A 144,179-nucleotide genomic window follows, 5' to 3' on the forward strand; every position below is an offset into this window, starting at 1 on the left:
CATCAGCCCGCTCATTGGCGGAACTTCATCATCTGGGTTTTAGTGGAAAGATGGTATCCGCTAGTCACTTCCTCAGAAGATTTCTTGAGGATTGCTAGAGTCGGATCAGCAGGTCTAACCATCAACACAAAGATGAGAGTTTATAGGCTGAAGGGGCTAGTTGCAGTGCTCAAAAAGTGTGAAAAGTGAACAGATATAGTGATCTAAAAATACCTGTTTTGATGTCTAAGAAAACTTTATTATATGCGACCATCAAAACGGCATGTTTAAAAACAGAGTGAAAATAGTATATAAAGAATTACTATTCATCATGGATTGAAGTTGTTCAACATGTTTCAGCCCCACGGGCTTTCATCAGGACCTATGATGTACACTACTGCAACACTTACCACTTGACGTGGTGATGAATATAGATTATGTAGACCTACCAGTTGTGAAGTAGTCTCATATCTTAATTTTCAAACCTCTCCTATGAAACAGGAAACAGAAGAAAAAAGCACATAACAAAGCAGATATCAGACATGATAGAATCGCTTATGGTGTGTTTATACTAAATGTCTCCATCATATATTCCACTCACCCATTTATATAGGGGGGAAAACCTCACCTCGCCTGGCGCTCGCTCAGGACAAAGAGGCCACGCACTGGAACAGTCAAAACAAAAACAGAAAATGCTGTATGTGACATGAAATGATGCCAAGATGTATCATACAATGGCTCAAAAATTAGAACTCAAGGCAGAGAAGCAGGTCCTAGGACCCGATGACCCATGGACTTCATCAATACAACAGATCTCAGCATGCTTAAAATTGGTTACTAATCATGAAGAGAAATGGGTGTGAGTATATAATACATCACACATCACTCAAAAGATCATTAGTTGTAAGCTATTTTTTGAAAAACGAGGTGTGTATCAACTGCAAGATCTATGAAAGTCTAGACCTGCAATGTAGCACACCTCTGGAGTGTGGAATGAGACCCACCACTAAAAAACGTCAGCACCGTTAAACATAATGGCCCTCTAGTAACCCAGTTTATACAACCACACACAGCCCGCACTGACCTGTCCGTCGTTACCTCGGTCTGGCATCTGAGCCGAGGGTAAGGTGGCGAGGTTGTCTGTGGCTGCAGATTATAATATTCGAAAGCGGACCAGAGAGGGAGCCATTCCCTAAAGATGTTCTTAGTGCAGTGATTGGCTCTGTGCTGACTTTGTGACGTTAGAACTAGAATGCCGTCGTGTCACATTGAGACGGCTGTTGTGTATGGTTGGGCCCAAACAGTAACGGTCCTATGGGAGTCGGTGTGTATGTTAATGCCGCTCATCCTCAAAGGTGTGCTCCGATTGGTGGCATGAACCGGAGCAGTCTTGTTTAGCAGTGTCGGTTTTTTCCTTTTTTCTTTTGGCGGACCGAAATGGAAGCCACACAGTTTGATAATAGAGGATGCTGATTGGACGTGCTCGGGACCGGAAACGCAAGTACACCGGTAACGAGTGCGCCGAACAGAAAGCAAAGGGCGCTCTTTAGTGTAACGCCTAGCTCTTATACATAGTTGTACTTCTATTGTTAGCAAATGTGAGAAAGATAAATAAACCATCTGGATTTTTATATGTAATAAAATAAAATGAATGGTATGAAATCAGGGGCCAGTAGGATACAGAGAGTACCACGAGGATGCTGATTGGTCGTGCTCGGGACCGGAAACGCAAGTACACTGGTAACGAGTGCACCGAAAAGAAAGCAAAGGGCGCTCTTTAGTATATCGCCTAGCTCTTATACATAGTTGTACTTCTATTATTAGCAAATGTGAGAAAGATAAATAAACCTTCTGGATTTTTTATATGTAATATAATAAATGGCATGAAATCAGAGGCAGGTAGGATACAGAGAGTTCCACGACCCTCAATATCGTGTCCACCTGTAAAAGCAGTGGGTGGTCCCGTCCGTAACAAAAAACCAGGCTGGTTGTAAATAAAAGGTACACTGGTCACCGGGCATATAGAGAGCACGATATAGTATGTCCAAATGAGCTGTTATGAAGCAGACATCTACAACTGCTCTCAGCCCAATGAATATTATACAGTGCTTTTTTCGATCAATCATGGTATCTCAAAGACTATATATTGATTTTTCTTTGGACATTGTCACACTCACACGGCTTGTTCACGGTTTGTCAAAGAATGTGTTGTTAACAAAATGGTGTGAGGTTAGAGAGATGACGTTCATCACCACCGAAGTCACTTGGGACAGTTTGTTTTCAGGTGGACCTTTGGAGTGAAAGTGTTTCTTGAGAACTGCAGTTCTTTGTAAAATGAAATCTGTCCTTATAGCTGTAACCATGGAATTTCGTCGTTTAACCCCCTGATGTCACATTGAAGTTTGAAAATCAATTTTTGTTCTTTTTTTAGCAAAAATTGGGAAATATCGCTCACATGCGGGGGTATGAATGGCTGTTCCAAAACTAGCCATTCCAATTCATCTGCAGAATATTTCATGGTGAGAAAGTGAGACATTAACCGGGTTGCTTGTTTGTTGCGCCTGATGGTACTTTTATGTTCCTGTATTCTCAGTTTAATTTTCCTTGTTGTCATGCCTATATAGCGAAGGGTACAAGGGCAGGTAATCTGATAAATAACCCTTTCGCTATTGCAATTGGTATGTTGTTTCAACAGCCAAGGGCGTGCTGTACCAATGTTGACCGACAATGTTTTCTTAGTCTGAGGACACACCGAACAGTTACCACAGGGGTAATGTCCTTTGACAGGAGAGAGATTCCACAGTGTCGGTGCGGTGTCTTGGATGGTGTGTCTGGGTCTGGAATGAACCAATTCGTCTCTCAAATTGGCACTCCTTTTGAACGAAAAAAGTGGCAATGGAATATTGTCGTCTGTACTGTTCAGAATCCGCCATTTTTGTCTTATGATCTTCTGGATTGTTGATGATGCAGTACTAAATGTCGTGACACATGCTAATCTGTTGAGAGGGGTTTCTCAACAGGTGGGGCAAGTAGTGCCTCTCAATGGTTGTTCGAGGCCCTTTTATATGATTTTTTGATGAGCAGGCTAGGGTAGAGACGTTGCTTTAGCTTGTTGGATAGGTCTCTGGCTTGGATTTGAAAATCAGGTTTCTCGGAACAATTCCTTCGAACCCTGAGAAATTGCCCAAAGGTTAAATTCTCCTGTAGGGAACGAGGATGGTGACTGTCGAACCTGAGTAACGAGTTACGAGACATCGGTTTGCGATACAAGCTACTTGAGAGATGTCCTTCTTTTGGAATGATCAACAGATCCAAGAACGGAAGTTCCGTTTTACTGTGATCCACAGTGAATCTCAAAAATGGATTCTGATTGTTAAGCCAAGTCTGAAATGCCAGTAACAACTGGCTGTCTCCTCGCCAAACCACCAGGATATCATCGATGTACCTCTTCCACAACACCGTTTGATGGTAATACGGATTGTTGTGGTTGAGGACATGATGAGTCTCGAAATGGTGGACATATAAATTGGCCAAACTTGGCGCAAATTTACTGCCCATAGACGTCCCTGATATCTGTAGGTACAGAGAGTCCTCGAAGCTGAAAAAGTTTTCTGTCATGGCAATTCTTGCCAGTTCCATAATAAAATGGATGGGTGTAATACTCTGATGCGGGGTGGTTTCTAAGAGATCTTGCACAGTCTGTACAGTTTCCGCTTGCGGACAAGTGTACAATGACTCTACATCGAAACTGACAAGTATGTCAGTATCGATGTTGAACTCTACCTCAGGTAGTACGCGCAGGACATCTTTGGTGTCCTGGAGATACGTTGGCATTGTTTTGACAAGAGGACTTAAGAAGACATCTACAAAAGATGACAAGGGTTCGAGAAGAGATCCGATGCCCGAAATAATCGGACGTCCCGGTGGAGGCCTGGCTGTTTTGTGAATTTTAGGCAACGTATAAAAGTACGTAGTGACTGGATGAGATGTAACTAGAAATTTTGCTTCTTGTGATGTTATCCAGCCCTCCGCACTCGCTTCCTGTACTAAATGTTTGATTTCAGTGAGTAATCTATTAGTGGGATCTTCATTCAGGGGTGAATAAGAATGAATGTTGCCTAGCTGTCTCAGACACTCAGCCCGAGAAGAGGTGGTGTCTTGTATGACTATCGCACCACCCTTGTCGGCTGGTTTAATCGTGATGTTCATATCATTAGACAAAGTCTCAAGTGCTTGTCTCTCGCTTTTTGATACATTTTGAAAACTGCCGTGTCTAGAGAAATCGAGAGATTTCATCTCATGTAGCACAGCACTTTCAAACGTGCCTACCCTTGATGGCACCTGTTGAAGAAGAGGCATGAAAGTGGATTTCATTTTCAGGCCCGTGTTTGTGTCTGTATCCGATTGTGTGTGGTCTTTGCTGTTGTTTCTGAAAAAGAAATGCAGTCTCACTGTGCGAAAGAATCTTTCAATTTCGCTACGAAGTTGGAAAGCGTCTCCAGTATTTGTGGGGACGAACCCAAGGCCTTTATTGAGTACTTGATGTTCTATGGGAGACAGGATCCGAGCACTTAGATTGAGCACCAGATCCTCATTTGTCTCTGGTATAATGGTTACTGACCTCACTTGCTGCGGGTCGCTGGTGGTTCTTGATTGTCTGCCCACTGTACTTGATTCTGGCCTCTCCGTCTCCCTCGATTTCCGCCACGGCCCTGTCCTAAAAAAGCCTGGCTGTTATAATATTGAGCGATACAAAAGGGGATGATGGACGGAGCGTTCGAGCAAATCAAACACTCACCCCCAGTCAACTGATCTGGGTTTAATCCATCACCATTCTTTAGCCCACTCAGCCACCCCATTTCAGACATGGCTATATGCAAATCAGTCTGACCCTGTCCCTCATGGGAACAGTACAGCCCGAACTGCCAAGCCATGTCTTCCATGGACCGGAAACAAGCATCCTGGGACCGGTTTCGGATTCATAATCCTCATCAGCCAGGCTATCTTGAATCCAGTGGCCAAGTGAGCAAGGGACTCACGTCTGAGCATACGCTGACACACTTAGGGCGAACAAAGCCATACAAAAGGGGCAGGGTAGTGGAAATTGTGGATACCCCCATGGGGTAGGGGGCCACCATGGTCCTTGTTGATACTTATTGCCTCGTCCATTGCGTCTGCGATTTGAACGGTTATTGCGACCTCTCCCTCTCCACTGGGACGTGCCGCTACTGTCCGAATCGGAGGATTCGGGGTCAGAGGAGGTAGCGTAATTAGATCCATATGAGTTCCCCTGTTTGTTGGAGTCAGCAGGGATATAGTTATCGTTGGTGTAAGGATAAACTTTCTCATGGGAGAATTTCGCTAAATCCTTTTTACATTTTTAAATTTTTGCAAAGAATATAGGATCTTTGTGCTCTTTGTTAGCTTTGTTAGAATCCTCTTGTTGTTTCTCGAACCGTTTGGTCGTTAGTGTGGTTTTAATTTGGCCTTCTAAAATCTGAATTTCTACTAGTATGGCATCTGCCACCCTCTTGGCGGTCGTAATGATTAAGATAAGCCAGTCACGCGTACAGCGCCAAGCTATTAAAGACCAATCTTTAACAAATGCTTTGTCTGTTAAGAATAGTCTTGGCACGTTTGTGACTGTAGTAGGTACTAGATCCAACATGCTAGGATTGTCATTTAAGATGGATAATAGAATCTCAGCCCGCTGATGGGTATCTTGTCTTAATCTTTGATCTTTCATTTCTCTCTCCTATGTGACCTCTTTGATAACCCCTTGGCATGTGTGAGTCTGGATACTACAAATTGGTCCTGACCATAGTGAATAACTAAACAAGACCCTTGATATCTTCCGTGTGTTAATATATTGTTCAGTTGGGGGACAACATACAAGCTGGTCTTTAAATACTAATTCCCCTTGGGCCCCTTTCCTACATTTTTTGTTTCTGATATTTTGAGTGCAGCCACGGCTGCGGGTCCGTTTATAACATTACAAGGCAAGCTACAATAGCGGTGCCTGTTTCAGATTTGAAATTTGCTTATGTGACATGATGGCAGATTTTGCAGGCCTTGGTTTCGATGATGAGATTCTATCATCCATCTTAAATGACAATCCTAGCATGTTGGATCTAGGACCTACTGCAGTTTCTACACCCCTAGGTGATTGGGAAACTGTACTGAATCTTAAGAAAAGTCATTCACGCACGATCATACATGGACAAATCATGGCCGAATATCTACATGGGAAGTGTGCTCCCACAGGTCTGATTGTCACAAACGCGCCAAGACTATTCTTAACAGACAAAGCATTTGTTAAAGATTGGTCTTTAATAGCTTGGCGCTGTACGCGTGACTGGCTTATCTTAATCATTACGACCGCCAAGAGGGTGGCAGATGCCATACTAGTAGAAATTCAGATTTTAGAAGGCCAAATTAAAACCACACTAACGACCAAACGGTTCGAGAAACAACAAGAGGATTCTAACAAAGCTAACAAAGAGTACAAAGATCCTATATTCTTTGCAAAAATTGAAAAATTTAAAAAGGATTTAGCGAAATTCTCCCATGAGAAAGTTTATCCTTGGACCAACGATAACTATATCCCTGCTGACTCCAACAAACAGGGGAACTCATATGGATCTAATTACGCTACCTCCTCTGACCCCGAATCCTCCGATTCGGACAGTAGCGGCACGTCCCAGTAGAGAGGGAGAGGTCGCAATAACCGTTCAAATCGCAGACGCAATGGACGAGGCAATATGTATCAACAAGGACCATGGTGGCCCCCTACCCCAAGGGGGTATCCACAATTTCCACCACCTATGCCTCACTATTCGATGCAGCCTCAATATTATGACAGCCAGGCTTTTTTAGGACAGGGCCGTGGCGGGAATCGAGGGAGACGGAGAGGCCAGAATCAAGTACAGTGGGCAGACAATCAAGAACCACCAGCGACCCACAGCAAGCGAGGTCAGTAACCATTATACCAGAGACAAATGAGGATCTGGTGGTCAATCTAAGTGCTCGGATCCTGTCTCCCATAGAACATCAAGTACTCAATAAAGGCCTTGGGTTCGTCCCCACAAATACTGGAGACGCTTTCCAACTTCGTAGCGAAATTGAAAGATTCTTTCGCACAGTGAGACTGCATTTCTGTTTCAGAAAAAACAGCAAAGACCACACACAATCGGATACAGACACAAACACGGGCCTGAAAATTAAATCCACTTTCATGCCTCTTCTTCAACAGATGCCATCAAGGGTAGGCACGTTTGAAAGTGCTGTGCTACATGAGATGAAATCTCTCGATTTCTCTAGACACAGCAGTTTTCAAAATTTATCAAAAAACGAGAGACAAGCACTTGAGACTTTGTCTAATGATATGAACATCACGATTAAACCAGCCGATAAGGGTGGCGCGATAGTCATACAAGACAACACCTCTTATCGGGCTGAGTGTCTGAGACAGCTAGGCAACATTCATTCTTATTCACCCTTGAATGAAGATCCCACTAATAGATTACTCACTGAAATCAAACATTTAGTAGAGGAAGCGAGTGCGGAGGGCTGGATAACATCACAAGAAGCAAAATTTCTGGTTACATCTCATCCAGTCACTCCGTACTTTTATACGTTGCCTAAAATTCACATAACAGCCAGGCCTCCACCGGGACGTCCGATTATTTCGGGCTCGGATCTCTTCTCGAACCCTTGTCATCTTTTGTAGATGTCTTCTTAAGTCCTCTTGTCAAAACAATGCCAACGTATCTCCAGGACACCAAAGATGTCCTGCGCTTACTACCTGAGGTAGAGTTCAACATCGATACTGACATACTTGTCAGTTTCGATGTAGAGTCATTGTACACTTGTATACCGCAAGCGGAAACTCTACAGACTGTGCAAGATCTCTTAGAAACCACCCCGCATCAGAGTATTACACCCATCCATTTTATTATGGAACTGGCAAGAATTGCCATGACAGAAAACTTTTTCAGCTTCGAGGACTCTCTGTACCTACAGATATCAGGGACGTCTATGGGCAGTAAATTTGCGCCAAGTTTGGCCAATTTATATGTCCACCATTTCGAGACTCATCATGCCCTCAACCACAACAATCCGTATTACCATCAAACGGTGTTGTGGAAGAGGTACATCGATGATATCCAGGTGGTTTGGCGAGGAGACAGCCAGTTGTTACTGACATTTCAGACTTGGCTTAACAATCAGAATCCATTTTTGAGATTCACTGTGGATCACAGTAAAACGGAACTTCCGTTCTTGGATCTGTTGATCATTCCAAAAGAAGGACATCTCTCAAGTAGCTTGTATCGCAAACCGATGTCTCGTAAGTCGTTACTCAGGTTCGACAGTCACCATCCTCGTTCCCTACGGGAGAATTTACCCTTTGGGCAATTTCTCAGGGTTCGAAGGAATTGTTCCGAGAAACCTGATTTTCAAATCCAAGCCAGAGACCTATCCAACAAGCTAAAGCAACGTCTCTACCCTAGCCAGCTCATCAAAAAATCATGTAAAAGGGCCTTGAACAACCATCGAGAGGCACTACTTGCCCCACCTGTCAACAGATTAGCATGCGTCACTACATTTAGTACTGCATCATCAACAATCCAGAAGAGCATAAGACAAAAATGGCGGATTCTGAACAGTACAGGCGACAATATTCCATTGCCACTTTTTTCGTTCAAATGGAGTGCCAATTTGAGAGACGAATTGGTTCATACCAGACCCAGACACACCATCCAAGACACCGCACCGACACTGTGGAATCTCCCTCCTGTCAAAAGACATTACCCCTGTGGTAACTGTTCGGTGTGTCCTCAGACTAAGAAAACATTGTCGGTCAACATTGGTACAGCACGCCCTTGGCTGTTGAAACAACATACCAATTGCAATAGTGAAAGGGTTATTTATCAGATTACCTGCCCTTGTACCCTTCGCTTTATAGGCATGACAACAAGGAAAATGAAACTGAGAATACAGGAACATAAAAGTACCATCAGGCGCAACAAACAAGCAACCCGGTTAACGTCTCACTTTCTCACCATGAAACATTCTGCAGATGAATTGGAATGGCTAGTTTTGGAACAGCCATTAATAACCCCGCATGTGAGCGATATTTCCCAATTTTTGCTCAAAAAAGAACAAAAATGGATTTTCAAACTTCAATATGACATCAGGGGGTTAAACGACGAAATTCCGTGGTTACAGCTATAAGGACAGATTTCATTTTGCAAAGAACTGCAGTTCTCAAGAAACACTTTCACTCCAAAGGTCCACCTGAAAACAAACTGTCCCAAGTGACTTCGGTGGTGATGAACGTCATCTCTCTAATCTCACACACTTTTGTTAACAACACATTCTTTGACAAACCGTGAACAAGCCATGTGAGTGTGACAATGTCCAAAGAAAAATCAATATATAGTCTTTGAGATACCATGATTGATCGAAAAAAGCACTGTATAATATCCATTGGGCTGAGAGCAGTTGTAGATGTCTGCTTTATAACAGCTCATTTGGACATACTATATCGTGCTCTCTATATGCCCGGTGACCAGTGTACCTTTTATTTACAACCAGCCTGGTTTTTTGTTACGGACGGTACCAGCCACTGCTTTTACAGGTGGACGCGATATTGAGGGTTGTGGCACTCTCTGTATCCTACCTGCCTCTGATTTCATGCCATTTATTATATTACATATAAAAAATCCAGATGGTTTATTTATCTTTCTCACATTTGCTAATAATAGAAGTACAACTATGTATAAGAGCTAGGCGATATACTAAAGTGCGCCCTTTGCTTTCTTTTCGGTGCACTCGTTACCGGTTTACTTGCGTTTCCCGTCCCGAGCACGACCAATCAGCATCCTCGTGGTACTCTCTGTATCCTACCGGCCCCTGATTTCATGCCATTCATTTTATTTTATTACATATAAAAATCCAGATGGTTTATTTATCTTTCTCACATTTGCTAACAATAGAAGTACAACTATGTATAAGAGCTAGGCGTTACACTAAAGAGCGCCCTTTGCTTTCTTTTCGGCGCACTCGTTACCGGTGTACTTGCGTTTCCGGTCCCGAGCACGTCCAATCAGCATCCTCTATTATCAAACTGTGTGGCTTCCATTTCGGTCCGCCAAAAGAAAAAGGAAAAAACCGACACTGCTAAACAAGACTGCTCCGGTTCATGCCACCAATCGGAGCACACCTTTGAGGATGAGCGGCGTTAACATACACACCGACTCCCATAGGACCGTTACTGTTTGGGCCCAACCATACACAACAGCCGTCTCAATGTGACACGACGGCATTCTAGTTCTAACGTCACAAAGTCAGCACAGAGCCAATCACTGCACTAAGAACATCTTTAGGGGTTGGCTCCCTCTCTGGTCCGCTTTCGAGTATTATAATCTGCAGCCACACACAGCCTCGCCACCTTCCCCTCGGCTCAGATGCCAGACCGAGGTAACGACGGACAGGTGAGTGCGGGCTGTGTGTGGTTGTATAAACTGGGTTACTAGAGGGCCATTATGTATAACGGTGCTGACGTTTTTTAGTGGTGGGTCTCATTCCACACTCCAGAGGTGTGCTACATTGCAGGTCTAGACTTTCATAGATCTTGCAGTTGAAACACACCTCGTTTTTCAAAAAATAGCTTACAACTAATGATCTTTTGAGTGATGTGTGATGTATTATATACTCACACCCATTTCTCTTCATGATTAGTAACCAATTTTAAGCATGCTGAGATCTGTTGTATTGATGAAGTCCATGGGTCATCGGGGCCTAGGACCTGCTTCTCTGCCTTGAGTTCTAATTTTTGAGCCATTGTATCCTTGGCATCCTTTCATGTCACATACAGCGTTTTCTGTTTTTGTTTTGACTGTTCCAGTGTGTGGCCTCTTTGTCCTGAGCGAGCGCCAGGCGAGGTGAGGTTTTTCCCCCCTACATAAATGGGTGAGTGGAATATATGATGGAGACATTTAGTATAAACACACCATAAGCGATTCTATCATGTCTATCATGTCTGATATCTGCTTTGTTATGTGCTTTTTTCTTCTGTTTCCTGTTTCATAGGAGAGGTTTGAAAATTAAGATATGAGACTACTTCACAACTGGTAGGTCTACATAATCTATATTCATCACCACGTCAAGTGGTAAGTGTTGCAGTAGTGTACATCATAGGTCCTGATGAAAGCCCGTGGGGCTGAAACATGTTGACCAACTTCAATCCATGATGAATAGTAATTCTTTATATACTATTTTCACTCTGTTTTTAAACATGCCGTTTTGATGGTCGCATCTAATAAAGTTTTCTTAGACATCAAAACAGGTATTTTTAGATCACTATATCTGTTCACTTTTCACACTTTTTGAGCACTGCAACTAGCCCCTTCAGCCTATAAACTCTCATCTTTGTGTTGATTGTTAGACCTGCTGATCCGACTCTAGCAATCCTCAAAAAATCTTCTGAGGAAGTGTCTAGCGGATACCATCTTTCCACTAAAACCCAGATGATGAAGTTCCGCCAATGAGCGGGCTGATGGGTATCTTGTCTTAATCTTTGATCTTTCATTTCTCTCTCCTATGTGACCTCTTTGATAACCCCTTGGTATGTGTGAGTCTGGATACTACGAATTGGTACCGACCATAGTGAATAACTAAACAAGACCCTTGATATCTTCCGTGTGTTAATATATTGTTCAGTTGGGGGACAAGATACAAGCTGGTCTTTAAATACTAATTCCCCTTAGGCCCCTTTCCTACATTTTTTGTTTCTGATATATATAAGAGTACACCAAGACAGTGTGAGGGAAAAGAGACATCAGTTTTGCAAAGTTTTCTTTCATTTGGATACCCAGCGCTCCCGCAGTCAATGTGCCTAGGTCATTGCCACCACAGTGCACAATCATGAAGTGAGGCGCTTGGAAATCCACAATGGATTCAAACAAAGCCAGCAACTGATGAAACTTTAACCCTCTTTTGGCAAACCAAGTAATCAGCACATTTGGCAAACCCAAATCCTTGTCTATACTTCTCTTTTTTACAGCTTACTTAGCCCAATAGATATAGCTGTTGCCCACAATCCATTCTCTAAACATTTTAAAGTGAAGGAGCAATAGTAGTCAGGAGAAGGCTGGAGCTGAATGGGCTGAATGAGGTAGATTTCTAAAGGAAAAGCAGTTTAAATAGAGGTTTTTCTTTATATCCAATTACTTCATCCGACACCAACACGTCTACAATCCCTGTACTCGGATTGTTTTAAAAGATGAAAAAGTCAAACCCAATTCTGGTGCAAAAATTCAGTGCTTTATTCCATTGAAAAAATCAGCACCCAGCAAGTCCGCTTGACGCGTTTCACCTCTAGCCAGAGGCTTGATCACATGATGTGCTGCTGAAACTGTTGAGGGTACTTATAGAGCATGTAACAAGAGGTGGAGTTCAATAGTAACATCCTACCTTTAACCCTTTAAGAAACTGTAAACATGTTTGGCTGTTATATTATGTAGAAAACATAATAAAAGACATAGGGCCTCACTAGGATGGCGAATGGACTTTGCCCGCCCGTCATCCCATCGTAAATTGGGAGCGCCCGCCATGAGGGCGGGGGTCTCGGGGGTGCTATTAGGATGTGCCCGCCACAGTGGCAGGCACATCCTGTATTTTCAGCATTGTGGCGGGCAGTGCTCTCAGCACCACCCGCCACAATGCTGAAATTGCACTTTCACATTGTCATTTACAAAGCGGCAGGCACCGCGCGGTGCCTGCCGCTTTGTAAATGACAATGAAGGGGGTATTTATGTATATATCACCTTCACCAAGTGCCACCGGGTTGTCACCCCATTTGATGTGTACAGTGCTGTTAAACTGTATAACTTTACAACAGACCCGCCTTGCTCTTTAAGTGGTGAATAATACCCGCCTGTTTTCAAAAAACTGTAGTGACTCCTTATTTTCGTTCGTTTGTAATGCATATTGCATACACCTGTTGAATTTGTCTTCCTATTGATACCTGTTGGGAATTGTTTACAAATACAGCACATACCCATCCCAACTTGGTTTATGGGTTCCCTCCTGTTTATCCTATACACGCCACAGTGGCAGGCACATCCTGTATTTTCAGCATTGTGGCGGGCAGTGCTCTCAGCACCACCCGCCACAATGCTGAAATTGCACTTTCACATTGTCATTTACAAAGCGGCAGGCACCGCGCGGTGCCTGCCGCTTTGTAAATGACAATGAAGGGGGTACCACAGGTAACTCCATGTGCACCCCCACCTGTACTTCACTCTGGGGACCCGCAAGGGGCCCCCAGAGTGAAGACGGCGTGCCTTTCCGTGGCGGCAACGCTGCCACGGAAAGGCACTGAAAACCAGACATCATAATATGGCTGGCGGTGTCTATTAGACACCGCCACCATATTATTCCTTTTCCACCCCGGCCGCAAGGCGGATGGTCTTTCCGTCCGCCGTGGTAACTCCCGCCATCCTAATATGGTGGGGGGGAAATCTGGTTATGATATTGGGCTGATTGCCTCTGCCAGGCTGGCGGTGGCTACCGCCTGCCTGGCGGAGGCAATCCGCCCGATATCATAATGGACCCCATAGTGTCTAAAATTAACTACAATATAACATTTTTAAAAACGCCTCAAGGAGCTGTACAAATCACGCAATATGAACTGTAAACATACTACATTAAAAAACATTTGGTCCTTGTGTAGAAGTCAAAATATATATATGTAAATGTTCGTTTGTTCAAAATCGCAAATCTTTGAAAGTTCTTCACCGATTGCTTTGAAATTTTGACACAACGTTGGATTCTAATAAGCACGTCTTTTTTTATACACAATGTTGGATTCCAATACGCGCGTGTCGAATACGCGCGTGTTTTTAACCTAAAGCCCGAACAGACACATAAAAATGTCAATGTTCATTTGTTCGAAATCTTAAATCTCTGAAAGTTCTTCACCGATGCTTTAAAATTTTGACACAATGTTGGATTCGATTAAGCGCAGTGTTTATATATATACAACTTGGATCCGAATACGCGCGTGTTTATATATATATATAATGAAAATTGAAAGTGAATACAATTAGGTAGTGTGTTGCATGCCTTAGAAAAAGTATGATTATTGGCTGCTGTTTAAAAAAAAAATACAACTATGGATATGCTTTTGAGTCCGTGAAGAAAACCATATCTGCAGTATCTTATTTGGAAGTAGCATGTTCCTTCTAGAATGTGCTGTGAACCTGTGACCTACTGGTTTTACTGGGTTGCTAGGTACACTGAGCTACAGTTTTATGTTACATATAGGTACCCCAATATAGGTTCAGGTACCTAACCTTTCACCTATATTCTCCCTTAACAATACACTGCATAAAGGTTCTTGGAACTGACCTGTTACCTAGTTACGGTGCTGCTTACAAGACGTGGGGTTTTCCCTGAAAACTAGCCTCTTCCATTTTGCATGAGGATTGTTGGAAACTCAGCAGGACTACCATATCCTGCATAATAACCAGGTATAAGGTTCATTCCTTCCGGCATCCTAAGTTCAACATGACAAATCTTTTACAAATCTTAACAGTGTCAAAACTATCCAGAAAGAGCAAAAAGAACAATATAATCTACGAGCTCAATTCTCTAGTATGTATATAACATTTTAATTATATAAAACATATTCATTAGAAATGAATATGTATATGTGAGTTTGATTAAAAAGAGTATCACAGTGATGTGAAAAAAATGTATCAGATGATCTGTATCTGGCAGAGCCTATGTGTTTAAGATGTTAGTACTGTTGAGAATTACCATTAGCAATGCCTTTAAAACGTACAATGTTTTAAATGTCTAAGAAGTATGTGCAGAATAGATCTATATTATTTTCATTCGGGGAGTTGTGGTAGTTTTAGTCACATTATTAAACAGAAGTACTGTAGTCATGAATAAAACAAGAAAATGTGCGGTGCCTGTATATAAATTATAAAGTAGTAATACTTGTAAGGTATGTGTTAGGAAGTGTTTGTCAATGTGGTTTTTAACTTATATGTTCGGTTGCATATGTTTTGATGGAGAGATATGTTTTCTGGTTGCAGATAGTTATATGTACAAAGAGACTATTGAGTTGACTTAAAGATGCAGAGAACTTTATATTTTTGGAAAGATGTCCAAAAGATTTTTATCTTTTATGAAATCGTATATATGTTTACATGGTGATCTATGTTCTTCAAGGCTGTTAAAAATGCCATGTATATAGTGAGGGTGGTGTATTTCTTTCAACATGCTCTGTTTAAAATTGGGGAGGGGTAATAGTGAAATATTTCTTTCGAGAGTTTGTGTGCTAGCTTCACTAGGCATTTAACTCTTCTTTGAGAAATTCTGAATATATGTTTTAAAGACACAAGAAATATTTGCAAAATGATGTAGGTATGCTATTAGGAAAAGGTTTTGCACTTCCAAAAGGTGAGAACTGTTGTTTTCAGTTTCAGAAACTTATTGATGCATGTGGACGCTGAGTAACAGAGCAATTTATACACTTTGAGAGCCACATATGCAGTTATATATCAAGTGTGATATCTAGACTTATTCAATTACCCAGGTACTACACTTGCACTTTTCTAATCACACAAGCACTAATTATGTAATCACAGGAAGGCTTAGAGATAACTCTCCGCAATTCAACGGTGATAAAACGGAAGTACTATGCTGTGCTGCAAGTAAAGTTCCTCGTCCCTTACCAGCAGATTTCTAGCCAGTCTCTGCAAATAATCCCCCGCTGCCTGTCAAGACAGCTCGTAGTCTAGGAGTATCACTAGACAGTAATCTACAACTGGACTCTCAAGTGAATAAAACAGTAAGCACTTGTCTATCTCTGCTACGAGCTCTTCGAAAAATTGTCCCTTTTGTACCAGCCTTAGCCAGACCTTAAGTGGTAAGTAGTATTATTATGAGCAGGTTAGATTACTGTAATGCCCTACTCCTAGGAGCCCCAGCTTCCCTGCTAAAAAAGCTGCAAAGGATACGCAGCTAAGCTTACATTAAACAGACAATGCAGAGCCTTATCCTCGCTTGCTCTAAAAGATCATCATTGGTTACCTATTGCGAAGAGATTTCAGTTTAAGGCACTCTGTATTGTCTATAGGGCAGTACATAAATTGGGGCCTAAGCTCTTACAGAGGAAATTCCTCTGGTATTCTCCAGCTAGAAGCCCCCGTTCCTCTTCAGCCAATCTGATACGCATTCCACATTTTAACAAAGCTCGACAGAGTGCCAGATCATTTAGTCTTGTAGCTTCTAGACTCTGGACTACACTGTCAATTGAGATCAGACCAATGAACACTTTGAGACGGTTTAGGAAGGAATTGAAAACCAGACTTTTTCCCAGAGATTATTATTCAGCCCCTTGATCTGACTTTTCAAATTTCAGTTACGCAGAGTGTCCCTTTTTTGGTAATCTCAGCTCCAGGACACCTGTTGGGTGGCAGCCGTGCTATAGAAATGTTACTTACATTACATTACATTACATTTCATTACTTGAAGTATGCGGGCAACACACATGCATTCATCCTATCACCCAGATAGTAGCAACATAGTTATGTGAATACACAGGCAATAACTATGCATATTTAGAACCACTGATGCAGTTCCTTTATACTCTGGGAATCACGCAGCCACTACCTATATTCTGAGGGAATTATGTAGGTACTCTCTATGCGATACAAAAGGGGATGATAGACGGAGCGTTTGAACAAATCAACCACTCACCCCCAGTCAACTGATCTGGGTTTAATCCATCACCATTCTTTAGTTCACTCAGCCACCCCAGTTCAGACATGGCTATATGCAAATCAGTCTGACCCTGTGCCTTATGGGAACAGTCCAGCCCGAACTGCCAAGCCATGTCTTCCCTGGACCGGAAACAAGCATCCTGGGACCGGTTTCGGATTCATAATCCTCATCAGCCAGGCTATCTTGAATCCAGTGGCCAAGTGAACAAGGGACTCACGTCTGAGCATACCCTGCCACACTTAGGGCGAAAAAAGCGATACAAAAGGGGATGATAGACGGAGCGTTTGAACAAATCAAACACTCACCCCCAGTCAACTGATCTGGGTTTAATCCATCACCATTCTTTAGTTCACTCAGCCACCCCAATTCAGACATGGCTATATGCAAATCAGTCTGACCCTGTGCCTTATGGGAACAGTCCAGCCCGAACTGCCAAGCCATGTCTTCCCTGGACCGGAAACAAGCATCCTGGGACCGGTTTCGGATTCATAATCCTCATCAGCCAGGCTATCTTGAATCCAGTGGCCAAGTGAACAAGGGACTCACGTCTGAGCATACCCTGCCACACTTAGGGCGAACAAAGCGATACAAAAGGGGATGATAGACGGAGCGTTTGAACAAATCAAACACTCACCCCCAGTCAACTGATCTGGGTTTAATCCATCACCATTCTTTAGTTCACTCAGCCACCCCAGTTCAGACATGGCTATATGCAAATCAGTCTGACCCTGTGCCTTATGGGAACAGTCCAGCCCGAACTGCCAAGCCATGTCTTCCCTGGACCGGAAACAAGCATCCTGGGACCGGTTTCGGATTCATAATCCTCATCAGCCAGGCTATCTTGAATCCAGTGGCCAAGTGAACAAGTGACTCACGTCTGAGCATACCCTGCCACACTTAGGGCGAACAAAGCGATACAAAAGGGGATGATAGACGGAGCGTTTGAACAAATCAAACACTCACCCCCAGTCAACTGATCTGGGTTTAATTCATCACCATTCTTTAGTTCACTCAGCCACCCCAGTTCAGACATGGCTATATGCAAATCAGTCTGACCCTGTGCCTTATGGGAACAGTCCAGCCCGAACTGCCAAGCCATGTCTTCCCTGGACCGGAAACAAGCATCCTGGGACCGGTTTCGGATTCATAATCCTCATCAGCCAGGCTATCTTGAATCCAGTGGCCAAGTGAACAAGGGACTCAAGTCTGAGCATACCCTGCCACACTTAGGGCGAACAAAGCGATACAAAAGGGGATGATAGACGGAGCGTTTGAACAAATCAAACACTCACCCCCAGTCAACTGATCTGGGTTTAATCCATCACCATTCTTTAGTTCACTCAGCCACCCCAGTTCAGACATGACTATATGCAAATCAGTCTGACCCTGTGCCTTATGGGAACAGTCCAGCCCGAAGTGCCAAGCCATGTCTTCCCTGTTTGATTTGTTCAAACGCTCCGTCCATCATCCCCTTTTGTATCGCTTTGTTCGCCCTAAGTGTGGCAGGGTATGCTCAGACGTGAGTCCCTTGTTCACTTGGCCACTGGATTCAAGATAGCCTGGCTGATGAGGATTATGAATCCGAAACCGGTCCCAGGATGCTTGTTTCCGGTCCAGGGAAGACATGGCTTGGCAGTTCGGGCTGGACTGTTCCCACAAGGCACAGGGTCAGACTGATTTGCATATAGCCATGTCTGAACTGGGGTGGCTGAGTGAACTAAAGAATGGTGATGGATTAAACCCAGATCAGTTGACTGGGGGTGAGTGTTTGATTTGTTCAAACGCTCCGTCCATCATCCCCTTTTGTATCGCTTTGTTCGCCCTAAGTGTGGCAGGGTATGCTCAGACGTGAGTCCCTTGTTCACTTGGCCACTGGATTCAAGATAGCCTGGCTGATGAGGATTATGAATCCGAAACCGGTCCCAGGATGCTTGTTTCCGGTCCAGGGAAGACATGGCTTGGCAGTTCGGGCTGGACTGTTCCCACAAGGCACAGGGTCAGACTGATTTGCATATAGCCATGTCTGAACTGGGGTGGCTGAGTGAACTAAAGAATGGTGATGGATTAAACCCAGATCAGTTGACTGGGGGTGAGTGTTTAATTTGTTCAAACGCTCCGTCCATCATCCCCTTTTGTATCGCTTTGTTCGCCCTAAGTGTGGCAGGGTATGCTCAGACGTGAGTCCCTTGTTCACTTGGCCACTGGATTCAAGATAGCCTGGCTGATGAGGATTATGAATCCGAAACCGGTCCCAGGTTGCTTGTTTCCGGTCCAGGGAAGACATGGCTTGGCAGTTCGGGCTGGACTGTTCCCACAAGGCACAGGGTCAGACTGATTTGCATATAGCCATGTCTGAACTGGGATGGCTGAGTGAACTAAAGAATGGTGATGGATTAAACCCAGATCAGTTGACTGGGGGTGAGTGTTTGATTTGTTCCAAACGCTCCGTCCATCATCCCCTTTTGTATCGCTTTGTTCGCCCTAAGTGTGGCAGGGTATGCTCAGACGTGAGTCCCTTGTTCACTTGGCCACTGGATTCAAGATAGCCTGGCTGATGAGGATTATGAATCCGAAACCGGTCCCAGGATGCTTGTTTCCGGTCCAGGGAAGACATGGCTTGGCAGTTCGGGCTGGACTGTTCCCACAAGGCACAGGGTCAGACTGATTTGCATATAGCCATGTCTGAACTGGGGTGGCTGAGTGAACTAAAGAATGGTGATGGATTAAACCCAGATCAGTTGACTGGGGGTGAGTGTTTGATTTGTTCAAACGCTCCATCCATCATCCCCTTTTGTATCGCTTTGTTCGCCCTAAGTGTGGCAGGGTATGCTCAGACGTGAGTCCCTTGTTCACTTGGCCACTGGATTCAAGATAGCCTGGCTGATGAGGATTATGAATCCGAAACCGGTCCCAGGATGCTTGTTTCCGGTCCAGGGAAGACATGGCTTGGCAGTTCGGGCTGGACTGTTCCCACAAGGCACAGGGTCAGACTGATTTGCATATAGCCATGTCTGAACTGGGGTGGCTGAGTGAACTAAAGAATGGTGATGGATTAAACCCAGATCAGTTGACTGGGGGTGAGTGTTTGATTTCTTCAAACGCTCCGTCCATCATCCCCTTTTGTATCGCTTTGTTCGACCTAAGTGTGGCAGGGTATGCTCAGACGTGAGTCCCTTGTTCACTTGGCCACTGGATTCAAGATAGCCTGGCTGATGAGGATTATGAATCCGAAACCGGTCCCAGGATGCTTGTTTCCGGTCCAGGGAAGACATGGCTTGGCAGTTCGGGCTGGACTGTTCCCACAAGGCACAGGGTCAGACTGATTTGCATATAGCCATGTCTGAACTGGGGTGGCTGAGTGAACTAAAGAATGGTGATGGATTAAACCCAGATCAGTTGACTGGGGGTGAGTGTTTGATTTGTTCAAACGCTCCGTCCATCATCCCCTTTTGTATCGCTTTGTTCGCCCTAAGTGTGGCAGGGTATGCTCAGACGTGAGTCCCTTGTTCACTTGGCCACTGGATTCAAGATAGCCTGGCTGATGAGGATTATGAATCCGAAACCGGTCCCAGGATGCTTGTTTCCAGTCCAGGGAAGACATGGCTTGGCAGTTCGGGCTGGACTGTTCCCACAAGGCACAGGGTCAGACTGATTTGCATATAGCCATGTCTGAACTGGGGTGGCTGAGTGAACTAAAGAATGGTGATGGATTAAACCCAGATCAGTTGACTGGGGGTGAGTGTTTGATTTGTTCAAACGCTCCGTCCATCATCCCCTTTTGTATTGCTTTGTTCGCCCTAAGTGTGGCAGGGTATGCTCAGACGTGAGTCCCTTGTTCACTTGGCCACTGGATTCAAGATAGCCTGGCTGATGAGGATTATGAATCCGAAACCGGCCCCAGGATGCTTGTTTCCGGTCCAGGTAAGACATGGCTTGGCAGTTCGGGCTGGACTGTTCCCACAAGGCACAGGGTCAGACTGATTTGCATATAGCCATGTCTGAACTGGGGTGGCTGAGTGAACTAAAGAATTGTGATGGATTAAACCCAGATCAGTTGACTGGGGGTGAGTGTTGATTTGTTCAAACGCTCCGTCCATCATCCCCTTTTGAATCGCTTTGTTCGCCCTAAGTGTGGCAGGGTATGCTCAGACGTGAGTCCCTTGTTCACTTGGCCACTGGATTCAAGATAGCCTGGCTGATGAGGATTATGAATCCGAAACCGGTCCCAGGATGCTTGTTTCCGGTCCAGGGAAGACATGGCTTGGCAGTTCGGGCTGGACTGTTCCCACAAGGCACAGGGTCAGACTGATTTGCATATAGCCATGTCTGAACTGGGGTGGCTGAGTGAACTAAAGAATGGTGATGGATTAAACCCAGATCAGTTGACTGGGGGTGAGTGTTTGATTTGTTCAAACGCTCCGTCCATCATCCCCTTTTGTATCGCTTTGTTCGCCCTAAGTGTGGCAGGGTATGCTCAGACGTGAGTCCCTTGTTCACTTGGCCACTGGATTCAAGATAGCCTGGCTGATGAGGATTATGAATCCGAAACCGGTCCCAGGATGCTTGTTTCCGGTCCAGGGAAGACATGGCTTGGCAGTTCGGGCTGGACTGTTCCCACAAGGCACAGGGTCAGACTGATTTGCATATAGCCATGTCTGAACTGGGGTGGCTGAGTGAACTAAAGAATGGTGATGGATTAAACCCAGATCAGTTGACTGGGGGTGAGTGTTTGATTTGTTCAAACGCTCCGTCCATCATCCCCTTTTGTATCGCTTTGTTCGCCCTAAGTGTGGCAGGGTATGCTCAGACGTGAGTCCCTTGTTCACTTGGCCACTGGATTCAAGATAGCCTGGCTGATGAGGATTATGAATCCGAAACCGGTCCCAGGTTGCTTGTTTCCGGTCCAGGGAAGACATGGCTTGGCAGTTCGGGCTGGACTGTTCCCACAAGGCACAGGGTCAGACTGATTTGCATATAGCCATGTCTGAACTGGGATGGCTGAGTGAACTAAAGAATGGTGATGGATTAAACCCAGATCAGTTGACTGGGGGTGAGTGTTTGATTTGTTCCAAACGCTCCGTCCATCATCCCCTTTTGTATCGCTTTGTTCGCCCTAAGTGTGGCAGGGTATGCTCAGACGTGAGTCCCTTGTTCACTTGGCCACTGGATTCAAGATAGCCTGGCTGATGAGGATTATGAATCCGAAACCGGTCCCAGGATGCTTGTTTCCGGTCCAGGGAAGACATGGCTTGGCAGTTCGGGCTGGACTGTTCCCACAAGGCACAGGGTCAGACTGATTTGCATATAGCCATGTCTGAACTGGGGTGGCTGAGTGAACTAAAGAATGGTGATGGATTAAACCCAGATCAGTTGACTGGGGGTGAGTGTTTGATTTGTTCAAACGCTCCATCCATCATCCCCTTTTGTATCGCTTTGTTCGCCCTAAGTGTGGCAGGGTATGCTCAGACGTGAGTCCCTTGTTCACTTGGCCACTGGATTCAAGATAGCCTGGCTGATGAGGATTATGAATCCGAAACCGGTCCCAGGATGCTTGTTTCCGGTCCAGGGAAGACATGGCTTGGCAGTTCGGGCTGGACTGTTCCCACAAGGCACAGGGTCAGACTGATTTGCATATAGCCATGTCTGAACTGGGGTGGCTGAGTGAACTAAAGAATGGTGATGGATTAAACCCAGATCAGTTGACTGGGGGTGAGTGTTTGATTTCTTCAAACGCTCCGTCCATCATCCCCTTTTGTATCGCTTTGTTCGACCTAAGTGTGGCAGGGTATGCTCAGACGTGAGTCCCTTGTTCACTTGGCCACTGGATTCAAGATAGCCTGGCTGATGAGGATTATGAATCCGAAACCGGTCCCAGGATGCTTGTTTCCGGTCCAGGGAAGACATGGCTTGGCAGTTCGGGCTGGACTGTTCCCACAAGGCACAGGGTCAGACTGATTTGCATATAGCCATGTCTGAACTGGGGTGGCTGAGTGAACTAAAGAATGGTGATGGATTAAACCCAGATCAGTTGACTGGGGGTGAGTGTTTGATTTGTTCAAACGCTCCGTCCATCATCCCCTTTTGTATCGCTTTGTTCGCCCTAAGTGTGGCAGGGTATGCTCAGACGTGAGTCCCTTGTTCACTTGGCCACTGGATTCAAGATAGCCTGGCTGATGAGGATTATGAATCCGAAACCGGTCCCAGGATGCTTGTTTCCAGTCCAGGGAAGACATGGCTTGGCAGTTCGGGCTGGACTGTTCCCACAAGGCACAGGGTCAGACTGATTTGCATATAGCCATGTCTGAACTGGGGTGGCTGAGTGAACTAAAGAATGGTGATGGATTAAACCCAGATCAGTTGACTGGGGGTGAGTGTTTGATTTGTTCAAACGCTCCGTCCATCATCCCCTTTTGTATTGCTTTGTTCGCCCTAAGTGTGGCAGGGTATGCTCAGACGTGAGTCCCTTGTTCACTTGGCCACTGGATTCAAGATAGCCTGGCTGATGAGGATTATGAATCCGAAACCGGCCCCAGGATGCTTGTTTCCGGTCCAGGTAAGACATGGCTTGGCAGTTCGGGCTGGACTGTTCCCACAAGGCACAGGGTCAGACTGATTTGCATATAGCCATGTCTGAACTGGGGTGGCTGAGTGAACTAAAGAATTGTGATGGATTAAACCCAGATCAGTTGACTGGGGGTGAGTGTTGATTTGTTCAAACGCTCCGTCCATCATCCCCTTTTGAATCGCTTTGTTCGCCCTAAGTGTGGCAGGGTATGCTCAGACGTGAGTCCCTTGTTCACTTGGCCACTGGATTCAAGATAGCCTGGCTGATGAGGATTATGAATCCGAAACCGGTCCCAGGATGCTTGTTTCCGGTCCAGGGAAGACATGGCTTGGCAGTTCGGGCTGGACTGTTCCCACAAGGCACAGGGTCAGACTGATTTGCATATAGCCATGTCTGAACTGGGGTGGCTGAGTGAACTAAAGAATGGTGATGGATTAAACCCAGATCAGTTGACTGGGGGTGAGTGTTTGATTTGTTCAAACGCTCCGTCCATCATCCCCTTTTGTATCGCTTTGTTCGACCTAAGTGTGGCAGGGTATGCTCAGACGTGAGTCCCTTGTTCACTTGGCCACTGGATTCAAGATAGCCTGGCTGATGAGGATTATGAATCCGAAACCGGTCCCAGGATGCTTGTTTCCGGTCCAGGGAAGACATGGCTTGGCAGTTCGGGCTGGACTGTTCCCACAAGGCACAGGGTCAGACTGATTTGCATATAGCCATGTCTGAACTGGGGTGGCTGAGTGAACTAAAGAATGGTGATGGATTAAACCCAGATCAGTTGACTGGGGGTGAGTGTTTGATTTGTTCAAACGCTCCGTCCATCATCCCCTTTTGTATCGCTTTGTTCCCCCTAAGTGTGGCAGGGTATGCTCAGACGTGAGTCCCTTGTTCACTTGGCCACTGGATTCAAGATAGCCTGGCTGATGAGGATTATGAATCCGAAACCGGTCCCAGGATGCTTGTTTCCGGTCCAGGGAAGACATGGCTTGGCAGTTCGGGCTGGACTGTTCCCACAAGGCACAGGGTCAGACTGATTTGCATATAGCCATGTCTGAACTGGGGTGGCTGAGTGAACTAAAGAATGGTGATGGATTAAACCCAGATCAGTTGACTGGGGGTGAGTGTTTGATTTGTTCAAACGCTCCGTCCATCATCCCCTTTTGTATTGCTTTGTTCGCCCTAAGTGTGGCAGGGTATGCTCAGACGTGAGTCCCTTGTTCACTTGGCCACTGGATTCAAGATAGCCTGGCTGATGAGGATTATGAATCCGAAACCGGCCCCAGGATGCTTGTTTCCGGTCCAGGTAAGACATGGCTTGGCAGTTCGGGCTGGACTGTTCCCACAAGGCACAGGGTAAGACTGATTTGCATATAGCCATGTCTGAACTGGGGTGGCTGAGTGAACTAAAGAATGGTGATGGATTAAACCCAGATCAGTTGACTGGGGGTGAGTGTTTGATTTGTTCAAACGCTCCGTCCATCATCCCCTTTTGAATCGCTTTGTTCGCCCTAAGTGTGGCAGGGTATGCTCAGACGTGAGTCCCTTGTTCACTTGGCCACTGGATTCAAGATAGCCTGGCTGATGAGGATTATGAATCCGAAACCGGTCCCAGGATGCTTGTTTCCGGTCCAGGGAAGACATGGCTTGGCAGTTCGGGCTGGACTGTTCCCACAAGGCACAGGGTCAGACTGATTTGCATATAGCCATGTCTGAACTGGGGTGGCTGAGTGAACTAAAGAATGGTGATGGATTAAACCCAGATCAGTTGACTGGGGGTGAGTGTTTGATTTGTTCAAACGCTCCGTCCATCATCCCCTTTTGTATCGCTTTGTTCGCCCTAAGTGTGGCAGGGTATGCTCAGACGTGAGTCCCTTGTACACTTGGCCACTGAATTCAAGACAGCCTGGCTGATGAGGATTATGAATCCGAAACCGGTCCCAGGATGCTTGTTTCCGGTCCAGGGAAGACATGGCTTGGCAGTTCGGGCTGGACTGTTCCCACAAGGCACAGGGTCAGACTGATTTGCATATAGCCATGTCTGAACTGGGGTGGCTGAGTGAACTAAAGAATGGTGATGGATTAAACCCAGATCAGTTGACTGGGGGTGAGTGTTTGATTTGTTCAAACGCTCCGTCCATCATCCCCTTTTGTATCGCTTTGTTCGCCCTAAGTGTGGCAGGGTATGCTCAGACGTGAGTCCCTTGTTCACTTGGCCACTGGATTCAAGATAGCCTGGCTGATGAGGATTATGAATCCGAAACCGGTCCCAGGATGCTTGTTTCCGGTCCAGGGAAGACATGGCTTGGCAGTTCGGGCTGGACTGTTCCCACAAGGCACAGGGTCAGACTGATTTGCATATAGCCATATCTGAACTGGGGTGGCTGAGTGAACTAAAGAATGGTGATGGATTAAACCCAGATCAGTTGACTGGGGGTGAGTGTTTGATTTGTTCAAACGCTCCATCCATCATCCCCTTTTGTATCGCTTTGTTCGCCCTAAGTGTGGCAGGGTATGCTCAGACGTGAGTCCCTTGTTCACTTGGCCACTGGATTCAAGATAGCCTGGCTGATGAGGATTATGAATCCGAAACCGGTCCCAGGATGCTTGTTTCCGGTCCAGGGAAGACATGGCTTGGCAGTTCGGGCTGGACTGTTCCCACAAGGCACAGGGTCAGACTGATTTGCATATAGCCATGTCTGAACTGGGGTGGCTGAGTGAACTAAAGAATGGTGATGGATTAAACCCAGATCAGTTGACTGGGGGTGAGTGTTTGATTTGTTCAAACGCTCCGTCCATCATCCCCTTTTGTATCGCTTTGTTCCCCCTAAGTGTGGCAGGGTATGCTCAGACGTGAGTCCCTTGTTCACTTTGCCACTGGATTCAAGATAGCCTGGCTGATGAGGATTATGAATCCGAAACCGGTCCCAGGATGCTTGTTTCCGGTCCAGGGAAGACATGGCTTGGCAGTTCGGGCTGGACTGTTCCCACAAGGCACAGGGTCAGACTGATTTGCATATAGCCATGTCTGAACTGGGGTGGCTGAGTGAACTAAAGAATGGTGATGGATTAAACCCAGATCAGTTGACTGGGGGTGAGTGTTTGATTTGTTCAAACGCTCCGTCCATCATCCCCTTTTGTATCGCTTTGTTCGCCCTAAGTGTGGCAGGGTATGCTCAGACGTGAGTCCCTTGTTCACTTGGCCACTGGATTCAAGATAGCCTGGCTGATGAGGATTATGAATCCGAAACCGGTCCCAGGATGCTTGTTTCCGGTCCAGGGAAGACATGGCTTGGCAGTTCGGGCTGGACTGTTCCCACAAGGCACAGGGTCAGACTGATTTGCATATAGCCATGTCTGAACTGGGGTGGCTGAGTGAACTAAAGAATGGTGATGGATTAAACCCAGATCAGTTGACTGGGGGTGAGTGTTTGATTTGTTCAAACGCTCCGTCCATCATCCCCTTTTGTATCGCTTTGTTCGCCCTAAGTGTGGCAGGGTATGCTCAGACGTGAGTCCCTTGTTCATTTGGCCACTGGATTCAAGATAGCCTGGCTGATGAGGATTATGAATCCGAAACCGGTCCCAGGATGCTTGTTTCCGGTCCAGGGAAGACATGGCTTGGCAGTTCGGGCTGGACTGTTCCCACAAGGCACAGGGTCAGACTGATTTGCATATAGCCATGTCTGAACTGGGGTGGCTGAGTGAACTAAAGAATGGTGATGGATTAAACCCAGTTCAGTTGACTGGGGGTGAGTGTTTGATTTGTTCAAACGCTTCGTCCATCATCCCCTTTTGTATCGCTTTGTTCGCCCTAATTGTGGCAGGGTATGCTCAGACGTGAGTCCCTTGTTCACTTGGCCACTGGATTCAAGATAGCCTGGCTGATGAGGATTATGAATCCGAAACCGGTCCCAGGATGCTTGTTTCCGGTCCAGGGAAGACATGGCTTGGCAGTTCGGGCTGGACTGTTCCCACAAGGCACAGGGTCAGACTGATTTGCATATAGCCATGTCTGAACTGGGGTGGCTGAGTGAACTAAAGAATGGTGATGGATTAAACCCAGATCAGTTGACTGGGGGTGGGTGTTTGATTTGTTCAAACGCTCCGTCCATCATCCCCTTTTGTATCGCCTTGGTACTATCTATGCACTCATCCAATCATCCAGGGATTACAGTCGTACTCAACCAGAAACACATGTATTTACAAGTTTTAGTGAGAAATATGTACTCTTTTGGAACCATATGGTGAATTATATATGTAATCTCTCACACACTGTTTGCATGTACCCAGAAGAATTAGTGAGCTTTATGCTGTGATACATATTACTGTACAGATTTGTATGTGGAGTGTTTCCAACATTTATATATGACACATCTAAGTAGACAAGTATTGATACACGAAATGTATCTGTGACACAGTTGTAGAGAGGTACAGAAATATTTTTATGTTGTGTTTTTGGATTTACAGTACTGAGACACTGTATTTACTTTTACACTTTGGTTGATGTTTATTTTAAAATTGAGTACATAAGGGATAAAGTGGTCTTTTAGCGTGTATTAGTGAGAACTGAGATATGGTTCAGCTGTGTTGTAGGAGAGGGTGCAATATTAAAAGACAAGTGATAAATTAAGTTTTGTGTTTTGGTTTGGGATTGGGAATGGTACATTGAAGTAGGTGCTTGTAATTATGTAAGTAGGTTGTACATTTAAAACTGCATCATAACAAAGAAATTTTTGTGTATTGTGCAAGCCAGTAGTAAAGTAGCTGGTACATTGTCTAGAAAAAAACATTCAAATATAGTTTGTTTTTTCACAGAACAATATCTGCAAAATTACAGACAGATTGCATACAAAAGATTGGCTGGAAAAGGAACACAATCAAGTACAGTATCTATGCAGAACTGAGACTCAAAAGGGGAAAATGAAGAAAAAGTGGTAAACGAAAAAAAAACAATTGATAAGAGGACAAACTCATTTCTTAATAAATATATGTAGACATTTCCAAAGATTATGAAATAATGAAAGTAACATTCAAAGTATGAGAAAGAATAACAATGGACAAAATCTATGTAGCAAGAACAGGAAACGATGTTACAGCAATGTATACACCTTAAACAAGAGACAGAAGTAGTTTAAGGAAATCAAAGCTAGGATTTTTCGTAGTAGAGTAGTTATGAATCTACTGAAAATATTAGGAAGGAGAAATGCAGCGAAACAGAAACAACGAGTTGAGAGAGTAGTTGATAAGGCCTTTGCTTTGAAGGTGAAGGTTTTTATTTTGATTACAAATAGAATGAAGACTCTTGACAAAATGGTGTTGTACTTTAGGAGACAAAAGCAGTAAAAAGAATAGTGAATAGAAGTAACTTTTGTACATTTTTTATTGGAGAATGCATACATACGTCTATTACAGAATCTTTGTTTAATAAAGAAAGCTATCTCCAGGATAATAGATTAGTTAATGCTATTGATTACAAAGGACGATGTTATGAAATTAAAAATGCCAATACTGGACGTCACTTTAATTTACTGAGGCAGACCTGTATGAAAAAGAAGCATATTGGTCCGTGTGTTAACTCACAACAATAGTTTATTAATCACTTTTTTCACTAGTGGAACATAATTTTTTTCAATGTAGAACAAGAGCTTTTTTGCGTATGTACAAATATATTACATTTGAAAAACAATACAATGCATAAAGATACAAAATACAATTTACAAATTTTACAACACATCCAACTCACACACTGGCCAAATCAATCATCCTTTCCTTTCATACAAAATATACACATTGGGCCTAATGTCAATAATGGATTAACTGTCCATATGAATGAAAAAAGCTTCTCAATTTGAATGTAGTTTCAACGAGTAGTTTTAAGAAGGAAACTCTGCTTTCTCAATATTTTAAACTATATTTTTACAATTGACAGAAGGCACCTCAACAGGTCGACGCGTTTCGAACCCCCAAATGCTTGCCTCAGGACCATCAATCTCTTATTGATGAAAAAAATGCACTTTTAGTCCAAGTGGTAAGATGTAATAGGAGACTCTATTTACAGGTGCAACGGCATGATCGCGTGTTGATAAGTCAACGGGCTTCACCCGGCGAGAATCCTCGGGCGTGAGATGGCTATCTCTGAATTCATTGATATATTAAGAATATTTCATTTTCAGGGACAATCACTAGCTTGTTTATCAAAAAGAGTGTGCCATAGCACTTTTCATAATTTCAGGATGTTAGTTGTACACCACTCAACAATGCGAACTTTAGTTAGGAGGCTGTATTATGTAAAAACTCCTGCTTTATGTTTACGAGAAATGAATAGATCACTTTTGTATGGAACTCTGGTAAAAAAGGTTTGTGATGATGTGCGGTTTCGCATCTTTGGTCCTCAGCAGGATTCTAGGGAAAATGAAGAGTTGTTTAGAGTTGTAGAACAGGACACAGATATTACAGTTGATAGTTTTAAAGGAGAGATTACAACATTTTAAACAGTGTGGTCTAAAAAAACAGAGCATGTTTGCATATGTTGTTGATGCCCTCACTAAAAGATTTAAACACAGACTGTTGACTTGTATTTAAAAAGTGGAAAAGTAAACAATGATAACTGGCAAAAGTTAGCTGTGTATTTACTTGTAGAGGAATGCTTCAACCTGTCCACATGGCACATTATATGAATCTAGTGTTATAATAAATCAGAAGATAACAAAACGAAAAACACGTAGCTATTAGATACCCATTTTGTACGATAATAAAATGCCTGTTAATGTAGAAAAACTATGAAGGGCCAAAAGTCAGAAAAAAAATTACATTAATGATTCTTTGCAGCATTGTTCCAGCTCCAGCGCTTACTAAATCTCCAAAATCCATCCAATATGATGCCATCTGGGAAAACAGTGGAGCCAAATCTGGAAGTTGAGATTGGAATTCTCAAGGGACTATCATCGCCACAGTGTTGTTGTGGCTGGTATTAAAGTTCAGGGTCCTTCATACTTGTGTTGCCTTCTTGCTGCTTTACCACTGTTGTTTTGGTATGTTTTTAGATGGTAAAGTATTGACATATTCTCACAAAAATATTTTTTATCTGTACCACTTGACAATGTCTTGTGACATATTGTGCACTGCACAAATCTGCTACCTATGAACTCTTGAGGAATGTTCAAGATAGATAAATGGGTGTGGTCTTTTTATTTTTTTAGTTGAAGATTTTTTTATCCAATGATATTCCTTTATGTCTCAGGGACATGGTTTTCTGTTTTGTTTTTCATTTTTGTTTTTGTGGTTTTGTACGTGGCCATTCTTGAAAACTCTGCAGCCATATCTGTTGCAGTAACTGCACCTCTCAAAGGCCTTTTTGGGTGGGAATTGTTGATAGTGCCACTGATGTAGATGGCCCTCTACCTTCCCTCTTCTTGATTGCCAATTAGAGATGTTTTCTTTGTTAGGCATTAAGATGATAGGCTATGGATGTAATCCCACAAGAATATATTTTTTTCGTCCCTCTAGAGTGGATCTTTTCACAGAGTGTGCAATATACTAGTTTTGGAGCAGTTTTTGATTCCTTTTGAGTCTGGGTAGGAATTGATAGTTTTAACACAGAATTTGGTCACCACTGTTAGATCAGAAGAGGCACAGTTAGACTGGGTGGTGCTGTGTTTCCTTGCCCCCTGTTAGTTCTCTTTTGGGTGAACGGCAGGCTAACCCTTAGTAGACTTCCTCTTCCCACAGCACTACCCCGTCTGGATGCTGCTGCTGCTGTCCCCTTCTGCTGTTGCTGGTTCCTCTGACCTGGCGGTCAGGAGTTTGAGTCCCGCCTCCATCCGCAGGCTCCTGCCTGTGACTCTTTCCTGGTGGCCCATTGGTAGAGTGTCACTGCTCTGCAGCTTGACTGCCCTCCTGTCGCTCTTTTCTGCTGTTTCTGTTCATCTTTATGCTCTTCTCCATTTCTTTCCTACCTTTGTCTTCCTTTTATCTTAGCTTTGTTTTTCCTGTGCTTTTTTGCAGGTCCTTTTTTCCTATCCTCTCCTTTTGTGCCGCTGCGATCCCCTGCGTCCCTGCCCACTCCAGTGTCCTTTCTCACGTTTCCCACCTCCCAGGTGTCCAGCCCTCCTGCAACACTACCTAATGGCAGATGCTGTGCAGCCATGCGCAGAGTGTGTGCCACTTGTGCGCTGAATGCAAGCCAAAGGCAAGCCTGCCTGCATCCGTCTGCCTCTGTGCTGTGCCCAGCACCAGGGACCCTGCCTCTCGGACACTCTACCACTACAACACCATCATCCTCCTTGCCCTCAACCCTGGACACCACACTGCCTGCCATCTAGCATCACTGAAAAATACCCTTGCACCCTGTGCCTGTAGAAACTGCAAAACACCTCCTGCCACATCAGCACACCAGCGCCTCTTGCCGCTTAGCTCACCAACAGTGTACCTGACAGACTCAACTGCATCATCCTCAAAGTACGGTACCTCCACAAATACGCCACAAAACTCTGGGACCTCTTCAATGCAACCTCTTAAGACATCGCCTTCTTTACGTAAATCTGGACCAAACTCTGCTCCGGACAAGAGCCATCTCCGACAGCTACAAATTCACCCGCAAGGACCACCTTGACTGTCCAGAAGGAGGCATTGCCATAGTCTACAAAAGCACACTTCGACTGACCACGCATTCTAATGACCCAACTGCGACCATGGAACACCTCCACTTCAAGATCAGGACCAACCCGCACATCACCCTCTGTGGCACCCTCATCTACAGGCCCCCCATGCCATGAACCCCCATTCACCAATGCCATTGTAGATCTCGTTTCACCCCAGGCTCTACCATCCACCGACTATATCCTACTAGGAGACCTTGAGTTCCACTTGGACCACCCTAGTGACCAGAACACCACCCCCCTCCTGGGGAACCTCGCCAACATCAGACTCAAGCAACTAGTCACCGCACCAACCCACATAGCCGGACACATGCTCAAGCCCATCTTCTCCACCTGCGGGAACATCACCAACACCCACAACACAGAACACTGATTGTATACATTGCACCTTCACCATGACCACCGTATACTAACCCCATCATCGCCCCCCTCCCAGCTGGATCAAGAACACCAAAGGACTTTCTGTCAACTCCCTCAGCACCACCACTCTCCAATGCTTACAGATGCCAAAACCACAGCGTGCTACCTTCACCGTCATTACCTTGGGACTCCTCAAGAAAAGACCATGCAAACAAAACTCCAAGAAGGACAACTGGTTCACTTCTGCCCTCCACTAATCCAGACGCACCTGCAGATGTCTTGTGTAGAGATGGAGCCACAACATTAATCAACTCCTCAACACAATCACCCTTGCACCATGGCGTAAGGGTGCCTGCATTGGTGCCAAAGGCCAAAGACAGGGGGGCCTAATCCTGAGCCCTTTCTGGCAATTTAACACTGCAGGTGCATTTTAATGTGCTGGCAGTGTGAATCTTGCACCACGTTGCGCTGCAATTACAAAGTGATGCATCTAGACATGTGCATGACATTGTCAAGTCATGTGCCACATTATATCTGCATCTGGTAAGATGTATGTATGGTGGGCATTCCCACGCAACAGTGCCTTGTGGGATCGGCGCAGTGTAGTCACTCAGATTTCGCTGCAACAATTCTAGGACACCACTGCGTCAAAACCATATGCCTCGTGGCAGGCATAAGGGTGATGCAGAGCCATAGGGATAGGCTGTTGCTGGAGTTGTGTCATGCTTACAACACAACTATAGCAATGCGTGACTTTAGCATTGCTAGATACATCAGTATTCCAGAGTGCCCCACATTGAATATGGCGCATCCATGATGTCGCAGGGAGGTCGCAGTGAGAAGTGTTGCAATGCTGTTTTGCCACAGAGATGCAACACTTTTCATGCATGAGGCCCAGGAATGCACCCTATCTTATTGATAGTGCACATTCCTGCCCTTTTGTTTTGTCACAGGGCAGCGCACCAACATTTCTTGCAGCGCTGTCCAGCACCAAAACCTCTGAAATGAGACTTTAAGACCAGATATTTTCTTGTCATAAAAAACGGACTCTAACTGGACGTAGCAGCAGTTTTGGGGGTTTAGTGTCGTATGGGAATTTCATTGTAAATATCACAAAGTGGGGTTAGCAGAAGTTTTTGCACAGGAATGTCCACCTTGCATCTCATTTTCATCAAGTCCCACCAATCTAAGGGGCAATATTAAAACTTCACGTTTATGCCAGAACAGTGCTTTTACGTTTGAGTTTTTTTTATTGATATCTAACGCCACAGGATAAAAATCTGCTACTTAAATGTAGCATCCCTACTCGTTCAATATATACATTTTTTAAATTAACTTTAACATTTTAATAAAACAATATGGTGCCTCCAAGAATGTTGGTGCACCTACAACCTAGGCAAACATCACCCCATGCACATCAGACAATACATAAATGGCTTTTGTGCACAAAAGGTACTATTCATTTTCAGTTACTGTTATCTGATCAAATCGGCCGCGGTAATCCCCATTCTCAAAAAACCCGGTGCCGATCCCACCGCCCCTTTCAATTTCAGACCCATCTCACTGTTGCCACTCCTAAGTAAAATCTTGGAGAGCCACATCACATCTTCACTCTCCAATCATATTGAGGCTCATCACCTTCTGGCAACCCATCAGGTTGGCTTTCGGCCGGCCCACTCTATGGAATCCGTCGTCCTTTCTGTAGTTGACGAGTTCAGGCGCAGTGCCGATACCAACTCCCCCCAGGCCCTAGTCCTTCTCGATCTCTCTGCCGCCTTCGACACGGTCGACCACTCCATCCTCCTCGACCGTGTCGGAGGCGCCGGCCTGCGGGGGTCGGCCCTAGCCTGGCTCGCCTCTTTTTTAACAGGTCGCACACAGGCTGTCCTCCTGGAGAGCTTTCTTGCTCCCACCAACTCTGTCACCTGCGGGGTACCCCAGGGCTCTTTACTATACCCTCTCCTATTTAACCTCTACATACACCCCATTATTGCTGCTCTACAGGACATGGAGGTCACAGCATTTAATTACGCTGATGACCTCCAGCTCATTTTCAATCTCTCTTCCTCCTCTGACTCTATTTCCAAGGTCCACTCCACCCTCACGTTCGTCTTCAACTGGATGAACCTCAACCAACTCAAACTGAACCCAGATAAGACCGAGTTGGTTCTCTTTGGTGGTCCCTCCAACCCCATGTCCTCCGCTTTTTGGACCCCCATTTTTGGTTCCCCTCTGGCCCCCTCAGCCTCTGTGAAAACCCTGGGTATTAAAGTCAGTCAAGATCTTTCCATGCACCTCCAGATCAGCTCCGTAGTCTCCTCGTGCTTCCTGTCCCTTAGAACCATCCGTAAAGTCTTGCGTTACTTCTCGGCTGAAGCCCTCAAACTCATTATCTTAGCACTCATCTCGTCCCGCCTGGATTATGGCAATGCCCTTTATGTCGGCATTCCTGCATATGAAGGTCGCCGTCTGCAGCTCATCCAGAATCAAGCGGCCCGCCTCATTTACAGGCTACCCAAATCGAGTCACATCACCCCTCTGCTAAAGACTCTGCATTGGCTCCCTATCAGGGAACGCTCGCTCTTCAAGATGGGCTGCTTGACCTTCATGTCCTTGGCTGGCACCGCCCCCGCATTCATCGGATCTAAAATAAACACATATGTCCCCAGCAGGAACCTTCACTCTTCCACCCAGTTTTTACTCAAAGTCCCCCGCTTTCATAAGAAGAAATCTGGTGGCTCCAGATGCTCTACCCTTGCTCCTCTTTTCTGGAATTCACTCCCTTTCGTGATCAGATCCACCCCCTCCTATTCAGACTTCCGCACCAATCTTAAATCCCACCTCTTCTCTCTAGCCTACCCCTCCTAATCTCTCCTCTCTTTCTCTCTCAGTCTCAGTTTCTGTCCACAGCGCCAAGAAACCGTTCGGTGATAGAGCGCTCAATAAATTCCTTTCAACTTCAACTTCTGAAGACATAGTTTACACACAAGTTAAATATCTCACCATAGGAGCTGCATGACTGAGATGTTGCCAATTTATTAGGGGAATGTTTGCAATTCAACTCAATAACCCACCAGGCCATACGTTGTAGAGACGCTTTATCATTTGTGATTTGTCAGTGCAAGTGGATACACAAATGTTTACCTGAGGTTTGCCATCCTAACATAACTGAACTAAGAGCACCAGAGACATACACAACCCAGAGACATACACAACCATCAAATCTGGTTCAGAAATGCGCAAAACTCCTACTCGATTTTCCCAAAACAAAACTTACATTTTTTGCCAGCTTAATTTTGAAAAAATTTCACACTGCAATATCACAGCGCAGTAGATGCTCCACTGTGTTCTACAACAGCCTTGCTTTTCTATATTCATTTACTTTTCAAAAAATATTATACTCATTTAATATTTACTGCGACATACATTTATTTGTATATGAATTTGTTATAATATATGTGGGCAACGGAGAAGCTACATAAAAAAAATCCCTTACTGCATGCTCCGAATCATTCACTGTAACATTGCGTATTTAATTTAGTACACACATGAGGCACACAGATGAAAAGCATCCAAAAGCCCTCACACTTATGGAGCACAAAACACTGTAATGTACACTGAACACATACACAAATGGGTACCATACCTGCAACCACGTGACACACGATATCAGCTCCCATCACACGTTCTCCTGGTTAGAAGCCAATATAAATAGTAGATTTCCAGCTCGTTTTCTGAGGCTTTGAACTGCCTACGTGCATTAAGGATTGTGAAAATGCCCCAGACATTGGCACCAGCCTCAGCAAGCTTTTTTTGTGGGAGGATGGGGCTTGGGGATGGGTGGGGTTCAAAAGCGCCTTGTACATAGGTCTCTGCATGAGGTTCCGCCCCTTCAACGCCCCACCCCTCCTCACACTGTAGGATTGTTCTTCATGTCAGCAGGTATGGAGTACAATATGGCATTGATTTAATTTCCCATTCCAGTCCCCCAAAACACACAAATTCCACTTTTGCTGTCTGTAGTGTACATCTTAGGGATCTCTAACCTATGCAGCTTCTCCTGTCAGCTAGCGTTTGATCACACATAAGGCATTTAGGGGCATATTACCAAGGCAGGCGAAATTAAATTATCGCCGCTTTTGCGTCTGTTTTCGGTTGCAAAGCGGCGATTATTCTATTAGCAAGTTGTCGCTAATATCAGTTAGTGACAGCTTTTAGGTGATAGCGAGCGGTTTGGGGCCCGCTTTGCATGTCAGCGATTATCATCGCTAATGACATGCAAAGTGGGCATACCCAACCTGTTAGCGACTGAAAGCAGTCGCTAACATCGCTATCGCCTATTATCAATGCAGGCGTAGCGACAAAAAAGTTCACGCAAAGCGCGAATACCAGTTCTTAGCCTTTATATCCAATAGGAGGTGGATATTCAGGCTAAGTCCCTATTAGCGATAATGCCTGAATATCGCTGGATTTCCAGCGATATTCACGCATTTTGCCGCTACCGCACGATATTTTATCACTTTGGAAATAAACGTTGCTAATAGCACGATATCTCTGCGATAAAATCCTGCAATGCACGCCGTTAGAAAAACGCTAAGCTTATTTAGCGATAAATATTGCCAGCTGTTGATAATATGCCCCTTAATATCTCCCAAATTCAAATCACACATTCTAAATTATAAATTTCTCTCGGCTGCCTCACACAGACATCCACAACATCTAATGTGATTCCCCTCCCTCCCGCTCAATAATGTTCTCTCCCTTCACTTTTCAGGCTACATCTCATCCCATTATTTCCTTCGCTTTAGTTAACTCCTCAATTTCTCCTCAGTCCTCTCATCTCACTTTGTCTCCGGCTCTACCTCTTTTCTTCTGCGTGGCCTGCTTTCTCTCCTGACCACTGCTCTCTTCCTCTTCCGGTCAGCTCTTTTATCAGAGTCCTCTTTCCTGCCCACAACCAAACCTGCCCATTCTTCCTACCCATAACTTCTCTGTTCTTCTACTTTTGCATAGCAGCAACCGGTGCAGGTAAGCACAGTGGGGAGGTGGGGTTTGGCCGGGATATGTGGACAGATGATGGGATAAAACTAAATATAAAATAAATCCTATTCCTACGTCTGTCAACATCTCCCTGCCACACTGCGCTTACTTGCACCGGCTGCTGCTGCTTTCACATATTCTCTCATGCTCTTGGAGGAACCTAACCAGGGAAATGTCTCCTATCCATGAGGATACAGCCTCATCTGATTGGGATGCAGTAGTAGCTACACACCTCACACTCTTGGCCCCATTGTGCCACTGCATCTGTTCTACTCTTGATAGTTAGCACCCTAGTTCTGACTTTGCACTTTCATTCTTATTCAGGGTATTTTCCACTTCCCTTTCTACTGTCCTCTTTTCCTGCACAGTCCCATCGGAATAATGGCACATTTTAAAATCTCTTCATCTTCTGACTGCTGCTAAATCCAAAACAAACCTCATTGGACCTAAAACAACTTTTAAGAAACCTGGGGTCATGTTGTGAGTTTAGATTCTTCCATTCTGAATTATGTTCCCTTTGCCCAGGTTGACCACTCAGTCCTTTCCACTTTATATTAAATGAAGCCTCGCAGAGGGGTTGGGTCATGCGCGTATCTGTGTGTAAGGTGAAATGAAGGGACTGGTGAGGAGACAGGAATTTACACTGAAATGCCATCATAACTAATGAATGAAGATTGTCCAAAGGGTCTTGTGAATCAGTATTGGTGATAAAATTAGCTTTACTTATCTGTGGGCAGCATTCAACATGGTTCCCACCACCCTAGCTAAAAAGAATCTAGGTGATGTAGGCAGTGATACCTTATTGCACCAATAAAAGAAGTCCTGTGTGGACAGGTGCAAGTCTAGAATTATATTTTCCACAGTAACTTATAGATACACCTTATTTTCAGTCCTGTGAGTTTATTTAATGCATCTGTGTTTTGTAGTCCCGAGCTAGTGGATTTGAACCAACTTCAGTAACACAACTGAAAACACACAAGCAAGAACAAATGGCATTGTCAATGCTCCTTATTAGGTTCCCTCCTGCCTCAAAACTAATTTTCTAGAGCTGCCTGGAACATGGTCCACATCCTGGCTTATTGCTGCTGGTTCAAATGAGTTATATTTTCAATAAATGTTCTCCTTATTTGTTAAGCGCAAGTAATCCCTCTTCAGAAACTTGTCATAGTTGTACGAGTTACTTACGTTATGCCGCCAGCCGGTTCACTCATTTTCCACAGTGTGCTGGAGGGAAAACAGATTTTCCCTGAGATTTGGTTTCGCAATCTTTTAAGTGAAAAGCACGTCAAAGCCTTTATGCATGGGGAGGAGTAGGGAGGCAGCCACTGACATTGTAAAGGATACCTTTTCTTTGCTCTGCTCAGACAGATTTTGGAAGACCTTTGTACTTTGTATGTGTCTGCTGGAGCCAAACTGGTGATGCTGTAGGCGCAGGTTGTCAATTAATGCAGACTCTCAGATGCTAGCGCTGCCAAGGAGCTGTAATATTTTCATCAATGATTATGCAGGACACCACAATGCAGAAATGCATCTGGACTAGACCATTTTGAACAAAGGCTCATGTGCATCATTTCAACACTCAAACCCAGTAGACCATGGGTGCTCACAAACGTTTTCGAAGGGGCCAAATAGTTTGGTCTGTGATGCTAGCAGGCTGGCGGTCGGGTGAGAGGGTTGGGGGGATTAGTGGTAAGGTGGGTGTAGATTAAGTGAAGTATATACATCCTGAGGCTGAATTGAACATTGTGAAAACAGGAAACCTTGGATTAATCCACTGCATCAAATTGTGTGCTCCTACGCAATTGTTTAATGTAACCCTCCCTTCTTTTTCTTCATTATCACTGCACAAAACCTCTCTCCAGTGTTTGATTTATTAAACTATAATGTTGTTCATGTATAATAGGAACCAAGGCAGCCCAAAGAGTGCACATAACAACTGACTTGCCTCTTTAGTTCACTATTGGCATTGTTGTCAGGGTAGGGGAAAGAAGAAATGTTTCTAAATTTATGTTTGAAAACTATCACTTTTAAATGCATGCGTCTTAATGCACTGATATAATCAATTGTACTAAGGTGAAAAGGTTCTGCATGTTAATTAAATACACTTTTTGAGTTTTTGAAGATATTGTCATATTTTAACACTTTTGCAGGATGTCTTTAAAAATGTGTTTCTAATTATAACAAATAAACTTAAATGTAATTAATATAAACACAAAAAAGTCTACATATACATATATGTACTTAAATACATTTTATTAACTATTATCTTTATTTAATTATTAAACTTTATTAATTATATAAAAATAAAATAAAAACATATAAATAATTAAAAATAAATACAAATATTTAATATATTCTATATTTAATTAACACGTTAAACTATTAAAAAAAATAACACATACATTTAATAACAAAATAAAAACATTAATAGTTAAAACATTAGATAGCGGGAGGGTAAAAATTACTATTCCCACACCAGTGAGTGCAACAGTAGGGAAAACGCTGGATAGCGCAGGGGTAAACATTTCTATTCCCACTCCAGAGAGTGCAACAGTAGGGAAAGCGCTGATAACGTAGGGGTAGAAATTACAATTCCCACTCCAGTGAGTGCAACAGTAAGAAAAGCTCTGGATAGCGTAGGGGTAAAATTTACTATTCCCACTCCAGTGAGTGCAATAGTAGGGATAGCGCTGGATAGCGTAGGGGTAAAAATTACTATTCCCACTCCAGTGAGGGCAACAGTAGGGAAAGCGCAGGATCTCAAAACAATAAAAAATAAAAATATCAACATTTTCAATAAATGTAATTTCTAATTTTAACATAATTAATATATACATATAAATATATTAATATTAACAAATAAATATTTAGCACTATAGAATCCACAACAAATACCTAAAATTAATTACACAATTACATTTAACATTTACTAAATAATTAAAGAAAATTATTTTTTTATTATTTATTAATTTAACAAACAATTATTTTCCAGCTTTCACACCATTTACGCATATACACACCACAACACACACCTACAATTAATTACACAATTCCAATTTGTAACTACTGATTAATTATTTAAAAATATTTTTTTATCATTTATTAATTAAACAATTACTTACTTACCAGCTTTCACACCATTTACACATATATACACCACAACACACACCTACAATTAATTACACAATTACAATTAATAATTACTATTTAATTATTTAAAATTAATTTTTCATTACTTATTAATTAAACAATTAATTACTTACCAGCTTTCACATCATTTACACATATGTATACACCACAACACACACCTAAAATTAATTACACAAATACAATTAATAATTACTAAATAATTAATAGAAATTAATTTTAAACTATATAATAATTAATCAATAAAAAATAAATTACTTACCACCCCTCACACCATTCAGATATATAAACACCACAGCACACACCTAAAATAAATTAAACAATTAACATACTTAATTATTAATTAACTAATTGAAATTAATTAAAAAATTATTATTAAACTATAATTAATTAATAAATTAACACATTAATGAATAAACTAATTTTACATAATTAAATTAATTCCCACCCTATTCCCCTATAAACCCACAACCCGCTACGGAACTAATAACTCAAAATTAAACTTAAAATACATTAATACGTAGAAAAATTCTAAAACATATAATAAAATGACAAACAATTCTTATTAAAAACGCTATAATACATAACATTATTAAAAAATCGATATTTTGTTTAACTATATTTTTGTAAACGATATTTATTACAACGATATTTATGTAATCAATAATACTTAACTGTCAGTCGATATTCTTGTCATCTATATTTTTATGGTCGATATTTCTTCCAAACGATATTTCTGCGGCAATATTTTTGTCCCACGATATTTCCCCGTCGATATTCCTGCTCTGCACCCTAGGCAATATCCACTGATAAGGATATGACAGAGAAAGGTTTTGAAATGCACAAAACCACTTGCTTTCTTTGCCTCCAAGAGGAAAAAGCATACATGAATTCCCTTCATGCATAGGTCCATGCGAGTCACTCAGCTCTGCAGCTACTGAGGCTGATATTGCCAGTCTAAACCAGTTGGGCTACATCTGCTTTTCTACATTGACCATCCTTGTGTGTCTGGTTCTGGGCCTCACAACCAGTGGTGCTGGAACAATTTCCACACTGAGGGTTATTCCGTCAATGTTCCATCACTGAACTCCTATGGATTCTGAAAAAATCCAACCATCACACAAAGAACAAGTGTCGCAAATGAGCCACACCCAATCAGCAGCAGAGTGGTATATACGTAGTATGTAGCTGCTGTTGCCTTTTGGAGCACACCTCAAAGATATATTACTAAAGCATGGTGGTGCAGTATCCTTTACAGAGAGCACATTTTCCACTAAAGTGACCATTTCATTTGCACATACACGGAGTTTCATTGATAAAACTATTTAGTGCACAAACAATAATAATGTGTGGAAACTGGGTTTCAGTTTATGTTTGCCATTTGCACATCATGAAGTAAGGTGTTTTGATTTGTTTTGATTCGATTAAAACATTTGTTTCTAACACACTTCACAATTTGAAAAAAGCACTTGTGCTCTCATCTTTCTTTATTTTAAAATATTTCATGTTTATTTATTTTAAAATCTTTGTACAAATAATTTACAAGTATTTAAATGGTGTGTTACTAGAAAACAACGGCCGTCCCTTTGACATCAGCAAGATTGATACATAGTTCACTTTACAAAATCTTCAAACTTTGGAGTAACAGAAAGAAAAGCAAACATTAGTCTCCATGTTAAAAGAATACGCAGCACTTTGTCAGAAGACTAGACTGACATTTGACCTCTCTCTCTCTCTCTGAATGCCCATCAAAGGAAAACAAGGCAAAAATTGTTAACACCTCTTTAGTGCTCGTTTAAAATCTGGGATTGGGCATGGGTATTTTGGGGATTCAGTAGCAAACCACAGCCTCCTACTTCAGGGGCTTATGCTCACAAACTTGCCAGCTAACTTCTGTATATTTTGAAAACAGGTGATGATGAGGAGCATGCAAGTGGTGCAGGGTGAGGTGTGTATGTTGGGTAGAGCAGGGGTGATGCTGCAAGAGAAGTAGCAGTAAATGTATGATAAGGGTCCTACCGTGCAATGAATTGTGGAGCGGAGGCAGCAGTCTGTGGCATGCCAACAGCACGCCCACTGAGCGAATGGGAGTGGCCACCATTAAGTAGGTCTTTAACGTCAGAGGAGTAGGGGGAGCGGAGTGCGAAAAGTGCTGGAGGGGTGAAGCGGGTGGAGTCCTTCAGTGAGAGGAGAAGCGTAAGAGAAAGGACGAGAAAAGCAGAAAAAGCAGTCAGCAGAAACAAGTTTGGACAAAAAAACAGGCAACATATACGGTCACAAAAAGACGAGAAAAAGAAAAAAAAAGCAGGCACCAAAGACAGGACAGAGCAAACAAAGCCAAAGCACAAAAGATAAACCACAGGGCACAGATGAGAAAGAGCACAAAAACAGGCCCAAAAGACAAAATAGACACAAAATCTAAGCCCAAAGACAAAGTACAGCCCAAAGCGAGAGTGTGAAGGAATGAATGAGACCCGATGGAGAGGGAAAGAGGTACGGGCGCAAAAGCCAAAGCACAAAAAGACAAACAGTCACAAAAGCCAAGCACAAAGACAAAGCACAGGTCAAAGTGAGAGTGGGAAGTAGTGAGTGAGAGCAGATGGAAGGCAGAGAGAAGGAGTGTAGTTAAGCGGGCCTCGAGGCAAATAGCCAGGTCTGAAAAGGCCTTACTCTGGTCAGAGGACTAATCTTAGTGTTCCTAGGCACCTGCTCAGTGGCCGCCATTAAGTAGGTTCTAGGAGGGGGAGGAGCACAGGAGTCGGGGCTAGAATCAACAGCGGAAGAAGGCGTGAGAACAACGCAGGAGAATTGGTAAGGAGAGGGGTAGGAGGGAGTTGGGAAAAGGGTGGGAGAGGGGAGGTGTGGGGAGTCTTGGTGTGAGAGGAGAAGCGAGGGAGAAAGGAAGAGAGAAACAGAAAAGGCAGTCAGAATAAATGAGTCAGGGCAACCAAATGCAGTCACAAAATGACGGGAAAGAGCAAAAAAGTGGGCATTAACCCCTTCAACGCTGATGACGAGCTCAGCTCGTCATCAGCGATGCCTGTCGTACGCTGATGACGAGCTGAGCTCGTCATGTAACGCGGGGTTTTAAAAATCGCAGCGCGCAGCGGGAAAGCCGCTAGCGCGCATGCGGTTAAAGACTGGACAGAGCAACAAAATCCAAAGCAGAAAAGACAAATGACAGGTCAAGGATGAGAAAGAGCACACCATCTAAAACAAAAGCAAAAAACGGGCACAAATATATGCCTGTCATGATATACCTTGCCACCTATACATGCTTTGATATTGGTACACTTCACATGATCAACTGGCTATCAATCTCAGTGAGATGCTCAACGTGGCTCACCAACATGTCAAAGGTGGTGATACACCTGTGCGTAGTAGAAATACAGATTTGACCTACAAACGTCACATCTATTGAGGTTTGAGATCAATATCGTCAATCATGAAGCTGTGGAACAAGTTGTAGTATGTTACTTGACTCAGATCGTGGCAGGGATATCCATTAGGCCACCAGGGGGAAACTTACATGTGTTGTGGGTAAGACAGGCTAAGCAGATTGTAACATTTATTTAATGTGACAACACCCCTGAATATTGCAGTGAATGAATTTGTATCATGAATCCATCAATGATGTACGTTATTCTTGTAAAATGTGATGTCAAAGACATTAATCGTACTTTTCACACATTTTCCACAGCTTGAAAACCCTTGATCACACAAGGAGATGTGGATGCATTCATGGACCCGCACGCCACTGGTGAGTGTATCACCCCTACCTTCAGATTGTATGTATTGACATGTTCAAGTCATGCTGCAGGCCCTGTATGTCATTGTACACAGTCTGGATGTGCATCACAAGAGGCTCACCTCTGGTGGGATGATGCTGCATCAAGTCAAGAGTTATGCACATCAGCCTCATGTGATGCTGGAAGACAGCATTGCCCTTCCTGACTTGATGTTGCAACTCTTCATATGATTCACAACACCCTAGCTATTTACATGCAAAGAGCCCATGATTTTGATGATGTCATTGCTATGTCATAGAGCCGATCACACAGCATCAGAAACATCTATGCGCCCTGACATGATTGTGGAAGGGTGCCAGATATGCTGCTGACAATTTCAATTGTAGACTATTGTACATGATGGTAAGTTCGGTCCACTGAGCATGTCACATCTATTTTTGATTATCATTTTCAAAGTGATGTGGCATTCTGACATGAGATAGTTACAAAAACAAACTTATTGTAAACAAAATAGAATTTACTACCATCACCATATGATGTTTGCCCCCCTGGTATCAACTGTGTCACCACAAATCAATCATTGGAGGTAAACTGTGTCTGTGGGTACTCATGACAGGTTGATTTTGATGTCATTTAGGAACAATTGATAGACAAATATATGATGTATTGTGCATGATCGGATCCAAAACTCAGAATTATCATGGCTCCTTGACATGGTGTAATGTGTACAGGTCAGCTTGTGGACATGTTGCATGTCCACTGCTACATCAAGTTAAATATGTTTCCTGAGCATGGAATAATTTGTCACATGAATATAGTACATTTTGATCTACTGAATTATGAGCCCATTAATACAAACTTTGTGCATCACTCCAGCCATTGTAGGTACATCCCAAAGTGTACACACTTCAGAAGGTACATTTGAGTAATGATGTTTATGTTTATGAACAGACCTGGAATACGTTGACATCCAACACTGTTCTGCATGTTGGTAATTGTCAAGTCTAATAGCAGTTCCAGTTGGCAATTACAGTTAGTTGTCCAAAGAGCAGGTCACATAACCACAATGACATGAGTACATCTCACAAAGGGCTGACTGACACGATGAAACCTCAACAAGTTTGCCAGGAAGACTCTTCCAATGTAACACAGATTGTTGGTACATAAATCTGTCCATTACAATACTTTTGTATTCGATGAGGAATCTTGTGATTGATTTCCATGCTGATGTAAGTAAGCAGGCCTCTGTAGCCAACGCAAAGTTTGGTGTCACCACATTGTCTTGGACAAACTATCTCAGACTCAGTGCCAAAGCAGGGATAATAAAATCAACATAGGACAACATCAACTGAGGGTTTCACACTGTTACACTGCTAAGCCCATTCATCATCACATAGAACCATTCCCACAGGGACACCTTGAACATTGCGGTCTCTTTACATTTTAGACTGTGTCCAAAATATTATAGAAATATGTCCTTGACTGTGACATGCTCAACAATTCTCCAATTCATATGTTACAAGTTGGTCATCAGAGTGCGTCACACATGAAAAACACAATAGTTCAACTCTGGATCAAGTGCATGATGGTGATTATGCATCACACTGACTAACATGTGCTTAAGACAGACAGCATAACACTGTTGGATGAGGGTGCATTCCTTAGCACTAGCATGAATGTGTTCACATTGCCACTGTTTGAAAAGCAGTGCAACCCAATTTGTGGTTGAGATGTAGCAGCTTTGCTGTTCCATTGAATATGCCATGTTGTAACGCATGCTTTTAGAACTCATGCCATTAAAACGTGGTCATTACAACGACCCCATTGTTACATCGCCAAGCATTACAACTCAAGTCATTACAATGACATGCTGTAGGGGGGCGCTGGATGTTGTGATAGTACAATTTACTATTCGAACTCCAGACTGTGCAACAGTAGTGAAGGTGTTGGATCAGCAAGTCATTGTAACGGCTTGATGAAACAACGCAGTCGTTGTAATGGCATGCGTTGTTTCGCATGCAGGGTAAATTATGTTTCCCGTCCCATTGGGTCACTGCACAGAAATGTGCAGAGCAGGTTAATATTGCTACACAATGATTAATGCAACATATACCCTCTTGCATGCATGTCAAATTATTTGCCTTTACATGTGTACATGAACTCATATGGTTGTGTAGCTGCACTGACACCTCCAAAGGGCCCCTAATACAATGAATTTCAATTTCCTCAAATGTACTACATAAGTAACACCGTTGTGATTAGTCATCTGACATGATTGCAGACTGTGCAGCCTACTGTCTTTGTGTAGTTGGAATGGCAAGGTCTGCTATGGGACTGTTAAAGTTCATACTTACTGAACTTCCCCTGTTGGACTCAATCATTGTTCATTTGTACAGCCAAATTGCAAAGAACAATTCTACAACTGTTGTCACTGCACTCTGTGCCTGCTTTGTTCAAGCCCAGGAATAACCATATTGTCATGAACATCTTATTCTGATTCCGACTATTATGTGTTTATGATTTGTCAGGTCATGTGTGTTGTTTTTTATCATGATGTTGATAGAACACATGGCATATTAGTTTTTGGTGTGGCAATTATGCATAATGCCATCATGTTTTTGGAGTCGGGAAACATGACATGTATTTGTTATTTCAGACAACATGTCACCGGAGGAGTAGCAGCTGCTCCTCCAGTGTAAGGAACGTTACCTTCACATTAGGCCTGTGGCAAAGGGATACAATGCAATGGCAAAGAGGTACCATGAAGAGAGAGCTTCCGGCAGGTGGAAGTTCATATCAAACAGCACAAAGAAAAGTTGACAATGACACGCTACCCAGCCTGCCTCCACCACACACCATAGGCAGTTCCAGCCAAACCCAGGCCCATCAGGCTCACATCATGGTACACAGAAGAAAAGGTTGGCTGTACCAGGACCATCAGGAGGTGCTCCACATGCTGCACCCACATCTTCAACACAAAGCCTAGCCTTCTTACAGAGTGCTCAACTGGGACATCCTCAAGAACTGCAGGACAGGTCTGTTCTAACAAAGAGGGAGAGGGGGCTGCTGTTCAATTTTAACGTTCGGGTGGCCTGACTGGACAGGACAATAATGATGTTAAGGGCCACCTCTTGGACATTAAGGGGGCCCTGGGGCTCCCCTATTGATATGCAATGGATTTTTGTTTCCCACCCTGTAAAGTCCCACATTTCCCCTCACCTATTTACCATCCTTTTCATAGAATAATTTTTAAATGTAGTTTTAGTGTAGGGCTAGTATAGTGTTAGGTGTGCCAGTTCTTACTTTTTGGATATTCTCTTCTTAATGTTTTTGATTAAGTTTCCTTTTCCTTAGGGTGGGCATTTGATGTGTTTTTGGACTTGTTAAAATAAAATACGAAAAATATATATATTTGTTTAGTATGTGTGTTTAGTTAATTGATGTATAGGTTGAGCTGTCTTTGTGCCGTCCCTGGATGTGCCATAAGGGGGAGGTGGGTTATTGTATAATATATGTTGTTATGTGTATAGTCTTAGGGAAGCTAGTTAGTTTCGTATAGTTTAATATTAGTACAAGTTAGGTTAGTGTAGTTTAGGATTATTCAGTATTATTAGTTTAGTTTGTTAGGATTGTATTTTGTAAGAATACATTGCTAATGGCTGATGGTTTATGCTGCCATTGATTTTTGCTGTGTGGACATAATCTGTTGAATGGGTAGTGGATTACAGCAGATGTATCCCCCGCACAATCAATTTGAATGTCTACAAATGTAATTATACCATCTTCAAGGGACAGGCTACCATCAATCAACTGATTGATGTTTAGGGTAACAAAGTTCAATTATGAAAAAGATTTGGAGTGGTCTGAGAAATAATTATCCATATGTGACTATTTAGCAAGTAAAGAATTACACAGGATGCACTGTGGGCATTCTGCTCACACAGCATTGGTTGAATGCTGTAGGTATGGTGGTAGGATTCTTTGGGTCAACACCAGTCCCACAACTGCTTCACTTTCCATGTGGGCATGTAGAGGATGTATGCTTTGAATTATCTACAAGTCATCCTAACACTTCTGTACATGTTTCAACACAGCCTTGTACACGGTGGACAGCACTGTGAACAAATTAGCATACAAGTGTTGGGCAAGGGATGTTGTGCTGTGCATTATAGAAAACCTCTGCACGGATTTAAACCAGTAACAATTTTTGACATATGCTTTCCTACACCATTCCTCTTCTTTCTGCTAGATAGATTTTTTGGCATATGTGACATGTTGAAGGAACTGTCTTTACATGTGTCATGCCATGACACACATCTATTCAAACATTGTCTACCGCATTGACTATGAGTACTTGTTCTAAGTATTTTTTTGCAAATACTTTTTTGAGACACTTGATGTGGCATGTCGCATTGGCCTCCTAGCTCAACACCATGCTCAGCCTAATTGGCAACACCGGGATGCATCTCATTGACAACAATATGATGCCGCCCCATGTAGTGAGTTGAGTGGAAGATTGTACATGTGCATGAAGGGGGACTTTACTGCATATAGACATTCTCCCACACAACACAGGCACCCCTGCACAATCGTGCATGTGTGCCTGCATCGGTGGTGGCCTGCTAACTTTTCCCCCAGAGCTGGGTGATTCACGGGTCTGCATCATATTGTTGTCAATGTGATGCAGCCCTGTGTTGCCAATTTGGCTTAGCGGGGAGTTCATCCAAGGATATTGGAACACTAGAGGACGATTTGATGTAAAAAACAGTCAACTAAAATCACAAATCACTTTCTTGAAAAAATTCACGCAGCAGATGAGTTAAGTTGGACCTTGCTGGGAGGAGCTACGTCAGCAAACCAGATGGCTGCTTAGACTCCCGGCTCCGCCGACCTCCGTACCTCGCCATAATATCCTGGACATTATCCTGACTTTACGCCTAGCCTTTGTGTGCATGAACTGTTCCGCACTCCGATGGTGAAATCCGGAAACTTTTATCGGCTGGTTTGACGAAGTTCCATCGAGTTGAAGATTGTGGCCTACTCCAGTGGTGAAGCCGGGGCCTCGAGTGCTTTCACAGCCGGGCTGCAGTGCAACAACATCGGCCGGGAGACCCAGGCTGGGTCCGGTCAATCGGTGTGGAGGCTTTGTTTAAGCCCGAATTTGGCGGCGATCGTTTCTATTGCTCAGCATCGATGGAGGAGTGACTCTGCTTGCTTTTGGCTGCGGGTGGGGGTCCCCGTCCCACGGACGCGGTATCGGGCCCGCCGGGGTTTGATCGGTCGGGGTCTCTGGCCTGCGGCCTTAACCGGGTTAATCGTGGCTGCGAATAAAGTCTGGTCACCCTCCGCATCTGAACGTTCGTGATCCTGTTGACCGTGGCAGCGAAAAAGGACTGGCCACCCTCCGCATCTGAACGTTTGTGATCCTGCTTGTTCCCCCTGAGGATACCAGATTCACCCCGGGAGGTGATTGTGATTGGTGTCGGGCGTGAAAATATGGATCGTACGGTGCTTGGGCCATCGCTGAGGTCCATATTGGCAGAAATTAGGGTGTTTCATTCACATGTGGATGTCTTATTGTGCAAATTGGACACGCGCCTATCTGAGAGGATCCTGGTGGAACCGGACCCAGCCTTACTGATGAAACAGCATTCTGCAGCCATTCAAACTGCGGCCATTTTGACTCTGTGCGAGAACCCCGTGAGGAAGCGAGTATTGGAACCATCGGATGGTGCCCTGGAGGACAGTGTTCCCGAGGTCGTCAGTGTATTGCCGAACCCTCCACCACTATCGACTTTGGAGGTATCGAAAGGCGTTTCCCTCCCGGAGACTTTTGTTCTTGACTTTCCATCCAATTTGTGGTCGTCTTCTCCTTTCTTGGTGACTTTACGACTCCTGGGCAAGATACATTGTGACTGTCCATCTAGGTGGGAGAGTTATTCTGCGTCTGAGGCTCTTGTGGACTCTTTGTCTCCGTGTCGCCATATATTGATTCTTGATGACTCCCTTCTTCCTTCTTACTCCTTTGTGTGCTTTTGGGTCTCGCTGGGGGGGGTTCGTGTACTGGTTCGTAAGGGCCAGGGTTAAGATCAATTAGGTCGGGACGGGTTGGAGTGGCTTCTACGGGTGCTCGAATTGCAACTGTTTGATCTAAAAGGCTGGGCGGTGTATTACGATGCCCCCTAATTTCTTCTATAAGTGCTGTCATACGTTGATCTTTTAGTGATAGGGGGTGTTTGTTTCTGGCGGGGGGTCTAATGGGGCTGGGAGCCCAAATTGATAAGCCCTCCTCCATTCTTTTTCCTACTTTTAGGGTTTTAGTTATTAGGGGCGACAGGCACGCGGCTAGTGGGGTTCAGCTGTAGCCATTTGCAGGGGTGCAGGGTGGGGGGTAGGAAGGTATTTTTAAATTTGGCCTTTTTTTTTTCTATGGCCTTTTTCTTTCCTTCCCTTTCTTTTCCTTAAAGGATCAGTATAGTCTGCGAATCATTCGGATTTTTTACGCGTACTTGTATTTAGTGCTTATGCTTTTATGATATCCTGATTCCCGGGTGGGCAGGCCCTGAGGACTGGCGCTCAACATTGAATGTATATTGTATTGTCGTTCGCACCGATCCATATGCTTTGGCGCCAATGTTCCATTATATATCCTGTCTTTTGTCCTGTCCCCCGTATTCTTCTGTTTGATTGTAGGGCACCTGATCCTTCCTTAAATAATATAAAATGGAACCTTTGTCTCATCCTGGGACTCAGTTGTGCATTCTAATACAAGTTCTATCCAAAATCGCTGCCGGACCTCAGGGCTGTCGGCTTATGAGCTATGTTGTACTACGATATAGGGGGACTCAATTTGTTTAGCGGCCGGCCCCTGCGGTTGTAGGCCGATGCTTGTATTTTATTGAATGGTACAATAAAGGTTTAAAAAAAAAGTTGGACCTTGCTGGAACATCGACATATCCCTTCCCACGTATCGGATATAACTAAGTACTTATTCATTCAAGAACAAAGATGGGTGCATAGGCTACACAACAATAGTGTAGGGCTGAATGATGACATTCCTAGGATTGTACTGTAATCACAGCAACACTGACATAACCCCTATATACACAACATGTGGCATTTACTGTGTTTTTTCCGATACTGTGTAAGTTTGTGAACACGATGGGCCCAGGAATCACTTGTCATGACTGTGCCGTACCTTAGACCACACTTCTTAATAATGACACAGTTACTCTACAAGACAGGGACCAGCATGTGGTCTATTCTCACTACTATCACTAAGCATGGCGTCTTTTATTTTGAGTCTCGATACTGAGTTTTGAGGACCACTATTAGAAAGCATGGAGATCACACTAGCCTGTCACAGAACTTTGTATACCACACATGCTGATCGAGACCCCCAGAATTTGAGTAGGGCCATTACACTCCCTACGCACGATCTCTGCTACTAAATTGCACACTTAGCCTAGCACCAACTGATATCTATCTTTTTGATTTGTGTGCCCATTGACCTCATCTTCATTTTATAAGATTGGTTATTTTCCAGGCATGAGACATAAGCCTCCTAATTCCTGTCACGACTGCCCAATTGTCTACGGTTCGACTTTTCTATGTGTATGTCTTGTAACTCTTTGCATTCTAAAGAATCCAGGTATCTGTGTAATCAGACCAACCATAACATTGTGTAGACATTCAGCAATGTCTGCCACGTACTAACAGTTGTTGTAGCCTACAGTTTTCATTAGGTGCCCGACCAGAACTACAGTTCTCTGCGTGCTCGGTTTCAATGTGTATGTTTTGTAAAACTTTGCATACTGTAGAATGGAGGCATCTGTGTAATCAGACCTACCATAACATTGTGTTGACATTCGGTAATGTCTGCCATGTATCTAGGGTTTTTGTAGCCGACAGTTTTCACTAGACTCCCGACCGGGACTACAGTTCCCTGCATGCTCGGCCGCAATGTAGTGACGTGGTAACTCAGGGCAACACGGTATGGGGTACCAGCATGGTGAATATAAGCCTTCCGCAAATGGCAGCCCACCACCTCCGGTTGCAGCTTTGAAACTACGTGGGGTACCGACAGAGAGGTGGGTCTGGAATGCTGCCACAATTTTAAGTTTTTAAGTGTTGACGATGCATTGCTTGCCCGTTTATTGCCCTGAGTGGCGAAATCACACTCTTTATCTTGTGTATGCCCCGTGTGTGCCCGGCCTCATTTTTGCTTGTCTTGCTCGTGCTATGCCTTTTTGGTCCCTAGAAGCATCTACAATAATGTGTGAGTCAGTGAATATATATCACTAAGCATGGTGTCTTACAGACCTGGCTCAGGCTCAGTTATTATCAAGTTGTAAGGCTGCCTATGTCGTGAGTGTAAAGATTAAGTTGCCTAGCAGGAGTCCGGTCTATTTGATGAGTGTCCCTTCCTACTTGTTAGAGTCTATACCGGCACCCTGTTTAGCTGAGGGTAATATTTTCTTTCGAGGTTACCTGGATGGTCAAGGCCTCGTGCCTTTGTCTATTTTTGCCACATGATCATATTCTGGTTAACGCTGTGATATCTTCCATTTGAAACTTTGGCAACTGTCCTACAATTAGCCACTTTTACTGTGTATTCCCTCAATCGTTTTTAGCAACCACAGTTTATGATCTATGCCTGGAAAGACATTTGCCCAGAAGTTGTCATCTCTGGAGTGGTTTTTGCTACTTGACTTCTTGCACCCCAATTTCTATAGATAGATATACTGTTGACTGTAGCATTCCAGAGAGAGGTTGTTACTTATGTCCAGGCATGGCCCCGTGTAGGGTGTTACACCAGGCGGTGACGTCAGGCAGGGAGGGACAGGGTGGGGGGATATAGACAATTTCAGGTATGTACCGAAAAAAATTTATTAAACAAATTATGCTGCGCGCGCTGCATCATATTTGGCGATGCAGCGCACGGAATGAAATTCGTTTTATTTATTTTTTCCAGTACTTACCTGAAATCATCCATATCCCGCATTTTACAACTCCCCACCTTGCCCCTCCCCCGCCTGATGTCTCCGCCGGTGTAACGCCCTACACGGGCCGTGCCTGTTAATGTCATACTGGCAATGTTAACTAAAAAGTACACGAGTGATGGCGTTCAGTGTTAAATTCTTCGGTGCCGTCCACGTGTTAACACAGCCAGCCTTACTCCTTTAGCCTCTGCAGATATCACTATCTGGTATGTTTGGTTGAGCTGTTCTTTATTAGGATCTACATGGTTTAGCCTCAGAGATCTTTGGTTATCATACTGAATGGCATGTTGTGTACTCAATGTGATCCATTGTTTCTTTCAAATTCTTTTTAACAAGAAGTGGTGTCAAATTAATTTTCGCATTGTGTGATACATCAAACATCCTTCTTTTCAGAGCGGTGCCCCTTCCCTGAGCTGTTGCCAGGTTGAGGTGAGGCTCCTTATCCATACAATATGGGTAAGTGACTTTTCCTTTCTGTTCATTGTCTAATATGACAGACCAGTGTAAATTTAAGTATCCCACTTTTTTCTATACATGCCTGTGCTGAACTACGTAGAGACACATGCATTTGTGCATTTCTGTAGGTAGGACCAGTACATCAGCTATACTCCAAGCAGGATTACTGGATTTGTATATCACTCTTATTTTTTAGCACTTTCCACTTAGCTTTTTGCACTACTTTGAGGTCCTGACGAAAGCCGTGACACAGCTAAGGGTCTTTATGGCTGAAACATGTAGACCTGTTTTCGTCACTCACATGCAGTAGCACAGTAGCAGAAATATGCTGCAGGTGCACTGTTTTTAACCCTGGCACCAGGAATTTGTTTATAAAGTTTATAAAGTTTTCCCCTTCGCTCTTGGTAGCTAGTTTTAACACCACTATCCCAACTTCGTATATTTTTGTTGCGCTGCGCTATTCACCCAACCAGTTCTCTCATCTGTTGGATTTAGTACATCCAAAACAGAGTAGGAACAAAACAACTCTCTCAGAGAGGGAGTTGTAGCCCTTGGCGGGGCTAGGCTTTCCCACCAAGAGGAGAAACTCAAATGATGAAGCATTGGTGGGTGATGGTATTTCGTCCTAAAGGAAGGTTTCCCCCATAAGCACAGAGAAACAATCTCTTGTGTCTCTTCTTAGTTTGCTAATCTAGACCAGAGGATTCATTGTTTGTGTATGATTATTGTTTGGGGAACCAATACTTGCAGGTCTCTAAAATGTCCTCTGGACCCCCTTCTCTTTGTGTGTTTACCGTTCATCCAAGGAGGCCAATGTGACACTCTGCCATCTCTCCAGTCAATATTCCTCTTTGCTTGTTCATGTTGCCCTTATTTTGTAGACTAATGTATGTTAATTTTGCTCTATATTTAAATATGTTTATGTGCTGAATTCAAAGTCAGTGACACCACCTTTATGTGTCTTTATATGTATTCAACAGCTAAAGTGACATGTGTCTATACCCCCAGGTACCTATGTATCTGGGAAAAGATCTGCAGACAATGTGGGTGTGCACTGAGGAATATTGAGTTGGACATGAGAAACCTTTGTCCCCACCACCCCTTCCACCAGTCCCTGGCTGTTCCTTACCCTGTTGCTGGTGTAGCTGGTCATGTTCAGCACTATCCTGTCCAAGGAATCCAACCAGACTCCTCCCAGGTGACCGAGGACACCTGTTCCTCCAAGGCAGCCACCTCCTCTTGTGGCGCTGGACTTCCACCTGCAGTCAGCAGTGCTGCCTGTCGATTGTTGGAAAGTTTCTGCTTGGTCTTGCACTTTGCATCATGCCAGAGCTTCTTGCAGTCAGTCACTGTCCTCTTGACCTATGCCACAATATTCACCTTGGCCACAATGGACTGCCATAATGCATTGTTGATTTTCACAATGACACCGTGGAGCTGACAAAGAGCTGGGGTTATTTTTCTGTCATGTCATGTTAGCAATCAGGATCTCATTTCCTGCTGGCTGAACCTGGTTTTCCTCTTCCTCTTCCCATGGGTCTCTAGCTGGTCCTCCTGGCTGTTTGAGGAGTTAGGTTTTTTTTCTCTCCTGCATTACTTGTTCCAGCTTGATCCATGTTTCTTCAGGGCTTGTTTCTTTGTTTTTTATGGTACTTTTGTGGGCTTTTTGTAGTTTATTTTTCACGCGAAACGTGAAAAAAGTGACAGCACACTGATTAACTTGCATTTTCTGCCCGCTGACTGGCCGGCCGTTACTTTTTTCACATTAGCTGCAATATTTTTATAACAGTAACGCTGGTCTAAACTACGACAATTTCCACCGCGGTGAGAAACTATCACCATGTAGTGACGTATTGGAAATAGGTCAGTAACATGGCGATTGTTTTCAGAGGTACGTGGCTGTGAGAAAATTGTTGGTTAGTGTTAGTTAGCGGCAATTCTTGTACATATACCCCTATGTTTGATAGTATGTGACCTGCTTAGATCAGATGTAGCTTAAGAAGAGTTGGTTGATTTGATAATATGGGTGAGGGTGAGCACTACTGGAGAAGTTAAGGTTAAATTCAAGAGCAGAGCTGGGTGAGTCTTGGAAGCAGAGGGAATGCTGGAGCGTTGCGTTGGGCCAGTGGATATTGTAACAAGTGTTTCTTGGATAGTGTTGATTTTAGATTAACAATATTTTGCACAATCATTTGCCAAGAGTGCTAATTGTGAAGTAGGTGGGCATGGTGGTGAGAGTAAACTGTTGAGGTTACATGGAAGTCTTTGAGGGTATGGGTGTACTTTGCTGATGAGGCTTCAAAAGTAGCATCATTTTGCATTGTCTAAGGCTAAACATTGTCAGGGCTATTTACAAAGGTATACTTACATGGGAATATTTCCACATGTGTAAATTTACTTTTACACTTTGTAGTGACCTACTTTTGGCTATTCACAATTTACATGTGTAAATGTACTGCAAAGTGTAGACTTCCATGTCTTTTCCCCCTGAAACCAGGGGTAGACCCTAATTTACAAATGTTACGTTGCTACATGTAACGTTTCACAAGTAGGCAGAGATGTCTGCTATGGAGGTATAAAGTATAGGAAAAAGTAAAAAAGTTTACTAAACTTGATAAAAATACTAAACTATGTTTACATTAAATTAATGTATATAATTTTATTTTAAATGTAGAACCAAAATGAAAAAAGCGATTACATAATTTTTTAATTAAATATTTATTATTTTAAATGTATGATTTTAAATGTTATTTTTTCTAATCTTAGGTTCTTATTCAAAAGAGGATGAGAGATACCAACAAATATGAACGATGGGTGGTTGTGTGTGATTTCTTGATTTGTTGCAGTTGTTACTATGCATAAGGGACCATTTGGCACAATCACTGTGAAGAGCTATGGGCATTTCAGAGCTTTTAGGGTTGAACCAAGTCACTGTGTGGAGTTTTGTACTACAAAGTGAACTGTAATGAAGTACATTTTGCTGCAAACAGATCAGTCATTCTACAATCAAATAAATATAGAGTATTCACATTTAGGATGGATATAAGCATAGGTTTGTTCGACAGTGGAAGATGAAGTGGTTAGTAAAATCTTTAATGGTGCTTCAGAGCAAAGGTAAGACACATATATGTGCTACAAAAGGAAGATTTACAGTGTCTTAAGTTGAAAGATTGGTCCATATAAAAAATAATGTGTCTAGGATTCCAATGTACTTCCCCCATAACTGATGGTCAGAGTCTGGCATTTTGTAGTGTTAGAAATCTAAGGCCATCTATTAATGAACTATTTTTGGATTGCCATTGTTGTCTCAGATTATCTTACAATCTAGCATTTCATATGTGAAATTCTCTACTTGCACCTGTTTGAGAGGAATCTTTCTTTGCTCAATTCAAATTTGGATGCAAAACTGAAAATGTTTTGTCTCAATTGGGACCCCAACTCTTGAAAACCGTTTACGGAGGAGCTAATTGAATAAATTCCAGGGGACAGGTAGATAACCTATATACAATTTAGTGATTGCATAGACACACAGTCACACACAAAATTAAACATAGCTAAAATCAAATTACTGACAAAAATGGGATTTGAAATTGACCCTTGAAGTGTTGATACATCACAAGACGTGGTTATACAAGGTGGTTGTTTTTCAGTGATGTGAAACCATAAACCCTGGAATACCAAGGAATGGAATATAATGGAGTGATTAAGTAACTGGCAGTCTACCACCGTGTCAGGTCAGCAAGGCTTTATTCCTCAACAAACCATATAAGATCCCTGCCTGGCTGGTGGAGATCTCTCTTCCTTCACTGCAACTCCTGGCGTGGTAGTTGTGCGGAAGGCAATATTGGAAGTGTGAACCATGCCAGGTGAGACACATGTTTCTTAAGCCATGCTCATCATCCTTTTTTTGCATGACATGAAGGAGATTTCTACCTGTGCTCAGCACCATTGACTGACATCCTAACCTGGGACCTCCATACCTTGATTGGCTATTCTAGGCAGTCAACTTCAGTGGCAGTTCCCCCCATTAAATTGGGTGGGGCAACAATCACTGTTATCTGGTGGCCCAGTGGCATCTGAGGCACCGCTAGAGGAAACATAGCAATCCCCGTCTCTAAATGACGTGGAAACAGAAAAAATGGCAGGCTGGGCATTTGCTATTCTCCCCAGTCGACTTGTGTATGTCAGTGATCCAGGAGGTAAATTGACACATAGAAAAGAAAAGAAAAATTGTTAATTGAAACATCCAAAATATTTGTGTTGCTTCCTGAATTCTGTTATCACCAAATGTCCAGGTAAGTCTTTTCTGAAATTGTTGCTTTTGAATTGCTATGACATTTTCAATGTCAGTGAATTTGATCTTAACAATAGCTTTGCACAGTGAATATAAGGTTAGCAATTCTGTCTCTCGCACATCCTTACATATGACCTACCAATAAAATATGCTTCACCTCTTCACGATTAGAGTGATGAAATGTAATCAATGTGTGGACTTAATTAGGTCGTTTAAGCCCATATTTAAAATCATCAAAAAGTTTATTCAAAATTGTTTGCTTGTAATATAGCATATGTGAACTCTACTCACCCTTTTTTCTACTTTTATCTTCCAGTATTTTTAGTGAAACATTGGAAGCTTTGTAGGGGCTTGCTTTGCTTGCTATATTGTACGAGATTTCAAGGCTTGGGTGTGTGAACAATTATACAATAACAAAAAGTGGAAGACTTTACATATCATAACTATTTACTATTGCTTTGCATCAGTATAAAGAGAAACAGAGCGGGGTATAGTCTGGGGAGGATATTTACTATTTAGTGCAAAAGCTGTTTTGCTCTGGAAACACCAACTCCGACATTAATAATATATTCTTAGGTGACTTCAATCTTCGTTGGAATGACAACAACGACAAACAAGTCAACGCCCTTAAAGAATTTTTAAATGATCTGAATCTGTCCCAAGCAAGTCTTCAACCTACTCACTCAAAAGGAGCCACACTGGATTGGATTATCTCGAAGAATAAGAACATCGCAATCCTCTCCATTGAACAGTGCGACTGGTCAGATCATCACGCTATAACCTTCCGAATACCTTCACGGGAGAAAATAAAGACGACTCAATCTACCAAAATGAAAAGATGGATTAGAGACACTAGGGATTCAAATCTGGATGTGCTATCGGAAAGTTTCAAGAGAGACTTAAACCCACCTGCAAACTTGAAAGATGTGAACGATCTAACAAACCACTACTACACCACAGTAACGGAAATAGTCAATGCCACCATACCACTCAAATTAAAAGAGTGACGGAAAAGAATAAAATCCATGGTTCAACGGAATACTGAATGAAGAAAGACGCAATCCGAGAAGAGCAGAAAGAAAATGGAGACAACACCCTTCCTCCCCTACACTGAAATCTCTTAGAAAAATCAGAAAGGAATATAACAAGAAGATCATCAACACAAAAAAGGAATTCATCAGAACAGAATTGGATAACGCCAAAAACAGACCACGTAAATTATTTGAAATCATAAAACAACAATCCAACAAGGTGGCAAAATCTGTCCAAGAGGTCACTAAAACACAACTAAGTTGTGATGAATTTTCTACCTTCTTCATTAACAAAGCCAATAAGCTGGAAGAACTTAAGACCGCCGCAGATAACATTGAAGACAACACACCACCAACACTATCTAACCGGAACCATGCAAACAAATCGACTAAAAACAAAGCACACTGGGACACCTTCAAATTATTAGATCATAAGGAGCTTGCTAACACACTTGCGACCACGAAACCCAACAACCATTATAACGACCCAATACCATCGAAATGCTTGAAAGAAATCAGCCATTCAATGATCCCAATATGGACAGAGATCATAAACGCCTCACTATCACAGGGGTGCCTGCCTGAAAGCTTGAAGACTGGGCAGGTAGTCCCGATCATCAAAAAACCCACAGCGGACCCAACAGATCCAAATAACTATCGCCCAGTGACCAACATCCCTTTTCTTGCTAAACTCATAGAGAAATGTGTACAGAATCAGTTGAGTAAACACATCGACAACTTCGCACTGCTAGATGACTGCCAATCTGGATTCAGAGCAAATCATAGCACTGAAACGGCAATCCTACACATTGTCGATGATGCTCTTCAAGCTCTAGATCGCAACCAATCCTGTCTACTCATCCTCCTAGACTTGTCAGCTGCATTTGACACAGTTAACCATTAAAAATTACTGATGAGACTTCACGACAGGATGGGAATCTCTGGCACAGTACTGAAATGGTTCGAATCATTTTTAATGAACAGAACTCAGAGGTTCTTAGTAAATCAAGCACTATCTCCATCTTGCCCTAACACAATCAGAGTACCGCAAGGATCCACCTTATCTCCTTCACTGTTTAACTTATACATCGAACCTCTCACAGAAATTCTGCGGAATTCGAAAATATCCTACCACATGTACGCAGATGACACGCAACTTTACATCAAGATTGCTAGCCTGGAAGATATAACCACAATGAATGACGCCCTCAAAATATCGCTAAAATGGTTAACTAACAATCATCTCAAGCTCAACGCTGACAAAACAGAATTCTTACTCATCACACCACGAAAAAAACATTCCTTAGTGAAAGAATGGTGCAAATTGATTACAGCATTAAATTGCATCCCAACTCTAGTAGATTCTGTGAAATCTCTCGGAATCACATTGGATAATAACCTTGATATGAAAACACATATTAAATCAATGGCAAAAAACGCCCGCTTCCATTTGAACATCTAAGGAAGATGAAATCCTTTTTAACGGAGACAGACTTGAAACTAGCTGTGCAAACTCTGGTTGTTTCTAGGATAGAACATGGATGTACTACACTTGCTGGCCTTCCAAAAATCTCAACAGCACCACTAAAAGCTTGCCTCAATTCAGCGGAAAGGCTTATTACAGGATCTTGGAAATTTGATCATATCTCCCCTCACCTGAAGGCCTTAAACTGGTTACCGTACGAAGCTAGAGTACAGATGAAAATGGCATGTATCACCCATAAAGCGATTCATCACAACACACCTAAATATCTAGCCCACAAAATAGAAATCTCAGGAAGAAACAGACTTGTCAGGAGTGCCAATTATCTACTCCTGAAACCACCTATCTTTAAGAAGAAAAAAACATATGAGAGAACATTCTCAGGCGTAGCTCCCAGGATATGGAACGCCCTTCCTGCAAACATCAGAAAAATAACAAACACGATAACATTCAAGAAGGAAATCAAGAACCATCTTATGAGCAAGTTCCTCCCATAACAAGACAAACTCTACCGAAGACGTGCCGCTGATTGTATTACTGTATACCCTATATGGGAGCAGGATTTGACTGACCGATCCTCAAAGAAATACTACCTCAGTTCATTGTAACTTAAATCTCAATTAAGTCCATCCCGTTATTATTTTCCACTTACAGATTTGGACGATCTTATTGCGTTATATATATTGTGTTTGTAACCCAGACCTTAGGATGTTAAGCGCTCTGATACCCACGGGTCATGTTCGCGCTATAGAAAACTGTAAAATAAATAAATAAATAAAGATGCCCTTTTCTTAGCATAAAAACACATTTTCTTTGCTTTACATCAAAGAGTCATTACTAGGGTGGATCAGCGCAAATACCAATATTTGTTTGGCTCAAAGCTCAATACAATTAGATAGCGGAACCAAACTTTAAGTCAGAAACAAGTATTTCCTTGAAGCCAGCGTTAACAAGGAGAAATGTGTTTATGTCTCAAAAAACAACACAATACATGTGTGCTTCAGTTCCTATACTTAAGTAAATGTAGAAGGATACGCTGCACTGGATGTGTGATTTGCATTACAGCATACATGCAAGCTTTGGAGTTTTGGAGTAATTAACACGCCCCATGTTTACGTCGGCTTCCAGTAGACATTTAACTTTGATGGAAAGCTGATCTTGCTATCTTAGTAGATCATGCTTTGCACCAAAACCTAATGGTATTTGCCCAAACCCCCTAACCTCCATAACATCTATTAACACAAAGCAATGCAAAGTGGCATTAAGGAAGACAAAGCTGAGAAAATAGGAGGTCGAATACTTTGCAATACCACAAAGTGGCACAAAACAGCACATTGGTTTTTACTTTCCAGTGCAATACGTATTTTGCACTGAAAAACTGTTTTTGCTCTGCGCAAAAAATGTATACCATACTATGCACCAGTTTGGGCCAATGGAGCATTAATGCAGCATCACTTGGGTAAATAAGTGCAAAAACCAATAGGTTATTATGACTTGAAGCCTGATCAATAAAGGGGGATAGAACAGGCTTTGGGATAAAAAATATCACCTCATTGAAGCAGGTAATAACCATGAAAAATATTTTCATGTCTTAAAAATGTGAACAATTCACATGTGCCAAAATACACACAATCCATCTAATGCTTTGGGAGTTTGTCTAGGCATAAAAATTTGTAATGGAAGGGTACATTTCCTAAACAAATCCTAAGATAAAAATTCCCACTAACCTCTTGCACCATGATACGAGGCAGTGCGTTGTACAAGGCACCACCACAACAGGCCAATCTTACTAAAAATGGATCTGCGCTGTCTTTTACCTCTCGTGCAAATCAGTGGAGCCAATTTGGTCACTTCACTGTGTTGCGTGAACAATTAGTAAACCTGCCTTAACACTCTTACAACTCAAAACAGCTTTAACGCTGCATAGTAAGAGGAAGATTATCAACATTTCATGCAGCCCAGCAAGCCACCTTGCTGCTCTGCATGAAAGGGATAGGGTAAAAGGCAGGAATGGGCTGCATTTAACATTATACGGCACATTCCTGTCCTTTCATGGTGCTGGAACACTATACGCTGTCTAGCACCAACACGGGCACTCTTGCACTATGGTGCAGGGGTACCTGCATTGCAGACAGTATTGTTTTTATCCAGGAAGGGGCACCTTCCTGCACAAACACAATTCTCTGAGACATTTTCCTCTTTCCGTGTGAACTGCAGAATGAAACACACATAGCAAGAGGAAAAAAAGATAAGAAATAAAGCTGTTTCTCCTGGTTATGCCTCACGAGGGCGGGACTGGCCTAAGTGGGCACCGGACGTTTCCCTGGTGGGCTGCCAGGGTGGGTGGGGACATTTCTTGCTACAGCGGGCCGGTTTTGCAGCATGGCTGCAATATTGGCCCTCAGCAACAAAAGCAGCAAAAAGCTTTCCACAACCCCTCTACCCTGAGGGGCTGGCGGAGCTCTCTGCCAGGGCCGGTTTCGGTTCCCAGTCCGGCCCCCTGCCTCAGCTGGGAAGGTGTAGCATTTTGATGCTTTCCCAGGTATACTAGTAATGGCAAATCTGGGAAAGTGCCAAAATCCATGTGTTGATGCGTTGAAACACCCATGCACCACTCATGGAATGTCTCCCTGGTATGTATGTCGTTACAACGCATGCTTTTTCCACGCATGCCTTTACAACGCAGGTTTTACAACGCAAGTCGTTACAACGACTTGCGTTGGGGGCGCTAGATAGTGAATAGTTTAATTTACTATTCCAACTCCAGTCCCCGTGGATAGTAGGGAAGGTTTTGGATAGTGAATTAAACTATTCCCTATCCTACAGCGCCCCCAGGGTATTTCGTTGTAACGAATTGCGTTAAAAGTTGCGTGGTAAAGGTACTGCGTGGTAAAAGTTGCGTTGTAAACGCTGTTTACCGTCTCCCTGTGGCAGAGTAACGCAACTCCGCAATTCGCGCTGCATTGTGATACTATAGATTTATGAAGCCACAGAAGGTCACCTTGCATGTCTTGATAAATCTGACATAGTAGTTACGTTGCCCTTGCACCCCCTTGCTTGGTGCAAAAGCACCCCACCTCATTGATAAATATGCCCCCCATGTCATGCAAGAAAAGCGTCTCTTTACACAGGCGCAACTACTTAGAAGAACTGGGCCTTAGTGTGCATGCATTGTTGTTCATTTTACATATTTGTATATTTCTCTCCTTTTTGATAAAATGAATCATAAGCCTAAACCAGAAACAATCGCAAAATGTTAACCATAAATCTGCAGAAGATTTGCTGATAGTCATCACCAACCTTGAACTGCGTAATAAATAGTTTTTTAATCAAGTCGTTTAAAACATATTGTCGAAATTTTATTCTGCTATTTGTTGAAAACCTTTTGAACAAATTAATTCAAGTAATAATGTACTTAGGTGTAATATTTATATGCAATCATAAAAAAGGAATGTTCATACATTATAATTTAAAGAATGACTTTGTACTCGGTTTGTGTCATTAGTCGGGCAAAATTAATTAGCAGTTCTTGATATTTTACTGTGTGTCATGCTGATATTTTTAAGCATTAATCCAACTTCTATTGGTATATTTTTTTTGTAGACGAATCCTTGGATCGTAAACTTTACTGAATACAATGCAATGAAAACAGTTTAATGGCAAGTGCGGTTTACACATGTTAATTAAGCTCCACAGAAGCAAACCACGTGGTAACCCCATTGTGGTGGAGAATATATGTTTGATTAAAAATTATGGTAGCCTCAGCTATATATTTCACAGAAATATATAAATATTCATATATATCATATGCAAAAGTGGCTTTGAAGTTTTTGTTTTCAACCTATTTATGTGTAATATCCCCCACTCTCTCTCCCTCTGTCACTTCTTCTTTCTTTATCTCACTCACTTGTTAAGTTGACAGCTTCTGTGGCTTGTGGCAGATTCAGCAATAGCTTCCAGCTCCCATGCTGAGAGGATCAAAGTGCTAGAGCACAAGCCAATCTAACTATAAAGAGAATGATCACACTTTCACTACCTTCAGTCTGACGGGCTTTAAACAATGCTGTTTGCTTTTCCAAGCACGCTTAGAAAGTCATTATCTATTGCCAGATATCCGTATTCATATCTATTACAATGCTGTTAAAACGCTTCCATTTTCTTTAAGACATCTTCAGAGGAAAAGCGCTAAGTGAAAGAATGGCAAACACAACAGTAGCCTTCTTCCCATAAGCTCTAGGCGTGTGCACTATTTTCTGTGGGAGCTCCCTTTAGCAGATACACATTTTTATGTTTTCATTGCACCACAAGCTCAACAAAACCTTGAGTAACTTTTCAGTACTCGCTACAGGCGTAAAGTTAAAAAAAACATTGAAGACGAGCATCCGCCCTCCCATTTGGTATTTAACCACACATTTCCTGCCTTGTAACCCAGCGACTATCAACACACACCCCAAATAATCAATAAATGATCTTCATGTTACACCCTCATCCAATCGCCAAATATCCTTTTGCATTGAATTAACCCCCCCTTGCACACAACACACCTAGATGTCACACTGTAACCTGGCCCCACAGGCTCTAGGCCTAGAATATACCATTCCAATATACCATCACAGGGCAGTTGCTAGTCTTGCTCGCACTTAGTGTTGGACACACACCCTAACCACTTATCTTCTGAAAAGAACTTGTGAATCTCTATATTCCTACATTTCCTCAAATCATTCAGAGCAAACAGGTAAGTGACTCAAGCGGCCACTTACTCACATACATGTAGCGAGGCTATGAGCATGTGTATGGGTTTTCACTGCATCAAATGTTCTTTATAAAACATTTCCTATTCTGTATTTTCCAAGCAGCTCATCTGCTGGCCCCTATCCTTTGCAAAGCAAATAAGTAATCCAGGTGCCATATTACAAACTGTGGGCCTCATTTATGAGAAATGACGCATCGCTGCGTGAAAGCAGCGATGCGTCACTTCTCAGTGCGCACTCCTTGAGACATGATTGATGCGTCATATTTACAGTAAGACGCATCATGTCGCGAGGAGTTACAGATACGTCAGTATTTCTGACGTATCTGTAAGCGCAAAAGTCACGCATTGCTGGGGTGTGTCACAAAAGTGACGCAACTCCAGCAATGCGTCCTTTCACATGGGGAAAGCCCAATGTGTAAAGGCTTGCCTCAGTCTTAGGCCTGCTGTGAGGCAGGTGCAAGATTTTGACGCAACAGCGTCCTAAAAGTGACGCAGTGAAATCTCATAGATTTCACTGCGTCACCATTACGAGGCTTTTTACGGGGGAACGCCCCCTCTGCATACATGGGTGAATCAATTTGATGGTAAGCCGTGGCGCAGAAAGAGACAGAGCAACCCCAGATATACCAAAATTAGACTGAATGAGACTCGGTGTAGTTAACCTTCATGCACTCCAAAGCTTAGTAAGACAACATTAAATTAGAAGGCCTTAAGCCAGGTTCTCAGTTGGCTGGATCCACAGCCAGGCATTGCATGTTATTTACTCACTCTGCACCTACGTGACAACTAGGCCAGTTAGACCTACTTATTTGGACATGTTACCCAAGAAATATAGAGTTGGTCAAAGTCAACTTGAGTGGGTATGCCAAAATTTAACAGTGTGTAGAGTGATGTGAGATCTTATCTGGATCTTGAATGCAAAAGGAATGAAAGGGCTAACAGAAGCAAAATAGATTAAAAGAGACAAGATAGCATTGCCTGCCCAGTAACTCCTCTTGATCAAAAAATGACCTAGATGTTGAACCAATAGTCTTCATATTGTGTATCTCTAGCTTAGCATCCCAAGAAAAAAAACATGTTTAAATCTCCTAAGTAACATAACCTGGTAAAATGTTAATAATTAACATTGTCATGAAGAGTTAAAAATTAAGGATCGTCATATTAAAAAACTGCACTTTGTAGTAAATTTTGAAGTACTGCAGTAATACTACAAAACCTATCTTCATTATTTTCTATGGGACGTTGTTGCACTACCAGTAGTTGGTCATGTGTAGTGCTTGACTTACTACAAAAGGGTAAGAAATGCAAAACTGCACTTTGTGATTACCAAACAGTGTAAACTTACATAAGTGTTTGTTGCCTTTGTGAATCAGGCTCATAGTGTTTTTTCGGGGACTAAAACCAAAGTTGGCTGAGAAATAATGACATTTAGTGGTGCAATCTCCATCTTCACTCTCCAAACATGGAATGTAAAGTGAGCCAAATAGTGTATACAATACACCACAGGTAGAAGCACAAGGGGTTCAAGCTTTCCTCACGCACCTTTTTGGTGCACATCAAATGGTAATCACCCACATGCTTATAGAAATGTGTAATTTCTCAACAGTGCTCAGCTTCTAATTTTGAAGATTATTATTTGCTCCTATTCCATAGGGTAGTGTGAGAAATCGGTTTGCTGGTTGAGGAGGGTCTGAGACCTTTTCAAGTAACAGTAACAATCCCTGTAAAGGTGCACTTTAAGAAGTCAGAAAATTAAACTATGTCTAACCCTCTGGTAGCTTTGCACAACAACAGTCAGGCTTAACTGAGAGGCAATGTGTAAAGTATTTCTGCAAGACACAAACAGTCAGAAAATGAATCACAACACAAAAGAAAATCCAACACCAATTTAGAAACATGTCGAATATTTTAATACATTATTTGAAGCCAAAATACCAAATATCCAATTAGTAGGACCTTGGATATGCAATTTTAAAGGTTTTGGTAAAAATAGTGCTTAAAAGAACAGATTCACATTAGCCTATTGTCCCCTCAGATGGACTGGGATCAGGGCAGTGAGGCAAAATATTCCAGGCAGCTCTTTGGAGGGAAACTCCAGAAGCTTCTGCCACTTCAAAGTGAGCATGAGGTATACAAAGGGGACCCTCAGACCAATGGTAGATTCAGAAGAAGGACTGCTCTGCTGCAATAAAGACTGCTCTGCTGCTGGGCTGCCTGAGAAGGACTGGACATGCACCTTGAACCCAGGACCACCCGACTGACTCCGAGGGCTAATTGGCTGGCCTCCTGATCAAAGCCTTATGGACTAAAAAGTATCCAATCATCTTGAAACCTGCCCTTGAGTCTCCAATCGTCTTGAAACCTGCCCCTGGACTCTGCAAGTTTGAGTTCTAAGCCTCCTGGTGGTGACTCTCTAGTCCTGGACCCTTGGAAATGGAGATAACTGTAATCTGCCAGCCCAGCTGTGTTGGCTATCAAAATGGACGCAGCGTGATGCAACCCAAAGCATCCCTTGAAGCTGCTCATCAAATCCAATGCAGCACGAAGCAAGCCAATGCAGCCCTCACATCACCGCCACCAAAGCTCCTCATTGGAACCAAAGCAGGGTGAGATAACTTCACAGCTGTCAGGGCTCCTCATCAGATCCAATACAGCACAGGGAATCTCATCACAATCAATCAATCAATCAAGCAGTATCAATCAGGGGTTTGTTCAGCATAACTACTCACCCATGAGGGTCTACAGGTGGTGGGGGGGTGTTGCAGATTCCCGTCCATCACAGAGGAGGTCTGTCGAAGAGCCAGGTTTTGAGGTTTCTTGTGAAGATGGGGAGTGATGTTGTCTGTCTGAGGTGGAGCAAAGGGTGTTCCAGGCTCTGGCCACGAGGAAGGAGAAGGAGCGGCCTCCCGATCTGGTCTTTCTTGTGTGGGGGTCCTTTGGGGTGCGTGGAATTTGAGTCGGCTGTTCAGGTATGCTGGTCCGGTGTCATGGAGGACTTGTGTGTGTGGGTGAAAATCTTGAAGGGGATTCTAGCTTTTATGGGGAGCCAGTGGAGTGTGCGCAGGTGCTAGGAGATGTAACTGTGTATTGGCAGGTTGAGGATCAGTTGTGGTGGCGTTCTGGATGTTTTGTAGCTTGCGGGTGAGGTTTTTGTTTATCTCAAGTCTACTGGTGACAAGGGGGGTGAGTGACGGTCTTTCTGTGATCGAGAGGAATCCATTTGAAAGTCTTATATAGGAGGCAGAGTGTGTGGAAACAGGAGGATGCAATGGAGTTGATCTGGCGGTCCATTTTGAGTTCGGAGTCCAAGATGATTCAAGGTTGTGTACATGGTCCATGGGGTTGGGTGGGCTTCTGAGGGCAGGGGGCCACCAGGTGTTGTTCCAGGCATCGGGTTTGGGGCCATGATGATTACTTCTGTTTTGTTGGTGTTGATTTGTAGGTAGCTGCTTTTCATCCAGTTGGCGATGGCTTCCATACCTTCTTGAAAGTTGTGTCTGGCGGTGTTGGGTTAGTTGGATAGGGAGAGGATGAGTTGGGTGTCATCTGCGTATGACACAATGTTGAATCTGTAGGATCTGACGACGGGGGAGAGCGGAGCCATGTAGACATTGAAAAGCCTGGGGCTGAGGGATGACCCTGGGGGACTCCACAGATGATAGGTGTAGGGTCCAAGAGGAAAAGGGGGAGTCTGACCCGCTGCGTTCTGCCAAAGAGGAAGGAGTGGATCCAGCTGAGGGCCTTGTCCCAGATCCCTGCATCGTGGAGTCTGCGTATTAGGGTGCGGTGAGAGACTGTGTCGAACACTGCTGAGAAGTAGAGGAGGATGAGGGCTACTGTTTTTCCTTTGTCCAGTAGGGAGCGGATATAGTCAGTTGCGGCGAGGAGGACAGTTTCTGTGCTGTAGTTTTTTCTGAAGCCAGATTGGGAGGAGTCGAGGATGTTGTGCTTTTCAATGAAGGTGGTGAGTTGGCTGTTGATGGCTTTCTCAATGACTTTTGCTGGAAACAGGAGAAGGGAGATGGGTCTGTAGTTCTTGAGGTCGGACCTCGCATCACAGTCTTTGTGGCTCCTCATCAGACAATGCAGCGCAAAATAACTCGATGCAGGACCCAGCATCAAGGACATAAGGTACAATTCTCCTCAAGCCTAACTTGACCCTGTATCCGGCCCATACTTCATCTTAGACAACCTGAACATGAGACTTTGTCTCTGTCCATCACGACTAGACAACCAAAGGCTGGCAGAGAACCCTAGACCCACGTCCAAGAGTATAGGAGTAGGATGGCTTCATTTGGCAGGGTAGACTCACAGATGACAGAGTCCAGATGCAGGAACAAAGTTGCGGAAGCCTTCTGTCCCTGAGGCTCAAGTCAGGAGGCCAGCCAAATATACCATGGAGTAACTCTGGGGTTCTGGGTTCAAGAAATGCATGTCCAGTCCTTCTCACCCAGGCAAGAGAGCAGCGGGCAGCAGGTCCGCAGAAAAAGGCTGCACGGCAGCAGTCCAGCAAGGCAGTAGTGCTGTAGGGCAGCAGTACAGCAGAGGGATGTTTCTTCCACCGCACAGTAGTCCTTCTTCCTTGCAGAGTATCCACAGGTTCAGAAGTGTACTGAAGAGTTGGTGTCTGAGGCCCAGGATTTATACTCAGTTGTGCCTTTGAAAGGGGACAAGCTTCTAGAGGTTTAGTACCTTGTGAAAGCAAATACCTTTTATTTATAGTGTCTGGTGTTTGTGTTTAGGGCGCTTCAATGTCTATTCATATTTTTTTTAATTGATTTGAAATTAGTGAGGTTTCAACACATGTGGTGCGGTCCATTGATTCTCTCTGATGTGTTTCCATTAGATTATAGTTTTTGAAATGCTTTCTCATCCTGTTCACAATATTTGGGTATGCTTCTCTTACCAGTTTTCCTGTCATCATATCTGCTTAGTTATCAAGTTTGTTGAGGCTTGGACATTTTTTCTTATCCACAAATACTGTTCAAATGAGAGAATATTTCACTGGGTTTTTGGGTGTTGACTTCTGTAATACAATACTGCATTGTGATCTGTGGGTTTTACGAACAACTCTGTGATCAGGCTATTTTCTAGGCCTGGGAGCAGCTCGCAGAGTTCTGCTACGTGGAACTCCACAGAGCGACCCAAAAAACTCTGCTAGATTGCGTGGAATTCCACTGACGGGCTGATCTGCTCAACGCACCGGTTCTCACTACGTTTTTGACGTTCAGTGATGCAATTCATGTTCTCGTGCTAGAAACTGCAGTTCTCCTGGGTGAGGTCATTTTGTTTTCTGTCTGTGCATGGTGCTGTTTAATCCACCCTCCATCTTTTTAATTATTCCCCTATCTGACTCATCCACCCCTCATTTTCCTTTTTTGTATCTTTGTTTCTTTGTGTTTGTGTATTTTACGTTCTTGTCATTTTGTGTGTGACTTTTAGTACTTCTTTGTCTTTCCTTTTACATCTTTAGTTTTTCCTTTCTTCTGTCTCCTATTGCTTCTTTTTTTGACCAGTCAGACCATGGCAGAGCAGACGACAAGGGTGAGAGAGGGAGCGGCAGGGCTGGTGCGGCTACATGCCACACACCTTGTGATCATCGGTGCCACCAAGGGGTGCAGCTCTGAACCATTTTCTCAGAGGTGACTGCACGTGTGGCACAACATCCCCTCCATGGTGGCAGCACATGGTGAGCCTGGCAGTGGATACTGCCTGTGGGAGCATCTGCTGCTGTGGGGGAGGTTGTGCTGGTGTGCACCAACAGCAGTTGGCACACTGCTGGGCAGATATCCTAAACAGGGAGCAGAACATGCTCAAACTTCTGGGCATTGAGGTTATGGGGCTTGATGAGTAATTATTTAATTGTTGTGTTCTTTCTATGCTAATCTTTCTTTTGAAAATAGCATGATGCTCACACTCAGAGGTAACTTAAGTTGAGGTTACAAATATTATGTGATCCTGCCAGGTGCTTGCCGTTACCTAATCATACTCATTGACCCTACTTGGGCTGATTATTTAAGTCATGCAGACTCCTCTATACTGTAACTAAGATAGTGGTAGTAGTACTATCAGTAAGTTAGTGTTCTCTGTACCTTTCTTTATGTATCTCAAGCAGTCCCAAGCAATCTCCCAGTGATGTGCAGTATGCATCTATGCATTGAAAAAAGGGAGACTGAGTTAGCCCATCAAAGGGGTTTGAGACGGAGAATGAGAGGAAAAGGAAAGATTATTTGTTACAATGCATTAGTAATTCAAGGTTTAGGAAATTGGGAATAGGGCTTAGGAAATTAGGAATAGGTCAACTCCATACAAGCACTATAGATGATTAGATAAAAAAAAGTATGATGTTATTGCATTTGCCTGTCAAAATATTTTAGTGAAGATTATTATCCCCTTCCGTGCTCCCGTCGGCCAACGGCTGACGGGAGAACTCCCTCCCAATGCTGCGAACGGCTAACGGCCGACACAGCCCCGCCCACTCATTAGAACGCCCGCACCGCGGTAGAATTGCCGCCACATTTTAGGCATTAACTGTGCTACTAAGAGGGCTAGAAGCATGAAGGCGGGTTTAGAAGCCAGGTTGCCACCACAAGTGCAGTGGCAGGTGGAAGTCCCACCGCCACCGCTACCACCAATGCCATGGCAGACCCGATGGATTTGCTGGCCCCAGTAAGTTCTCTTGTTAATATTATTATTTGCTTACATTTTTACTTTTTATTTTTGTTTTACTGTGCCTGTCTCCTAATTTTTGCTAACACCTCTTCATTCTATCTAATCCCTGCATTATCTTAGTTAGTTTCTGTATTTCAAGTTTCTGTAATTGACTTCCTGCTGTCTGTACTAGTCTATCAATAGTTTCCTTTCTTCTGCTGTGTCAGTAAGCCTTCCCTTTCCCCTTCTATATCTTTTGGACTGGTGTTATAAGACTAAGAGAACAAATTTTAGGGCTATTTCTCTACTGTGAAGATTACATGCCCAAATAAGCAATTCATGCATGTTTGTTGAGAGGCTTTCTTTTTCTTGCTCATGCTCAAACAGTGAAACTAGAGAGTGCCCATGGTCATGGGCGGACCTCCGAATGTAGTGTATGTATTATCATTAATTTGTTTATTAGTATAACAGCAATTTCAATGACAGGGCAGCAATAGTATGAGGACAAGTCCATTGCTTTTGACAACCAAGGCAATATTTCCTCCATTGACAAATTATTTCAACCCTTCATTGTGCTTCGGTGACTCAGAGTCATCATAGGTCTGCCCCTCCATTACAGAACATTACAGAACATTTTTGCTTGTCTTGACTACCTAGCTTTGCAACCATTGCCAGCCAACAAAATGCCCAATGTGATATTTTTGATACAAGATGCTGCAATCGAAATGTAGTGATGTATTGTGGTTATATTTTGTTAAACAAAAATAATGAGGGGAGGCCCAGCTGGCATTTAAAATGTGTAACGTTTTTTCTAGCCACACAGACCTCTAGTGCAAGGGCCAGCGACAGTGGAGCAGACATGGGGGCAGTTGAAGGAGAAGTATTAGCTGCAGCAGGAATGGGCAGTGATAAGTCACGTTGCTTGCTGATTGACAATTACTTGTATACTCACTGGAAAAGCATTGTGAGCCCCCACTTCAGCAGCTACAGCAGGGGTTGAGTTCTTATGACCTCTTCTATCTACAACTCAACAGACAAAAGCTCATAATGAACACTTAAAATGATGGGTTGATGAAAAAAGATGGAAGGAGAAAGGATGGGTGAAATGTTGTATGAGTGAAAGGATGAATGGGTGGGGGAAAAGATGTGTTAGAGAGTGATAGGATGCATGGATAGGTGAAGGATAGATGAAAGGGTATGTGGGTGAAAGAATGCCTGCATGGGTGGGTGGGTGAAAGGGTGGAAGGGTTGCAGGGTAAAAGGAATGCTCGGGTGGGTTAAAGCAGAATGGGTGAAAGGATGTGTAAATGGATGGATTGTAGAAAGGATGGTTGTGAGTCATAGACAGTGAAATTCATGGATGGGTGTATATATATGGATGTATGGGTGGATCTGAATGGTGAAAGACTGGAAGAGAGAATTTAAAGCTTAAATGGTAGCTGTCAAAGGGTGAAGAATATTAGAACAATAAAAGGATGAATAAGTATTTGTTTGGATGAAGAAACAAACAAGCTCTTCTGGAGAAGGGCATTGACACCTACGTTGCTTGCTTGAAATGTTTTCATCAAAGCTTTGGTTGAAAGTGTGGAGGCTATTTCTGTCTACTCTCTTGACTAACTGTATTTGTTAAGTGAGGCAGATATGTATCCCATACATCATCGATCATCACCTCCATGCCCATAGCAACCATGATCTACCTGCTGCATGGCTCAATTTGGTACTGCAATGTTAGCTGTGCAATGTCCATCTGCTTCAGTTAATGAGACCTTTACAAAGATTTCAATGCATGGCAGCTCAGTCCATCACCACCCCCTTTTGTCCTGCTCAGTCCATCACCACCCCCTTTTGTACTGCTCAGTCCATCACCACCCCCTTTTGTATCGCTCAGTCCATCACCACCCCCTTTTGTACCGCTCAGTCCATCACCACCCCCTTTTGTACCGCTCAGTCCATCACCACCCCCTTTTGTACAGCTTTGGCCGCCATAAGTGTGGCAGGGTATGCTCAGACGTGAGTCCCTTGCTCACTTTGCCACTGGATTCAAGCAAGCCGGGCTGAAGACGGCTGTAATGCCAGAAACCGGTCCTCGGAAGCTTGTTTCCGGTCCAGGGAAGGCATGGCTTGGCAGTTCGGGCTGGACTGTTCCCATGAGGCACAGGGTCAGACTGATTTGCATATAGCCATGTCTGAACTGGGGTGGCAGAGTGGGCTAAAGAACGGTGATGGATCAAACCCAGATCTTTTGACTGGGTGTGAGTGTTTGATTGGTTCAGATGCTCAGTCCATCACCACCCCCTTTTGAACAGCATGGCTCAATTTGGCACTGCAATGTTAGCTGTGCAATGTCCGTCTGCTTCAGTTAATGAGGCCTTTACAAAGTTTTCAATGCATGGCAAATCAAAAAACGAGGGGTGTTTCCAGTGCCTACTCAGTCACTTTCTAGTCTTTCACTTATTTATTCTTTCCTACGTTCTGTCCCAGCCAACCAAATTGTTTTTTAAATCCATTCTTGGCATGTGACACATTTTCCTGCTCAAATGATTTATATATTTCATGGCTTCAATAAAGGATTTACGCTTGCTCAAATGTTTCCCTTTCCACATTCATCAACTACAGTGATTGACACTAGCCAAAACATTAGGCACATGATGATCATTGACACCCCACTGTTCTGTAGTAAAATCTCTAATTACCCTGCCTAATCCCTCTAATTTACTATGCAGTAGAGTAAGCTAAGTTTCCTTTCCTTACCACCAAGCGAATGTAATTATTGGAAAAAACTATAAATTGTGGTAGAGGGCGAAGCCAGGGAGTAAATTGGGAATAGGTGCCTTAAGTTTTGCCGGATGTGATAGTCCATGATCAATGTGCCAAATACAATCTATATATTCCATTCCAAAATCCTTTCCCTGTACTGCAGTGCATCTTTTTTCCCATTGTCTACTTATGGCAGACAGGATATCCACATTTTATACATGATATCATAGTATCATTATTATTTATCTACCTCATTGGAATCAGGGTAAAATTGAAAGGCATTTTGGAGAAGAGCAGGACCCTTTGGTAATTGAAGGAGATAAATGTACATTACAGCTGCCCCAGATGCAGACTGAAGAGGATAGCAAAGTACTTGACTATTGTCATGCAAGTTAGCATATCTGGAATTAAAGTAAGATAATAGTCCATTACAACTGCCCCAGCTATAGACTGCAGAGATTAGCAAAGTACTGACTAACAAAGTGCAAGCTAGCATATCTCCATTAATTTAGCACAAAAAGAATACTTGTACTCCATAGTACATTATGCCGGACCCATTAATGAGAGGCAATTTATTTAGATTTTTCAACACAAAATGACTGCTTAGTTTCTTCTTAGGAAATCCTTTAAAAGAAAAAAAAGATAACTGTTGTTTAACCCCTTCCACGCTCATGACGAGCTCAGCTCGTCATGAAGTACACCTCTTGTACTCTCATGACGAGCTGAGCTCGTCATGAACAATGGGTTTTTTAATTTTCCAGCGCACAGCGGGAAAATGCACCGCATGGAGGCGGTTAAACCGGTGTGCTGCTTATCAAACGTTAATTCCTGTTGCCTTTTATGTGAGGCATGTGTGAGCAGTACAACTTTCTGTGACTCTGATCACATCACATTTTAATGGCCCTAGAAGACCATCAATGTACTGCTGCTATGCCACGATGAAATTTTAAGCAAGTGCTTTCACAGAGCATTATTTACAATTTGTCTTTTTTCTTTCTTGATGCATCTACCCCTGCTGGTTGCTCATATATGCGGCTGTAGATAGCAGCCCAGCTGTGGCAGAAGAGGCTGGAGGCTGATATATTCCATATAGGTACCCCAATATAGGCCCGGGTAGCATTGTAACCCTTCACCTATATTCTTCCCTACATTTCATACATAACGGTTTAAAGGGACTGACCTTTTACCAAGATAAGACACTGCATTCAGAACACTGGTTTTCCCTAGTTCAAAATATCATACATTATGCATGAGGATTCTTGGGATCACAGCAGGACTACCATCTCCTGAATAATATCTATGTATAAAGTTCATGCGCGACGTCATCCTAAATCTGACACAGTGAAGCAGCGAGTTAGGACCCCTGGGGAGACCTACGGGTATAAATACATCACATCTTGCTAAGACAGACAGAGGTGACCGAGACATCGCGGTGAACACAATGACCAAAGACGCTGAGGGTCCTGCATGCAGACACTCCAGCTCGCAGTAGTCTAAAAAGATCCCTGGTGGGGTGTCTAACTCAAGACCAGGATTGGGTCCCACAGTCTCTCACTTGAGGTAATGGGGTTGACTTTATCCTAGAGGAATTCTTGGCCGAACACCTACACCCATGCTAGGTACACTTAGGTACATCTAGTTAGGGAGGCATCGTAGAAGTACGCATCTTTTTATTGTCATGTATTTAATAAACGTATATGTATTCATGATTATTGCAAGATCGTTGAGCTTTACCATCCATTTGCTTTTATAGTACTGCTAATCATTTATATCTTTTACTGTCTAACGGACGTTGCCGCTCATCTATTTTACACCAGAAAGAACTGTTCAGTAAATAGTTATTGAAATTGCCCAGCCTGTTTATTCTGTGTATCTCTTTAAGACAAAGTAGGCACAAGTGAGTGAGCGAAAGGTAGTATATTTTTTCCACGATCCTAAGGGATCAGGTCTGTCATGTTCGATGGTTTCCAAAAACTATTCTCTTCTTGGTAAGAGGAGATTATAGTGGCACTGTGAGCTAGCTGATACAGAAGGCCAACATACCCGGTGGGGGTGTTCAGAATCAGTCTGATACCAATCCTACAGTGTATTCTGTCTGAATGCGCAGATTCTGTAGGGTTTTATAGGAACTACACGACAAGGCCCTACAGGTCAGATTTCAGGAGCTGATGGTCCTGTAGGAGGAGGAGGGGGGTAGGAGGCAGCTGACACTGCCCAGTGCCCCAGTCAACTGCCAGTGCCTAAACAAGGAAAGTCAAAGTAGTACTATCTCCAGTAGAAGGTAGTTAATTTACTTACAACGTAGCTTACTTTTACATTGCACCGCTGCCTTTTCGTACAGCCTGTTTTTCATCTGGTTTTCAAAGTGTATATTTATGGTATACCAGTTAGTTATAGTTAGTAAAACCCATGTTCTACTACTGTCTGTAACTATATTACTGATTGAACATTAGGGGGTATGGTATGCTGCCATTGCGTATATTGCTACAACATTCTGGATAAACAAGGAAAGTCAAAGTAATACTATCTGCAGTAGAAAGTTGTTACTTACTAATTAAACTAGTTCACTTCACACCATAGTTCTCTTACCTGGCTAGTGCGTTAACAGGAAAGGAATCACAACAAGCAAGGTCCCTCTCCATCCTAGGTGAGCTCCGACTGTAGGTTTCATCAAAAGGATTATCCATCGAAGGCAAATAAATTCAAAGAAAAACACAATTAGTGGGTTATATATTATCATAGCTTTACAAAGAGTGAGACAAAAGTACTAACAACATGACACAATGAAGAAAAGAATACTTGATATTATACCACAAACTAGCAATAGTAACTTCATCTGAGCACTGGGGAGCTAGCATTTAACTTAAAACTAAAGTTACAAAATCCTTAAGTCAGGAGGAGAGGTGGACTCAGAGACAGGAGTGCATTCAACACGGTTAGGCGTTTATGCAACTCAAGGCCTGAATGATGATGTTGACAAATGATGTTCTCTATATATAATCAAATGCCTTTATGCGTGAGAGTTGGCTCTTGCTTGGGTAATAGAAGATCCCGCAGTGAGTTGGTATCGATTTTACCAAATCCGCCCCACCAAGTGTGCAGTCCATTTATGGACTAAATTAAGTCACATCTCAATAAATCATGTAGCCCAGGAGAAGGGGATTAGGGATTTGAAGAATTAATGGGAAAAGGCATTAGGGGAAAGGTCTGACAAAGACAAACACAACACAACAACATAATATTTATCAGAGCAATGAGCTGCAGATCATCAACAAGCTGTAGCAGAAGGGAATTAAGAAAGTAGTAAGACAGTTCAGTAAATGCTTTGCAAACAGTCCTTCAGTTTTAGAGACCCAAGTTATTCATATATCTAAATGCTTTGTCATCTATGTTTGAAAAACACACATTATGGAGTAGGGAACATTTTGAAAGTGTAGTCTTAGTGTGCTGAGGGGCTGTACAGAGTGATAAGTGCCTGGATAGTGCAGGCCCAAGCAATGTGCATCCAACCGGTTTCTTGAGATTGAACAGTGACAGAAGCATCTGGGTTATGGAGGGAATGCAAATGGAGGGCAAAAAGGAAGCATGTAGGTTTGGTCACTCAAAGGCTTAAAAATGGGTTGTTGCACTACCAAAGCTGGGGTGCCAGGATGGAACATTTGATGGGCAAGGAGATGGGGTGCTACTGAGAGGTCAAAAAAGGTGCCGGAGGCACAGAAATATGGGGATTGCTGTCCTACAGAGAGGGGGTTAAAGTCCATAATTATGTTTACTGTACAACGCAGACTAAATTTTGTGCAGTCTGGCTCCCTCTGTAATTAGTGAACCCACACAGTTCTATAAATTATAATTGGTAAAAGAAAGGTGATACTGTTTAACCAAATTGGGCAGTACATCTGCATTCTTCTTTGAATGTCTGTCTTGGATGCCTGGCTGATCTGGTCCTGTACGGTAAGCAGGAGTGTTATTGAGCTTTTCACCTTTCATGTAGGATGAGAAAAGACCTGCAAATTGCAAAACAGAAACGATATTGTAGAGTCAAGGAGAAGGAGCAATGGTAACCTTAATGAGGAGGGTACCAACTACCATGACTCAGAGGCAGAGAAAGAGCACAGACTATTGCAATCATTCATTTTATTACTCATGGCCGATCGATTAACTGAGAAGTACGAGCAATTTACAACCAATCACAGACAAGTAGCTGCACGTACTTGGCTGATCAATCTTAAAACTGTCCTCATAATAATTTACTCAGTGCGTGCATCATGTGATGATGATGATGTGGCATCATAATACAAGTCTGTCTTACAAACAACAGGTCTCCGACTGCAACCAAATAAGAGTTGATTCACATTTGAGACAGCACACTCCGTATCGTTTCCCAAATCAACACACCTCTTTCCAGTCAACAGAGCTGAGTAGGCCTCAGAGTCATCACTATGTTGGTTTCCATTTGAAGTCGATAGACTCAATCAATACTTTCTTTCTTATGGCTGTTGAGGTAGTACCACCCTGAGTCCTTTCATTCTCCTTCTCCTGACTCCGAGTAACTAATCAGTCCAACTCTATCCTGACTTGAGAGCAGTAGACTGGTAGTGCACCTCTGTTGAAGAATAAGAAGAGAAGCAGAATCTGAGCATAATTTTGTGTACATTTCTGTTTGTTAACTAAAGTGACTTCTCAGGTCCCCGAAGAACCTGAAAAAAAGAGTGGTACCAGCAAGCAAATCTCGCTAAGTGTGAAAGGGCCAATCACCTTCAGGAAAAATGATCACCCATCAGGCCCCAAGCATTGCAAATCAGCAAAATCAAGTTTACAAATTAATAAAAACCCTCCCTTACTGTCTGCCACCACATGAATTATCAATCATCACTGACGATCACTCAATATTATGTCACTCATTGGTGCAATAGTTAGTTACCTGTTCCAATCCAGGCACAGTGATAGGTAGGTCAGTTAGGTACACATTTGAAACTCTTCTTTGATGCAGAGAACACATTGGAATTTGGTAAATCAAATGATGTATACTGTGGCAGTCCTTCTAGGATGAAAAAAGTATCGACATGGGAGGGCAGCAGGCATTCAATAACCTTGTAGGGAATTGGGAGGCTTCCTCACTACACACTCCAATCCGGCCATACGTATGCCTAAAAATGGAGGACTGAATAATTTAAACACAAACATAATTTTCTACTAGATATATCCTTTTTTGGGGGGCAAAGCAGTTGCATGAAAAATAATTAAAAAATTCTCTGGTGGCCTATTCAGTCAAAGAAGTAGTTTGTCTTTAAACACAGTGGTTCACCTAGAAGTTGGGGAGCTAACGTACATGAGTCTGACTCTGTCCAATCGTCCTCCTCCTGTGATATTTCAGGAAGGGTGTAATTGTGTGGCATAAATTGTTGGTTCATTTTGATCATGTTCAATCTATTCCCATTTTGAGATGAGAGACTGGACCTTCTCACTCTGATGACTGTGCTAGCTGCACTGAACACATGCTTAGCAGACACACTGGCTACCGGACAGGCCAGATGCTTAATTGCCAGCCTGATGAGCTGTGGCTATTGGCACAACTTCACACACTAATGCACCAATGGGTTTTGATCCACATAGACATCTATTAGGTCATCCAGATGCACATGGACAATCCTCTCTATGGGCATTGGTACTGCCACTTGCAAAACCTATTTTGCTTTTGCCTTTGCACTGGACTTCTGCCTTACCTTTTGATACCAATAAATACAGAGGTTGTGGTTGATTCTTGTATTCCTGTTGTGGTTACCGTCAGTCTTTTTGATTCTGATGTTGCCTTCTGTGAGACAACAGGACTGTCCTCTCTGGAAGTTAAAGGTAGCAGCCCAGAACTACTTCCAGTGAAAGGGATTCTATGTTCCAGCCGTTCGTCTTTCAGAACTCTGACTCACTGAACAATCCTTGTCTTGTATTCTGAAACAACCCCTTCTCAAAAAAGAATCAAAGTAGCCAGTAATTTCTTGTAACATGGATCCGGTATTGTGGCACAGATGTACTCTTTGGATGACCCGATGTCTCTTTGCAGCCTTCTATTCTCAGTCAAACAAAGTATTAAGCTCTGAACAAAGGTATTTGCATCTTCATTTTCATTGTTCACAGCTGCAAACCTGGCAGACACACTTTTTAAATAATCCCTTAGCAAAAAAAAAACTGGATACCTTGGCGCATCGTATTATCCTCCTTGCTAACTTCCCGGGTGTAAACTCAAAAGGAAGCAGCATCTCTGTCAGGCATTTGACTACATCCCATTTCTCCATCCCAATGGTCATGCTTCTAGTTGCATCCCCTTCTCTTTGCATGGCATACTCTTTGATCAGTTTGTACTGGTCAAACAGAAGTTGCAACATCTAATAGATTAAGTTCCAACGTGTTAGCACCTGCTGTATGAGGACTTTAACTTGTACTCTATTAGCATGATGAATGATCTTCACTTGCTACCGAGTTTTAAAAGAATAGTTGAAATGAGTGCAGATTCTTCTGCAGATGGTCAGTAAGTTGCAGACTAGGTCTTTTTTTTTCAGAAAGTCTTGCACAGTCAGTGTGATACAATGCGCCAAACTCTGGACCCTTTAATACTCTCAATCTGCCTTTGCCTTAACTATATTACTGCTAGTGTCCGTGGCAACAAATTCCATTCCAAGACCTCTTCAGTGCAGCCATTCAAACACCTTGCTTTTAAAGTATTACAGTATGTTTGCAGCAGTATGGTATTTCTCCATGGCAAGCGTGGCTACTGTTGCATGCCACAGAATGCCCTTAGAAGTATCTTCAGTACTAAGACCAGTAGATATCTGTTGCCTAACCCCCACAAAAGTGATACAGTGGTGCAGTGATGCACATGTAATCAGTGGCTTGACAAATGGTCCACATGTCTATCATCAGGTGGATATTCTGAACGGCACTCTGCTGCAAAGCTTATCCAACCATCTCCAGCATATCATTCTGGAGTACTGGAACATGCACTCTGGCAAAGTAGGTCCTGCTGGGAACCTTCCATTTCAATGGTCGCAGGACTATTACGACATAGTCCTCTCACCCCGGGCACAGGACGATTGCTGGATCTCCAGCTGTGTTTAATACAAACGTGGCTTCGTAGTAATTGTTTATATGTGAATTTATTCCATCATCATAATTCACATTAGTCAGAAAGGTTTACATGTCAAATGCTTCTTTCAACGTCATGTGTTTGATTCCCAAATTAATCATATCCAATGCATTTCGGTGCATCTAGCACCTTCATCAGGGAAATCTGTAAATTAATTAAACAACATAAAACTTGCTTTAACCTCCATTGTACTTTGTAGTTCATGATATTTAACATTGCCACCCTCTTTACATTTAGTTGCGTTAATTTTCACAATTGCATTTCATGGTTCAATCATGCATAACTGCGCTGCCACGTGAAACATTTTGCAAACTGAATACATTCAAGCGCTACCGCGTAAAACATTCTGCCAGCTTAACTCAATCTATACTTAGCGTTCAGTGACACAATGTATCGCTACTGTTGAACTCGTACTGCGGTACTAATATGCTGTTTAACTACGCGCTTTCATGGTTTCTGAGCCGCTCGCTCGCTTGCATGCATTAACGCCGGTTATATTGAATATATAAAACGCAACTGACTCTGGCTCATGCTGGTACTCCAAACGCTCACCTGGTTCGTTGAGTTAACCGCTTGTGTTAGCTCCTTGCTGCATTTTCTAATGGCGCCGGGCTCAACTGTGTTGGTTTTTCTACCCGTTATCTCGCGCATGCGCATTGCTATGTGCCGTTTTTTTCTCATCTTTATTAACGCTTCCTAAACGTTACCCTGACAATATACGTGAGTTTGACTGCGTGTGAATTTTAGCTGCGCGCCCTTACTATATGGTGCCTGACAAGGTTTAAACAATATATAAGCAATATATAAGGAACTTCAATAAACTGCACTATGTTGCACATGTCATGAATTTTACAGTTCAACCAAAAAAGTTCACATATGATTATAAATAGCACAGAAATTCTGTTCGATCATTAAGCCCATTGGGCTTCAGGCTGTTCAAGTAGTAAATCCAATGATTCTCTCTTTTGAGTAAGTTTTTTTTGTTACTTGTTCCCTCTGTTTTGGGCACGATTTCCAATATGCAGGCTCGCAGTTGGCTTATGTGATGGTTTTTTTCTTTGAAATGGACTGCCACCGTTGATTTTATGGATTCAGTTCTTATATTGCTTTTGTGTTCTGTAAGGCGCGTTTTCAATTTGCGCTCAGTGTGGCCTACATACACTGCGCCGCAGGGGCATTTCAACATATATATGATGTTCATTGTATCGCAAGTGCCATTAACTCTTAGCGGTATTTGGAAACCTTTCATTGGATGGGATATTACATTCCCCTTCATGATGTTGTGGCAGTTGCTGCAATTCATGCATTGAATGGTTCCGCGATAAGTGTTCTTTGGAGGCCGCTCAATTGGATGTTTCAACATTTCGCCTAAGTTTTTGGCTCTCGTAAATGCAAACAGTGGTTCTTCAGAAAAAATGCCTTTAAAATCCACTTCCAGTTTCAAAATTTGCCAATGCTTTCGAATGATGTTCTTAAATTGAGTGCTTACATTTGAGTACTTACTCACGCATGTTATTCTTTTGGTTACCTCCTTTGTTTTATTCATTAGAAGTTCCTCTCTGGATGGTTGTTGTGCTCTAGTTAGTGCTGGTTGTATCGTTCCTTCAGGGTATCCCCTGTCTTGAAACCTGTTTGCCATTATTGTCAATTGGTCTTGACATTGTTTTGTTTGTGAGACCACTCTTCGTACCCTGAGAAACAGTGAAAATGGCAGATGTGTCTTCAGGGGTAGGGGGTGATGGCTTTCGAATTTCAGTAGATTGTTTCTGTCGGTTGGCTTCCGATAGAGGTTAGTATGAAACTGATTTTCACTCCTGGTGATTTCTACATCCAGAAATTGAATCTTCGTGGTGCTCATTTGCCACGTGAAGCTTATCCTTTCATTCCTGCTGTTCAATCTGTCTAGTTCACGGTGTAAAGTTGCCTCGTCTCCTTTCCAAATTAGAAAGATATCATCGATGAATCTTACATACATCGATAATTGGCTGGCCCATTCTTGTCGTTGATGGATATGCAAGTTTTCGAAATCAGTCACAAACAAATTAGCATACGCCGGTGCGGCGCAGTTGCCCATGGATGTACCACTCCGTTGAATGAACCATCGTCGTTGGTATTCAAAGTAACTGTTCATCAAAGAAAACTCCATTAGTTCCATTAGAAATATTTGCAAATGTTGCTCATACGAACTGTTCAATAATGCTTTTTCTATGGCTTCCAGGCCTTCTTTGTGGGGTATGGACGTATAGAGTGCCCTAACGTCAATAGTTACCATTGTTACTTGCTCTGATGTTGTCAAGCTATGCAATTTTCTCAAAAAGTCGGTGGTGTCCTTTATGTATGAGGCTGATTGTAGCACAAGTGGTTGCAAATATTTATCGATGAACTTCCCCACTGGCTCGTGGAGGCTGCCTTTCGTGGAAACTATCGGGCGGCAGGGTGGATTATTTAAGTCTTTATGGACCTTGGGTACCATATATATGACTGGGCTCTTTGGATTTTCTTGGGTTAGATATTGTTTGGTTTTGTCTGTTATGGTTCCCATGTCTCGTGCTCTTGATAGTATATCAAACAGGATTTTTCGAATTTCTTCCGTAGGATTGTAGTCAATTTCTATGTATAAGGTATCATCCTCTATGTGCTCCTTAATCACTGTCTCATAATACGATTTGTTCAAAATGACCATTGCCCCTCCCTTGTCGGCCTTTTGGCATACAATTTTGTCATTTTTCGCCAGTGCTTGTATGGTACCATATTCTTTGTTAGTCATATTCTTCTGTTTAGGAATCTTCTTGGTGTTGACTTTTTCTATTTCTTGTTTGCATAAAGTTTCAAATAGGTCGATTGTCTTATGACTTACTGGTGGCATGTAAGTACTAGTGGATTTTAATCCTCTTAACTCATCTGGTTTCTCTGATGCGGGTTCCGTGAGAACATTGTCAAAAAAATGTCTGAGTCTTATTTTTCGCGTCAATTTAAATAAGCTCACCTCTAGTTCCAATTTATTCAAATAAATGGGCAACTGCGCCGCACCGGCGTATGCTAATTTGTTTATGACTGATTTCGAAAACTTGCATATCCATCAACGACAAGAATGGGCCAGCCAATTATCGATGTATGTAAGATTCATCGATGATATCTTTCTAATTTGGAAAGGAGACGAGGCAACTTTACACCGTGAACTAGACAGATTGAACAGCAGGAATGAAAGGATAAGCTTCACGTGGCAAATGAGCACCACGAAGATTCAATTTCTGGATGTAGAAATCACCAGGAGTGAAAATCAGTTTCATACTAACCTCTATCGGAAGCCAACCGACAGAAACAATCTACTGAAATTCGAAAGCCATCACCCCCTACCCCTGAAGACACATCTGCCATTTTCACTGTTTCTCAGGGTACGAAGAGTGGTCTCACAAACAAAACAATGTCAAGACCAATTGACAATAATGGCAAACAGGTTTCAAGACAGGGGATACCCTGAAGGAACGATACAACCAGCACTAACTAGAGCACAACAACCATCCAGAGAGGAACTTCTAATGAATAAAACAAAGGAGGTAACCAAAAGAATAACATGCGTGAGTAAGTACTCAAATGTAAGCACTCAATTTAAGAACATCATTCGAAAGCATTGGCAAATTTTGAAACTGGAAGTGGATTTTAAAGGCATTTTTTCTGAAGAACCACTGTTTGCATTTACGAGAGCCAAAAACTTAGGCGAAATGTTGAAACATCCAATTGAGCGGCCTCCAAAGAACACTTATCGCGGAACCATTCAATGCATGAATTGCAGCAACTGCCACAACATCATGAAGGGGAATGTAATATCCCATCCAATGAAAGGTTTCCAAATACCGCTAAGAGTTAATGGCACTTGCGATACAATGAACATCATATATATGTTGAAATGCCCCTGCGGCGCAGTGTATGTAGGCCACACTGAGCGCAAATTGAAAACGCGCCTTACAGAACACAAAAGCAATATAAGAACTGAATCCATAAAATCAACGGTGGCAGTCCATTTCAAAGAAAAAAACCATCACATAAGCCAACTGCGAGCCTGCATATTGGAAATCGTGCTCAAAACAGAGGGAACAAGTAACAAAAAAAACTTACTCAATAGAGAGAATCATTGGATTTACTACTTGAACAGCCTGAAGCCCAATGGGCTTAATGATCGAACAGAATTTCTGTGCTATTTATAATCATATGTGAACTTTTTTGGTTGAACTGTAAAATTCATGACATGTGCAACATAGTGCAGTTTATTGAAGTTCCTTATATATTGCTTATATATTGTTTAAACCTTGTCAGGCACCATATAGTAAGGGCGCGCAGCTAAAATTCACACGCAGTCAAACTCACGTATATTGTCAGGGTAACGTTTAGGAAGCGTTAATAAAGATGAGAAAAAAACGGCACATAGCAATGCGCATGCGCGAGATAACGGGTAGAAAAACCAACACAGTTGAGCCCGGCGCCATTAGAAAATGCAGCAAGGAGCTAACACAAGCGGTTAACTCAACGAACCAGGTGAGCGTTTGGAGTACCAGCATGAGCCAGAGTCAGTTGCGTTTTATATATTCAATATAACCGGCGTTAATGCATGCAAGCGAGCGAGCGGCTCAGAAACCATGAAAGCGCGTAGTTAAACGGCATATTAGTACCGCAGTACGAGTTCAACAGTAGCGATACATTGTGTCACTGAACGCTAAGTATAGATTGAGTTAAGCTGGCAGAATGTTTTACGCAGTAGCGCTTGAATGTATTCAGTTTGCAAAATGTTTCACGTGGCAGCGCAGTTATGCATGATTGAACCATGAAATGCAATTGTGAAAATTAACGCAACTAAATGTAAAGAGGGTGGCAATGTTAAATATCATGAACTACAAAGTACAATGGAGGTTAAAGCAAGTTTTATGTTGTTTAATTAATTTACAGATTTCCCTGATGAAGGTGCTAGATGCACCGAAATGCATTGGATATGATTAATTTGGGAATCAAACACATGACGTTGAAAGAAGCATTTGACATGTAAACCTTTCTGACTAATGTGAATTATGATGATGGAATAAATTCACATATAAACAATTACTACGAAGCCACGTTTGTATTAAACACAGCTGGAGATCCAGCAATCGTCCTGTGCCCGGGGTGAGAGGACTATGTCGTAATAGTCCTGCGACCATTGGATTACTCAAGTACACTCAGGGAGGAGAGTGATACCCACGGAGCACGGTTAACTCAGAGAAAATTTGTGGTCTGTGCACATCCCACATCTTGAAGTAACCTTCCATTTCAGGCAGATAGCTGCCCAAACTCTAAAAGACCCACTCCTTCCTCAAAAGGAAAAAGGGAGGAGTTCCAGCGCTTACATTTTAGAAAGCTTCCTGTTGTACAAATGTGCAGTTGAGTGGTTGGGATTGTAGGGCCCCTCATGTCCCCAAGACATGCCTCTAATAGTATCCTGGATTGGTTTTCTGTACTGGTGCCACTCATGCAGGTGACCTGACTGAGAGAAAATGCACCAACATGTGGTAGACTCAGTGTGCGTCTCATTGCATAAAGATAGCACCCTGTTCATCCTCATCACCTTCACCTCCCACTGTCATTGGAGGCTCCAGAGCTGATTTTCCTCTCAAATCACCTTGACCACCACTATGTGCAGAAAGTTGATTACGGTGAGCCTCCCAGCAGAGTGTCTGATGTTTTTTCAAATGAGTCACTTGGTCTTCAGTACCATAGTGTGTAACAAGCTTACCTTGATTAATACCAGCATTACAAATTAAGCATATTGCAATGTTATCCTGCTGCTTGCTAATCGCAAAGAAGACTCATACTGAGGAGGTTTCTTTTTCAGTGGGCAACTGGTGCCACTGACAACACTTAAAGAACTGGAGATAGGCGGGTGTGTAGACGATTTGCTTTCTGCATTGCGGTCCTTACAAATATGGGAGCTGACAGTGGTGCCACATCCTCGGAGCAAGTTGAATAGGAGGGGTACTGTCGGTCTCGTCTGTGCCAGCTTCCACAATGGCTAGCTTGTCATTCTTATCCCATTCCATAATTGTAAGATTTTCAAGAACTTTCCTTTTCCTGAGCCTCTAATGATATGTCTTGGACTCAGCCGGTGTCCAGTCCGTGTCCTGCTTATCAGAGGGCGGGCTTGATGAAGATGATGAAGTACCCTTACTTTTTCTTGCTGGAGATCTAAAAGGCAAGGGTTGCAAAAGAATAGATGCTTACTCGGCAGAAAGCCCAACCTCCTGTTCTGCTCCTACTTTAGATAGATATATTGCTGGCTGCGGCTGTTAGACACTTTCCTTCAACGATTGGGTACTACTTTGCGAAAGAGACAAATCCAATTCAATATCATTGCACTTCGGAATAGACATGGTTGCAGTGGCTGCCTTGCTGATAAACATGGTCTTGGGTTGACGTTGAGGTGGTTCTGCTGATGTGGGAGTGCTGCTCCCAGGTTGCTCCGTGGAGGCAAGTGTGGCAAGCACACGACCCCTGAAACAGGTTTGGGCCAACATGTCAGTGCTGTAAATCTGTTTCTTCTTCTTCTCTTCCCCACTGGCCAGTTTCTTGGCAGTACCTTCCTTTGGAGCCATCTTGAAGATGTCAGTTGGCCATGGCACTTAGCGCACAAATGGAAGAGATTGGAGGACTCACATGACTGTCTGGAAGTACTGTGGGGGATGCGCACCTAAAAGCAAACAAGCAAGAAAAACATTTGGTGAAATGTGGCATTCTTGCTGTTTGAATTCGTACAGACAATATAATGTGGTGGGTTTACTTAAGTTGTCCTTATTATCCTAAATAATTAACAGCAATAGTTTATCCATTCCAAAGTCAAACCACAGCACAAGAAATAATATTTAATTTCTAATCAGGATAACAACATACAGATGTAACTGTTTGTTTTGTGTTAATTTAAGGGAGACACCTGTGGCATTAAGGGAGGTGCACAGGAAAAAGGAATAATGTTATTCTATGTTATAAAGGTATTTATATCGCGCACTGATACTCAAGAGTGTCCTGGCGCGTGGAGGAACAGTAACATGGGAGGCAGCAAGGGCTAGATAGATTGTTTAAACAGATGAGTTTTAGCCTCTTTTTGAAAGTGGACAGTTCCTTAGTATGCCGAAGGTCGTCTGGGAGCGCATTCCATAAAGTGGCGGCCTTGACCGTAAAGGACTGCCCCCCAAGGCGAGCTCACCGAAATCTGGGGATCACCAGCCGTCTTTGCAAAGCTGACCGAAGGGGACGGCTGGGAGTGTAGAAGGAGAGCCTGGAACTGATATAGGCAGGACCCAAACCATGGAGTGCCTTATGTGTCATGGTTAGTGCTTTAAAATGCACATGCTGGGCAACAGGCAACCAGTGCAGGTTGCTCAGCTGCTTGCGAACGCTAAGGCATCTCGGGGTGTTAAATAGAAGCCTGACTGCCGCATTCTGGATGACCTGTAGTTTTCCCAGGCGGTACCGTGGAATGCCAAGGTAAAGGGCGTTGGCGTAATCCAGGCGTGCCAATATAAGCGCCCTGGCCACCGACTCCCTAGCAGAACGGGGAAGCAGGGTAAAGAATCTCCTCAGGGCTTTAAGTGTGCCAAAGCACACCCCTGACAGACGCATGATTTGTTCATGGAAGCCTAAATCGCTCCCAAACCAGATTCCCAGGTTCTTAGCCACACCGCAGTCTCCTGAGGAACACGGAAACCCAGGAGGCCAGAGAGACTCTCTAAAAGCAGGTGGGAAATGGCCATAGAGGAGCACCTCCGATTTCTCTTCATTACATTGCAGGCTAGCCTGGGCTAGCCACAAAAATACCGATGAAAGGCACCGATGGGCCACCTCCGTCTGAAGATCATCTCCCTTCCATGTAAAGAGAAGCTGGGTGTCATCGGCGTAAGCCATAATTTTGGCGCCCAGCTTATCCGCCAAATAAATCAGGAGGGTAAGGTAGACATTGAACAAAAGGGGGCTCAATGTAGACACTTGTGGAACACCGGTGGCTACTATACTATCCAATGAAGAGAAGGGGGAATCCACACCTGTTGGGAACGGTTGTCCAAAAAGGATTTGACCCATTCCCAGGCCGTGCCAGTGATGCCAATGTCAGACAAGCAGGAGAGGAGCTGGAGGTGGGGTACAGTATCAAAGGCGGCAGAGAGGTCGAGTAAAATCAGAGCCGCCCTGCCGCCTGCATCCAGGCACTCCCTAATAGCCTCCGCGATTTCCACTAGCGCAGTCTCTGTGCTAAATGCTGTCCTAAACCCGGATTGCGCAGGGTGAAGAGCTCCCAAGGATTCCACAAATCTCTCCAGTTGTTTAAAGGCCACCTTCTCACAAACCTTAGCTAAGGCTGGGAGAAGGGAGATAGGGCGATAGTTGGAGAGAAGTGTGGCATCAGCAGAAGGTTTCTTAAGGAGAGGGAGACGTTTTGCGTGTTTCCATTGCATAGGCACCCTTCCAGATTGTAGTGAGTTATTAACCAATTTCGCGACCTCTGAGGCGACTATCTCTGCCACCCCACTCAAGACCCTAGCAGGGCAGGGGTCTGCGGGCGAACCAGATTGTAATGATTTAAGGATGGCTAAGACGTCTTTCTCCTCTGCTGAGGTAAAATGCGAAAAAAGTTGGTTGGGTATAGTGGTGCATGGGGCGAGAGGTATAGAAAGAGGGTATTGCCCTAGTGGGATGGTCCGTAGGCTGTCTCGTATTTTTTTAATCTCGGCGGTGAAAAAGTTAGATAGATCGTCACACCATTGGAATGAACTAGGAGAGGAGGGGAGTTCCGCAGCAGGTGATAGAAAGCTGCGGACAATGGTGAAAATTTCTTTTGCTGTTGTTGTTGGTTTTAGAAATTCTATCTGCAAAGAAATTGCCATCGGCTTCTTTGATAGCAGCGTAGTACTCCCTCTAAGCAGCGCGAAGTGCCACCTTCGCACGGGGGCAGTACTCCAGGCGCCATCCCCGCTCTAAATTTTTACATCCTAGTTTCAGTGATTTGAGGGAGTCGGTGAAACAAAGCTGAGAGGGAGAACTCCGGGGGAGGCCCTTATTGGGTGCCTGAGGGAGAGAGTTGACGGCCTCTCTAATCCAGTTCGAAAACTTTTCCACTGCTCCATCAAGGTCAGCGACCTTATCTGGAGGTGTAATGGCCAGAGCTCTAGAGAGAGCTGGGATGTTAATCTTCTTAGGATACTGTCCAGAGACCTTGCCAGCCAGCAGAATAGAACTGCCGATGTTCCATGAGAAACAGATCAGAGAGTGATCTGACCAAGTGACAGGCCTGGGGGCTGATACCTTAAGCTCGAAATTGGAGCAGACTGGGTCTAATAAATGCCCGCATTTGTGAGTGGCAGCCAGGACCCGCTGGGTCATATGAGTCAGGTTACATAGATCTGACAGATCCCTCGTCCCTGGGGCCTGCTGGTTCTCCAAATGGATATTCAAGTCACCCAACAGTAGAAACTTGGAGAACCTAAGTGCCCGAGAGGCAATAACCTCATCGAGGGATTTAAGAAAGGTACCTGGCGGGCCCGGTGGTCGATAGGCCAGCACCCCGCCCAAAGTGAATTGCGGAGATATGTTCAGTGAAAATTCCAATGCTTTACCCTCCAAGATCTCCCCTGTGCATTCCTTGGTGAGCGTCCATATTTCTCTGAACACTATTGCAACACCACCGCCTCTGCCTGACCGACGGTCCGCCCTAGCTATCTTATACCCCCTAGGGATGGCTAATTCAACCACTGGGGAGCAGGAATCATTCAGCCAGGTCTCGGTGACAAATGGAAGATCCAATTGTTCGTCAACAAACAGTTCATGAATGTCCGCAGCATGTTTCACCATTGACCGTGCATTAATGAGTGCCGTACGGATATTGGATTTCTGGGCTGTGAGGGGGGGTGGGGGGGGGGGGGGTCAGGCTGGTTCATGAGGAAGTGGAAGTGACAAGAAGGGCAGGTCTTCATCTTATCATAAAGGACCTTCCACTCTCTAGCAGAACAGGAAGCATTATCTAGTCTTAGTAATGTCTCCCGATCGTAGGAGATCCTAACTGTCACATCCTTGGCGGTGTCACGGCCAGCGTTCCCGGCCCTGTGCGCTGCCGAGACACGGACGGGTTCAGACGGGCTTACCTTAGGCACATCTTCGGCGCGCAATAGGCGCGCCCGCTGCACTCATCCACTGCGCGCACAAGGACACATGCGCGTTTTATGGCGTGCACCCCTGAGCAGCTGTACCGCTAACTTCGGTCTAACCGCCCTTCAGGCTACACCCAAAATAGCACCCGCCCTTCACACATTCGGCACGAACAGCTGCGGTGGACTGGGGCAGGGGAGGCCACACAGGAAGGTAAGAATGCACAGATAATAGTAAGTTTTAAAACGAAGCTTCAATGAGCAAAATAACAGTGATTATAAAATGTTCAGCGCCTGTATCTAAATCATGCAGGAGCACCGAATGTCATCAGCTAAAAATACAATTGTTGTCAAATGCTGCCCCTCGCTGTCGCAGTGCCCCCAGTGAGGTACAGGAGCTGCCACCACCTGATTAGCCCACAGCGAGCCTTGTGAATTCTGCCGCTTTATGGCGTGCACCCCCGAGCAGCTGGACCGCTAACTTCGGTCTAACCGCCCTTCAGGCTACACCCAAAATGGCGCCAGCCCTCCACACAATCGGCACGTACAGCTGCGGTGGACCGGGGCAGGGGAGGCCACACAGGAAGGTAAGAATGCACAGATAATATTAGGTTTTAAAACGGAGCTTCAATGGGCAAAATAACAGTGATTATAAAATGTTCAGCGCCTGTATCTAAATCATGCAGGAGCACCGAATGTCATCCGCTAAAAATACAATTGTTGTCAAATGCTGTCCCTCGCTGTCGCAGTACCCCCAGTGAGGTCCAGGAGCTGCCACCACCTGATTAGCCCACAGCGAGCCTTGTGAATTCTGCCGCTTTATGGCGTGCACCCCCAAGCAGCTAGAACGCTAACTTCGGTCTAATTGCCCTTCAGGCTACACCCAAAATGGCACCTGACCTCCACACAATCGGCACGAACAGCCGCGGTGGACCGGGGCAGGGGAGGCCACACAGGAAGGTAAGAATGCACAGATAATAGTAAGTTTTAAAAAACGAAGCTTCAATGAGCAAAATAACAGTGATTATAAAATGTTCAGCGCCTGTATCTAAATCATGCAGGAGCACCGAATGTCATCTGCTAAAAATACAATTGTTGTCAATGCTTGCCCCTCGCTGTCGCAGTGCCCCCAGTGAGATACAGGAGCTGCCACCACCTGATTAGCCAATAGCGAGCCTTGTGAATTCTGCCGCTTTATGGCATGCACCCCCGAGCAGCTGGACCGCTAACTTCGGTCTAACCGCCCTTCAGGCTACACCCAAAACGGGCGCTTGCCCTCCACACAATCGGCACGAACAGCCGCGGTGGACCGGGGCAGGGGAGGCCACACAGGAAGTTAAGAATGCACAGATAATAGTAAGTTTTAAAACGAAGCTTCAATGAGCAAAATAACAGTGATTATAAAATGTTCAGCGCCTGTATCTAAATCATGCAGGAGCACCGAATGTCATCCGCTAAAAATACAATTGTTGTCAAATGCTGCCCCTCGCTGTCGCAGTGCCCCCAGTGAGGTACAGGAGCTACCACCACCTGATTAGCCAACAGCTAGCCTTGCGAATTCTGCCGCTTTATGGCGTGCATCCCCGAGCAGCTGGACCGCTAACTTCGGTCTAACCGCCCTTCAGGCTACACCCAAAATGGCGCTCGCCCTCCACACAATCGGCACGAACAGCCGCGGTGGACCGGGGTAGGGGAGGCCACACAGGAAGGTAAGAAATAATTCACAGATAATAGTACGTTTTAAAACAAAGCTTCAATGAGCAAAATAACAGTGATTATAAAATGTTCAGCGCCTGTATCTAAATCATGCAGGAGTACCGAATGTCATCCGCTAAAAATACAATTGTTGTCAAATGCTGCCCCTCGCTGTCGCAGTGCCCCCAGTGAGGTACAGGAGCTGCCACCACCTGATTAGCCCACCATAATGCTTAAAAAATAAATGCTGGTGTGCGCCTAATGCAGGCAAGGAGTTCCAGGAGGAAATAGAATAATCCTTAACAAATGAAAGCTGGTGTGTGTGCACTTACGGCAGGCAGGGGGTCCAGGGGACTATGGAATAATAATATTTCAACAATGAATGCTGTTGTGTGTCCACATGGTCAACCAACTACAACAAGCACAGATGCAAGGCCACAACAAAGAAGACATCCAGGCCTCTGACAAAAGCACACCGACTGCCTACACAAGATGGCTGCCAACAACATTGTCAACCACTACCAACAAGCAAGAAGGCATGGCCACAACAAAGAACAGAAAGATGCAGACATATGGCAAAAGCACACTGGCTGGCTACACAAAATGGTCACCGACCACATGGTCAAAACAACAGCAAGAAGGGAGACATGGTCACAACAAAGTACACATGCAGGCCTATGGCAAAAGCACACTGGCTGGCTACACAAAATGGGCGCTGGCCACACGGTCAAACAACAACAAGCAAGGAGCAGGGGAGCGACCCCTATCCCTGCCTGCTGACCAAGTCGCTCCCCACGCCACACAGCCACCTGTGTGTCCATGCCCTCTCCCTCCACGCCACCACTGCTGCCATAAGTTCGAGTCCCTCTGAGCCCGGTTGTTCCTGTGCTCTCGCCTGCACTTGCCTTTTCTCTAATTGTGTTCATTTGTCTCAATGCTGTAATTGTTGTTTTGTTGCCATTGTAACCGTACCCTTTGTGCCGTAACCCTCGCCAGCTGATTGACAGCTCTGCTTCCGCCTCCCAGCTGCTCCTCCCTCCCAGCCTCAAATGGCGGCCCCTACGCGGCAGTGAGAGCGACCCCTGTCCCTAGCTACTGGCCAGGTCGCTCCCCATGCTGCACATCCCCACCTGTGTGTACATGCCCTCTCCCTCCACGCCACCGCTGCAGCCATAAGTTCGAGTCCCTCTGAGCCCGGTTGCTGCTGGGCTCTCGCCTGCGCTTGTTTTTTCTCTAAATGTGTTAATTTGTCTCATTGCTGTAATTGTTATTTTGTTGGCATTGTAACTGTACCCTTTGCGCCGTAACCCGAACCCCTCTACCCCCTTTTTTCTTCTGTACCCTGCCACTTCCGCCGCTGCTCCCCTGCTGCCCCGCCCCCTCGCCAGCTGATTCGCCACCCCGCTCCCGCCTCCCAGCTGCTCCTCCCTCCCTCCCCGCCTCAAATGGGGGCCGCTGCACAGCCGCGCACAGCGGGCGCGTCGCTGGCAAGCCTGAGGCACACCAGAGGCAAGCACGTCTGCGCACGTCCGTGCCTGGAACGCGCCCAGCGCCAGAACCCCTGGTCCCCGTAACAGCCCAGACGCCAGACCCCGCTATGACTCCAGCACTCTCCTCGCACTCAACCCTGGACGAGACCACAACTGCTTCCAGGTAACTGTGGGTAGAAAATTCGTTCCGTTTCCGGAATTTGCAGATTTTCCGCGATTTCGTGATCCGCGAATCTCGTGAAATCGCAGAAAATCCACGAATTCGCGAGCGGGAACAATTTTCATGGAAGCACTTACAGGGTTACAGCAGCAGGTGCACAAGTTGAAGCTAATTTGTTTGTAACCATTTACAAAAGGTTTACAAAGAAATTTACTTCAACTTGGGCACCTGCTGCTGTAACCCTGTAAGTGCTTCCTGGCGCCTCGTTGCCTACTTGCAACTATTCTCTGACCCTGCTCTGACCCTCGAAGCAGGGTCAGAGAATAGTTACAAGTAGGCAACGAGGCACCTGTCCCAAGAATTAAACCTCAACAGGAAGCACTACAGATATAAAAATAAAGCAGGTGCCCTAACGTAGTAATCAGCCCTAAAAAATTGTGAGCAAGGTCAGCGCTCATTGTTGGCGCATGCCAGCTCGAGACCAACAGGTCAACAACAACAGGCCTAGTTCAAACAATGTAGGGAGACGCTGGCATTGAAGGGGTGGTTTGTAGGAGGATGGGCTCATTGTGCAAAGCAGGATGCCTTCGCTCACAGTGAAAGGATCCAATGGCTGAAGGGGCGGACCCTCTGCTCCATGGTGTATGCTCTCAAGAGTAAAGAACAATGTGAATGGCCTAAAAACAGACACATGGATGAAGAGGGCTGGCTGAATGCTCAATAACATACATGCCAGAATGTCTGTTGGACATGCATATCTAATGTAAGCTGAGGACTTTTTATGCTTTGTCTTTTTAACCGTAAATAACACGATGGTGATTGAACCTGTGACTCCTATAGGACTGAGGTGGGTCTCCACATAAACAGCCTGCACCCGCTCTGCCCCAGGGCTCAGATACAGAGTATGCTGTTAATGGGCAAAAATGCTAACTTGTAAAAGGTTTCACCGGGTGAGGGGCGAAAGGCCCTGTAGTGGCGGCAAGCTATTTAAGTGGCATTGGCTCCTCACGAGGTGTCTGTGTGAAGCTGGTATCGTGTGCCATGTGGTGGGACTTAGTGAGTTAGAAGGCCTGTCATGGACTTGAGGGAAGCTCTGAGAGCTGGCTTAGTCACTCCCAGCACATTGTGCATGAAAGCCAGCCTGGTGTTACATATGTGGGACACATGAAACAGCTGCGTCTCTGCAGAATGGGAGGCGCTCAAGCTGCCCTTCCGGCACAACTGATGGGAGTGCATCAGTGGCAGCAGCAGTGGTCTCTGGCCAATGACACTAATTGTTGAGCCACTTCAGGAGCAAGAGGCAGGCGCAGCTATGTGTGTGTGGGGGGGGGGTGTGGATGCATGCGGGTGGGTGGGTGAGTAGGTTTATGTGCAGGCATGCATACATGCTTGGGTGTGTGTGTGTGTGGGGTTGTGTGTGTGTGTGTGTGTGTGTGTGTGGATGCGTGCGGGTGGGTGGGTGAGTGGGTTTATGTGCAGGCATGCATACATGCATTGGTGTTTGTGTTGGTGGGTTGTGTGTGAGAGAGAGACAAATTTGCTGCTACGCGTTTGATCTCACTGCTCTGTATTTACTTGCTGCTGATTTACTATGATGGCTAACCACTTCTTATCCTGTACAGCTCTTGCTAGTATGAAGATTCCACCTTGCGTTCCTGGTGTTAGTAGACTGTTTAATGATGTTTATTAACCAGATCCCACTTCCTGCTCTCCTGTAAAGCGCTCTCATGCCTTTAGGCTAAGTCTGTGCTACGTAAAAACTGCAGACACATACATTAATAAATTGTGGACAGCTGTGCCTGATGTGAGCGATTTTGTGACTCTCCATACTCAGAGCTGTCGTGTTGCCACCTCATCCAGGTTCTGGTCCTGGTACAGCTGCAATGATTTACATGTAATAGCATCAGCCTGAGTCCTTCTCTCGCCATGATGTATAACATAGTGATGCACCAAAGCCTCACTATGGGCCAGATGTAGGTAATTCCTATTTACCGACTCTTAAATACCGACTCATACTGAGGTATTCAAGAGTCAGTAAATAGGAAGGAGGCAGATGTAGGTAAAAAATTACTGAATCTGTAAGAGTCGGTATTTACCAAATCTGTAAATACCGATTCGGTATTTCACATTCATTCCTATGGGCCTTGAAGCCCATAGGAATCAATGTGAAATACCGATTCGGTATTTACAGATTCGGTAAATACCGAATCCTGCAAGGGTGCAGGGGGTGTCACTTCGGCACCCTCTAGCACCCCATGTACAGGCATGTGTGCCATGTGGCACACAGACATGCCCTAAGGGCATGTCTGTGTGTCACATGGCACAGGTGTGCATGCACAGATGTGCATGCACACCTGAATTCGGTATTTTACCACCCAATAGGATTGGGTGGTAAAATACCGACTCTTAAGGGCCTGTGGCACTCTTAGGAGTGTCATCTACATATGGATTTACAGAATCGGTATATTTACCGATTCGGTAAAATACTGAAGTGGTAAATTTACCGAATCAGTAAATATACCGATTTTGTAAATTCAGACCCACCTACATCTCAAAAGCCAAATACCGGTCGGTAACGGCCGAAACCGGCCGTTACCGACCGGTATTTGGCGACCTACATCTGGCCCTATGTGATTCACCACTTCGAGATGGACGAGGAGGTCATCAGATGTCTACAAAATACCCAAAAGGAAACCTCCTGACTGGTGTAGTGCTCATACTTTTCACGTGACAGTGCTGGCACACGTGAGCAGGTCATGGAATCAAAGAACAGGGTCTGCGGAGCGTTCACTGACACACGAGATGAAGGCTGTACCCCAGACCACTAACAGGGTCAGCAGAGTGGTCACTGACACACGAGGTGACGGCTTTACCCCAGACCACTAACAGGGTCAGCGGAGCGTTCACTGACACACAAGGTGACGGCTGTACCCCAGGCCACTAACAGGGTCAGCGGAGCATTTACCCCAGACTACTAACAGGGTCAGCGGAGCGTTCACTGGCACATGAGGTGACGGCTGTACCTAGACTACTAAAAGCACCTACTTTATTTTTATATCTGTAAGTGCTTCCTGTTGAGGTTGAATTTTTGTGACAGGAGCATTGTGCCAGAATGAATCCCGCTCTGTGTGTTTGTCCACGAAGATGCCACCGTTTTGTACAATACCTCTACTCAACTGGAGTACTTTCTACTGGCTAAACAGTAAGTGCTCCCTTGTTGGGTTAATGTATAGTGCTTTTACTACACTGCAGCGGCGTAAAGGGCCAGAAGATGTGTCTCCAGTGACCATGTGTGCCTGTAACAAACTGCGTGTATGTTACAGGCACACATGGTCACTGGAGACACATCTTCTGGCCCTTTACGCAGCTGCAGTGTAGTAAAAACACTATACATTTACCCAACGAGGGAGCACCTACTGGATTAGCCAGTAGAAAGTACTCCAGTGCAAATCGCAAACAAATCAGCGATTTCGTGGGAAAATCCACAAATTCGCAAATTTCGCCCATACTTACTTCCAGGCGGCCCCGAAACGCACCCACGGACCTTTCTCCTGCCGCACTTGTAGCTTCACCTGCGACAGAGCCACTAAACCTCCAAAGACCGGAACCAACAACCTCCACTGCATACTCCTCAACACCCGCTCCTCACACAAACACGCAGTCGAGCTCTGGGACCTACTCGACACCTCCGTCCCAGACGTCGCCTTCCTGACCCAGACCTGGTGGTACGACTCATCCGCACCCGACATCGCCATAGCCATCCCGACTGCTACAAGATCACCCGCAGGGACCGCGCCAACGGAATCGGAGGAGGAATAGCCATCGTCCACAAGTCCACCCTTAAGGTCTCTATACACGCAGACGACACCCTCAACACTGCCGAACACCTGCACTTCCAGATTCACCCCGACCCCAACACCACCCTCAGAGGAACAGACCCCCGGACCCCGAGCACAGTTCAGCGACTCCATCGCCGACCTCGCCAGCACCCACGCACTCGCATCCATGGACTACATCCTCCTCGGGGACCTGAACATCCACCTCGAGAACAACAACAATGCCAACTCTGCCACACTGATCGACAACCTGGCCAATCTTGGCCTCAGACAACTCGTCACCACACCCACCCACGCCACCGGCCACACGCTCTACCCCGTCTTCTCCACGGGGACCCACGTCGCTTTCGACCACACCACCGAACTCCACTGGATTGACCATCGCTGCATACATTTTACCTTCAAGAAACCCACCACGCACCACCGCACCCAACAGCTGCCCCACCGCTGCTGGGGCAAAGTCACAGAAGACCAGCTGACCACCACCCTCGCCCAGAACCCACCCACCGACACCACCGACCCAGATGCCGCCGCCCGCAACCTCAGACAGTGAATCAGCGACTGCGCCAACACCCTCGCCCCGCTCAAGAAACCCTCCAACAGCCGCACCAGCAAGAAAGCCACCTAGTTCACAGAAGAGCTCCAGACCTCCAAACGTGCATGCTGGAAGCTGGAGAAGAAATGGCTCCACGAGCGTTTACGGACAGCCACACAGCCCACAAGGACGCAATCCGCAGGCACTACCACCTCATCAGACTAGCCAAGAGAGCTTCTTTCAAAGCCCGCCTGGATAACAAAACACACAACAGCAAAGAGCTCTGAAGCATCATGAAGGAACTCTCCAACCCCAGCGCCAACACCAACGATATCCCGCCCTCACAAGAACTTTGCAACGCACTGGCCACCGTCTTCCACCGCAAGACTGCTGGCATCCATGACACCTTCATCACCTCGACCGCCCTACCACGCCAGACTCCACTCCCCCTGCGAACACCACACGCACCAACCGCCTGACCTCCTGGGCCAACGACAACGAGACACACAAGGTCATGAACTCCATCCATTCAGGATCACTATCAGATCCCTGCCCATACCACATATTCAACAAAGCATACGCAGCCATCTCACCACAACTACGGAAAGTCATCAACATCTCCCTCGAGACAGCGACATTCCTGGAAAGCTGGAAGCACGCTGACATCAGCGCTCTCCTCAAGAAGCCCAAGGCGGACCCCAAGGACCTCAAAAACGTCCGTCCGGCCCATCTGCCTGCTCCCGTTCCCGGTGAAGGTCATCAAGAAAATCGTCAACATGCAACTGGCCCGCCACCTCGAGGACAACAACATCCTAGACCCGTCCCAGTCCGGATTCAGATGGAACCACAGCACCGAGACAGCCCTCATCGCCGCCACAGACGACATCAGGTGCCAACTAGACAATGGCGAAACATTAGCCCTCATCCTCCTGGACCTGTCAGCCGCCTTCGACACGGTCTGCCACGGTCAAAACACGCCTCCAAGAATCCAGAATCCAGGAGAAGGCCCTGAACTGGACCACGTTCTTCCTCACCAGCAGAACCCAGAGCATCCGACTCCCCCCTTCTGTTCCGCAGCCACCGACATCACCTGCGGCGTACCCCAGGGCTCCTCCCTCAGCCCGACGCTGTTCAACGTCTACATGGCCCCCCTTGCACAAGTGACCCACCAGCACGACCTCAACATCATCTCCTATGCCGACGACACCCAGCTCATCCTCTCCCTCACCAAGGACCCGCAAACCACCAAAAGTAAACTCCACAAGGGAATAAAGGCCATCGCTGATTGGATGAGGAGCAGCCGTCTGAAGCTGAACTCGGACAAGACGGAGGTCCTCATCCTCGAACCCACCCCCTCTGCCTGGGACGACTCCTGGTGGCCGACCACGCTGGGAATAGCACCAAGACCCACCGACCACACACGCAATCTAGGATTCATCCTCGACTCCTCCCTATCCATGTCAAAGCAGGTCAAAGCAGTCTCCTCCTCCTGCTATAACACCCTCCACATGCTCCCGCAGGATCTACAAGTGGATCCCTACTGAAACAAGAAGAACGGTGACACAGGCCCTCGTCAGCAGCAGGCTGGACAACGGCAACGCTCTCTATACAAGAATCTCGGCCAAACACCTGAGACGACTACAACGCATCCAAAGTGCCTCCGCCCGACTGATCCTGTACGTCCCCGCCGCAGCCACATCACCGTACACCTGAGAGAGCTACACTGGCTCCCTGTCGACAAGAGGATCACCTTCAAGCTCCTCACCCACGCAGACAAAGCACTCCACAACACCGGACCAGCCTACCTCAATAGCAGACTCCGCTTCTACACCCCCACCCGCAAGGTCCGGTCTGCCAGCCTCGCCCTTGCCACTGTCCCCCGCATCCAACGAATGACCACCGGCAGAAGAGCCTTCTCCTTTCTCGCCGCCAAGACTTGGAACACCCTACCTACCCACCTACGGCAGACCCAAGACCTGCTCCCCTTCAGAAGACTCCTCAAGACCTGGCTCTTCGAGCAGTAGCGGCACCCCCTTCCCTCAGCGCCTTGAGACCCTCACCTGTAAGTAGTGCACTGATTGATTGATTGATTGAAAACATGGAGAACATGGAGCACAAAGACAAATCATTGCGAATAGCAAACGCACACACACACACACACACACTCACACACACACTGGCCAGACAAAGAAGGCATTGGTAACGCTGAAGAAAACCCTACCATTAATTCAGCAATAGAAAAGTACAAATGATAGAGTTTACACTGCATTTGGCAGAGAGAGAGCTTAAGCAGGTACCAGGAATATATTATACATACTTTCAAAATACAGTGTGACTTACAAAGCAGCAGCTCTATTTGTTAGATTAAAGATGGTATATGATTGCGAGTATCATGTTACTTTACACATGTGACATGTTTATAGTCATTCTCCAGGCATCAAGGATTGCAAGATTAATTGTAAGAAGTTGTCTATATTGGTAGCAGTCTAGGGTAGGTAGAGTGTGCATATATGGTAAAGCCCAATGGGGAGAGAAGATGTGATGAGGTGGGTTGGTGTGCTGAGATGTGCTTAAGGTTGTTTATTGGTGGTGTGCTGTTTCTTCCAAACATTCCTTGTATGTTTCTCCTAAACACTAAACATTCAATGGCAGGTGCATGTGGATTAGAAGAAGATACCCCTTTGTCCACTCTGTCTCAAGACCAGCCTGCCATCTTATATTTTTAGCAGCTAGATTTCTTAACAATTATTAAAGTTTGTGTTGTGTGTTTCATTTAAATATTTGTTCATAATGCCTGCTGCATGGCAAGCTTTACTATTTTTACTAAAGTTTAGTAACTGTTAATGAGACATACCATAATATAGCCAATCCAAGACTGTCTTGAGCACTGTTGCATCACCCGATTCTCATTGGTAAACAAGGTAAACCAAAAGTTTAAGTTTAGACCTGAAGACTAAGTTTAGACCTAAAGTCTAACTTTACTAGAGGTAAAGTTCGACATTTGGTCTACGGTTACACCAAAAACCGTACTTTACTAGAAGTAAGAACTAAGGTCTAACTTAGACCAAAAGTCTAACTTTGAGTGGCAAAGTTAGGCTTTTGTTCTAAACTTAGACCAAAAGTCAAAATTTACTACTAGTAAAGTTAGACTTTTGGTCTGAACTTAGACATCAGGTCTAAACTTAGACCTTTGGTCTAAGTGTATCTTTGTGTATCAGGCAGTCCTTAATTTGAGCCAGTGGTGTCCGATGCTCAGCACCCACACTTAATTGTCAACACCGGCACTTATGACGGCTGCCACATGGTAGCACTGTTTATGTTATGTAGAGATGAGAAGAAAAACAGTTATTTAATAATTCAATATACATTTAAAACAACTAATATACCTGCCGCCCAAGCCATTCTTATAGTTTTGGGGGACTCAAATAGTCTGGATTGTCACACTTACCCGCAGATACCAACATTGGAAGCACTGGCACAGGCAGTGGGTGGTGAAAGCTGTAGTGGCACCATGACGAGGGCCCTAGCACTTATCAGGCAGTCCTTAATTTGATCCAGTGGTGTCCGATGCTCGGCACCCACACTTAATTGTCAACACCGGCACTTATGACAGCTGCCACATGGTAGAACTGTTTATGTTATATAGAGATGGGAAGAAAAACAGTTATTTATTAATTCAATATACATTTAAAACAACTAAAATACCTGCCGCCCAAGCCATTCTTATAGTTTTGGGGGACTCAAAAAGTCTGGATTGTCACACTTACCCGCAGATACCAACATTGGAAGCACTGTCACAGGCAGTGGGTGGTGAAAGCTGTAGTGGCACCCTGACGAGGGCCTTAGCACTTACTTTTTTACTCATTAAGCACTGGAATCGGGCCCAGTGTGTCTTTTTTTTATCACATTGAAGCATTATTCCAAGTTTGACACAAAGCGAAAAACGACACAAAAGATATTTGTATCTAGGGGCTTATTTAGATTTTGGCAGAAGCAAACTCCATAAATATGATGCATATCCAATCCCATCTACCACATAGAGGATGCAATCACATTTTCAGAGTTAGGGAAGGGTCCTGTTTATGCCTGAAAAGCCCTTTGTGGCTTCTCTGATGGATATTTTTTACTGATGGCTCAGTGGATATTGGCCCATCAGACAAAGTTCATCATAGCATCCGTCCTATTTAGGACCGTTATTGCAATGTGCTTGTTTCTTGTTCAAGACATCTACAGAAAGGCTGTTGGTCTTGAACTTGAAACCAAAGAAATTGCCCCCACAAGTTGGGAAAATCTCCAGGCGTTGTGAAGGAAGTTTTGTTTCTGTTTGTCAAAGCAATCTCCAAGTTTAGGATTTTGTTTTGGAAAGCAAAAAATAAGGGGGCATATGTACAAGGTCTGGCAATAACTACCGCTAGCTAGCGGCAGTTTTCTTACCGCTGTGTACAGCTGAAAACTAATGCCTTATTAGTGACGTATTCACAAGACGTCGCTACATGACGATAGCTTCATGGATCGGGGTGAAAACTGCCGATAACATTAGCATGATGGTGATAGAAATTCCAGCGTTAGCGGGCGAAAGCTAACAAAAGGCCCATTAGTGGGGGGAAAAACGCATTTTAGTCACCACAATGTGAGTTTTTTTGCCTCTTTAGTCAAAAATTGTCGTCTTCCAATGAGAAATAGCCAAGAAAACAATTAAATGCAGAATGGAGCAGCCAGGGCCCAGTGCAGCATAGATCAACATCTCCCTCAATGCCCTCAACATCCAGGATGACCAGCCAGAGTCCCAGGGGAAGAGGAAATGCAGGGCCACATCCATGAAAAGACATGCACCAAGATGCAATACCAGTGATGCATCACTTCTCATCGTGCACTCTTCGCAACACCATGGCATCAAAAACCTTTAAAGCGCAGACAAACCCTGGGGCCCAGAGGCCTAGCTGATCCTGCGTCTGGAGCCTGGATGCCTCGCGAGTCGTGCATCTGGAGCATGGATGCCTCGCTGGTCTTGTGTCTGGAGCCTGGATGCCTCGCGAGTCGTGCATCTGGAGCATGGATGCCTCGCTGGTCTTGCGTCTGGAGCCGGGATGAATCGTTGGTCCCGCGCCCGGAGTGGGATGCGGAGGTGCTGTGGAGTCGATGAGCAGTGCGGTAGACATTGAGGTGCGGCAATCACCCTTACTTGGTGGTGAAGTCTGGCAGGGCCCACAGAGACACGTTGCTGACCTGTGTGAGAAGACCGCCTTGAGCCCCTTGGAGCTGTAAATGGTGGACCAACGTAGGGGGGGCTGCATCGCATACTACGATCCACTACTACACTGGTGTGCACAGAGGGAATTACCAATGGTGGGCATCGCCTCTCTGCATCACAGGTTGGATGAATTTGTGCTGGCCGGATGCTCTGGAAGGTGAGGCCCCTGAGCTGCGCATAATTTGTGTGGCAGGAGCACTGTATCTTCACTCCTAAGGGTGCCCTACTGTATCACCTGCATTGGGAGGTTCCCCAGGAGACTTGGCGGTGATTGCTGTACCCAGGCTTGTGAAATCCCACCTGGTTGAGACTCCTGATGGCTGAGTCACAGATTTGGAAAGAGTGCAGAAGATTGCACCACGGTGTCAATGCCCAGGTAAGAAGAAGGTGGGATGCGTAGCAGAGGAGGACCGGGGGTCGAGTCACCCAGGCCCAGCACCTGGTGTGATGCACCCCCAGTGGCAGCTCATCCGCAATGACAGAAGAGCATCACCCCACTGCTTTTAAGAAGACTTAGGAGAGCAGGAGCAACGAAGACACGGAACCCGGCCTCAAAATAAGATGTCTTTCATTTAAAATTTTACAACACGCGCTGACTCACACACACCCCTGCGTCCCCACCCCATACAGTGTCTTTTCTGGTATTTCCCACCTCCCAGCTGTCCAATCCCCCCCCCGCAGCACTTCTCTATGGCGGGTGCTGTGCGCCCATGCGCAGTGGGCGTACCACTGGTGTGACAAACGTATATATGAAGCTACGATGCATACAATTACATTGCATTCCATTACAATGCATTCTAATACTACACATATTGTAACAGTACGGAAAGTGCTGGATAGCGGAGATGAAAAAATTACTATTCTCACTTCAGTGAGTGCAACCCTAAAACTAACCCTTGCACCCTAAAACACACCCTGGACCCTAAAATTCATCTTTGACCCCCAAAACACACCCTAAGATTCATATTTGACCCCAAAACAGCCCCCAAATGTCATATTTTACCACATAAAATGCCCCAAATGTAATCTCTGACCCCCGAAATCCATACCCACCCTAAAACGTAAAAAACACCCTTATTAACCTCACAATGCATTGGAATGGAATGCGATGTAAATACACCTGTGTTGTTGTAGTTGCGGTGTAAAGGTATTACAATGTAATGCCTGCATTGTAATGGATGTCTCCCATGCCAAAGGCAAGCCATGGGCAAGCCTGCCTGCATCCATCTGCCCTGGACCACGATCAGCACCAAGTCCCCTTAATCTTGGACACTCCACTGTTACGATGCCAGAACCCTCCTCGCCATCAGCCCTGGATGCCACATGCCTGCCAGGACCAACGTCTGCTCTGGATTGGACATCACCATCGCCATCACTCACGGCTACTAAATTACCCGCAAGGACCACCCAACCGCCCAGAAGGAGGCATTGCCGTCACCTACAGAAGCACACTCCGACTGACCACGCACTCTAATGACCCAGCTGTGACCATGGAACACCTCAACTTCCAGATCTGGACAAACCCCAACTCCATCCTCTGCGGCACCCTCATCTGCATGCTCCCCGGCCATGGACCCCCATTTTCCAATCCCATTGTAGACCTCATTGCACCCAGGCTCTCCAATCCACCAGCAAAACTCTACTTCCCCCTGGATAACCCCAGTGACCAGAACACCACCCCTTCCTGGGAAAGCTCACCAACATCAGACGATTCAGAAAAGGGGGTGGTGATGGACAGAGCATCTGAATTAAACAGAACACTCATACCCAGTCAAAAGATCAGGGCTTGATTCATCACCGTTTTTTAGCTCACTGCACCATCCCAGCTCAGAACCTGGCTACATGCAAATTAGTCTGTCCCTGGCCCAGTGCATCATGGGAACAGGGCAGACCAAACTACCAAGCCAATTCTCTACTGGAAAGGAAACAAGCTTTCGGGGACCGGTTTCTGGCATTGCAGCCGTCTTCGGCCCGGCTTGCTTGAATCCTGATGATGCAGTGAGCAAGGGACTCACATCTGAGTATACCCTGCCACTCCTATAGTGGCCAAAACGATTCGGAAAAGGGGGTGGTGATGGACAGAGCATCTGAATTAAGCAGAACACTCATACCCAGTCAAAAGATCAGGGCTTGATCCATCACTGTTTTTTAGCTCACTGCACCATCCCAGCTCAGAACCTGGCTACATGCAAATTAGTCTGTCCCTGGCCCAGTGCATCATGGGAACAGGGCAGACCAAACTACCAAGCCAATTCTTTACTGGAAAGGAAACAAGCTTCGGGGGACCGGTTTCTGGCATTGCAGCCGTCTTCGGCCCGGCTTGCTTGAATCCTGATTGTGCAGTGAGCAAGGGACTCACATCTTAGTATACCCTGCCACTCCTATAGTGACCAAAACGATTCAGAAAAGGGGGTGGTGATGGACAGGGCATCTGAATTAAACAGAACACTCATACCCAGTCAAAAGATCAGGGCTTGATCCATCACCGTTTTTTAGCTCAGTGCACCATCCCAGCTCAGAACCTGGCTACATGCAAATTAGTCTGTCCCTGGCCCAGCGCATCATGGGAACAGGGCAGACCAAACTACCAAGCCAATTCTTTACTGGAAAGGAAACAAGCTTCCGGGGACCGGTTTCTGGCATTGCAGCCGTCTTCGGCCCGGCTTGCTTGAATCCTGATGGTGCAGTGAGCAAGGGACTCACATCTGAGTATACCCTGCCACTCCTACAGTGGCCAAAACGATTCAGAAAAGGGGGTGGTGATGGACAGAGCATCTGAATTAAACAGAACATCAGACTCAAGCAGCTAGTCACCACAGCAAGCCATATAGCAGGACACACGGTAGAGTACGTCTCCTCCACCAGCGGAAACTTCAACTAAAGCCACCCCACCAGACTCTCCTGGACCCACCATAATAGTGTACATCATGTATTCAGCATGCCCACTGTACATCACCGTACACCATCATCATCGCCCCCCTTGCAGCAGGATCAAGGCCCATGAAGAACTTCTCTTCAACCCCCTCAACTTCAACACTCCGTCAATGCTTACAGGCAATAGCACCGCAGCACACAACCGCCACCGATGGATCTCCAACTGTGCCGACACCCTGGCACCCCTCAAGAAAAGACCAGGCAAAATCTAGCACCACGATGTGCTGTATTTGCAAAGTGAGGCATGTAGGCATATGCGTGGCCTTGTGAAGCCCTGTGCCACATCATACCTGCATCAGGTCTGATGTATGCTGGGTGTGCGTTCTCACGCGACAAGGCCTCATAGGAGTGGCACCGTAAAATCCATCAGATTTCACTGCCACAATTGTAGGACGGCACTCAGTCAGTACCCTACGCAGGCGTAAGGGTGAGGCAGTGCCACATGAAAAGGGCGGCCCCATGCATTGCTGGAGTTGTGTCATGCTTGTGACACAACTGCAGCAATGCATGACTTTAGCGCAGACAGATACGTCAGGATTCCAGACGTATCTGCCATTACTTGTTTTTTGGAGGGGGCCCCCCCACCCCTGGCGGCCCGGCCTTGCCCACCACCTACCATTTTGCCCTACCACTGAGACATCTAGTGTATTTTGATTTGAAACCTCCAACATTGAAATGAAATGCGTCTATATCGTCTTTTACTCTTGTACATTGCATATCACCATATTTGCTGTCATTCTCTTTCACACCTTCTTTATTAAAGTCAACAATGTTACAGTCATATACTGAAAGGCATGCTGAGGACACTCTAAATCCTACTGTTGCCATATTTTAAGTTATTGCATCTGTTTATATGTGTGTTTACTGTCCCTATACAGAGAAATACTCTTCTTATGTTACAAAAGGGGCTGGAGATATAGACAGTGCTGTCCAGTAGGTCCATATTAAGATAAAATGGCAAGAATTGTGCCTCTGTATTGCTTTTCTGTTTACTCCCTCCATTGCCACTTGTGATCGAGTCATTTTCACTATATTAGCTGTTATCCCTCTTTCTAACCTTTATTTATCTACCTCTCTTTCTGGCTTTTCTCTCTCTCATGGTCACCCCTTTGGCTTTCAATGCTTTTTCTTCTCACCTTCCTCTTGTTACACTTTAATTTCTCTTTCCATTTTCTTTCCCTCACCCCCCTCTTACTTTCCATTTACACCGCCCTTCCTTGCCCTCTTTTATTCCACCAACGTCTCACACACACTGTCACACTCTTCTCCTTTTCCCCCTCTTACACCCTCTATCCCTCCTACATTCTCTGGTACTTCCTCCTATAACCTGTTTCCAGGCCCTGTATGAACGGGAACACTAGCAACCCAAGACTGGTTTCGTTCTGATTGAGGCTCTTTAGTCAAGTGTAGCTTAGCTCCAATGGCACAGTGAGTTGTCTTACCCCACGTCTCGCCTTCCTCTACCACACGCATACATACACGCACACACTTCTCTCTCCTGACAGTCATCTCACTGACCTCCCCTCTGCATTACTTCCTCACTTTTTTCATCTTCTAGTCTTACCTGACTGTGATCTAGAACCTCGTTTGTGTTCCACACACCTAGCATTCAACTCGCGCAGACGTGCTGAAACCCTCCTCTGACACTCCCCTCACACAGTTTTTCAGTCTATCCAAGTTCTCATTTTATTTGAAATCCCCTTTTACTTGCCCTTCTCAATAGCCTCTTGCTTCTGCTCTCGCTCACCTTAACTTCATTTACATTATCTTCTCTTATTTACATTCCATATGCTGTTTCTCTGACACTTTTAACAATTTCGCTGTCGCGCTTACTCTGACACGGCTAAGAAGGCTGATCTTTTATACTCCTTTTCACCAGTGCTAATGTTTAATGAACATTTTAAAATTTACTGCGATGACATCAGAGCTGCTTTCCACAGTTCGGAAATGTCGACTTAGAGATCTTGTTGATGATTTCCAAAATTAAAGATAAAACATGAATATTTAGTTGTGAAGAAAAAAAAAAGTTTTGACTTGTTTAGATGCTTGACTTTTTGTTTATTCGTTGGTTACTGCCTGGGCCGTGACCAACATAGACACAAGGAAACACTGGTAGAGAAAGATTCTTGGGCACAAATGTTGGGTATTCTGCAGGTAAGCACTGAACTCATAATCGGAGAACGTTCATTACATATTGTTCTGCATTTAAAACCCCAGGAGCAAAGCGGCACACGGGAGCACGTTTATTTTCCATTCTTGGTTGTATCCCCCCACTTAGCTCATGTCACTGCCTTCCTGCCCTCCTTTAGCAACCGCCCCCTCATGTGGCTTGATTCATGCTCTCCGGCCAGCCTTTGAAAGGGAGGCTATGCTGTGTGCATGTTTTTTTTTTGTGAACACAAATGTCACGTTCAGGGCCTCCTGATTATTGATATTCCTTTAATCTGTCTGGTACCGGAGCCTTCTGCAGCCATGCCATACAACAGCAGCGATTGGGAGACCATCCGCACTGCTGATATAATATTATATGTTATAATCTTTGGCAGATTGGTGCACGAGGACAAATGTTTCACAGATCTGCCAGTCACCCCATAGCTACACCACCGAACAACGTCAGGGTCTCATGTGTCTAAATATTCCCATGAGTAACATTTTCTATTCCCTTGATTTACATCCCCCTTCACAACATCTTTACTATAATTGACTGCAAGAAGACATCCATTAGGTTACCTGAGCACCCACGAAGTGTCCTGTTGTCATGCCTGGTCAGTAATGACATATTCTTTCTCCATATGTAACATTCCTTCCTGTTATAGGCCGGGTTCTTTTGGCTTCACTGAAACGTGGTTTCATGCAGCCGCTCCTGTTAAGATTCTTTCAACCATATAATTACCAAATTATATTTTCGAATGGTGATTTAACTAATTTTTTAACATTTAAATTTGTTAACTCACTATTCCATAAACAGTGCTTCATTTTTACAGCTGGTGTGCACCTGCACTTGTTTTTGGGAACTTGCTTTTCATAAAAGTTTGACTCGGAACAAGAGAGAGAATGGCAGAAAATTGAGAAAAAGCAGGAAGAGAAAAACAGATACAAAGAGTTAGCGAATGTATGAGAAAACTCCTGTAGAAGTGTACTGTGGTAACATGAAGTGTGTGGTGGCGGGCTAGCAAGTGAGGGGCCTCACAACGAAGCAGCCTTTGGTATATTGCAAACCTGCCATTCAGCTATTCCAGCTGCTGACTCGGAGGAAAATCGTTGTGCCCCAGCAAATATGTATTTGTTTAATATTTTAAGTCTAAATTAAGCCGTGATTATACATCGTTTCAGCATAAAACCTCAGCACGCATATTGCGTAACAGTACACATGCATCTTGATCATCTAGGGATCAAATCTAAGCTATTCTGAAAGAACTGCCATCATTTTTTATACGAAATGCATTATCGTAGCTCTAATGTGCGTCTATTGAGAGATTTCATTTTGTGGGCGCATCCCAGTGCAAGGCCGAGCTGTGTCAAAATGTACATTTCGTCAAAGCAGCAAAATGACCCCCATGATTCGGGATAGCACGTACAATTAAGACATACTCTTGACTGCCTTATTTCGGCTGGCATTTCGTTAAATGCCATGGCTTCTGGTACGTAGCAGTCGAATTATGAGGTTATCGAGCGAGGAAGGCTAAGAAGCCAAAGAACAGAGGTGAGCGGCATAAGACAGACACACTATGTTTTACTTTTATTGACGGCCCGGGCCTGGGCGGGCCCCTGCCCCACCATGAGGCCCGCAGCCCTCCCCCATTCCAATCCAAATGATCTGATTACCACCCCGCCACCCACTGATACTCCTAGGGTCCTTGCCACCACCCATAGACAGACACTTCTGCTAATAGGCTCGGCCCAGAGACTCACCTGACCTGGGGGCCTGGCCTGCAGCTTCAGAGTTCGGCGCGAGCGGTCCGGGACGGGCAGGCAGCAGAAGGCAGGGGCAGGTCAGGGCTAGGAAGGACGGGGGAGGGGGGCAGTAATAAATTAAGTTAAACTATGGCCGGTGACGGACAGGACTGGTAACGGACTTCTGACAGTCTTGCTTAGGAGCGTGGCTGGGGCTTCTTGGGATGTCCCACAACAGTCTCACGCGCACTTTCAATTGCTCGTGCTCAATGCGCATGTCACCAGCCCTGCCCAACCCTGGAGATGCGTTGCGGAACCAACTACGCGCCGCGCGCACCCACCCTGACAGTGACGCACCACTTAATATAAAGAGCCTCTCACCATTTATGAAGACCCTCAGGGGGCCTCGGCTGGGACCGGGCACCATTTATTTAAGAGCCTCAGAGGCAGACAGGGGCAAGCCTCTGCGCACGCACCATGAGTAATTAGCTTCTGAGGCCCGGTGGGGGCCCAGGCATGCATGCCTTGCACACCATTTAATTAATTAAAGTTGCCGTGCGCACTGTGCACCGCACACCATTCAATTAATCATGAAGTAAGTGAGGGGGCCCCTGGAGCACGGGGCCCCTGGCGCGCGGGGGGCCCCCGCAATGCGTGGGCTGCGGGGGCCTGTGTTACGCCCCTGGGATTGCCCCCAGTCAACGCCCAAATCCTCTCATAAACTTCTAAATTACTAGACTAGTCAAGACTTGACAGAACAGAGAGTGGTGGTAATGGAAGTAAATTTGACATGGAAAATGGCCCTGACCTCGGTAGGAAGGCTGGTACTTATGAACAAAAACATTGCACAAGGAAGACTGTAGCCACTGGGGAATAGCAGCACCTGATTTTGAGGTCTACTACCTGGCAGCCCACATCCAGTGGTTTAATCAATGGCTCCACAGCATACCCGTACCCGCTTACCTTACTCCCCAACATCTGGCTGCAGAGCATGGAAGTCCTGAGCAATACAGGAGCACTGAGGGGCTTAACAGAATGGGCAGAATTTGGCATAAGTCAAGTATGGGACCTTTGCAGAGATGGCACATTGCTGTCATTTGAAGAGCTCTTGGAAATCTCCGAACTACCCCGAGGACAATTTTTGCTACTCCAAGAGGCAGTAGTGTCCCTCTGGAACCACTGGAGAACTGGAACGGCAATAGCCTCCTCCCATCAAAGTAGCCGGGTCCGTAGCACCACATCTGGCAAAGTCCCGGCTGTCACCCTCTATACCAAGTGCTAAGAGTGGACATAAATCTGCCTCTGAAGGAACTACATCAAAAATGGGAAGAGGACGTGACTCTTCCAATCACAGACTAAGATTGGGCCACAATACTAATACTTATACAGGCTCTCGCAATGCCAGTCAAATCAATTATTTTTTTATTTTTTACATAGGGCATACCTTACCACAGGGAAATGTATGCAGACATTCGGAGCACTATATGTAGCATGCCCAAGAAGTGGAGAAGAGGAAGCAGAAATACTCTACATGCTATGGGCATGCCCCACCAGTGGGAATTCTGGGAGGGGATAGTGATCTTTAACAGCTAAGTTACGGAAAGAACAATCCCATGCGCTCCACTAGCATGTCTATTAGGGGGCTTCCCACGACCAGTTAAACATAAAATGACTGTGAAAGTTGTGGACTTTGTCCTAATACTGGAAAAGCGTGAGATCAAGATGAAATGGAAAGCTACCAAGAGCTCCTAGTTTGACATATGGAGTGAGGTCCTCCTCCTTTGGGCTGGATATGAAAGCGCAGTATTATTCCAGGAGGTGAGGAAAGTTGCAGTACAATAGAAAAGGCCAGAGTGTGGCATACCTTAGTAGAATGTCTAAAACAACCTGAAGCTGATTCCCCAAATAGTTCCAAACTTTCTGACCGTAACCCTGGGGATGCCTGAAGCATGTCGGTTATCAATGGAGGATGGCCTGGTATATATACTGCTCTGTGGGAAAATGAGTGGTGGCCCTCTACAGTGCGGGGAAAATAAATTGTAGCATGCTCCTGAAATTGGAATGCAGCAGGGGTTTGGAGGGGGTGGGGGCAGAAGGGTAGGACAGATTATTTACTGTGATAGGCACGGTCTGATTTTCAATTACTGTATTGTAAGAACTGTCACATTTCACAAAATGCTGCTTATATCTGAACTAACACTTTTGTGCAACAATTGTATTGCTTTTCCTCTGGTGATGACTTATTCCTTTGCCCAAACTGATCAGCTTTTCAGTGGTACAAAGCAATAAAAATGTGTTAAAAAAAGAAAAAGGCGGACTGTAGCTATAAAAACAGTTTCTCAGGCAGCGCAGCGCAGAATATTTCCCTTCCTTCCCACTACTGTCCATAGATTTCTGGTCCAGGGCATGGGGATAAGCAGACTGAACTATGGAAACACCCTGTTGGCAGAAGCTAGCGAATTACTGCTCTCCAAGCTCCAGGGGGTCCAGAATACTGCAGCTAGTTCTGAACCGCCCTTTTTGAACTACCTCAGCGCCTTTGCTGAAGGAACTGCATTGGCTACCAGTGAAGAAGCAATCCCATTTTAAAATCTGTTGCCTCACGTACAATACCTTAAAAGGCAAAGGCCCGCTATATCTCCCAAAAAAATAACAGCTTACGCCCCTAGTTGCAATCTTAGATCCAGCGACAAAGCCTTACTGTGTGTCCCCCACACACCCAAACACACACTGGGGGAAAGGCCTTCTCCTATCTTGCTCCAAGGTATTGGAGCAAACTTCCATTAACCCTGCGATCCATTCCCAAATACAGTAAATTTAGGATACTACTCAAAGCTTACTTATTCTGATCCATCTGATACGTGTTTCCTGTTAGGATCCGCAGCAGCGTAGAGATGCCCCCAGGTGAGTTGCGCGCTACAGCAAATAATGTTAACATAACATAACATAACAAAGGAGGAAAGTAATCACTCGGTTTAAATCTAAGTGAAGGGAAGAGAATACAGAAATCTACCTTATCTGAATCCCCGCAAAGATATTGCTAATATATCATTGGATTTCAGAAAACATAACAACACTAGGACTATTTTTTATTGCACAATACACTCACATATAAAATGGATTCTACTGTCCGACTTAGTTGCAACTCTACATCTAACGTTATCCACTTGGGGACAACAATGCTGCTTTCAGAAGGGAAGCCGAATTTCTTTCATGAATTTGGTCATGAATCAAACCCATTCCTGTTGCAATTCTCCAATATGTGTAATATCTTATGGTTAAGCACACACACAAGATTGTAAAGTACATAGTCACTTCTAGAAAATCTCAATACCTTGTATTCAGAAAAGTCAAGAGAACTAGTGGCTGCCAAAGTTCTTTCCCAGAGAAACTACAAAGTTAGTTTGTGTGGCCCAAAGCTATTACAGGAATAGAAAGAGGGTCTTTCTGCGACACCGGAACTTGCAAGTCTGCAGATGAGAGGCGTTTTCACCCACCAAATTCAAGCATTTACCTTGAGCAAGATTTTTTTCTTCAAATGAGCTCCTATGCACCACCACCTTCATTGACATCAACAGTAACTGGTTGTTGCTTTCTGGGCAGTGCCTCCTAAATAAGAGAGTTTCACCCAACATGGCTGCTAATGCTTGCAAGTGCTGAGATCTAGTAACACCAGGAAAGTCTTAACCTTGCTTGGTTCTGAGCCACACCTCTCTCATGAACAAAAAGAGGCATCAACATACAGCCGTTCCTGGCTTTGCGTTGGCACTCTCAAGACTTTAGTTGACCTTGTGCCAAAAGTCCTCCGGCATGCTGTGAAGTTCCAAGACAGAGTTTTGAAAGACAGGGCAATACGATGTAGTATACCATTTTCCTGGTACTCACACAAAGACATCAGTAGGAGGGCTTAGCTTGAAGGATCAATGAATAAAAAGGTATGTTTTTAGATGTTTCCTAAATCTCAGGTAAAGAAACCACGGAATCATGAGAGAACAGAAGTTTGTTAGGAATTGGTCTTGGTTTTCCTAATAAGAGGGGTGACAATATATCAGGCAGAAGAAGATCTCAAGTCATGAATCTCTGCATAAATTAAAAATGGACTATTGAGGTGATAGGGATCCTGATCTATAACTGCTCTGTAGCAAAGGCATAATGCTTTAAAAACACATATTTTTTCTATATGAAGCCAGTGTTGTGAATAAAAGAGAGATAACCCCGTTTCATACTAATGTAGGCCTAAAAGCAGGCGTGCAGCCATATTCTGAATACTCTGAAGTCTGAGAATATGTTTTTGGGGCAAAACAAGATAAAAGGAATTATAGCAGTCCAGACAGGATATAACGGATGCTTAGACTAGATTATTTTCAACTGTCTTTGGGCAGAAAGGGAAGATCTTCTGTAAGACACTCAAGATAAAGAAACAATGTAGAAATAGTTTAATCAATTTTGTCTTGAATGGTAAAACTACAATTGAAGATGAAGCATAGACTGTGCAGAGAAGGTGGGCAATGGTGTGGTAACGAGCAAAATTGGACACTAATCATGATTTCAGATTGTGGAGTCTTTGAACACCAGTGTCTCAGTTTTTGAAGAAATCAGAACTAAAGAATTGGCATTCATCCACTATTGACCATACATTGCTTAAATCTTGAAATAAGGGCAATGATGTGTCCCTCAAATCCAATAATCAACTAGGTATCATCCTCATAGGACAAACAGAATGAATGATTTATACTAACGGAGTGATGGGCAGATTAAAAAGTGGAGGTGTATCGCCTGATGCTAGCGGAATGCTACACAGTATGTAAAAGAAGTCTGAAAGAGAGATCAGGGACAGCCTGAGATCTCTTAGATAGAAAAGAAGAGAGCTATTCCAGATCCCAGCCTCGTATACCTGCTTCTCTAAGTCTATGAAGAAGGATTGGATGTTAGACTATATTGAAAGTGGCTGATAGGTCAACCAGAATGAAGATAGTGGAATGTCCTGTATCAAGACATACTCTGATCTCTTTCATGATAGTTACTATGAAAGACCTGGTACTGAAACGAGTTCAAAAGTTGTATTAATTCTTGCGAAGTATTTGGTGGTCTCTAAAAAAGAGTACATTTTGCCATTAACATTACATTCAAGAATTGTGTTGAGGCTTGGATTCAAAGAAATAGGTCTGATATTGGAAAGTACTCTCAGATTTGCTGTGGATTTGTTTGTTTTTTAAAAAGGAATCACTAGAGCATGCTTCCAGGCATCTGGAATTGTACCTGTAGTAAGAGATTAATAAATTAATAAGATTAGAACAGGAGCTATGTGAGATGACCAAAGATAGTCAGCGGTCTAAAGGAGAGCCCGTTTTCAGTGTCAGCAGTTTGATGTCGACAAAATGAGAGATGGGGAGGGTCATGGAATAACAGTCTCTGTAATAGAAGGCAATTGATAGGTAATTGTAAATGATTAAGAGAATTTTTGATTTTGTTTACAAAAAACTCAGATCATCCAGAGTGTTTAAGAAAGTACACAGGTTGACCAACAAAATTAAGGGTCCTGGGGGAATATTATCAAGAACAGGCAATACAATTATCGCCGCTTTATTGGCAGGAAACTGCCGCTAAAGCGGCGATAATGGGCTTGATAATATGCCCATGTGAATTCCTATAGCAGCCCAGTTTCTGGCGTTAACCTGGGCTGCTATGGGAATTCACAAGGGCCTATTATCAAGCCCATTATCGCCGCTTTAGCAGCAGTTTCCTGCCGATAAAGCGGTGATAATTTTATTGACTGTTCTTGATAATATGCCCCCTAGAGTTGTGTTTTAAATGTTAAAAGGCTTCTTGGGTGTATACGTGGCAGAACAGACACGTTGTTTTAGCCTGTTAGGGGCAAATTTACTTAAAGATCTGCAAAAAACAGTGCAGCAACCAAAGTGTCCATGCTGCGTTCATGAGAGTAAAACAACAGGGCAGCACCATATCTACTTAGATAAGATGCTGTCCTGCTGGCTCCCTAGTGCTGGTGCACAATCAGCCTGCCTTGAGTCGCACACACCTTTGCACTATAAAGCGAAGTTGCATATATCATGTCTAGCATAGGGTTTGATGTTAGTAGATATTAGTGTATATGTTACTAGATAGAATCAATTAGGGCTATGTGTCAAAAGCATGGGTTGTTGCATAGGATCCCCATGTACTTCTATGGAGCACCCTCATAATGCAAATAATGTAAAGCGGTGCAAAGTGCTGCTTAGGTTACTTTGATCTTCCAAACGCAACCATTGAGATGCAATTTGACATATTTGCAGGAACATACAATTCAAAGGACACTGTTATCACAGCTAAAGATATTAGCAATAATTCAATTGAATAATTTGATAAATCAGATCAATAAAGGAACAATTCCAATTGGTGAAAAGGTACACGTTCGATGGTGCATTGTAGGTGAAAATAACTGAAGAAATTGTGCAGGAAAATGTACAGTGCACAAAATAGTTTTAACCAAAGGAACAACAATTTGAAAAATAGAACCCTAAAAGCGATACAAATCAATGTGGTTTTCTCAAAGTCCAATCATCCAAAGAAAATGTGGTTGAGACAAAACAGTTGATCCTTAGAGGGTCTTTCTCAGGTTAAAAATAGCAACCTAGAAAGAGATTGTATTGTCAGAATAGAACGAAGATAGTAAGACAGAAGGGAAAAAATCCTAAGGATAAATGCAATCATAGTCATCTTACCTGACCAAAGATAATGCAATGCCTAAAGTGTATGAAACCATCAATGTCCTACGTAGATTGTCTACATAAAGAGAGAACTCAAAATACAAGAACTGAAAAGTTCAAAGCACGAATCAGAATAGGGATAGGACTAACACAGTCAAGTATCGACCTACAGTATGTACTGGTGACCCCGTGTGAGAATACCATGTAAAGGAGGCCAGGTCATTGTACAGCAACCAGGCAAGGATAATAAATCACAGTGGTAAGGAACAAGATTGAGTGGTCTGACGATAAAGAGGTTTTAAAGGCCGTGCCAATAGGGAGCCAAAGATGCACGTCACTCAAAATATAACTGGAGCCGGTCAAACCACATGCACAGTCTCATACCAACCCCAAATAGTTAAAAAGAAATAAGTGAAAAACAGCCATGCTGATGCGAGACCATATACCATTTACCACTGAGGAGCGAGAGTGAATTCTCCAGGCATCGCAAGAGGAACATAATGGGGGCATTAGTTATGCCTCCATCGCACTTCCCAAAACAAGCAAGAAAGTGAAGCCATGGTGAGGCAGCCGACACTGTAACAACAAATACATAAAAAGTAAATAAAAAAAAGTTCTGAATTTGGAACATACCAGTGTGCCGCAGTCACAACTTGAAACATGTCCCAGGCTCTATGGTTATGTGGGACACATAATGGTCATTATGGAGATTGTGCTGATCAGTGAGGTCATAAAAAACAGAAAAAAAGGAGTTAGGAACATAGAAAAACCAAAAATTGAAATTTGGCAGGGGTTGTGTCTAGGCCTGGTTGAAGCAATAACCGCCATGTTCTGATAAAGTTAGTGATTAGAAATTATATGAACCTTTCTAACGTGACAGACAATTCCACAAATAAAAAAAAAACGTGATATGAGAAATCAGTACCAAGTAGCCCAGCCCCAAAGGACAGCAATGGAAGTGTATGGCAAATACAGGGTGGAAAGAAGCAGAGAGCATACAGAGCAAACATACATGAAAAGGCAGTTTGGAAACCAAGGCTGGTAAGACACACACAAGGAAGACACATTTTCATAAATTTATCAGGTTAAAGAGGCGATAAATATTGTCCATCAATTATAAATGTGTGCAGTTACTTATTTTTGAGTTTTATACAGCGCAACCTTGACCCAAGGGTATTAGAGCGCTTCCCATAGTTTATACAGTAACAATTACAAGGAATAAATAAGAGAAAAAGTACAGGGTAAAAATATACATAAAAACAATTGTTGGTGTACTAGGTGGACGAAGTAGTACGTAGGTAACGATGGTAGGATTGTTACAGAGGTGGGAGGGGTAAATTCACAGTTATTTCCAGAGGTACAGATGTTGAGGGCTCCTTAAAGGTTGGGGGGAGGGTGTATCCAGGGACATTGATTATTTTAGGAAGTAAGGTTCCATCATTTGTTAAGGATTCTATGTTATATGAATTGTTTTTAATCTGTATAGATTTTATGCTATTTTTACATTTTGTATAACTTGTTTTTATCATTACGATTGTGTTTTATTGAGCTATTGTATGACATTGAGACACCGTTTCTTTTAATCACTGGATTGTCTTACTTGATGGACATGGTTTGTTTATACTTTTATGATATTTTTATATCGAATAAAGTCATACAACAATGACAACAGCATTTGTTAAGAAGTAGTTTGAGGTTTTTTCTGAAGTGAACAAATGATTGAGTGCTATGTATGTCCGATGGTAGAGCATTCCAATCCGGGGCATTCCCAGAGAACGATTTTTCTTTCCTAAATTTGGATGGGATCAGCAGAAGAGGTTTTGAGCTTCACAAAGGCCTTTTTTGTCCAGCTTTTGATAGTCTGTTTGTGAGGTAGATAGGATTTTCAGTGTAGAGAGCTATTTAGGTTATGAATCCCATTTTGAATATACTTCTTGCTTCAATTGGTAGCCAGCTGAGTTTTTTTAGCATGGGATTGATGTGATCTCTAGAGAGCAGTCCAGCCGCTGCATTGAGTGTGGTTTTCATGGGGATAATGTGGATTTGTGGGGACCCAGTGAATGGGGCATTACGATTCCAACCTCAATACTGCAGTCTGAAAACAGCCCTATAAAAGTCTTTATATGAGCTGGCAGAAAACATAGAGTCAAAACATTGAAGCTGCATGCCTGCACATCAGGGGGTCTATGACCACCTGACAGGATCTCATGCTATCTGACACATCAACTGTTACAACTAGCATAACTGGCACAAGGCTCTGAAAACCCCAACATTGAAGGACCTCCTCAGTGACATACCCAGACTCAACAGCTTGTATTAAAAGAGATAGGCATGTAGCCAGGTACCTTCCAATGATCAAAGTGATGCTGCAGTCTTGGACATTATCCACCAAAAGTGTTAAAACAGAAAAATACATACACAATAGGGACCATTCTTGCACATTGCTGGAGTTATGATCAGGTTTTAGATGTTCAAAGGCAGAAGTGGGGTTCATGAGGCATAACCACACTAGACAAAATGGTAGATAAAGACATTTTAAAATATTTTGATGATCATCATCTGGAAGTCCACTTTCAACCCTACCGGTGTTGAAGATACTGGTGGCTGGTGCACTGTTAACAGAAATATCCGACCTGGACCATTTGTGCTCCATGTGACTCCAATATTCTCTTATATAGTGAAGAGGGGCAAGGCTATAGGTATGTTGCACATATTGTAACCCAACTGGATTTTGAATACACAGAGAAACACTGAATATCCCTAATTATTACCCATTATAGAGAGTAGAGGGAGTCTTGTACTAAATATACTTTCTTCTAATTCATGCGCCACTGGTACTAATCCCCTTTCAAACTGTATAAAGGGAAACTATGCACAAATGATCTATGCAGCAGATGCAAGACCATTGGCTGTGATCTTCTGCATGTGCTGGATTCCTATTTTCAATTATATGACTACTGGCAGGAGTCAGGTATGTGTTACACATCACTAGTGACTGTCCGTTTCAGCCATCAGCTAAATTAGTCTTAGTATACAATTTCTTTAATCTGGATAGTACCACATCCATCAGGGGCCTTATTGTAGAAGTGGGCCGGGGGTGCAACAGGCATTTGTGCCAGCTTTGTGCTCCCCTGGGTACTTTGGTAATGCAGAAGGGGCTGCTGATGCTTTTACGGCCATTTCTGCAATACAGATTGTGCTGGCTCACCTGTAACCCCTGTGCTGTCTTAAGAGGACATTCCCTCATTTGCATGTAGGCATGGCCCCATGCAAATGAAGTAATCTTTTTACGTCTGAAGTTGCACTGTACAATGGATGGGGGCACAAAGGCAAAGAAGATGTCAGGAGGCGCACTAACAGTGCCCACAAAAAGTGGTGCACAGTCAGTACACCCTCTGATGGCAGCCCTCTGAAATGTCAAGTGGGTCTTCTCGACCCCCCAGACAGCCCCTTGTAGGTTGTTGCAGACACTCACTGCACCCACCTGCCGAGACATCTCTCTCCCCTCTTAAACGGGCAGGGGGTTGTCACCAGCAAAGTGAAACATGGAGCTGCTTTGAAACAGCCGCTCCGTTTTTCACTTGAATGTGCTGCCTGAGGGCAGTGCATTCAACCTAATAGGGTCTACTTTCCCTGTTTGCCCATGGAACATCTGTTTGAAGGTATGCTGTGCTGCAATCAGGGTAAGTGTTCCCTATATGTAATAGAGCCCCTGGTTGAAATGGATGGTTATACCACTTTTCACTGCAAAAAAAGTGTATTTTAACGATCTGCCAATCGACCGGGACACCAACCTATGCTGAGTTGAGCTTCTTTGATGTGTAGCACAAATTCACAATATTTACAGCTTTCAAGACCAGATTACAATATGGGCCTCATTACGATGTCAGGTGGAAAGCCTCCACCCGACACCGTCTCGGAATCAGGACTGACGACTTGCGGTCAGCGGTTCCGACCAACAAATTACAGTGCGAACAAACACTGTTTGGTCACAGTCCCATTGTTCCCTATAGGAGCTCGTGTTCTGCCCGACAACTGACCGTAACATAAGCTCCTATGGGGAAATAGGGTGTGTGCAGAAAACGCTGAACCCTGTTGCAGGCACCCTATTGTACCTGCCACACAGTGCAGGGTTTTATAGTGGGGTCCTTTAGGTACCCCCTCGGCCACCAACCGGAGTCACTTTCCGACAGCCTTTCTGTGTTGGACAGGCCGAGTTGGAATGGCTGTTGAAAACTGACATCGTAATCCTGAGGATGTAAAGGCTTTCTATAAGGGTGTATGATGCAGTTGTTTCTGACATGGATATTCCGAGAGCCGGTGTGAACCGATTTGGAATGGCCAACTAGTTTACGTTCCGACCGCGAACATCGTAATCGGTCCGACGAATGTAAACCGATCGAGTCGGTCGGAAAGGTTCCGACACGGTCGAGGAAATTCCAACTTTCGTGAGGAGACTTTCCACCCAACATCATAATAAGGCCCTATATGTCTGGATCTGGAGTCCATTCTTGAAATATTTCAGACAGCCCCCTCCTAATAATACAGCTACACCATCCTACAGCTCCATAAAGTTGCTTTCCAATGTAATCCCCTCCACCTCGTCCTATTTATCTATGGGTTAGACTAGTTGGCCTGAATGTAAAATGTGACCACTTTGTAGCAGAACTGCGTTTCAAGGGGCCACAGATATGTGACTCACATTAGATAGAGCACTTGGAAATATCTTCCTACCCTCACCCCCTCACTCCCATTTTCCGTCCCTTTTAAAGCTGGGGTTTCTGGACATGAACCCCTACCACCGTTGCCAGTTGCCTCCGATAGTTATTGTGAGGTTAGAAGGTGTATTCTGACTCATCATGTATTAATTTGTACTTTTGCATAATACTTGCTTGTAAATCATGCATGTTGTCAATGCTCTAATAGTAGTACTGTTGTAACACCAATACATGTAACACAGATATGAAAAAAGATCTAAAGGGCAAGGCGACCGCGGCGGTAAAGCGGCGGACGGTCTTTCCGTCCGCCACTGTCCTCTCCGCCATCCTAATCTGGCGGAGGGGAAAACGAGAGTGGTTGTCGGGTGGATTGCCTCCCCCAGGGTGGCGGTGGCCACCACCACCCTGGCGGAAGCAATCCGCCCGACATCCTAATGGACCCCTTAGTGTTTAGTTGAGCTGGACATTCATCAATGCACTCTTTCATAGTCAACTTGACATCAACCACTTTATGTCACTGTCGAGCATCCATCCAAATCTAAATAGGTCCTTCAGACAAATGCCTCAAGTATTCAAACATTGAATCATATAAGCACCTTCTATGGAAAGTTGTGAATAAATCAGTCTATTAAAAGGACTAGCATGTGTGTATTTGTATTTATTGTTTAATTGCATTCTAAATGCAGTGAAAGTAGTGATTAGGGTCATAAAGCAGCTGGAGGTGTGGCATGTGAGCCCATGAGAGGTGGCATTGTGGGAACATATGTTAATTCCCTTATTGCCCACCTGATCCCTTGCAGCATTAAATGCTGTTAATTGCCATCTCCTCTCATTATGGGCCTTTAGTTGAAGCTTACAATTATGCACACCCCTGCTAGAATCCTCGTCACTGACAATTAATTAACACTCTCCGCCTTCCCCTTCATGTGCACCCTTCCCTGCCTTTCAGGCCTCTAAAAAGGTTTATGGCTAATAATGATCATTATTGCCCAGCTTTGTGGGCAATACTGCCACATTATGGTTGATATCAATGCCCACAAAAACGCGCTTTCAATGCTAACACCTGAACTCACGCCCCTTTGTGTAGAGCAGGGCAGGCAAATGCATACAAATTGAATCCATAATTAAAGACATTATTTAGTAAGATGCCTGGCTTCAACCCCTCTAGCTACGTTCCCTCTCCTTCCCTTTCTGCAAACATACATGGCCTCCTACCAGTGTCCCATCTCTGTAGAATTTTTTGCCTTAAATAGCATTCTTTTTCTGTGTTATGCACTTTATTGTTCTCATCTTCTCAGGTATCACATTTTTAAGGAAATAAATGAGACGGACTGAAAGTTTCGTAAACATCATACAGTATAAACTTTGTATCAGATTTGTAATAGCCTCCCTTTATGGATGATGGTTCATCAAATGAGGTATTGGTTATGTAGCTCGGGTTGACTGGTTAATTCCCTATAAACAAAGCCTGTATTAGTAAAGGCAGTGCATCTACTGTATTAACAGAAGCTGTCTAAAAGTATTGACAGCCTTAAGCAGCACAGAGCAAACTGTTATTCTGAACCTTGCCGAATTCCCTAAACAACCATCAATGTATGTCTAACAGCCTGAAAAGCACAGAGGGTCGTGAGGAGCCTGAGATATCAGCTGACATTCAATTTCACCAGCACACAGGATGGCTAAAAGCTTTTAGGAATAGGTAATTAACGTGCAGATCAATCTTGTCAATAAGATATCTGTATGATGACAAGTTACTTTAATGTTCCAGCTGCCATAACCTTAGTATAGAACATATTTTTTTTTATTCTGTAAAAAGAAGACAATGTCTTGGTACATTTAAACTTTCCACTTGATTGTTGGTTCCCTGCAGATGCAGGGCTTTTATTAAGACACACTTCAACTTACGCGTTTGCTTTACAGTACACTGCCAAACATACATATATATATATATATATATTCACTGAAAAAACCATAGGTTATAGACCATATATAGTTAGGAATTAGCATTTACAAAACCTTGAAAATTCACTGAAAAAACCATAGGTTATAGACCATATATAGTTAGGAATTAGCATTTAAAAAACCTTATTTTACTCACACAAAACCATTGAAATTCCATATTTAGTTAGTTGCACTAACTATATATCGCGCACCCGCAATCCACTGCTGATGATGTCACATATTACATCATTCATGACATGGTCAGTGACATCACTGATGACATCACTGATGACATCTCAAATGACATCACTGATGACATCACTGATGACATCTCAAATGACATCACTGATGACATCACTGATGACAACATCCAGTGACTGTATGTTTCTGTAAAGTTAAAATATGTCTTACATATTGAAGAATGAGTGGATGTATAAGTGTCTGGATGAAGGATTTAGTAGGTGCATGACTGACTGTATGAGTGAGTGATTAAATGTGTCTCACTGAGTGCATGGGTTAGTGACTAAACTGTTTTAATTTGTGCATCATTGTGTCTGTTGTTCTGTAATCTGCTGCATGTGTTGATCATTAGCTATATGACTAACTATATGGGTTATTGATTGGTTGCCCAAGTATTTGTATGGGAGACTGAGTGTGTGTGTGGGTGGCTGGGAGGTGTATGACTCTGTGCATAGATGTGTGAGCAGTTGATTCACTAGATGTATGGGTTCAAAAGTGCACGTGGAAACAGCTGTATGGGCGGTTGACTGTGTGCATGAGTGTATTGGTGAGTGAATGGATATCTCAGTGCTACATGTCAAAGTAAGTACATATGTAAAACACAGTACATGTGAGAGTTGACATATATAAATAACTGTGCATAAGAGCCAGTGAATGTGTGAGTGGCTGTATGGATCATTGTGAACTTGTATCAGGGATTGTATAAGAGAGTAAATATGTGTTAGTATATGTTTCAATAAGTAAGGTGAGTATAACTATATAGTTGAGGAAATGGAGGTGTGATTGATTCTTTGCAAGACTGACTAGGTGTGTGAGTAACTCCATGGATGAGTGGCAGTGTGTGAGTGTCTGTATACACTGAGTGTATCTAAGGTTATATTAGAGTCTGAAGAGGTTCATCGTATCATCACATGAATGATGTCATCAGTGATGTGATCAGTAATGTCAAATGAGATGTCATCAGTGATGTCATCAGTGATGTCATCAGTGATGTCATTTGAGATGTCATCAGTGATGTCATCAGTGATGTCATTTGAGATGTCATCAGTGATGTCATCAGTGATGTCACTGACCATGTCATGAATGATGTAATATGTGACATCATCAGCAGTGGATTGCGGGTGCGCGATATATAGTTAGTGCAACTAACTATATATGGAATTTCAATGGTTTTGTGTGAATAAAATAAGGTTTTTTAAATGCTAATTCCTAACTATATATGGTCTATAACCTATGGTTTTTTCAGTGAATTTTCAAGGTTTTGTAAATGCTAATTCCTAACTATATATGGTCTATAACCTATGGTTTTTTCAGTGAATTTCAATGGTTTTTTAATAGCAAATATCATAAGCTGTCGAATGTCAAGTACGTGGTAAGTGAAAACATTTTCGTGTTTATGCACACTGATCTGCTTTGAATGGTGCCCCCCCCCCTCATTTCTATTAGGAGTACTCTCTCTTTGCAGATAGTGAAAGGTAGTTAACGCAGGCCTTTGCCCCCGTTGTAATACGTCGTGCCTGCTTCTCTCTCCATTTGATTGATTGTTATCCAAGCATTTACTGTTTTAGAATTGGTTCTCTTTGGTTCATTCTCTATTTACAAACAAACACAGAGTCGCAATACTCTGTTTAGTCTTTGCAGATAACGAAAAATCGTGTAAAAAAAAAAGAAAAGGAATCGAGCAAAATCAGTAGGCCACTAATGGGATCTCTTTTTGACCTCGCTAAAATAGAAACATTAGGAACAACCCCTCATGACAAATACAAAACTAGTGAGATGAACTGAACTCCACACAATGATGGCTGCAAAACAGCTCGGCTCCGCCACCCACCCCGCCCAAAATAACGATAAAGAGCGTCTGCCATGATTGGTTGCGGAATGGCCACGACGGAGCTACGAAATGGTGGTGCTCTCATGCTAACCCCAGCTTCAGTCTGAAACATCCAGAAACACTGTAGACTACCAATTCGATCAGTTCCGATAGCGCCCCAATGTAACCCGGTAGAGAAGAACTAGCCCTCCCCTCTTTGACTGATGGTTCTTGTTGCCTGTCCCTTCTGTTGTCATTTAACAGAACTATTTAGCCTGCTGAAAGGGGTTGTGTTCCGACCGCTGGTTGGTGGAGACATTTTGACTATATTCTGGACCTGCGTTGTCGCGTAATGCGTCATATGACGCGCCGCGTTAGCGCATCCGGAAGTCATCCGGGGCGCGACGCGCAGCGCGTAACGTAAGCATAACAAGTCATGTGACTTGTTAATAAAACTTTTCATTGGTTCATTTTACTTTTCTTATTCTAATGATGAAAGGCTTGGTCATATGACCTAAAAATTACGCTTTTTATTACTTCCGAACATTATTTTTTCTTAAATATATGTTATAATGTTCCAGGCTAATGTACTTTCCCGGAAAATTTACAACTGTCCTGCAAGTAAAATATATTCTTTTTTCGAGAAAAAGAGCGTTTCTTCGTCCCATGACGGAGCCGTTGAGCAAAAGAGGGTCGACCTGCTGTCTTAGTCGCCAATACGCCTGAATATGAGATTCTTATCGATCACTTTATGTTGCAGGAGTAGAAAACACAACAGCCCTTGACCATTTATCTTTACTGCGTTCCTGCGTATTATACCTTTTACCCTTCATGTAATTGGTCTGCTTTATTTCACTTGCCTTTTAATGATTCTAAAACAGTGACTATTATTAAAAACTTTACCAATGTATATACTACTACCATGTTTTCTTTTAAAAACCTTTATTGTGAAAATTTCATTATACAAATACGAGCCTATAACCACGTAGGCCGGCCACGGAGCAAACTGTAATCGTATATGATGAGTAGACATTTACACTGTAGAGGAACGTAACGGGCGGGCCATTAGGTTGCAAGAACTAAGGTGTCTAACAGTTGCGGAATCGGTGGACGTACATTTTATAATTAAAATACGACAGGGCCAGTTACAATAAAATTATCTAGATATACATTTGCGGGCAAGTACCATGGGTGACGTTAATTCGAACTTTCAATAGTACAGTAATCAATAACACATCAGAACTTAATATCAATAGGGATGTCGAAATATTCAATCAATTCTCGTCCCCGCCCGCCATATGCTTCAAAACTGCATACGTATCTCGTGATTTCAAGGTTCTGCAACCAGTACACAACAAGGAGTTACGAGTCCCATTTATTCCGGCGCCATTTTGGGCGAGGACGGGCAGGTCCAGGATATAGTCAAAATGTCTCTACCAACCATCGACTATGATGATGTTCATATGCTGTATTTATTAGAGTAACACTCATCTGTCCACATGAAATTAATTTGCCACAATCTAAACATGTCATTTTAATCTTTCCAAAGTTCTAAATATTTGGGACCATTTCCCTTGCCTCTGATGCTGTCAGTGCCACTTCTTTGATGAATGTACTGGCAGGTCGGGGGTTCTCCTCCAAATCTCTCTTTCATGCAGCACTATAATTAATTGGTGCCACCTCTCCATATGACGATGCATGGTATAGTTACCATAACTATATTTTTTTTCGGTTCCTCTGGAGAGTACATCGTGGCAGATGAAGCGTGTAACGTACCGGGAATTTACCTTTTTTTGCATGTACAGGAAAGGAAAAAAAAAATCGAGCGTCCGAGTTCTAAGGTGTCCCAGGGCCATTTTAGTGGACCAGGCCCAAATCCAAAGAACAGGCCGCCATTTTGAGAGTCCTGTTGCAGCCGCCTGTCGCTGTAGCATCAAGAGCGGCCGAAACTCAGCTGAAAGGCAACTGAAACGGTAAAGGGGCGCCCCACTACAGCAGACGAGCCTCCACCTAGGAAGGCCCGTTCACGCTGCCTCCCCCCCGCCCCCTTCGGGCACCCCACGCCGTTATTCGGAGCAGTATTGTAGGATGGCCACACCAGTGCGGCAACTTGCTAGACATCACCTCGGTGGTAACCGAATCTCAGCGCCTTCTGGTGTCTTCTCTTCAGAAAATATTCTTGCGCTACCTTTGCCCCATTCGCACATCGGTCCGCTACTGACGCCATCTCACAGGCTAATGGGGCGCCCCACGCCGAGTTTCAGCATTGTAGGATGACCACACCAGTACAGCAACTTGCTAGACATCACCTCGGTGCCATCCGGATCTCGGCGCCCCACTGCAGATGAAGTGCCTCTCAACTATGAAACCACCACGGTGCCATCCGGATCTTGGCGCCTTGTGCTGGTTCCGGCCTATTCACACATCGGTCCGCTACTGACGCCATCTCACAGGCCAACGGGGCGCCCCACGCCGACTTTCAGCATTGTAGGATGGCCACACCAGTGCGGCAACTTGCTAGACATCACCTCGGTGCCATCCGGATCTTGGCATCTCAACGCCTAGTGGTATCTTCCATACAGAAAATATTGTTGCGCTGCCTTTGGCCCCATTCGCACATCGGTCCGCTACTGACGCCATCTCACAGGCCAACAGGGCGCCCCACGCCGACTTTTACCATTGTAGGATGGCCACACCAGTGCGGCAACTTACTAGACACCACCTCGGTGCCATCCGGATCTTGGCATCTCAGCGCCTTGTGGTGTCTTCTAGTCAGAAAATATTGTTGCGCTGCCTTTGGCCCCATTCGCACATTGGTCCGCTACTGACGCCATCTCACAGGCCAACGGGGCGCCCCACGCCGACTTTCAGCATTGTAGGATGGCCACACCAGTGCGGCAACCTAGACACCACCTCGGTGCCATCCGGATCTTGGCATCTCAGCGCCTTGTGGTGTCTTCTATTCAGAAAACATTGTTGCGCTGCCTTTGGCCCCATTCGCACATCGGTCCACTACTGACGCCATCTCACAGGCCAACGGGGCGCCCCACGCCGACTTTCAACATTGTAGGATGGCCACACCAGTGCTGCAACTTGCTGGACACCACCTCGGTGCCATCCGGATCTTGGCGCGTTGTGTTGCCTTCGGCCTATTCGCACATCGGTCCGCTACTGACGCCGCCTCACGTGCCAACGTATTTTCTCCGCATTTTATACCCTATGCCGCATAACAGGTCATGTGACTTGTTTATAAAACTTTTCATTGGTTCATTTTACTTTTGGTTTCCTAATGATGGAAGGCTTGATCATATGACCTAAAAACAACACTTTTCATTGGATGAAAACTTTTTTTTTTCCCCAAACGATGAAAGCCCCACCTTGTTTCTGGATGTTTCAGACTGAAGCTGGCGTCACCATGAAAGCACCACCATCTCGTGGCTCCGTCGTAGTCATTCCGCGAGCAATCATGGCAGCCGCTCCCCACCAGAAGCCTGCAGGAGTCGGGGGCCCCCAAAACTTTTGATGAATCCTCAAGGCGGAGGGGACGCTTTCGAGAATGGGGTCCAAGACCTAGCAGACAAGCGTCCGATTTCCAAGGTGTCCCAGGGCCATTTCAGTGGACCAGGCCCAAAAAGGAAACAGCCTGCCGCCATTTTGAGAGTCCTGTGACAGCCGCCTATCGCTGCACCGCAAGAGTGGGCGCAACTCAGCTGAATTGCGGCTTTTGACACAGTGGACCAAAAGCGGACGGAATGGCAACTGAAACGGTAACGGGGCGCCCCACTACAACAGACGAGACTCCACCTGGAGAGGCCCGTTCACGCCGCCTCCCCCGGGGCGCCCCACGCCGTTATTCGGAGCAGCATTGTAGGATACCAAAACCAGTGCGGCAACTTACTGGACATCACCTTGGTGCCATCGTTCTGCTGCCTTGGAACTATTCGCACAACAGTTTGCTACTGATGACCCACCCCCCGCGACGCCCCACGCCGGATTCCGAAATCAGTGAAATCTGGACGTTGTGCTGCGTTGGGACTATTCGCACAGCCGACCGCTACTTCGTTGTTTTTCCCTAAAAATGTTTATATGTTATTACTGTTTTTGTTTTCTTGTATATATTTATAAGTTATTAAAGTTTTATAATCTTACTACTTTGTTGGAGTGCTATATATTTTTAATGTGACACATAATTGTAAAAACTTTGATGTACAAAGAGTCATCCCTGGAATCTTCCGCTTCAGGCTCGGTCCCCTCCCCAATCGCAATACAGGATGGTTTTCAGATAATAGGAACGCGTCTGCTGTGACGGATCTCATGGAGTGTGGGCCTTGATCTACTATAACTCCTTTGAAGAGGGGTGATTCTTTACAGCTGGGGCCATAAACTACATCTGCAGGGCTAGCTGATAGCCTAGGACCGGCCTGGACAATCGGACACAGAGGAAAAGGAGTGTCAGAGGGTGCGGTAGTGAATAGGGCGAAAGGGAGGTGTCGGGCGGGCACAGGGTGTAATTCTCAGGGAAGAGCAGCGCAGATGGGGGTGGTTTATTACCCATGCATAAGACAGAGAGCGGGGGTGACCACTGCCTGGGGGAGATGCTTGCGAGGGTGGGGAGCCATGCTAAGGATCGACAGCGTGCAGAGAGTGCGTCTGGTCAAGGCATCTAAAATGACTGCCGTGCACGACAAAAGTGTGGCATTTGAAAAAAGGCAAGATGGCGCAGACAATGTTTTTCAACACTTCCTGATTTCCTTCCAATCGAACGTTAACAGACGTTGGGGCATATTACCAAAGTTAAGCGATATTTATCCCTAACGATGCTTAGCAACGAATTTTTTTACCGCTAAGCATCTTCAGAAATTATCGCAGATAAACCTTGCTATTATCAAGGTTTATCGCAAATACGATAAAAAACGACCGCAATGCATTAATATCGCTGAAAACTCAGCGATATTCATGCATTACCGAGCTAATGCTCTTAGCCATGTTATCCACCTCCCATTGGATAACATGGCTAAGAACTGCTCAGGGCAGGTGGTAGCTTTTGGAGATATTCGCGCTTATCGCGAATATTTCCAAAAGTTGGTAATAGGAGATAGCGATGTTAGCGACTGTTTCCAGTCGCTAACATCTTGGCATGCCCACTTTGCATGTCATTAGTGATAAATATCACTCACATGCAAAGTGGGGCCCAAGATGGTCGCTATCTCCTACTAGCCGTCGCTAACTGGTGTTAGCAACAGCTAGGTAATACAGAGATAATTTTATCCCCGCGAAGCGGAGCGCTGTTACAGATATACATCTTGTTTTTGAACGTTAATTTCTCAAAATCCACTGAAGCACATATATTGAGACCTAGCAAAGGCACATCGAGCTACCAGTCCCTACAATTTTGCCAAGTTTCGTGCAAATCCATTCAGCCGTTCGATTATTATTATTATTTTTTTTTTGCCCCGCGGGGCCCTTTTAAAACCTCCACATCAAACCTAAGAGGTCAAGGAGGATCTACTATGCCCCCTTATGGTCATTTGCCCCTTCGCTTTGGCCTCCTCTTGTCTCTCGATCCTACCGAGAGACAAGATGGCGGCCGCTACGGACTGTTTGCAATGTTTACAGACGCCGGAGAACCAATCAGCTTCGCAAACCTCCGTTACGCGAAGCGGAGCGCTGTTACAGATATATATCTTTTTTTGAACGTTAATTTCTCAAAATCCACTGGAGCACATATATTGAGACCTAGCAAAGGCACATCGGGCTACCAGTCCCTAATATTTTACCAAGTTTCGTGCAAATCCATTCAGCCGTTCGATTATTATTATTATTTTTTTTTTTGCCCCGCGGGGCCCTTTTAAAACCTCCACATCAAACCTAGAGGGTCAGGGAGGATCTACTATGCCCCCTTATGGTCATTTGCCCCCTCGCTTTGGCCTCCGCTTGTCTCTCGATCCTACCGAGAGACAAGATGGCGGCCGCTACGGACTGTTTGGAATGTTCACAGACGCCAGAGAACCAATCAGCTTCGCTTCACAAAGCTCCGTAACGCGTAAAGTCCGCGAACCGGAGCGCTGCCCGGTCCGCTGTTACAGATATATATCTTTTTTTGAACGTTAATTTCTCAAAATCCACTGAAGCACATATATTGAGACCTAGCAAAGGCACATCGGGCTACCAGTCCCTACAATTTTGCCAAGTTTCGTGCAAATCCATTCAGCCGTTCGGGCTAAAAGTGAGGCCAACCGCCCTATGGAAAACTCAATGTTAAAAACACGTTTTGGGACCCCCCTTTTTTCTCGGCCCCCCCCTTGATGACCCCCCCCAAAATTTCAAGGGCTGCTCAGAAACAAAATGTGCCGATTTCCTGAAAATTTCAGCCAATTCCGTCCACAAACGCCAAAGTTATTAGACATAGAATTTTCAAAAATCCCATAGAGAAAAAATCCTAACTATATATACCTACTGGCGACCGCCAGTAGGTAATATATATATATATATATATATATGTATGTATATATATATATATATATATATTTACATAATATTTTTAAATCTTAAATATGTCAAATATGCCACATCACAAGAAAGCGGAAATGTGTCAGGGTAAGACTAATACACCTAATGATTGCACGGATCTAACTTGCTTCTGTTATTGTGCCCGATTACCTTAGTGTGATTTTTGAGCACTGAGTCAACAAAGAAGCTGAGGTTGGAATAACAGAATGAAAATTCAAATGATTAAGATCACTGCTTGCTCACTTGCCGGTTCGATAATTAAATGCACATAACCTTAATGATTAAAAATACTTCTCGCATGAAGATAAACGAAGAAGAAACACTAGTGCTGATTCAACAATCAGGATTTTTTTTAACTGTCACGATAGGTTTCAGCAAATGGTCCTTCCGTTTTCGTTCTCAGGATCATCTACTTTTTTTTAAAGAGAATTGAGCTTTCTTATTGGTCTTGCAAATCGCTCAAGTAGACTGGAGGCATGTTGGCAGTCTCGACCTCTCTAGGAGGATCAGCAAATCGATCTATGTATGTGAATTCACCAAAAGTCTAGAGGTAGCAGAAGTGTAATAACTTGAAATTTGAATTTTACGTTCACTCACACACACAAGTTTACACATCCACAATCACACATACACACTCTCTATCACATAAACACAGCACACATTTGCTAATATCCGGGAAAACTATGTCAATATACATCATTATATATGCAAGCCCGAAAAATGCAAAACCAATAATTGCAATGTCGATGTTCACCATAAACTGTGCTTGCATAACAATGTTGATACCAGTGGAAAAAAATGCCAATATATGCCATAAACTATGCATGCATAGCACTGTCAATCTCAGTAATGACAATACCGATATACGTTATGACAACTGTATGAACAATACTGAATATGTCGGTAAAAATATCAATGACTGCCATATTTGTTGTACCCGTGAAACAAATTTATGTAATTTCTGACGGATTCACTCTAGGTGACCTCCCTATCAACCCTGAATCAGAGATACGTGGTCAGACAGGCTGTGTGACCCAAACCCAAGCTTACCAATTGACAGCTCACAGGCGGGGTTACACTTAGCCCAAAGAGAAATGTGCACTCAGGAAAAACCATGATCAATCTCACAGATAGACAGTTACACCACAAACAGATCAGAGGAAATTGGCCCCAATAAAACACGTTTTGGCGAAGGCGCACATTCCCAAAATACCACAAAGTCAGATTCTACATAAAGTTAAGAACAATCAGCCAATCAGGATACAGCATGCACACCATGAGTACTGATCATGAGCTCCCCGCCCTGACATCTGGACCCACAGACACTGGCCCACACTAGCTCTCCTCGAGGTCGAGAGCCATTTGAGTCCCTCTTATCAGATTGTTGTACTTGTTGTTTATGACTAAGATGGTTTTCTAAGAATGTAAGATCAGTTTATTGTACCTCATGTATATATTGTCACCCACAGCGTCTGCAAATTGAGAGGCTTTCTTCGAACTCCACTCTGTTGATAAATTCCCGACCCTTGCATTTAATTAAACCAACTTGTTCCTGTTTTGCCAAACTCCTCTTGTCTTTAAATTTGTTAAGGTAAATTCATATCTGAGGACTTCATTTTAAAGCGTTTTATACTTACCTCTGCTGCCAGGGAGGGTTATATTCCAGCTAATTGTACTCCATCTTTAATAACCTAATAATGAATGGTGTAATAAAAAATATTGCAAAAAAAGGAGATTGGATCCCCAACTAAGGCCCATCAGGATGAACTGTCCCTGTATTTCCTGGAGCTAATTTTGCTACCTCTGAGGCCAGGGGTTGCAAATGCATTGCCAGGGGTCGCAGAGGGCAAACCAGGGCTCGCAGCTGCAACAGCTGGTAATCCCTAAATGATGTCTATGCATCAATCCCTGGAGTTATTTTGTACAGTATTCCAGTGAGTTTGAGTTTAGTGAATGTGACAAAGTGTAAAGGTATTCCTCATTTTCATTTAGTGCGTGGACGAAGGGAAGACTTTTTGTAAAATGTTTCTCATTCCTTAACCTTTGCAAGCAAGTCTACATGTAAATAGAGTCAACTAGTGTGCAAATATTCTTTATTAACAAAAGGAATGCGGAGAAAAAAAGTCTCATCATGTAAAATCATTTTAAGTATAGTGCAAGCAGAGCGAAGTCATTTGGCCTGTAAGTGCTGTTCAATAAGTTTGATGAAGCAATAATAGTTTTGTTGTTTCTAATGTTTTGAATAATGGACAGTATCAACAGTGTGAAAAACAGTCACATGAGAAAGCTAAATTCTTTGTGTAAATTAAATGTTTTCCTTTCCTTCCCGTTTTCCATCGCACTCAGACAGCAGGACTGACTTAAACTATCAAACCAAAAGTTGATCCTGATTCACAATGGTAAGGTACACTTTTGAGTAAGTTTACACTTTGTAGTAAGTTTGCTATTTTCGATATTCATAAACTCCGAGTGTAAGTTACATGACCTTCCATAATCCCCTCTTGGTCCTGCCTAATCCTATCCCCTTTAGTAGTAAGTCTGCCCTTTCCCCACCCACTCCCTTGTGTCCCTCCAACATTTACTACTAAAATATATACTTACATGAGTGGAGACTACGCTGTTGGGGAAGAGAAATGTGCACATCTAGATACATTCATTTTTAGTACTACAAAATGTACTACAAAGTGTAGTTTGAGTATCAGACCCAGAGTTCATAGGAAAGATGAACATGGCATAGTGTAGCATTATATCCTTATGTAAAGAGTGATATGAGTTGGTAGAATCCCAGACAGCGAGTAAGGACCATTGCCTGATGCAAACCCCCAAAGAGAGACAACATTCATAACTATTTCCCATTTTTATAACACTATGTCCTCCTCTTGTGATGAGTCCTTGATGCCAAATAAAACCAACACTGTCTGTGCCTGGGTAGTTCTCTGCACCACAATGCAGATGTTTCAGCATAGCAGGCAACCTAACTGAATACTAGTTCAGTACAGTCTCCCAGATCGTCTGTGTGGGTGCTAGCCCTTGAATTTACATAGTGAGACCCATATAACCACTCCTCAAAATAAAATCTAGTAAAATGCAAAGGCATTTTTAATCAAAAGGAAAAATAAAAATATAACAATAAACTTACAGCAATACTAGCCAACACACAACCTCAAGTAAGATAAAGCCATTTGAGCTGAGATGACAAGTCTCACATGACAATGGGGGGGCAGGGAGTTTTAATTTGTCAGGAATTAATTAACCTGTAGCTACCATTGTGCGTGGTTACAAATATTTGTACTCCACTTGTGGTTATATTGCAGGCAATTTGGTTTCAGGGTCAGTTCTTCACTCAACAACTTGCAGGTCCATTTCATGTCTCTGGATTAAGTAGAGGGTACAAATCATTCAAGCATATAACCTTCTCAAAGTTCGATTTCTATATTGAGCAAAAAAGCCCACCCCAAAATACCCCCCATACATTCTTAAATTCCCTACCTTTGAGTAAATTCCAAAACGCTATTTTCTTGTAAGTAGTTTTGAAGCATCATACCACTTAAGGAAGCAAGAGCCTAGACCTGTAATTGAACGCCACACAAATTTCTATAGAGGTCTTCTAAGTTATGGTTAAAAACCCAGTGGTGGCTCTTCTGCTAAGGTGGAGCAGCATTGCCCCACTGCTCAAAAGGAAAAATAAAATGATAATAACTTATCGTTATTATCATTTTATTTTTCCTATTGCATACAGTGGCAAGCAGGGTTGGCAAAAGCAGGGGTGGAGTGGTTTGCACTCCCTAAGTACGCATGAACTGTTTTCCCAGGCCTCTTGGGCCAGTCAAACAGTTCATGCGCACTTTGCATCTTCCCCACCAGGCAGCATTACACAGCTGGGTGAGGAATATGCGCAGGCTCCCTGTACCCCCATCTGAGCACCGAACCACAGTGTTCAGACCAATCACAACACTGCATTACTCATGGGAGCCTGTGTGCCTGTGTGCTTCCTGCTGCTGACTGGGACTGCAGGACGAAGGAAGATCAAGAGGACTGAGGAGAGGAGATGGCTGGCCGTTAAAGTTAAGTCCTTTTTTTTTTTCATTCTCTCCTCCCCCTGCCCCACCACCCCGCCTGGTAGCAGCCACTACTGTAAAAAAAAAACTGAAATTAAGGATGTATTTACCAACAGGGCTACCATTGGTGTGACCATGGGAGCCAGGGCCTTCTCGACACACTGTACCGATGTAACTATACGATTTAGCCATTGTTGACAGCAATTCTGTTTCGCATATTGTGATAGAAACAAGGCTTTCCTGAATGATATCCTCCAAACTTCCTTGAGATCAATGACTGATATTCGCACATGACCATACATCTGTAATGCTCTTGTAAACTGAATGACTCTTCTCTGAGAAAAACTGGCATAGTTCTTTTGCAAGATGTGTAGCAATAAGGTTTGGCAAGGATTGTTAAGGTTCTGCTCACACTTAGCACTCTGCATTCCAAGCTCAAAGACTGGTAAATCTCATTACTGAAGGAGGTGATTGTTACTCGCAAGTGGATTTAAAGACCTCAACTATGTTTAATCTTTTTCACTGTTACCAAATGTCTGCCTCTTCCAATCAGTAAAGGTTCATGGCTTTCAGTGAGATACATGTCAGTATCACCATATTTGTTGTTTAGCTGGAAATTAAGATGTTTGCTGTGATCCAGCAGAAGTTAAAGTACATCCGGTCTCATATACTTACAATCCTGTAAATATGTTCTGACTGTTTCTCTCTGGGCCCATTTCAAACCACAAAACAGTCAATAGATCCTCCAATGGATCTTTTATGTGAGCTAACGGGGACTTGGATATAAAGAGAACATATAGCAAATCCTTATGAGGGCCTGGAATAATAAGATGCCAAATATGTGCTGACAATGAATAACTTTTCTAGAAGACATTAATTAATAAAGCTTACGACAAGAAATGTCCACACCAAGAATAAAACAAATACAAATGTCCTCATGAAATTGTTTATCTAAGTCTCAATTTGAATGGTCAAGAAACACAAATCAGATTTAAGCTTTGTCTTTAAAAAACAAAATCATTTATTTATTTATTTATTTATTAGCGACTTGTAAAGCGCCTGGTGACCCAAGGGCATCCCCGCGCTATGAAAACATTTGTAACCTGCTGAGAAGGGAAGGGGCGGAGGGCTTATTTGGGAAACAGAAGGGTTTTGAGTTTTTTTCTAAAAGTCAGATAGCTGGGCTCCAGTCTGAGGGAACGGGGGAGGGAGTTCCATCCGGCGGAGGCTTTTACAGAGACCGTACAGAGAGTACCGTTAGTCACACAATATAATAAAGATTCAGTCTTTACACAAATGTTGATCACCTAGGAGATAAGAAAGAGAGAGAGAAACATATGGAAAAGTTCAGTATCACCATTTAGGTTATACAAACCAAATATGCAGATTTGAAGCATAAGGAGTCTCAGGAATTAGTCCATAAACTCTCCAGCCGAAGAGTTACACCTACGCATGTTACCAGTTGGTAAAATACAGGTGGAATCAGTTCAGAAAATTCAGTTCAAAAGGATTTGGCATAGGAACAAGAATCAGAGTTCAGTCTGACAGCATACTAGGCAGGTAAATTGAAAAAGATAACCAGCAGCCTGACTCCTCCTCCAAGGGGGAAATTCTACTTTCAAAAGTTCTCAGTTTATGCCCACAAATTATCATTTCCATTGTATGTTATGTTTTCTATTGGTTGTCCACAGTGGGCTGCTCATGGCATGATCAATCCCTCACTAAGAAATCCGGAAGCATTAAGTAATCCTTTTTGTTCAATTTTCAATTCAAAGATACTTTACCATAAAAGTACACATGTCATAAAATGCAATAATTAAACAGACATGATCACATTGTTAAAGTGCAAGTGCGATGATATAGTACCCTTTGTACATTAATTCATTAATGGTCTCATGCATTAATACAGTAACATTCATTGATCCAGGCATACAGTAACATTCATTGATCCAGGCAATTTCGCAGTCTAGGAGATAATTTTAAAAATTCAGTCACTTGAAGAATACTGTTAGTATGCAATAATTGTAAGTATAACAAGGCTGGTCGGATCTGTTTAAAATTAAGTTTCTTTAAAAGCACAGTCAAGTAGCGTTTTCGCGGGTATTCATAAAAAACACATAAAAACATAAAATGCAGCATATCCTGTGGAGACTTTCCGTCGCAGCCACAGGCTGCTGGGGTTTTGCTAAAAGAATCTTTCTAGGGTCTGATAAGCAGGTGATAAAACTGATGTAACCTGAACCTTGTTAGCAAAAACTTCTCGTGGGTGCTCAGTGTGCCAAGAAGGTACGGTTCCATTGTTAAAAAAGTTTTGACCATAACATATTTTCTTACACTTGTTTTCTGTAACTCTACCCCTTCCCTCTGGGTCTTCCTGTCCAGGAGAAAAGCTCGTTTAATTAGCTCAACATCCCCCTTAACAATTCTGTTTGAGTGGTCAAATAGCTCTGGGCGACCCAGCCCAGAAAAGCAAGATATCAAATATTTTAGCCAGGGAGTGCCCATTGCATTGTCTTGAGACAGAAAATCATTTACAATCAGATGTGTCAACGGAATATCTTGATTCAGCCACAGTTTTAACCAGCAGGTCAACGGGCGTAGGGAGAAGATATCGCTCAAATATTCCGCCCCCAACTCCTCGTGAACTGCAAAGCTAGACGTGCCGGCCGTGACACAAAGAAGGCGCTTCATAAAAGCATTTTCGGCAATCTGGAGTTGTTCGCCGGGCACATACCCCCATAGTTCACTGCCATAGACTGCCGTTGCCACTGATTTCGCATCATAAAGTTTCATCATGGCATGGGTGGGTTTTTTCCCCAGTTTGGAAGCAAAGTTAAAAATGGAGGCATTGACCCTGGTCACATCACTTCTCTTTTTAGCAAGTTGGGGTCCCCAGGATAATTTGGAGTAAAAAAGAACACCCAGATATGAAAATGTATTTGACAATGGAATCACTACATTGTCTAGTTTAAATGTATGGTTTCTTTTAGGGCGATTACCCACTTGCATGATGAATGATTTAGAGTTATTGACCAGTAGGTCTCTATCTGTCATAAACAATTTAAAAGCGTTAAGCAAGGCTTGGAGACCTAACTCGGTTCTAGAGATTAAAACCGCATCATCTGCGTATAAAAGTACAGGAATACTCCGCCTGCCGACTCTAGGACATTCAGCCTTCACATCCTGCAAAACGCTGTCTAATTCATTTTTATAAAAATTAAAAAGAAAGGGGGCCAAGATACAGCCTTGGCGAACTCCCTTATCTATAATAAAATTATCAGTTGTGCACAGATCTTGGGAATACCTTACATTGGCATTAGTACTACTATGTAGATCCACCAAAAAATTAACAATCCCACTGTCCACACCCTTCTCCCTCCTGGACTGCCAAAGCTTCCCTCTGTTCACACAGTCGAAAGCTGAGGATAAGTCCATGAAGGCGAGATGGGCAGTACCTTTTTGGGCAATGGTGTATTTATTAAGGATTAAAAAGAGATTAATACACTGCGTTATAGTTGATCTACCACTACAGAAGCCGTACTGAGAGATGGACATTATGTTATTGTCCAAAACCCATTCGGACAGTCTCTGTAGTATAATTCTCCCCACTATTTTGACCATGGAATTAATTAGAGAGATGGGTCTATAACAGCGTGGGCTATCTCTATCCCCCTTCTTAAACACCGGGACGATGGTGGAAACCCCCCAAGATGGCGGACAGCCAGTCATGGCACCCGCATTGATAACCGCCTCAAGAATCGGTGCCCAGAAGTTCGGATCAGATTTATATAAGTCAGGGAGAATCCCGTCAGGTCCGGGAGCTTTCCCAGCTGTAAGCCCCTCTATCCCAACCATAACCTAAGGCATAGCCTAAGGCAAGCCCGTCTGCGCCCGTCCGCGCCTGTCCCGCGCCCAGCGCTGGTCACTATGCCCAATTCGATCTGGCAGAACGCCGCAGTTGGTCCAGAGAAAGCCTTTTAGCCCTCAGACCCCTTTTAGCCGATAACCACAGAAGGTATAACCCTGCGCTAGCCAAGCAACGTTATACATACCCAAACTGTCAATTTTCCCTCCGCGCAGCACCACGTTATACTTGTAGGGACGCCAGAGAGAGTTGCTCTCTCACTCCTTCGCCTCGGGCTGTAAAGTCCTGTTTAATCAATTGCCGCTCCTTGCCTAAACATGCTAGCGACATTTGGCTTTCCCTTACAACTAATGCCTGGGACCTGATCTTCCTCACCGAAACGTGGACTAAAGACGTCTCGCACCCGGATATTGCCCTTGCCGTCCCTCCTGACTTTCAATTTGTTGGACTGAATAGATCTGGACCTAAAGCAGGGGGTGGAATAGCTATTATGCTTAGATCCCATTGGAACATATCTTCAAGAAAATTAGACAACCTGGGACCCATTGAAGCAATGTACTTTAGTATCTCGGAGGCAGCTCGCCTGATCTGTGCAGGGGTACTTATCTATAACCCTCCCAGCACTCCTCCTGCTCACATTTCGGATCTACTTACGATCCTAGCTGACCTCTCTTTAAAACACCCTCACTTCACTGTCCTGGGGGATTTTAATGTACATGCCGATGACAGTAACTGCGCAAAGGCGTGCTCCCTGATAGAAACCATGGAGGGCATCAATCTCTGTCAGAAAGTCGTGGGTCCTACACATATGGCCGGCCACACGCTAGACCTTATCTTTTCGAATCTTCCTTGCCTCTCCACACTGACCCCTCTCCCCGTGACCTGGTCGGACCACTTCATTATTCCTTTTAACCTTAGTTTCCCTCCTACTGCGACCCCGGTCTGTAGGATGGAGAGGACGGGAAGAAAGTGGTTTAAAGTAACTTTGGAGGAGTTCGAACCTGCCTTAGCCAAACTTAATTGGCAACCCTCTACGAACATTAATGAGGAGGTTGCCAATCTGAATCAATTTTTTACTGCAGCCATTGAAAACATCGCCCCCCTCACTGTCCTCTCCTCAGCCAAAACTAAACCGTCTGCCCCCTGGTTCTCCCAGCTGTTGAGGGAAGAAAAAAGTAAATGCAAAAGACTTGAACGCCTTTGGCGTTGTTCCTATGATCCAGCCGCCAAAATAACGTACAGAGGGGCACTGAAAAATTTTCACAAACTCAAACAAACAACTATGAGGGACTATTTTGCCGACAAAATCAAATCTGCAGACAACTCGGCCAAGGTACTTTTTCAAATTGTGAAAGACTTCACCAATCCCGCGGCCCTTCTGCACAAAACAGAACCCTGTCAAGAACTCTGCGATAAACTGTCTAATTATTTTCATGAGAAAATTGCCCTCATCTATGCTTCATTTAATGTAGCAAATAACTCAGACACAGCGGGCCTACCCCCCAGCGATCTTACGCCCAAGGACACTAGGCTTGGGGCGTTCAAACCCATCACCCTTGACATGGCAATGAATAAACTTCAACTATGCAAATCAGGCTCACCCTTAGACCCCATGCCTGCTCAAGTCTTCTCTACAGTCGCTCCTGCGATTGTACAGCCCCTCCTATCGATATGGAATTCCTCTCTTGTCTCAGGCCAGTTTCCGGAGTCCTGGAAGCAGGCAATCCTTATTCCTCTTTTAAAAAAATATGATGCAGACCCTGCTGTTCTCAGCAACTACCGTCCGATATCTCTGCTACCTAAACCGGCCAAAATTTTGGAAAAAATTGTGCAAGAACAACTTTCGGACTATGTTGAAAGCAATGGCCTGCTACATGACTCGCAATCCGGCTTTAGGACCGGTTGTAGCACGGAGACGGCCCTTTTGGAGGTGGCGGAGACCGTGCGGGAGACTGTGGACGGGGGAGAGGTAGCCATGCTTGTGCTCCTCGACCTGTCCGCAGCCTTTGACACGGTCTCCCATGCCATCCTCCTGAGCAGACTCTGAGAGATGGGAATCGGTGGCTCCCCTCTGGCCTGGATTTCCTCCTTTCTTACAGACCGCACACAACAAGTCTGGTGCCGACCTTTTTGGTCTAAAGACAGGGAACCTCTAGGCTGCGGGGTGCCCCAAGGATCTGCCCTCAGCCCCCTTTTTTTTAACATTTACGTCGCACCCCTAGCAAAGGTGATGGAGTCTCTGGTGGTCAGAGTGATATCTTACGCTGACGATACGCAGCTCATTGTTTCCCTTAGAGATAACTCGCTTTCTGGCTCTGAAAATTTTAAAACCTGTCTCTCCAATATTGTGGCCTGGATGACCTCTAACACGCTAAAACTCAATACGGATAAGACGGAGGTGTTATTCTTTAATCAAACTGTTCCCTTGTCGCCGCCACTTGGTGGCCTATGGAACTCAACCCTCCACCTTCTCCGGTAAAAGTGGCTCGCAATCTTGGAGTCCAGTTCGATAGTGA

At 44.1% G+C, this 144,179-nt stretch overlaps 1 long non-coding RNA gene across 3 annotated transcripts; it reads right to left on the reverse strand.

Annotated features, from left to right (window-relative positions):
* Positions 1-28,872: 28,872 nt before the first annotated feature.
* On the reverse strand, positions 28,873-112,032 carry LOC144772034 (uncharacterized). Of its 3 annotated transcripts, none has more exons than XR_013599607.1 (7): positions 111,833-112,032; positions 110,651-110,794; positions 103,184-103,364; positions 79,123-79,330; positions 78,622-78,731; positions 77,317-77,385; positions 28,873-29,749 (listed from the first exon to the last, which is right to left on the reverse strand). It is a non-coding gene; the product is annotated as an uncharacterized LOC144772034 (long non-coding RNA). The 3 variants fall into 3 exon arrangements; XR_013599608.1 differs by adding an exon at positions 64,474-64,572 and having other exon boundaries at positions 77,317-78,731; XR_013599606.1 differs by having other exon boundaries at positions 77,317-78,731.
* Positions 112,033-144,179: the final 32,147 nt, after the last annotated feature.

This window comes from Lissotriton helveticus, chromosome 8 (genome assembly GCF_964261635.1).
Source record: "Lissotriton helveticus chromosome 8, aLisHel1.1, whole genome shotgun sequence".
Lineage (NCBI taxonomy): Eukaryota > Metazoa > Chordata > Amphibia > Caudata > Salamandridae > Lissotriton > Lissotriton helveticus.